At 41.2% G+C, this 144,179-nt stretch overlaps 7 protein-coding genes across 8 annotated transcripts in view; 2 read left to right on the top strand and 5 right to left on the bottom strand.

Moving 5' to 3' along the window:
* The window catches only part of ptch2 (patched 2), a 30,559-nt gene extending 29,112 nt beyond the window's left edge, over positions 1-1,447 (bottom strand). Inside the window, exon 1 of the mRNA XM_030774378.1 lies at positions 1,301-1,447. Within this exon, the coding sequence (XP_030630238.1) occupies positions 1,301-1,447 (147 nt within the window). The remainder of the gene's footprint in view (positions 1-1,300) is intronic.
* Positions 1,448-8,349: 6,902 nt separating this feature from the next.
* eif2b3 (eukaryotic translation initiation factor 2B, subunit 3 gamma) lies at positions 8,350-32,758 on the bottom strand. The gene is made up of 12 exons (XM_030775203.1): positions 32,473-32,758; positions 31,824-31,980; positions 28,870-29,024; positions 24,120-24,279; positions 23,846-23,957; positions 18,099-18,188; positions 16,028-16,161; positions 15,559-15,749; positions 15,244-15,306; positions 14,474-14,622; positions 11,343-11,446; positions 8,350-8,511 (listed from the first exon to the last, which is right to left on the bottom strand). The coding sequence occupies exons 2-12, from the start codon at positions 31,969-31,971 to the stop codon at positions 8,459-8,461; spliced, it is 1,359 nt and encodes a 452-aa protein (XP_030631063.1). The 5' UTR covers positions 31,972-31,980; positions 32,473-32,758; the 3' UTR covers positions 8,350-8,458.
* A 4,117-nt stretch (positions 32,759-36,875) lies between these two features.
* dynlt4 (dynein light chain Tctex-type 4) lies at positions 36,876-87,054 on the top strand. Its single transcript, XM_030774606.1, has 5 exons — positions 36,876-36,908; positions 37,892-38,027; positions 38,941-39,063; positions 40,108-40,364; positions 86,317-87,054. The coding sequence occupies exons 1-5, from the start codon at positions 36,876-36,878 to the stop codon at positions 87,052-87,054; spliced, it is 1,287 nt and encodes a 428-aa protein (XP_030630466.1).
* Positions 87,055-88,424: 1,370 nt separating this feature from the next.
* Positions 88,425-94,680, bottom strand: plk3 (polo-like kinase 3 (Drosophila)). Its single transcript, XM_030774463.1, has 15 exons — positions 94,471-94,680; positions 93,392-93,499; positions 93,164-93,280; positions 92,942-93,071; positions 92,708-92,795; positions 92,509-92,604; positions 92,149-92,347; positions 91,817-91,943; positions 91,597-91,706; positions 90,810-90,927; positions 90,309-90,392; positions 89,885-90,047; positions 89,523-89,652; positions 89,235-89,348; positions 88,425-88,825 (listed from the first exon to the last, which is right to left on the bottom strand). Exons 1-15 carry the CDS (start codon positions 94,678-94,680, stop codon positions 88,628-88,630), a joined length of 1,992 nt encoding a protein of 663 aa, XP_030630323.1. The 3' UTR covers positions 88,425-88,627.
* A 1,061-nt stretch (positions 94,681-95,741) lies between these two features.
* On the bottom strand, positions 95,742-101,573 carry cacybp (calcyclin binding protein). Of its 2 annotated transcripts, none has more exons than XM_030775364.1 (6): positions 101,553-101,573; positions 98,425-98,638; positions 98,183-98,279; positions 97,007-97,106; positions 96,821-96,915; positions 95,742-96,243 (listed from the first exon to the last, which is right to left on the bottom strand). In XM_030775364.1, exons 1-6 carry the CDS (start codon positions 101,571-101,573, stop codon positions 96,084-96,086), a joined length of 687 nt encoding a protein of 228 aa, XP_030631224.1. In that variant the 3' UTR covers positions 95,742-96,083. The 2 variants fall into 2 exon arrangements, with proteins under 2 accessions (XP_030631224.1, XP_030631223.1); XM_030775363.1 differs by lacking the exon at positions 101,553-101,573 and adding an exon at positions 99,225-99,375.
* Positions 101,574-102,535: 962 nt separating this feature from the next.
* Positions 102,536-104,458, bottom strand: mrps14 (mitochondrial ribosomal protein S14). The gene is made up of 3 exons (XM_030775566.1): positions 104,390-104,458; positions 103,945-104,109; positions 102,536-103,011 (listed from the first exon to the last, which is right to left on the bottom strand). Exons 1-3 carry the CDS (start codon positions 104,456-104,458, stop codon positions 102,829-102,831), a joined length of 417 nt encoding a protein of 138 aa, XP_030631426.1. The 3' UTR covers positions 102,536-102,828.
* A 16,196-nt stretch (positions 104,459-120,654) lies between these two features.
* On the top strand, positions 120,655-142,461 carry tnn (tenascin N). Its single transcript, XM_030775469.1, has 14 exons — positions 120,655-121,060; positions 121,240-121,614; positions 124,727-124,990; positions 125,837-126,019; positions 126,240-126,329; positions 131,332-131,595; positions 138,286-138,549; positions 138,983-139,113; positions 139,324-139,462; positions 139,709-139,860; positions 140,096-140,192; positions 140,516-140,680; positions 140,895-141,058; positions 142,333-142,461. The coding sequence occupies exons 1-14, from the start codon at positions 120,655-120,657 to the stop codon at positions 142,459-142,461; spliced, it is 2,823 nt and encodes a 940-aa protein (XP_030631329.1).
* Positions 142,462-144,179: the final 1,718 nt, after the last annotated feature.

The raw sequence follows: 144,179 nt of genomic DNA, 5'->3' as shown, positions 1-144,179 counted from the left end.
AATTGCCTGTCCCACTATCTAATACGAGAGACCTCAAAGATAGATTTTAAACTCTATAACTTCACCACACTAAATAATAAACTGTGACAGTCTCATGTAGTGTATACAAATGATATCCTGGTGAAGCACTGAGACTGTCCAAAGAAGCCTGCTATTGTTACAAAAGGTGAATGTCATATTTTCTGACAAATCATTCAAAAGAACTTCCACGATAACAGCAATTGTGCTGATGTCTGTTACAGTCCATTTTTGTTGTTCACCTTGTAGATGCTTGTAAGATGTCTCACTCCTTCCTTTTCAGTTTCATTCTTTTTTATATTTGTATTATATTGACTAAATGGAGCCTGCTAACTACGACTGAATACTAGCTATTCAGATGAAATGAGTTCTGCTAGCACAGTCAACAAATAAATCAATGTGAGGACATAAATTTAATACAGTGTTAGTAACGATTTCCGACACTGAAATCAAGGCAGAAGTAGAAATACTGCAGGTTGAATCTCTTATGAACTAGCTGATTACTAGAAAATTCCTCAAACAAACAAAAAAAGTAGCCTATTAGATTCCCATACTGATGGAAAACTCTTACTGTAGCTAAACGCCAGTCTCTAATCATTACTGGCTTGCAACTGAGATACGAATGATCCTGAAACTCCGGTGAGACTTGCTACAGTAACTGGAAATGTTTTGGTTTCACTCATCGGAGTTTTGACACATATCCAAATGTTCATGCGGTTCACTGATGCTTTGTCAGATAAAACTTAATCAGTGAATTCCTCTCTAAGACCCTCCGCATTGTCAAATAAAACGCTCGAACATTGTACACTTTCACAGGCACTTCAACACAGCACTAAGATACACGACGAGCGTATTTAATAGTGAAATCTAAAACACGCACAAATCTACTGTAGCTACAACGCTGAAATGAATGAAAACACTCCTCATTCATGGAACGAACTATCAGAGCTTGTGGTTTCACATGTTGTGTTGGTTGTAGTCAACTCACGCTCCGGTTAAGCATTTCTTTGAAATTTCTGAGGAAACATTAAGTTGACAAATGCTCCCAGTGCATCTTTACAATAAAGTTGTGCGAGTGTTTTCTTCTATAGCTCATTCTGTCTGTAGTCTTTCTTCTAAGGAAAGTTATCCCGTAGCCTAGCTATATGATTGAGTTATAGCCTGCATTTAAAAGAATGAATCGTAATGTGGATATTTCCAAGCGCCTATGTGTTGAAAGAAGAAGAAATTGTTGAGATAACACAGTATTAGGATACAAGTTCAGGTCGAAAAATTTTGTCACCTTTGAAATCTGTTTTAACGCAAAAGCGGCGTGGCAGTAACTGGGTCTTCGTAGAAGATCTGAGTTCACAGCCGGTGGGGAACGCGTATAACTAGGGGGTAAATCTCCAAAAACACCGGCCCCTGGGACACTGAGATCCGAGGCCATAGTCCAAACGAAAAAACGAAGTACAGAAAAAAAGTTAAAGAGAGACACTGCGAGTTCAGCAGAAGCGATAATAATCCAATACAGAGAATAAGCGCATCCACCGGGTAAAAGTTTGAAGAAATTTCACTAGTCTTTCCTTGAGCCAAAGTCTTGCAACTCCATTCCAACATTATGTGCGCGAATCCGTATAGGTCCTTCGGTCTTCATTCGTCCTGATAGCTTATAACACGTTTTAAACCAGAGGAAAGTCGTGAGCAGATTCCTTAGTCTGCCTCTGATCCTGTGGCAGAAACATTTGGAGAAGGTAGCCTCTTTGCAAATCCTGAAAAGGGTGGTTTGATGGAAAAGTGCTCTGGTTCTCATTGGCCGAGGAAGAGGCAAATTACTTTGCAAACATCTCCTATTATTAGCTGCTAAGCAACAGCTCACCAAAGTGGAGAGAGAGGGAGACCACCCAGGCAGCCCTTCAAATCACGGATGGGAGGGGGGAGTGCAAGGGGGCGTCAGTGAGAGGAACTCTTTCAATAAACCCAGCACAGCACATACTGCTGCCCTGCTCTGCACATTCCCAATTGCCTGAATCCGTAAGCAGCAATCACACATGCCATCTACTGATACAACACAATTTACTTGTAAGGCAAAACTTTTATAACTACTGCATAACGATAGCTCGAGACTACATAATTCCAGTATCGTTCAAAAAGTGAAGCAAGAGGAAATGTGAATGATAGTGTAAATCCCGTGAAGACTGGTAACTTGTTCCTTCACATTGCCTGATGAAATTCAGATATGGCGTAAGGCTATACCATTGATCTCATCAGCTTGTACAGACATGTTCAGCGCAAGAGACGCGAGTTTCCGGGACAGAGTCTTGTTAAGCATGGCCTTGGAACAGATAACGGTTTTTAATGTTTCCAACGCTTTGTAATTAACAACACTGGGAACGAGATGTTATTGTACGTATGATCCAAAGTGATGACAATATGAACAAAGCTCGTGTATTTCAAAGAAATTTGACCTACACCAGGCTACAGAAGTTAGAGTGTTCAGGAAGCGACTGCCTGAACTCTTTTGAGGTGAAGGTCTCCAGTACCTACCGGGCATTATCTCGTTGAGTGTTTCTGACCTGCAACACGCCCTCACTACAGGTAGGCAACAGGTCACCTCTCTTCCACAACTCGAGGCAAACACCTAAAAACTTTCTCTTGAAGGCTTAAAAGAGCGGACAAATAGACAGCATATCATACCAAAACTACAGGAGTAATCTTAATAGTCTGCAACAAGAAACATAGTAACAAGTTATGTTTTCGGAGGTAGCTACTCTATCCAGAACAGCGGATTCAGACAAAACGGTATAGCCCTAGTTTTAGGATTTTAGAAACAAAGAGTTTCATATTTGTAGCGAACACATGCGAAACGTATAAGGGTAAACATTCTAACGAAACTTTATTACAACTTTTATCCAGAGTTGTTATGTAATGGCTACCTGACAACCTGCAATGCAACTCATAAAGATTACCTCAGTTCTACTTGGTCTAGCCGATAGGTGCGCGCGTTTTACGTGGCACAGAAACCTGGAGAATGTGGCATAAGGGAACCTTACACGTGCCCATGTTAATATTGACTTATGGAGCATGCGTGTATGCAGTGGCAGGACTGAGTGAGTTTCTCAAATTTGTTTAATTCGATGAGGGTAAAAGCAGCTGGAAATGGGAGCTAATGTGGAATGTGAGGAATTGCTCCGTGCGGTAGGGGGCCCCTTTAAGCCTAACAAACTGAGGGAGGTCCGGCCCGAGGTCTAGAGGCCTTGGATAAATAAACCGGGGAGATGACCATGCGGTGTCCAGAAATCTGCCATCACACGGCCCCCCAAACATAAACTGCCACAGCTCGTCCCCCGTTCTGTACATAGGCAATCTTAAAGTAGCCTACAAAGTAATCCTAGCGCTCACTCATCACTGAACAACTGGACGGCCATGCAAATGAACATGTATGTGTTTATTTATCAGAGTTCCACTCTTGCATGTCTTCATAAAACGAATCGATTGACACGGTTAGCCTCACTCTGAAAGGATGGCTAATGAGTAGCAAATGATGGACAGAAACAATAATCAGTAGGAGGCTTTGATTAATTCAGTGGTGTAATTTCAGTTTAAATTGTGGGGGGAATATTAACAGTCGAAGCAGGTTATGAGTAAATGAACACTGTGCAATGGTGCCATGCGAAAGCCCGCTTCAACCTTAAAATCGGTTTGGTGACTCTTCATGTTGCGTACGCTACATAAATAAGTCATAATAGTAGAATAGGACACCCCTAGTGCATCGACCGTACATGTAACTAAGGGCATATTTCGTTGTCCCGGTCTACGTAACCTACCTTAAAATGAAAATGTTTTACGAGTCACAAAATGAAAATGTTGTTGTTGTTGTTGTTGTTGATGATGATGATGATGATGATGATGATAGCTGCAGGAGCAGCCTGATTTGTATTAGTATAGTTTATTTCTGCCTTAGTCCATGAACATCACAGATGTGACTAGGCCCAATTTGTCTAGTAAAAGCTATCATTACAACATCATTACAATGTTTAATGGTAGTAAGAGATGAACTGAGGGATTAAGTTTACACGCAACAGTCATATACATTCAGGAAGTAAAATCTGAGAGAGAATACAGATTTTGTTTATATAAATTGAATAATATATAAATTCAGTCTCAGTTAAAGCTAAACAGATAGTTATTGCGATGTAGATAATATTTATACTCTAACCCTTTTTCTACCATATACTAATAAGGTTGAGACAATAAGCCAGGGTATCTAAAGAACGTAAGAAAAATGTGTTCAAACAATCTCTGGCTAAAGATCTTGATTTTTAAACAGGCATAGGGTGACACTACCCTCTAGCTAACATTCAGGACTTGTTTTGCGAATGTTTACAAAGCTTAAAATATTCCTAGCCCCCAAAGTCTTTTGTGACACAATGATGTGTACATGTTGGTATTGTAAAGGTCTGTCAGTCCCAAAAGGAAAAGACCTGCCACCCACAACCACAGATAAGATTAATTATGATAATGTATTTCTTTTCTCCTTTGTCATCGTAATGAATGGCTCCCTTAAAAAACTCTTTTTTTCAGGCGGCTTTGTTTGTGGCCCTTAAACAGAGGTATTGTTGGAGGAAAACTAGCAGGTGGCAAGATGAAATCAGACCTCTTGTTTTCTTAGCTCTCTGCAAGGAACTTATATGTTTGTTTATCTGTTTGTTTATTTATTTATTTATTAGATATTCATTGGTTATATACGATCAGTGTTCAATTCTCAACAGAACGAGAGGCTAGCTTTGATGGTGAAAATGAAAATATGTATTTTCAATTCCTGTAGAAGGCTTTTATCAAGTCAGTAACATTGAAATATAATGGTGGGTTATATCTGGGGGTATGGTAAAGGGGTTCTTTTGTTTTAAACAAAAAAATAAAAAGAAAAGAAAAAACATAGAATAGAATAACCTAACGGACCACTACTATGGAGCCCCACGCTACTTAATCTTATTTTAAGACCATGTTAATCATGTTGAAAAGAATAGTCTGAATAATATTTGACTAAATTGAAAAGAAAAACTGGATTATAGACTTCACAAAAAAATAACTAATCATATCTTAATATCCACTGTGGTTATCAAACAAGAATCTGTCTTGGCCAGCCTTTCTTCGTGTCTAGACAATGCATTCATATTCTAGACTACAGTATTCCTATCCATCATTTACTGTTGGCCAATGACAACAGTCAAAGGGGAAAAAGAAGCAGAATCCTGGCAAATATGCCCATAAGTCATGTTATCTAATGGGTTGTAATTGTGTCTTCCTAAAAAGTGATAAATATGTGTCAGACTTAACTGGAATAAATAGACTACGATACCGCACACTTGTCGATATATTCAATAAGGCATTCTGTTAGTCAGTGACAGACATCCAAAAGAGAGAAAAAAAAAAAAATCTTGTATCGCGGACACTGTGGGATAATGAAAACAAATGATAGCCTCCGCTCGGCTTAAGCTTTATTGAATGACTGTTCTATTGGTACTGATGATCCAGCTGATAGTTCATTTCAGTGCTGCTAAACTGTGTCTCACATGTTTTAGAGGTTACTCGCCTACACAGCCCACACTGCCTCTATGCTGCCTTTGTTGAGTAGCAGTTAAAAAGTACTAATTGTTGTGTGTGTGTGTGTGTGTGTGTTGAAGGTGGGCGTGAGGAGTTGGAGGGAGGCATGGGGGATGCAGTGTCTTAAAAAGCCCAGTGAAGACGAGAGGAAATTCGTTTGTGCCTCAAGAACACAGAAGACAAATTGAGGAAGTGTTCTGTTAATGTGCAGGGGTCAGCAGCAAACATGCAGGTTTTTCTACCACTTGGGTGGCCTAGCAAATCTCTCACCCTCCACCATGTTCAGCCCTGCGGCGTAACACCCCCCCCCCCCCCCCCCCATCCCTGTTTCCAACCCACCCTCCCTACCAACCACACACTACCCATCACCAGTCTCCGCCACCACCCCCAAACACACACACACACACACACACACACACACACACTCCCTCACAGCACAGCCACTGACCACCTCTCGTTCTCTGATCTTTACAACTTTTCTTTTCGTCTCTCATATCAGTCAAATCACTCCTCATATTTGGGTCGGAAGGACACACTTATCCAACATTATGACTAGTGACGGATTTTTTTTTGGACCAATTCCAGTTGCATGTTTATATCTCTGTCTCAATGATTTATGATGCCCACAGTCTTTCATAAGTACCAGCGCACTTACACTGCTTACAGTATCTGCCAGTCACTTGCACTTAGCCTCTGGCCTGTTAATATTATCATCTTCACTTAGAGAAGAGTAGTCTACAGTACTGAACAATGTAGACACTCATGAATCAGGTTAAGCTGATTCAGATCAGCTGTCAGTCTGTGCTTGTATTTCAGGTTGATTCATTTAAGCACAGGAGGTATATTTTAATGAATGAACATAACATTTACTATAACTCCATTCTAAAATACACGTTTGATGGTATTTATGCAAAATGATAACCTTCAAGTGGTAACAGACTCTTTATAATGTCACTGAAGTGTTTTTCACGAGAATATCCTGTTCCTAAGCCTCCGTTCTCTCATACTAACAAACATGCCACGTTATCCCTCTTTGGAAACTAGCCGGAGACCGTGTGTGTGTGTGTGTGTGTGTGTGCGTGTGTATGGTCTGATATATGATCTGTTGGGTGACATCTGATCCCGTTCCCTGGAAAACACAAGCATCTGTCACACTTGGCTCATAAGGGTGGGGACAGACACAAAACACAGCACCATGAGTTCAGACCCAACTCAGACACGATGGATCCAGTTCAGCTACGTTCTGTCCAATTCGACAGACCCTTAACACATTAGCCCAGACACACCTACTGCACCGACTTGAAGCTGCGAAGATGAACTCGACACAGAAGGCGTGACATGTTATGACTGTATTATATGGTAAATCAAAAAGACAGTATGAAAAACGTATGAAGCAGATCAGACGATGGTAGATTCTCATAGGACAAAAGAAAACATTGCCAGTTTGGGTCAAGATCTTCATTTATGAATGTGTGATACTGGGATGAGCATGGCACAAAAAAGAGAAAAGGCCCGATTTTGCCAGGACAGTTTTCTAATATTACAGAGCAGTTGGAATGTTACTACACATTAATCAAAATGTAAATGAAATCCATATGAAATCAAGCCTCCATGAAATGCTTTTATAATGTGCCATAGCTGGATTAGAGTAATGAATTCAACACCAATAGGAAGGGCAAAACTGAACTGATTTTAAACCTCAAATTAAATAAAATCATAAGGAATTAAAGAAAGCTCACCACAAGCCAGAGGAGGGTTGTCATGGGTAATTCTTTCCACATGTCCAACAAAATAAAAAAACAAAGGCTACGAAATATGGGAGATGAGAACAGGACGACAAAGAATCGTTCCACCAGTGACACTAAACGAGTAGAAGTGACCACACAAACAATAAGAGGATGGCATGATAAATCATAATTCCCAGCTAGAGTATTTTTCTGCCTTTCTTTGTCACTGAGGAACTTCAGACCTGTAATTTAAGAGATGCGTTTGTGGTGGGACGTCATAAATCTTTGACAGCACTAAGAGAGAGAGAGAGAGAGAGAGAGAGAACATTTTCAGGAAGGACTTCTTTTAAGCGTTTTGTAAAAGTGGGTGTTATAGAGAGAGCGAGTGAGTGAGAAAGGAAGAAAGAGAGAAAGAAAGAAAGAGAAAGAGAGAAGCTGTTACTTGTTGGGAACTTGCTGGGTGGTCCGTCCTTCCATTTTTTTTTTTTTTTTGTGTACAAATAAACTTAACCCCATTGTGGTTGTCGGTTTCTTTCGGCATGAGGGCACGCAGTCCCACTCCCGGTGGTCATGAGAGGGGGTGGTTGGGGAGTCTTTGGACAAACACCACATCCAAACAGCAATTCTATAGAAGCAGCTATTGTGCTCCAGATAGATATGACAGAGCACTCCCACACACCATATAGAACCCTCAGTACAACACTGAACCATTGTTAATCTGTTATATATTGACTGAGATACCTGGAGATAATTGTGCAGCTCTGACTCTGAGTTGTATTTCTTACCGCATGTTCAGAAGGAGCAGTAGAACTGGATATTTTATTTCCACATTTTGATTTATTTAATCAAGAGCTTATTGATAAGTTGTATTTTGGTGTGTTAATGTAAAACTGTGGGGTTGAGCGGATTTTCAGAACTGAATACGAGAGACAATGAGAACAGTGCACTCAGAGGAGACAGCAAAAAGACTCAATACACTGAAGTCTGAGATAAATAAATTTCGCTTTTATTTGGACACATTATATAAAAAAAAAGATCACGTCTGGAGGGTGTCCAAATTGGAGCCAGTTCTCCCATCTGCTTTGGTCTCTCTCTGCTCAGTTCCATGATAAGTTTCCCCAAAGGTTCTAGATCTCCATGAGCTGATCGGTTCCAACGATGACTTCATTGGTTCTTTCAGCTGAAAGACAAAAGATAGAACATTCAGAATGAGCTGTCATATTTTTGGCATCTCAGAGAAAAATGACTGAAGTATTTAAGACTAAGACTCGTGGTCATGTTTCAAGAGTAGTTTTAATCACCAACATACTCCTATTAGCATCATCGTTGCTTTAGGATCCCTTTTCGCCTGATCACTCCATGTCAGCATTCCCAAAACCTCTCTTAACCATGCCAAACAATGTGGATAAACACACTCTCATTGAACCTCGACTGACATGAGTACAAACACTATCTTGGAAACTTATCAAGGCCAATCAATTTAAATGCTCTAACACACAAGTGCGATTGTAAATTGACTAAATGAATCTTTTGCGGGGATGTTTAAACAAAAGATGGAGAGATATTGACTTTGAAGTCCATACATACGACTACGAAGTTTACTACCAGAGCAGACCACTGTTTTCCTCTTCTTCCAATATTGACAAAGAAAATGGAGCTTCCCTGATAGCAAAGGCCACTATTTATAAATATCTGTCAGAGAAGTAGACACACACACACACAGAGAAAAGAAGCACGATATCCTCCTGGAGAAATGTAGCTAATCCAAACTAAACCTTGGACAGCGTGATAAATGTCCCATATAAAGATATATTTTAGTGTGAAGGAATCCGAACATGCAACTGTTTTTGCGTTCTGAGTTTGGGGGGGGGGGGAAGACAAATAGACCATGCTAAGCCAGAAGAGCGCTTACTTTTCCAAGATGGAGAACGAGAGGGAAAAAGAATTGGACGGAGAAGGATACGGAACATGGACAGTCTCAACAGTCTGAGGAATGGCGTGTGTCGTCGGCGTAGCAACACCTGCGCGAGCCACAAAAACACCTGACGCCACGGCCAACAGTCCACTATCCCTCTCAAACAGGGTGGTCTCTCTCTCCCTCTCGTACACACAAACACACACACACACACACACACACTCACTCATCTCCAGTGTCTGACCAGGGAATAAACCGTAATGCTTTTTCCAGCTCTTAGGTCGGATAGCGTGAACACTGCTCTTTACTCAGCAACTGTTTTCTGGTTTATGGGATGACAGTCTGTGCGCTGCAGCCTCCACACGGAGGCGGGCGGGCGGGCGAGCGAGCGAGCGAGCGGGCGGGCGGGCGAGCGAGCGAGCGAGCGAGCAGGTGGTGCAAAGTGAACGTGAACAGTAAAGGCTCGCCCAGGAGAGAGTGGTCAGAGAACGAGTGTGTGTGATCTGATGGACAGCAGTATATGAGACCACCTGAGTGGAGCTTAAGCAGAGAGAGAGAGAGAGAGAGCGAAGTAATATCCCAATTATTTTTCTCTGCTATGTAAAATAGGTCACTAGTGCAGGACGCCCAGCTGTGACAGTGTCCTGCCGCCTGCTGCGGTTAAGATCATAAACTTAATAACATTGCATCTCGAAACCACAGAGAGGGAAAAAAAAAAAAACAGGAAATGTCTAATGTGAGTTATTAATATGTATCATATGGTGTCGATAATATAATGTTTATAACAAAAAACATTACACAGTTTAGAGTGTTTGTGGGTTGGAACTGTGGTAAACATCAGATAAAAAAAAAAAAAAGTCAAAAACATTCATTTCCCAAACCATCAGAGGAGTTGAGGGACTTTTAAGTTTACTGCATGAGATCAAAGGTAAAATAGAGCTTTTCATTTCAGGATGGTAGAGACACACACACACACACACACACACACAAACAGACAGCAACTTGGCACTTTGATGAAATGATCTTTTTTTCCCTCTCAAATTAAGATTAGGTTGTTTTTTTTTTGGCTTCTGAAGTTCAAGAGAGTGGTTGTCATCCTCTGGGCTATTGGAAGGAATTTATTGCACTTATTATAAGAAATGCTTTTTAAATAATAGGTTACGTTAACCTCTGCTCCGGGAATTTTCTGGGAGCACTTTGAATCGTGGTTTCTTGCCATGCTTAAAGGCACTGAGGCCTGAGGACGACGTGTGTGTGTGTGTGTGTGTGTGTGTGTGTCCGTGTGCGTGTGCGTGTACGCGTGCGCGCGATCGAGCATGTGGGGAAGTACAGGGGTCTGGCTTGTAATTTGGGATTTCTGGGAGCAGTTCTATAAGCCGCAGTCTTGGGAGGTTATGCCCAGCTAATCGGGTCCAGTCACACTCTGTCCCTGATAAGCCCAGATGGAGTGATGATGGAGAGAGGGAAAGAGGGGAAGCGAGGGGTGGAAGGAGCGGGTGGGTGGAGGGAAATGTAGCTTTTTTTGCAAATGTATGGGGAGGGAGGGGGGGGGTGGGCGGTTGCTGGAGTAGTAACACCCTGTTGTTCAGTCAATTAGGCTGGGCAGCCCGTGGACATCTCTGGGCTCTCTTAAGCACTGTCATTGATGGAGAGGTTAGAGACCAGCCGCAGACCACCCAGAATACAACAGTCTCCAGTCACACACAAACACACACACGCACACACAAACCTCACAGTGTGATCTGAGATTGAGAGGATTAAGAATATTAAAAAAAAAAAAAAAAAAAAAGCTCAGTTGTACACTCAAGCTTAGGTTTTAATACGCTATTAAAACAGATTAAAAGACAAGGCTCACACACAAACATACACACAGATACACACATACATATACACACACACACACACACACACACACACACACACACACACACACACACACACACACAGACTCCAAGAGGCAGACATGTATGTGTATATGAACCAACCAATACAAACACGAAGATTGGACTAGATCTGCATTCCAGCAGACAACAAAGTGTAGTGTGTGTGTGCATGTGTGTTTGTGTAAACAGCGCTGTGGATCAGAATCAACTCACCCTCCGGCTCTATGCGTTGACCGTTTCCGACCAGGCAGTACTTGATGTCGGCACCGCGGCCGATAACGGCGTTGCTGCAGATGACGCTTCCCTGAATGTTACACCTGTGAAAAAAGGAAACTCTGTCAGAGCCACATCTACGGAAGTTTCCGGACTCTCTCACACACAAACTCGCACGCACGTATGAACACATACACAGAACAAGAAACAAGGTGGTTTTTTTTTTTGCCTTTTTTTTTTTTTCTACCTCCACCCTCCACACAGTGACTGAACTACAGAGCAAAGAAGAATCTCATTGTGACCTTTTTTTTTTTTTTTGGTACATTTTTGTTAAAAACACTTGCTGAGAGTCACGCCTGAACACCTCTGCTTGACGAGCACACCATCCCAAATCTCAGCGCTGACACACGGTCACAATGTGCCGTTTGTCAACGTGTGCAAGGAGACAGCTCAGCATTCTGGCTAAGGGCTTTGAACTTGCGCTACCGACACACACACACACACACACACACACACACACACACACACACACACACACACACGCGCGCGTGCTCGCCCACACGCACGCACGCACGCACGCCTGCTCGCACGCACGCACTGGTCTCCGAGCTGCTGTCTGTTTACAGCATATAAAGAATAATATTTTCCTGGGATCACTTTGGCACCATAAAACTTTATTTGAACAGTTTTGTGTTTACTTGACTTCCCCGAGCCAAACTTTTCTCTCTCTCTCTCTCGCTCTCTCCCTCTCTCTCTCCTGCTCTCTCTCCTCTGGTGCAGAAACATATTTACCATGGCTGTTTGGCTTTCATGTCTCTGCTAATTGCACAGCTGAGGGTCTTGTCCTTTCTTCACCCCCCCCCCCCCTCCCCCCCCCCCCCCCAGCCCTCCCCTCTCCTCTCTTCTCTGAGGAAATATAATACCTCTGAGTTTAGAGCAGCCCACTCTTATTTTCCTAAAGAAGGGCATTAGCATATATATTAAAAACAACACCAGCGTCTGATGTGCACTTGCGAACGGCCCTGTCGATGACAAAGAAAACATTGCCGTTAATTTTTTTTTTCTTTTTGCGCTAGTTTAAAAGTGTGAGGAGTGTGTGTGTGTGTGTGTGTGTGTGTGTGTGAGTGTGTGTAAGGCCCAAGAGGAAACACAGTTTTACAGTCTTGCTATTTGTACCTTCCATGTTATGAAGCAGATATCTGAGGCATAATCTCGGAATAGAAAGAAAAAAACCCCACAACATTAGGCTTGGTTGTTTTGGCTAAGGATTAAATTGTAAACCACAAAAGATAGTCTGTGTGTGTGTGGGGGTGGGGGGGGGGGGGGGGGGGGGGGGGGAGTTCTGAAACGTTGCTTTTAAGAATGAACTCAGATATTGATATGGTGACAATTAACGTAAAACCATCTATCTACCTTCCTAAAATGAGACAAATTACTTCAAGAGACTACAATCCATTGCTTTGCTGAAGGAACGTGCTGCTGCAACAGAATGATCACCAACCCAGAAGTGTGAGAAAGAGAGTGAGGGACAGAGGGAGATGTAGAAAGAAGCAGACAGACAGACAGACAGTCAGACAGGTGGGGAGACAGCTTTTCTGTTCTCTCTAGCTAGCCTGGAACCTGTGGTCGCTGACACAAGCAGGTTTACACTGGAGGCAAGGCAGTACCATTCTATTCAGGTACTTGGTTGAGGGAGAGAGAGAGAGAGAGCGAGACAGAGAGAGAGAGAGACAGAGAGAGACTGGTGGGTGGGGGGTTGGTGGTTCGTGATGGGAGATTACATGGATTGGAGATTTAAACAGAGAGACCACCAAAGAAGCTCCACTGAAATACCACTAATTACTGACACTGTGTGCTCCTCCTCAGCGTGACCCCCCCCCCCTCACCCCCACCCCCACCAAAACTCCTCTTAACCACCCCCCCCCCCCCCGTCCTCTGCCCCAAACCTCTATCGCTTTGTAAACAAGCACTCCTACATGCAAACAAAGGGCCCAAAAATGCAAGTGCTTTCTTTAACATGCCACGGATTTGCTAATCCCCTCTTACATTTTTTATGTTGTGAAAGAATTGCCGTTCTTTTCTCTTCTCTCTTTCTCCTTTCTTTCACCTCTCCTTTCATGCGTGTACGAACTCAGACATGAGGGTCTCTGTGCTGACTATGGGCTCGTTTTTTTTTTTAAGGAGAAGAAACTGTTAAAATCCAAATCTCTTTCCCAGGATTTAATATATCAAACTCTATTTATTTATTTATTTTTTTTCCTTAACTTCAGAACACTCATATACCCGACAATCTAAGTCGACCTCCATATCTTTAAGACTAGGCAAGAACTTCATTTAGTCAGCTTCAATCTCAATTTCAGCCAAATGTGGGAGGCGGAGGAGGAGGAGGGGGGGCAGAACTTGCGTTTGATTGTTTTTTTTTTAATCAGTAACGTTTAAAGCTTGAGAAGGGAAAAGAACAACCCCTCCAAAAAACAAAAAAAAACCCCAAAAACAACACAAAACAAAAAAAGAAACTTTAACTGAACAAAGCTGGACACATTGTTTCTTAGGCAGCGTTCGCTTTTTTTTTCGGATTATTCTAGTTACTGAGTAACCCAAAGTCATACTTTTTTTTTTCTTTTTCTAGAGAATCATCACTTTGGCATTCATCACTTTTCTGTTTATTGGATGCACTGGGATCCTGTTCAGGGTCAGCAAACACCCATAGACGTTTGACAACATAAGTTTCTGTTTTTTCTCAACACAATAAAACAAGCAGCAGAATGCCCCCAATGCCCCCCCCCCCCCCCCCCACCCCACCCCACCCAATCCACCCACCTCCATCCAAGCGCCCACAGGCACCCAGACCCCTCCAAAAAAAAACTGCAATGGGTTCAGTCTTCAGTCGAAGCACAAACCTTTCAACCCACGCATGAATCCAGTTAATTCAACATGAACACTGCTGTGACCTCCAGTTTGAAACCAAGGCATTCGTTTTTCCTCAAACCACTGCGCTAATTTCTCTTTAAATATTCGTCCAGAACATTTATCAATTTTCAGTTTACAGTATCAATATGAAAAATTCTACTGTGTGATAGAAATTTCTAGATTCCTCAGAGGAGCTAGAAGAACGTGGAGAATTCTCTTACCCCTCTTCGATTGTGACTCCGTTCATGATGATGGAGTTGGTTATTTTGACTTTCTCCTTCACTACTGTCGACGCTCCGATCGTGGAACGCTTGATGGACGTCTTGTCTGATATCCGACAGGAGGCTCCAATAATACTGTCACCTCCAACCTGTCAGACGACATAGCAGCGCGTTGCTATCCAGATACTATGGCACAGTTAGAATACAGAAGAAAAAGCTTCTAGAGTTTTCCGTGACTGATATGCGTTTAAGAATATAAATGGAGGTAGACCACTGACAGTAAACTGAGATTGTTATGTCATATAACTGATACCTTGCATTACAGAGAGAGAGAATAGTGAGGGTAAACTAATGGGTGAGACAGTTAACAGAACCTCCATGTGTATTTGTAAGTATGGACATGAACTGGATGGTTGTGTGGTGATGATGAGGACAGTATTCATGCATGGAGGCCAGGGCTCTGTTCTCCAGAGATGAGCAGAAGCATCTGAGTCTCTGAGGGCCTCTGCTGGTGACTGGACTCTGCCTTTCTCTGCAGCATGGTCCTCTACACCATCACCACCACCACCACACTCTTCGTCCAGCCTCAGGGTCAGCGTGCACACACACACACACACACACACACACACACACACACACACCAACATAACCACACACATCCCGACGGGACAGACATGTTATTCAGTCATCACACGCACACCCACACTCGTCTCCACCACCGCACACACGTCACAGCCCAGACATGGTTTCGGCTCTGCGTCCTCACTCACCAGGCTGCGCTCCGACACGTCGGCCGACGGATGGACAGGCGGTTCCTCAAACAGCTTTGGGGCCTGAGATAAATGGAAAATGAGATATAAGTATAACATGACACCACTAAATATAGAGGAACAAGAACCTTTCATTTCTACACAGATACACAACTGATCAAATTGTAGTGTATAGTAATGTACAGAAAAGTCTGAAACCCTACAGATGAAGGCCACACACTATGTTCTTCCCACTCAAAGTACACTCAAATTTAACTGTCAGTTCTGATATAATCCAACAGTAAATTTTCGGCGTTTGTGTTCTATAGCTCTCACCATACGATTGGCTTCAATGTATGCGGCGAGCGTGTTGACGCGGTAACACATGCCCTCCTCCATGATGTGCACGTAACAGCGCAGCTTGCCGCCATGATAGGCTTCGTTCATGTCGCCACGGTGATCATTCCAGCAGGATCTCTCTCGGGCCAGCTGCAGCAAGTCGTCATCTTTTGAAGAGCTGAGTATCTCTGCCAAATGTGTATGTATTCGTGTGAGGGAGTGAGTGACAGTGTGTGTGTGTGTGTGTGTGTTTGTGCAAGAAGAAAGAATGGAAAGAAACAGAAAGAAATCTGTCACAAAACATTCCTGAGGCAAGTTTGGGGGGGGGGGGGGGGGGGGGGGGGGGAAGAAAGAAAGAAAGAAAGAGAAAAAAACCCTGAAATATTTAGGCTCCTCAAATCTACCTGCCGGGTGAATGACCACAACGACCCGACGTCATATGGTTAAGATAATTTAGAAAATTTACCCAAGTTAGCGTTGGCGTCTTTTTTCTTCTGGTTTTGGTCATTATCTTCCGTATTCACCTGCGAGTTTGCTGATTTAGAGAACTGCTTACGGACCAAGTACGGCACTAACTCTCCTCTAATGGAAGTGATGGACCTGAAAAACAAAACAAAAGGACAACAACAGTGATGAAAAAAAAAAAAAAGCTAGTCAGCCTTATGCTTCCAAATGAAAAATCCCAAACGAGAAATCAACACATAAACCAAAACGTGATTCATATGCAGATTTGGCGTGTCACTTTGTATCTTAATGGTTATAATCCACCTGTGCTATTACATGCTTTTACCTTTCTTAAAAAGAGACCGCATTAAAGGAGAAGATAAGAAATGGGGGAGGGGGGGGGGGGGCGTTTTATTCTTGTGTATTTCCAAGTTCATGGTCTCCTTGCAGGGTAAAAAGGATCAGGTTAAATCAGGGGCTGAAAACACCATGTAAGCCTGCAAGCCCGTTAAGATTCTCACCCCCCTCATTCCCCCCCACCCCACCTCTCCACCCCCGAACTCTACGTCTCTCTCTCTCGCTCTCTCTCTTCGCCTTATTCTCCCTCACTCTCTCGCTTTATTTTCTTTTAAGCAAGATTAGAATTTCCATCTGAATGAAGAGAAAGAAACAACAGTTACTCTGTCTATTTTTCTCCCTCAGTGCACCATGGAACTGCAGCGGCTTCAAGAGCGAGAGAGAGAGAGAGAGAGAGGGAGAGGGAGGGAGAGATGAAAAAAAAGAAAACCTGAAAGAAAAGGAGAAAAGGCTAAAAAAAAAAAAAAAAAGTCAACCAACTTTGATTGGGGGGTGGGGGGGGGGGTGGGGGGTTGTGCGGGCGCAGTGGAGGAGATATGAGGGGTTCGAAATTTCAGAATCTCTCGGCCTACGGTTTGAGTCAGATTAGACAAAATGATATTTGTATCAGAAAGCCAACGAATTGAAATGTCAAAGAGGTGCGATGGTTTCCAAAAAAAAAAAAAAAATGAGTGAGACAGAAAGAAAGCGAGAGAGAGAGAGAGAGAGAGAGAGAGAGTGAGTTCTGTTCAACCCTGAGAAGGCTGTTAGGCTTCACAATACCAGCTATACCACCCCAACAAAGGCAGCTGAGGAGCAGGGGACAGCGGACGGATGGATGACTGTACAATTAGGGCACGGAAGGGCTAAAAGATTGTGAGACCGAAAAAACAGTTGGGTTGAATGACGAGAGGAAAGGGAATTTTAGGTGACTACAGCACGGGAAAACCAGGCCAGACAATGAAGGGTTTAGAAGAGCGAGTGAGTAAGACAGAACAGTCTGGAACGAGCTGGAAGTGGGAGAATAAAGAGACAGGAGCGTTTTTAAAGATGGGAGGAGAAAAAAAAAAACAAAAAAACCCCCAAAAAAACGTGTGCGGGCACTGCTGAGGTCTCGTGCGGCTCTGGTAGCAATCAAGAAGAAGCGTAAACGGAACCGTGGCCGCTTATCATTCGCAGTATTTTAATCACTTATTCTGTGGTTCGTTTTAGATAACAAGACTGTAAAGAGAGGATGACACAAACTAAACTAAAGAGTAATCCTGAGGTACTTTAAAGTCACACTTCAAACAGCATCCCATTGCCATTTTACGACTGTCTGTTCCGAGGAGCCTGCGGTTTGGTAGCGAACGCTTTTACCTGAATTGAAGGGAGCTACGGGGAAAAGGTTACCATTTAGTAGAAGAGGGATGTCTGAACTAGGCATTGAATGTATTTTAACTCTGACACAAATGCACACGAGTGGCTTAAAAGACCGTCGAGCTCTCGGGTGACACGGTGTGAAACAAATTAACACCTTCCGAGCTCAAAGTCACACACTACACACATACAAACACATCATATAACGTAATTGTGTGATTAAAACTGCGTTTCAATATGCCAAAGGCATTTCCTTTCTCTTTTTTTTTCTCTCCTCCTTTCCATTCCACGAGATCCTCATTTTTGCGCGCGTAGGTGCTTTGTTGCAAAATTTCAACAGATAAAAATCAAGAGATATGTGACAGCTATCATGAGCTTGGGAAATCCCCCAGACTTACTTGTTGTCGACTAAAAAATCAACCACAGATTTCTTTAGGCAGTACAGGTGGGCATCCAACAGGCCTGTTTTAATGTGCATCCGAGGATGTCTGTGAGAGATGGAGGGGGAGAGAGAGAGAGAGGAAGAGAGAGATGGAGGGGGAGAGAGAGAGAGAGAGAGAGAGAGAGAGAGAGAGAGAGAGAGAGATGGAGGGGGGGAGAGAGAGAGAGAGAGGGGGAGAGACGAGTGAGTGGCAGTTAACACATCAAAACAAAAACCGCTTCAGTCAACTTAGCGCACATATTTCAAAAATAACAATAAAAAAATTCCAGAAAAAAACAAAAAAACAAAAAAGAAAACAAGCCGTGTTCGTGTCGTAACAATGTAAATAAAGAACAGCGTCCAAAGGCGCACAACCAGAGAGAATAAAAAGCTTGACAACAAAACCCTAAAAGACTTTATGGCACTTTATTTAGATATGCTTTATTCTCCCTGTATTTAGACAGATGGGAGCGTAATTAAAACAGCTGGACCAGACTTTGCGTTACACGGTCTTTCATTTACTCAACTCCATCCCTCTGTCTAATTGGCCTCTTTAAGGAACTATACAGGGACATATGGAAAAGAAAAAAAAAAACAACCCAGGGAAGTGACATGAAAGAGAACGCGGCTGCATCTGTGTATTGTCCCCAACCACAGAGCAGCCACACGCGTTCCATCCACATCACACATGCTGCAGCGACTCCGTCCCGCCTGCAGCTGCTGTTGGTGCTGCTACCGACTGCTCAAATGCCAAGACCATTAAGACCCCCCTTCCCCCACCCCCCAGCCCTACCCCACCAAAATTCTTTTACAACCTGTCACTGACATGACACAACCTGTCACTGACATGACAATATTCTCCAAAAGAAAAAAAAAAAAAAAAAAAAACCCTCCTCAGAGCCCCGCAAAATGGCTGCCCAGAGGCAGTGCTAACTCATCCACAGACAGAGGCTGGGGGAGGGGGGGGGGGGGGGGGGTAGTGTCTGAGGTGTAGCAGGAGACAAACCAGACTGGCCATGGGAAGGGAAGTCTCACTGTCAGAGACAAACAAAGAGAGAGAGGGAGAGAGACACACGCAGTAAAGTTGGCGCAGACAGACAGGTACAACGCAGAATGCGAAAACTGTTATGCTAGTTTAAATGAGGCAAAAGAGGCAGAGATTACCAAATTATCACGCCTGGAAAGAAATCTGGCAAGTCATCTTCTACCCATTTATTAAAAAAAACCCAACAACACATATCCAAGTATGTAAAAGACTAAGAGCTGTCTGGTCATGCAGTGGCGTGGGACACCCGGGGGGTGGGGGGGGAGGGGGGGGCACAGGGTAGTCTGGTGTATATGTGAACATGGGGCCCTCTCTCTCTCTCCACTTACACTGACATTTATGAAGCGAGAGCATAAGAAAACCATCTCATCTCCAGAGTTTTTTTTTTTACTTAATATATATATATATATATATATATATATATATATATATATATACACGAGCACTCCCTTCTCTAGTGCGCTGCTGAGAAACACCACCTGAAAATGACTAAATGAGTGTTTACTCACAAAGGCCTAAAAAACAGACACCAGGACAAATAAATTGAGGTGCCAGGGAAGAGGTGTGTGTGTGTGTGTGTGTGTGTAGGAGTGTGAAAGAGAGAAAGAGCGTGCGTGTGTGTAAATAAGAGAGAGAGAGAGTGTGTGTGTGTGTGTGTGTGTGAGATGTAGGAGCACACAGAAGAGAAGGTAAATTCTGATGACATTGAGTTGTTCCATTAAGCAGCAGTGAGGGGCCTCAGTGAGAATTCCTGAAAAGCAGGGATGTGTACAGACACAGGGGAATAATGCTGTCCACATATGGCTCCAATGTGCTCTCCCACACACATACTCACATGCACGCACAGACACACACACACACACACACACACACACCCTCACAGACACACACACACAGACATGCTTGACTAAAGTCAACAGGTTACTGTATGTGCTGACTGGCTCTGATACAGGCTAAAAGCCAAGAAGAGAGTAGCGCATAAGAGAAAAAAAAACAACACACACACACACACACACACACACACAACACGCAGATTTATGGGAACACCCAACATCTGACACTGTGGTTTGGCACCTGTGGTCAGGAAAGCCAGTGAGTCAGTGCGTCAGTGAGTGAGTGAGTTAAAGAGAGATGAGGTGGACACTGGCTTGTTGGGAGAAGGCCAGGAGGGGTTTGGGGGGTTAAGGAGGGAAAGGGGGCAGCTGAATTCAGACCTATAGTAACAGGTGCTGCTTAAGGAACGGAGGCTACACACACACACACACACACACACGCACACACGCGCACACGCGCACATCCCGCTGTCAGCTTATCTCCTTCAGTGCATGAAATATCAGCTAGACTAATGGGAAAAAAAAAGAAAATCAAACGAAGGATACAACTGTGCAGGGAAAAAAAAAAAAAAAAGAATACTGCCTACGCTATAATCAGTTAGCTCATAAAACAATAACTGATCATGTCTTGTTTTCCTACTCTGTCTAATAATGTGATAAAAGAGTAATAACAGATGTGTAATGGATTAGCTTAATGAGTCATTTGTCCAAATTCATTACTTTTTCCCCCCCGGCAGCTCTCTCGTCGTGTCCGAGCTGACAGCTACGTCAAAAATTTAAGCACAGGCCCCCGGGCTTGGCTGTGTGACTCACCCTAATAGTTTTAATGACTTACAACTGAAAACCTCAGCAAACACCCAGTGACTAAACCCTCGCTTCTTCCTCCACTCCCCCCCACCCTTCCACCCCCCCCCACCCTTCTCTCCGCATCGCAGTAAAGTGAGATCACGATTAGCACGACGCGCGGCTCCCTCAGACGTCCCAGCGCGCCGTCTGTGTCCACACGGAGCTCCGGCAAATTTACTCAAGGCTATCACTGACTGGCTTTACTCCTCGATGAAGAGTCCCGTCTTTGTCCTCCAATCACTGGTCTGACCTACACGGCAAATATCTGGTGGTGGCGAGGGATACAGGACAAATTAAAAAAAAGAAAAATTCAGGGTTAGTAAAGGGGTGATTTTTTTTTTAAGTTTCAATGTGTCACATATGGCTTGCACCTTCCCTCGAAACATCCCTGTTCTTTTTTTTTCTTTTTTTTGGTAGAAAAAGTTAAGTTTGAGGCGCGAGCTTGATAAAACTCAATGAGACTCAACAGCTTACGCTGACATGCCTGTTCTCTTTTTCTTTTTTTTTTCCGCCATCTGTGAAACCTTTACTGCTCCTTCAAGTTTCTTTGTGTGTGTGTGTGACAAAGACACAAAGACAGACACGTACGTACACACACACACACACACACACACACACACACACGGTGAACCGGGGTTGTAGCTGGGAGTGAAGGGCAAACCTCTTCACCTGTCCCCAATTTGAAGTGGAAAAAGGAGCAAGGGTGTATGTGAGAGGAATCTGTAGGAGATTTTCAGAGTGTAAAATCAATTCAGGGGTCAATTAACATCACATGTGCTCTCAGCCTCTCTCAGCTTAGCACATGGAAATAAAGAGCAGGGAACGAGATCCCACACATTTACTGGCAAGACCAAGACCACCGAGCTCTGAGACAAGAGAAGATTCTGGACACAGGGCCTGAGAGAGACAGAGAGAGAGAAAGAGAGAGAGAGCGAGAGAGGAAGAGAGAGAGAGAGAGTAAAAGAGAGACAGAGACAGAGAGACCTTGTATTTTGCTTCTATAAAGAATCAAACAATCCTTTCAGTCTCTTCAGTTCCTATGCTGTGAGAGTTCAGCCCGTATTGTTAACAGAGACGGGGAGGAAAAGATCCAGGGAAGACATCATAAAATGTTCACACACAATAACTGCAAGTCGTTAAGGAAAGAAAACACACATTGACACAGACACGCACACATGCGCAAAAAAAAAAAAACAAAAACAAAAAAAAAAAACCCCATCCACAAAAACGCAAAAAACTCCAAAAACCAAAACGGCAGCAAGCAGGAGGAGAGAGGTTGGACACAAAGGTTATGCTGAGGATGACAGGAGACGGTGGCATGCGAGAGGGGCCCGGGTTCCGTCGGACGCCCCCCCCCGGCTGTTTAAATCCACAGTCAGAGCCGCACGGGCTGCGGAGACAGCTTAGACAAACAGTCCAGGAACAGAGGTACTCTTCAGAGGTCTGTAGACTACTCACTCCGTCTTCAAACTTCCTGTGCCTAGAAACAGGCCGGCACGCTCTCAAAAAAATAGAGCCTGTTTTGGGACCAGTGTCAAAAGTTTAAGAGTTAACAGGCAGGAAAGGATTTAAGAGGAACAGAGAAGAGCCAGTGCCACAGTGTGTGTATCGCTCAAAACCTAAGCCAAATTCATGGAGTTTCTTAAGGGGGGGGGGGGGGGGGGGTCTTTAAAGACCGACACGTTTGGCTAACAGGTCATTACATCTTGCACGGCTCAGAGGTGTTTCGTGTTTAACATTTATATGTAAGGTTGTCGGACAATGACGTATGCGTTGCATGAATGTCACAAAAGAATTTTTTCTGCCACCGAGTCTTTTGTTTGTTTGTTTGTTTGTTTGTTTTTTAGGATTCTATACCCTCAGGCAACATACTTCAATGCATGTACATCTGTCACTGCTAGTATTAGTTCTTTTGGTGAGACAAAGTGCTCCATGAGAGTGAGCGAGCGAGCGAGCGTGGGTGTGTGTGCGTGGGTGTTTGTGTGTGTGTGTGTGTGTGCGTGCGTGCGCACGCAGATGATCGTATGACCGCGTGCATGCGTGCATTCTCTTCGCTAAGGGCTCGTATGCTAACAGCTGCTCTAGCTGCTCTCTTATTGGACAGGATTTACAGTGGCTAAGGCTCCCTGAAGGATTTACGAGCTCCTGACATACCCGCTCACAAAGCCCTGTGCCAGCTCCCGGAGACCGGCTCCAAAAGCCCCGGGGGCCAGACACAACACGACCCTGGCCCCTAGGAGCCAAACTCAAATCTTGTTTGCTGACAGCTTGAGGAGTTTCCCCCCCCGGTAAAAGCATCAAACAAAAAAACATGAAAACGTAGCGACGCAAATTATGGTATGGCGAGACGGCAATGACAGTTAGGCCTCATGAATATTCACGAATTGGGGGTGGGGGGGGGGATAAAATGTGGAAAAAAAAAACATTTCAAAGAACATGAAATCAGAAAGTGTTTAGCTTATCTCAGAAACCCTAAAAGAAGCCAATAATGAGGTACAAGTATGGTGAAAACAGCGAGATAGAGAGAGATTTAAGGGAGCAGCGGTATAGGGACAGCAGCAGCAGATCTCACTGACGCGGCGTTAACTCTCTAGACTAGGGTAGCCCTGACTTTTTTTTATTAGCAATCCCACACAAAGCTTAAGGGTCAAAGAGATGCACAGCCACCATTGTTCTGTACAGGCAGCACTCTGCTCCCCCACCCCAACCCCTTTCTGAGGCCACAGGCGCCGCCAAAGCCGCGAGCCCCCGATAATGCTCCTCTGCAACCCTGGGAGGAAATCGAGTCTGAAAGGGAAAAACACGGTCGTGTAAAAGTCCTCCGGGCCTAATCGAACCGCTCAACGCTGCCGCGTGCGACCTATTAGCGCCGAGATCTACGGCAGCCAGAGTTTCCGTAACGCGGCGCAGGTGGATTCGCTCTCTCGTTCCAGAACAAATACAAAAAAAAAAAAAAAAAAAAAAAAGATGGAAAAACTATCAGATGTGATAATGACTCACTTTTGCATAATGGACTTCCTCATGACAAGGCCCTCTTCCAGGTCGGCCTCGTTGGCCATGAAGAGCAGTCTTTTTCCTGTACCGTCCACTCCAACAAAGTCCCTCTGCTCCCCTAATGTTAAAAAAACCCCCAAAAAAAACGAGATTCATAGACAGGCAAGTACGTTACACAGACAAAAATGTATGAACATACCCACAGATCTCTCTAAGGACGTTTATAAGGAACACTGGACTATTGGATTTCATTTTGGTTGATTTAATGATGACAGGGTACCTGCTTTCTTCTTGCCCTTCTGTCCGGGGACAGTCTCCGTGAATTCGTGGACTTTGCTCATGAGCATGGCCAGAGTGGCATTGTGGGCACGGAACAGATCCACCACCTCGTGGAGAGCCACGTCGGTGATCAGGTCGCAACTCACCACCAAGATGTCCGTCTGCAGGGAACGAAACAAACATCGCACGCACGTTTGTGATTCACAATCGGCAAATCGGGTTTCACGTCAAGCAGTAACATCGCATCCTACCCCGGGGTGAAACCACAGAACTGCAGAACAACAAAACAACGAAACAGCATTTAGCAGAGATTGATTACCAGGCACTTCCACTGAGACTTTCTGACTGAATTCACCAGGTTAAACTAAACTAAACTGTAAACTATTAAAAGCAAAATCAGAAGATCAGAGGAGGCTGCGCTGGGGCAGAGGGAAAGAGAAATTCCATAAATGAAAGTAGGAAAACAAGAATCTGAATTGGAGAAAACAAACACACATTTTTTAAAAAAAATGTCTGTTTACTCGGAGACTAATACAACGAAATACTTTTCACATTGTCACGACAGAAGCTCCGTCGAGAATACTAGTTCATGATGTGAAAAGAAGAGAAAAGTAACAAAGGCCTTTTGTCTTCTTCTTTTTTTTTTTTTTTTTTTTTTAGATTTACAGACACGGGTCCCGAGAAGAGCGGGATTTTTTTCCAGCGGACTTCTTGCTGAGGTGTCTGATTGAAGGCGTTTAGATTGATTAGAACTATTTAAGAGTTCCCTAAACACAGACCTGCAGGATGTCTGTTTCTCTCTCTCTCTCTCTCTCTCTCTCTGTCTTTCTCTGTAGCTGCAGGCTTCATTTCCCTCAGCTTTGTATGGTATACATTAAGACATTCACACAAGATGGTTCCCAGGCCCGAGCACCATCTTGCTGTGCACACACGCATGAAAACACGGGGCCTGCTCCGACGCTCCATAAAGACTCTTCAGCGCATGAAGAGTGTGTGTGAGAGAGAGAGAGAGTGAGAGAGAGCGTATTTTTCTTAACGACAGTCACAACAAAACCTGGGTTTATAACACGATAGCACAGCTGACGTGAGGGAGAGAGAGAGAGAGAGAGACACAAGGGGAGAGTGAGGAGGGGATGCTAACCACCTCTGTAAACACTGCACTCTCCTGACTGCTCGCCTCACGTAGAGTGTGTGTGCGTGTGTGTGTGCCGAGGCATGGAAGGGAACCCGGCGATAAATCCTTGCTCGCGTTTGCCATTGTTTCTGTTTGAGTTGTCTGGTTCCCATCTGGTCTGCCCATCTTGGGTCTGTGGATAAATAAACAGGCGGGAGTGCAGGAGCAGGGAATGGGCCCGTAAAAGCGTGCCTGGCGCTGGAGGAGCTGCATGCCTCATTGGGGGAGGCCCGAGGAGAGGCCCTGGCGTGACGCTTCGTCTCCTCTCTGCTCCACGCAGGGCATCCACATCCCACACGTAGACAACAGATAACAGGAGGAAAAGGGCCCCCATGTAGTCACACTGAACTGGGTCTGCTACCACAGACACACAGCAGTGACTCCTGCCGCGCTCTTCCCGTCAGGGGCTGAGATCACAGCGCTTATTAAGACATACGGAGAGCAGAAAAAAAAAAACTATAACAATGTATGGCTTACGGTGAAGTCACTGAAGACTTTCAATAAACTACACATTTCTCTGAACAGAAAAGCACACGCGTACGTATGCAAATTGTCTCTGAAGAATGAGTTATTTTTTTATTTGGGGAAAAAAAAGAAACTCAAAATTCAGTAGAAGCCAACAAAAACAAAATTTAAAAAAAAAGAAGAAGAAAGAAGAAGAAAAAGGGAAAAAAAAGACATGCATTTTCAGAACCATATTCTCAGTTTTGCCTGACATTGGTCAGTTCTTGTGTATTCTCCCAAGTTTAGCCCACATGTGGTGGTTCAAGTGAGAGAATCTTGTACTCATTTCCGCTGAAGTAACAGCATTGTTTCACACACACACACACGCACGCACGAGTTGCGAAACAGCGTCGAACGACATAACACGCTTGGAATGGAGTGTTATGCATTGGACGGTAACTTTAAGTTCACAGATACCTGACCATCCGTGACCACCGACAAACAATGACAGGGGCACAGGCTGACACGACTGCCCAGGAGAACAGGGCTTTCCCATGGTCCCTCGGCAACAGAGTGCGAAAGCGTGAATTCTGCCTGTGGGACAATGTGTGTGATTGTGAGACGGCGCCTAAACCAGGAACTGCACGCCTAAGGCTAAGAGAAAGCCTTTCAATATTCATATATTCCCCCCAGCATCTAACACTCAAACCCCGAACGGTTCCCATTTACGTACAGCTCAGAAATATGCAACTAATGCGGCCCCACACACTCGAGAGTAAATCGATCTGTCACTGTATCTGTGAACAGTTACCATAGCTCATGGCTTCAGTTCTATTTTTGAAAAGACCCAACAAGTGGCTGAATGCTTTAGCCCTGACGCCGGCGGTCCGGTGTCGTAGCCCCGGGCTGATGGGACGCAGGCAGGCTCTGTGTGGGCCTGGTTGGCCTGTCCTGGTCGCTGTGACACCGGAGCGGATGTCAGCTGCAGCCCCAGAGCCGGTCCTTTCAGCAGCAGGCTCTGCTCCACGCTGCGCTGGCGGCCAGGGTGAGGTCAGGCCACCCACAGACTGCTGTGGTTCTGCCTGACTGCCCCCCACCCGTTCGACTCCGCCAGGTGAGACCACCCAGGAGGAGAGCGACAAGGGAGGGGAGAAGGAGGAGAGCGAAGATGGGACGAGAAGAAAGACAGGAAGAGCGAGAAACCTGGGAGAAAAGAAAGGAAGAGGACATGCCGCTCCCGTTATCAGACAGGAAGGTCTGGGAGCTCCCGCTGCTCCGTTAACACATGCTATCGCTCTGTCATTGCGTGAGGGAGTGGACTTGCTTAACAACGACCACAGGGACACTTTAACTTTTCAATCAACCCCCCCCCCCCCCACCCCTCCAACAGATGATAGGCATCTGTCTGTCAGTTTCAAACCAAACACATCAGAAAGACACTCCTTACCCTGAATTCAACCTCTTTTCAAAACCTGAAGGCTTTCAAATAGGGATTCATAATGAACCTTGCGCTGTTTCACAGATAAATTTAAAAACACACACACAAAAACACAAAGAACATGTCAAGGAGGATACAGAAAGCGTACCGTACATACGACCTCAAAACTTCTTACTGAACCAAAAAACCCTATTACAGTAAAACCTAGTTAAACATTGCATAGCGCAAGATTAGCACACCTCAACACAAACCCTGACTCAGCCCAATAGTATGAAGCCATACATGGGCTAATGAAAGAAAGCTTTAAGAGCTGAGCACTTTGTCAGATGCCTCTATTATGTGTGTGTTATTTGCTAAAGCTAGGGGAGAGGCTAGGGGAGCAGACTGTGTGTGTTTGGGCTTACACAATAAACGGGGGATTTGAAACCCCTATTGCCAGGTTCCATCTCTCAACACGTAGCAGGCTGTTTCGTGCACTGGAAGGCTCTGCAACTCAATGCTGTTAATCTCTCATTTCTCTGCCGGGATTAGAAATAAATGCATCTGAACGGCTAGCGTGCTAGAGCAAGTCCTCTTCCAGAACATTCTCTTTCCAGTCGTATTTATCATGGTGGAGTTAATCCACTCTGATGTGTACTCACACATGCTTTTAACGTACACCTTTTCTCTCTCTCTCTCTCTGTCTCTCTCTCTCTCTCACTCATATTTTCAGGTTATCGATGGTATTTCTATGTGCAGCGGAGAACGTGAAGGAGAATGTGCTGCGTGCATATGTGAAATAAAAATAACGCATACGTACGCTACATCACAGTTGATGAATTGGTTGTTATGTTCATGCCATAAGGTTGTAATTTGCCCGTAATACGAGAGAAGCAAACACACGCACATGTGATATCCTGCCATTTCACCCAAAAATCTGAGACGCACTCAAAAGAAAAAGAAAAAGAAGAAAAAAAAAAGGATATCACGTCTGTCTTACAAAATGCTCCTCATATGTGTCCTGAATGCTGTGGGGTTTTTCTTTTTTGGGGGGGGGGGGGGGGGGGGGGGCAGGAGGGGAGTGCATGGGGGGTCTCCGTCTACCCTCTGTTTCCAGGACAGCGGTGGATTCTGACATCATGTGTTTAGAGAGTGTGCCGGAGGGTGACTACGGGTACCGAGTTTGCAGTAGGTGAAATGAAGCAATGTGTTGCATCAGGCTTGGAACAGGAAAAAAAAAAAATCGGTGGTTTACCGCTCACCCCGCAGCCGACCGTATCCCGACCCCCTGACTTCTGCGCCTAGCTGCACACGCACGCACGCACGCACGCACAGGGTTTCTACAGAAGCGTGCTTGTGCACGCATTCACACATCCAAACACACGCAAAACGATGCCGCACAATCAATAGCAGCTTGTCATCACTCTTTTTCAGCCCTCTCAGTATGTGTGGCATAAACATACCAACAGGGTTCGAGAACACCTTGTGCATGTGATCGTTCTGTGTCACACCTTCCCACACAGTTTACATTCAGGGTCACATCACTCCCACTGATTCAGGACACACAGACTGAATATATATATATATATGAGCGAGAGAGAGAGAGAGAGAGAGAGAGAGAGAGAGAGAGATGGAAATATGGAAATATCCTGGGGTGAACTTTAGCTTAACTCCTGAATTTTTGTGACACAGTACCTTGCGCTGAGCTCCACTCACCTTGAACTTCTGCTGGTAGTGTCTGAGGGCTTCAGCTGTACCCATATCAGCGTCCTCTGGGATGATCACCACGTCCAGCTTCATCTTCACATCCAGCTTGACTTTCAGGTCTGTCAGTGCCTTCTGCACCTCTTTAGTGGTGATCACAAAGACCTCTGTGAGGGACCAGAAACCCTTAATTAATTTAAAACCAATGAGGTTTATAAGGGAACACAACACGTTCAGTTTCGGTCTACTACTACTACTACAGCTGAACTGGTATTGAGTGCTTTGAATAAAACACGGTTTCTGTGAATCTAGGAACAATATGCAATTAAACTTGAAGCGACTGAACTGTAAGACCGCTCGACTTCACTCGACTATTCAGGTCAATTCAACTTACACAAATAGAAAACCATGCTAATCCTAGACCTTTGTCATGAATGGAGTAGGTTTTTGCGTGGGGAGATGTGATTCCATAAAGCACACATGAAAAGAGGACAAAGAAGAAGATTAAGATTTCTCAAAAACCGACCTGTTAAAAATATCACCAACAGAGCTGGTGAGCCATGCCGAAGAGTCGGCGTGCTCACACACTTCTGTGACACTGAGATGGTCTCATTTCATTTAAACTGACTTCTTAATAATATTCCCTTAAAAAAACTACACTTAAAACACTGTACTTTCTCTGGGAAAATATAGAAGGAAAATGACCTTTTAGGTCTTATTCTTTATTAGTCTGCATTACATGCAATGTAAGTGAGACAATAAATCGTTTCTAAGATGAAAATCAGGATAGAACTGAAATCTTTGTACTCACATACTTAACACAACGATAATTCTGATTGATGATGTGAAATAAACTAACAGGTTTTTTTTTTCCCCACAGGAATTTGCCAAACTTGGCTAAGCCGACAAACACGCAAGTCAGCTACTTCAGCAGTTTTCAAGAGCAACGTCACGCGAAAAATTTTTAGAAGGGGTTACTTTCAATCGAGTCTTTGTGGGGTTATTTATTAAAAAACCCTGCGAGAACTGCTGCTAGGGACCAAATTAAAAAAAAAAAAAAAAAGTTGTCCCAAAATGACACTTAAATCCATAAACATTTTCTTGCAAAGTTGCTTACTTACTGTAGCTTGCGCTTACGACTTGTAAAAGCTAATTGCAGAGCCTGGCTGACTGACTTACTGGCTGTAGACTGGGTAGACTGTGCCATGCATAAAGGTGCATGTTTTCACCACTGGGCAGGCAGGGGGCCAGAACCACAGCTCCAGACCAACAGGATTAGCCAATAATTTAGAGGTGTGAACAATAAACATTTCATTTCCATTAATGCATTAAACACAGGTACTCAGGTATGCCTTCTCAGTTGGCTCTCTGAAGAGCGCTAGGGTCAAAGAGAACCATTTACTTTTTTTTTTTTTTTTTTTTCCATATCGATTTACGATGGAAATTAAAAGTATACTTAATCCTGCATAATGCTGTGTTTTGTCCTTTCAGGAAATACAATAAACTGTGATGTGGAAATCTTAAGATTCTTTATGCGATTCTAAAGTGGTTTCGAGTGAGCGATACATGTGGTAGAGTGGTGTGGTCCATGGTCATTAACACATTCAATTCTGCACAGTGATCAAGTCTGTGTTTTCACCTTATATACCAACACACGGATCCCGCAATGGACTCTCTGCATGGCGATACAGGTCTCTGCTTATCAAAACATCTCAACTGAATTCACCTAGAGATGTGAACAGCTCGTATAAGGTGAACATATTTGTTTACGTCTTGAGTAAAGGGAAATCCTTTAAAACAAATTCTGACGTCCCCCCCCCCCCTCCCCGTTCAACCCTAAAAAAAAAAAAAAAAATCACTCTCTGAGACCATCATCCCCACCCTAGATTTAAAAGCTCGAATCTGCAAACCCTGGTATACCCTCTAAACCACTTTTCCAGATCTCTGGGAGGAGCATGCTGTCCTATTTCAAACTATGTGTCACAACACAGGACGCAAACCGGCCTTGCACACTTTATAGAGACATAAAGCACTTAGCCATGTAACTTTAAATATTCCTCCTGATTTATTAGAAGGAAACGGTTGAAACGATGGGAGTTAAAATAATGGCAGTCTGGGGTGTCCTTAAAGCTGTCTAATGGCATCTCAAGACCTTTGTTTCAGGATCTATGCCCACACAATATTCATATAACTTGCACTTTCAAATACAGGACTAAGTTGTGTTTAAATTCTATAACCTGTATGTATGTGTATATTCATGTATCTCTGTGTAATAAAAACAAATAAAAAAATAAAAAAGATGAACTTTTAGACTCACAGGACATGCATGATTAAGAAACATTTGTATACTCAATATAAATAAGTTCTAGATCGTACTTGCACTTGTTAACAAATACACAAAATCTCTCTTCAGAGGTGTTACATTGAAAAGGTGCCAAACTCAATTCTGTAGTGCTGTTAGTTTTCATATAAACTATGCACTGAAATCTCTCTTTAGTTAAAAGAGCAGACACACACTTGTAAATCTCCTTTTACATAATAACCTTGCTCAAAACCAGCAGGATTTCAGTACTCCAGGACAGGATTTGAAAACCCCTATTGTACAGAATTAGTGTATGCAGAGGGAAGCAAACCAATCAGAAACCATAGGCTGATTTGGGTGGAAATGCTCTCAGATTGGGAGTTGGCTACCGAAAGAACTTCATCTTATTTCAAAACTTAACTTTGTCTTATATAGGAATTTCAACAAATCTTTCTAATGCACGTCACAATGATTGAGCTAAAAACTGCCGAGACGACATTACGGTGACAAACAAACAAACAAATAAGCACAACGTCATAGATTAGATTAGATTCATGGTTTTGAACGGGTGGATTTGACAGACGGACGGGTACATATCAGGGTTTATGTTTCATTTGATGATTCCTCTTTCATAAAGACCTCGCTGAACATTTTGTCGTATTACCTTCAAAACCCACTCGCTCAAGAAGGTTCAGAGGATACCAGATGAGAGGTTTGTTTCCAACAGGTAGCAGAGGTTTTGGGGTGTTGTAGGTAAGATCCATCATACGGGATCCACCACCGGCGGCCATCAATACAGCCTGAAGCTCCATCTCAGGCACCTGCAAACAGGACGGAGCAAAACATGTTACAGCTGCCTGTTTCATTTAACGGCTAATCAGACGTACGACGAAGTCAAGGTTGAAATGACTGCACAGTGCGCTTTCCACTTCGTTAAAACCGAAACATTGGTAGAGAGAGGGAATAATTATCTATATGTATCGCAAAACCAGCTGTCAGGGTAAACGAATTTTAAAACACACAAGATCAAGTCACCGATAACCTGTAAGCCTATGAAAGCCCTATCAGTTAGCGTTACCTCCCTAGAATTCAACCAGGTAGCTGTGGCAATCAATCTGTTCGTAGTGTAACTAGGGTGATACTATGCTCTTAGTATAGTAAGTGATCAACCGACAACGTTGACTATTACACAGCACACATTGCATTAGAACTCCACAAAGTACTACCACGTTTTAAGTTACAAATAGTACAGAAATGTGAACGATTACAGCTGTTTCATGAGACCACAGAAACTGAATAACAGACGCACTCACCTGAAGTCGAGTAGCGGATTGATGACTAGCAAGTTACGGCATATAAATTATGACAACTGATGTTTGACTGTTAAAATAATACACGCATGTGAGTCAAACGGTAGCTAGCCAACAGGCTAGGTGAGCTTACGTTAACCTGTCAAACGACACCACAACTAATTTTAGGTACCACAGGCAGCTATTTTCAAGTAATCTGGACAATCGAAAATACAACTGTGTTAATTTTAAACCTTATTAGGATTTATTACGAATATTAACAGCGATACAGTAAAGGATGATGACATTCGAGCCGTTACTTTTATGCTTCCCGATGAGAAACTCTAGTTACTGACTTTGGTTCCTACTTGAAAAAGGGAATATGTGTCGTCCGGTTAGTACGCCGCAAAAATATGATATGTCGCACATAACTTCTTCTGGGGGGTTGGAGATACATCAGGGAACATAGTGAAATATACTAGCAACATCAAAGAAAATATTGCAAGATATATTGTGTTAAAAATTGTGAGTTGACGTCCCTGTACAAAACGCGCAATCTCACATTAACATTATTTTTTAGGATTATAATTATTATATAATATTATACAGGCTAATTAAGCAGTGCATACGGCGTAGAAATGTACAATAAGCCGGTGAATCATGTGTATAGTTTATATATCCACTTACAAAAAACGAGGATATCAAACAAATAAGCCTCCCGAGAGGCTCTGAATCTTTTGTGTTCTTTGAAAGTTCATTCTGGCACATTAAAATATCTATTTATTTAAGAGTTTGGCATTCCTAGAATTGGAAAAGAAAACAAGCTGTCAACATAAATGTCATTTTTAGAAATGACACGAGGATGTGATATTTAGTTGTGATTCCAAATATTTTCAGTTTTGTGAGAAGTGCAATTCAGCAAGGGAATAAACTATAAACTGGAAAATGGCAATCACGCTAATAATGTTTAAGCCTCTGCTTGTGCAGATAGTCCTCCACCCACTTCCCTTCAGTCAACAGACATGGCTTAAACCCCAATACACAGACCTCCGATGTAACAGCAAATTGAACTCTGGGAATGTGGCTTGGCTTTGTTTTCCCTGGACAGGAGATGAGCTTCATTGGTTGCTGCCTGCAGAGGAAACATTGGAATAACAGGGCAGGCTGTGATTTGAAATAAGAAAAGGGAAAAAAGTTGAGAGAGAGAGAGAGGGAGAGAGAGAGAGAGAGAGAGAGAGAGAGAGAGAGATCAAGAGATAAAAAAAGTTATGAAAGGTGAGATAAATATGACCAAAGTTTCAAATATCCTTTTTTTCCTCTTCCATTTACTTTTCTTTTCTTTCTTTTTTTTTTTTTTTTTAACTTGAGAAACTGTATTGTGAAAAGCGCTCTTTCCAAAAGCTCTCTGGTCACCTTGACACTCATTTCCTTTAAACAGAGGAACAGTATCTAAGACAGGAAACAGTAATGTAGACCACCCGGGTAATCTTGCACGGATGACATGGCCAGAGTTTACTATTTGGCAGGTGACTCCTCAACAAATTTCAGCAATTACATACACAGCATAAATGGACCACTGACTCCCTGCCAGTGGAATCACATTTAATGATCGTAAACAAACAGTGAGAAAAAACAAGCATTGGCGTCATTTGCATTTTTATGCCCAGCTAAACACACAAGTTTACTCTTCACTTGACCATATGAAGGCAATGATCTCAAATGAGCTAAATGGAGCAGACATCTGTCTCAGATCTCAAAGAGAATTAAAAAGACATATACGCCATGTGTTCTTCCAGACACTGTCCACTCAGGGGGCGTTAGTGGCTGGTACAGAAGTGATTCAAATGAAAACAAACATTTTTTTAAAAAACTAAAACTGTTGAAAAATATGACTACACTTAAAGGTACTGATTTCCTCAAAATAGGCTACATCACTAATGCAATAATGTTGTATTATGTTGTCTCTCATTTACGTGACCTTAATGCAAACTTCAATTCAAACTCAGCGCAGAGTAACTTAGCAGAAATATCTTACTTTACTATCTCTCGGCTACTCTAATCTTTTGACAGTACCAGGCTTTTAGCTAGTGTCTATTAGCCCTACCAGGTAGTATTGCACTGCCTGATAAAGTATTAAATGATAAATTATTTATGAAACTATCATCTTGAAAGAAAATCTGTATGGCGAAATATGCTGTCTGGAATAGTTTCTGAGTTTAACACTTTAAAACATTTCAGTCAGCGCACATTATGATTATGAACGTACTGACTGCTGGTATCATTTAAATTAAAAAAAAAAACTGCTCCTCTCAAAAATATTATATCTGTGCCTAGAAAATGGTCTCCACCCGTCTAAGACTCATCATAGTCAATTTTAAAAGCCTAAAGTTGAAGGCCAGTAGATTCATGTTCACTTCAGCGTCAACAATCTGGCAACCATCATAAGTACAAACGGCACAAACCAGCTTTTACGTTGTAATATTCTGCAATTCATCTTTATTTACAAGCTGTTCACTGCATGCAGATGGCATCATTTTAGTCATTAAAAAGTGGGCTGTGACTCAAAGCAGGGCAGCTGTAAAAGTCACTTTATGCCACTGACACTTCCCCGGTGATTATCTGCTCTTTTACAATTTTGACCCACAGACGCTCCGCACACAGACCGCGTGTGCGGGGGGAAAAAAGTCAGCCCCGTGCTCTTATTGATTGTGTTCATAATAGGATGGAGTGACCAGGGCAACTCACAGGAAATGTAGTACAGGTGTCGGGATATGAAGCAGAGCCCTGGAGGCTTGGGGGTCTGTTAACGTTCGTGCAGCGCATTACATTAAAGGTCCGAGGTGAAATGTTCGCGATCGGTCCGAAAGAGACCGTATGTATTTCTCTGAACCGTGCTCGGCAAAAAAAAAAAAAAAAAAAAAGATTTGATTTAAGATCTGATTTGAGATATAACTTAGTTAAATTAATTACACACAGCATAAACCCTAAACATGTTCCTAATTATAAGAGAATATATAGTAAATTGGGGTAATAATTCTTCTTCAGAACGAATTCTTATGTTATGCCGCATCATTCCAAGAGTCGTTGTGAAATAGAAACAGAAAGGAGATTTGAAATGAAATTGTTCCATCCTCTGTCCATGGGAAGTTTAATGCAAAACTCTGGAAATATAGGTGCACGACTACATAACCCACTGCAAATCCTCTGAGCTCTGGGATTTCCATGCTCAAAGACAAAAAGACTTGGCATTCAGCACACGGGACATAAAGAGGCCCTAGCACATCATAATGAGTGCAGAAAGAGAGATAGCTTGATAGAGAGAGAGAGAGAGAGAGAGAGAGAGAGAGAGAGCGACATAGAAAACCCTAGAATCTTAAGACAACTGCAGAGACTTGAAGCTCTGCCTCGTTTTCCTCTGATTTCCTATTCCTGGCTGAAGCAGCTCATGTAAATCATTCTCAATTCCCTTAAACAAGCCAGTTGGATTAGGTTGGTTTAGATCATAAACATTCGCAGGGCCAGACCACCCAGAGAGTGAGTCTCAGGCCGGACCGCTGCCTCCCTGTGAGCCACGGCAAGGCCGAAAGCACAACACGCTCAGTGTGGTTTGTGTTTGCGCCACTTCCAGGGCCCAGGAAGAGAGAGAGAGAGAGAGAGAGAGAGAGAGCACAAGGGCCCCAGCTGCCATGGAAACAAAAACAGCCTCTCCCCCCACTTGAACCAACCCTATCTCCCCCCCACTCCCCCCCCCCACCCCCCCCCCCCCATACCCCCTCCCTCCCCCCCCATTCACGGTCAGCCACCGATAGACTGTGACATAGATAAACACACTGAGCTCCACAGGCTCCAGCCTCCTTTGGCCCGCACGTCTCCAAAACGCTCTTTTTCACACTCTCCCGCTGCAGAAAAAAGACATGTGGCATTCACACAGTTTTACAGGATGAGTTCACAGCCGTAACGTAAGTCAAAACAGCTCGGGACTCTTGTCCAGACAAGCAAAGAAGCACAAAAACATTTTATACTGTTTGCTTGAGAGATTAAGGATTACTGTGTGGGAGAGGCGGTGACGTGCGATATGCAAGTTAGGAATGGGAGATTTTTTTTTTACCTCTCACTCTCTCTCTCTCTCTCTCTTAAAGTTTTGCAGGATGAAGGATCTAAGGGGTGATATGATAGTTAAAGGCAACGAAGGCACATGGTTTTCATTAATTGACAGTTGGAGCTAGTCTCTTAGTGAGTGCTAGTTGACAAGGAGTTTGAACTGCCCCGGTTCTCTTTCACAGAACCATTAGCAAACTGATAAAGAACCATAAATCATGACCACACAAATGGTCGGTCCATAGCAGGAGCTGAATAGTGGCACTGTGTAATGGAAATGGTATTTATGAATGTCATTTTATGAATGAAGAAGAGCAGAAAGAATGATAATGCTAAATGGGAAATACTATTCTCTGGTGAAGGTATTTATGACCTTAGTTTTTATGAATCAAACACACAATAACTGTCTTATACTACCAGAAAATCATCTCTCTCTCTCTCTCTCTCACACACACACACACACACGCACACACACACATGCACACATTCTCGAACACTTACTACACAATGTCAGTGTGTGTGTCTCTCATACAGCAAGTTTTATGGTCTTCCAGCTGCAAAAAAAGGAATGCAAAGCTGTTTTTAAGAGGAATGATCTAATCTCTCACAATTTCGCACTACAGAATGTCATTGTTGTCATCTTTTTTATACCAGCCCACACAAATCCACACATATGTCAAGCCCGTTTTGACAATGGCAGAGGAACAAATGTTTGACATGTTTACTTGTTCAGCATAGTCTCTGTATATAGAGCAACATTACGTGTATATACTTAGACATATAAACTTAAGTCTTGATTTTAGACTGAACTCACTCTGTGGTGCTCTCCAATGTTTTGACTCAACCGTGCTCTCTCTGATCAAAATAATTCACTTGCACTTTTGTAAACGGGCAGTTGGGTTCAGTTTTACTTGACTCTGACATCTGTAAACCAAAAAAGATGTTATGCAATCTGTGATTTTCGGTAACATTTCCAGACTCTCCCGCCTTTACATGTGTATTTACATTTATTTCAGTATTGATATAGCGTGTCCGTTCCTCAGAGCTGACACGCTTGAATTATGTCTAAAAAAAAAACCTCAAAAAAAACGAAAAGCAAAAAACAATGGGGTGCTGTGACTTCTTCGAATCAGTTCTTACAGTTTTAGGACTTCATTAGCTGTGGTATGACTGTTGGAAAAGAGCAAGCTCCCCTGAGCTTTGTAATTTGTGATAACTGCCCTACGACTCACCATTTACTCTCTGGCTTTAAACACAGGCTTTGCAGGGTGACACTTCATAAAATCCCAACCTTCCTTGTAAAGCCAGACAGGCAGACCTTTCTCTGCCCCGGCGTGGATCGCAGGCCCGGCGACAGGGTGGCAAGATCGCTGACACAGCCCAACTGCTTCTCACCAGGCCCGGGCTCCGTGCGGAGGACCGCTCCCCTCTGGATCCGGGGGACGGGGTGGGGATGGGGTGGGTGGCAGAAGCAGTGCCAGGTGAGTGCCTGTGTCGAATCTTTTGACTGTTTTACATGCTGTCGTCTGGGCCTGGCACGTCTGATATCTGCCCTGCTTAATGATTGCCATAACTTCCAGGGTGGCAGGGGTCCAGGCGGGGAACACACAGCCAGATTGGGATAATGAATGGAAGGGTATAGGAGAGAGAGAGAAAGAGAGGGAGGAGAGAGAGAGAGAGAGAGAGAGAGAGAGAGAGAAAATTTTGCAACAAGGATCCTTATTTCAGGAGAGCAAATCTTTCTAAACGGGGCCAGGAGAGTGAGGGTGGAAAATGGGAGTTATGTTGTGGTTTTTTAAATAGTGCATAAACTTGAAGGTTACAGTCATTCCAACTAAAATTCCCTACCTCAGGCACTCACTGTCTGAGGGATGAGAGACTGATTCTCGCTTTTGTTTATGTAGCAGGCAGACATGTAGACTAAGGGCCCTCCTGCCTACACTGTCCCCAAACACAATCACAGCAGGTAGAAAAGAAAATAATTATTATATATATACGTATACATGTATGTGTATGTGTAAACACACACACACACACACACACACACACAAATTTGCATATACTTGATATATATAATGTACATAGTACACACACATACACACACACACATGTATATGTGTATATATACATACATATATATATATATATGTGTGTGTGGGTGGGTGTGTGTGTGTGTGTATGTGTATGTGTGTAATGTATATATATTTTGAGACAGATAAAGAGATGTGTTGTATGCTGAGTTTTGAATGATTTTCAGAGAGAAGCCCAGGAAAGCAAGCCGCATACACGTAGACACACACAGGCACAGACACAGACACAGACACACACACACACACACACTCACACACACAACACCCTGACCAGTCCCTGTGATCTCCGTGTGTGTCTGCTCAGCTTGTGTCCGCCCCAAACCTCTGTCTGTGAGGTCCTCTAACCACGCTCCAGACAGCACTACACCGCTAACCTCTGTGCCCACACTGGGTCTCCCCGCGTGGGGAGGATTCCTCTGGGCACTGGGTGGGGGGATGGGCAGGAACCCTACTCTCCCACTGTCAGCTCAGCAATCTCCTGGCCTACAAAACACCGACTCCAACACCAACTCCTCCACAGATACAGACCGAACACTGAGTTCATGCCAGAGACCTATCATGGCTCAATCGTTTGGGTATACCAAACTGCTTGATGAGTGTTTTGTTTTTAACAATTTTTACAGCTTGTATATTACACGTTACATTTACAACCTACAGTTGTATACTCTGGAGCACCTTCTCCATTCGTTTTGAATGTCAGTGTTAAAATTTTCATATGGAGTTTTTTCGTCTGTGTGTGCTCGTGCATGTGTGCGTGTGTGTGTGTGCGTGCGTGCGTTTGTGTGTGTGTATGTGTGTTTTGTATGTCTAGTAGAGGTGACCTTTGAGAGAACTGTCCATCTCTGTACAGAAATCCCCATTGGTCCCGCGTGCCTCGTCCAACTGGCCCAGGTCTCTGCCATAGACCAGGAGAATTGAAGGCCTCTACCAGGTGTGGAAAAAAAAAAAAAAAAAAAAAAACAGGTTCATACCGATATAATTTATCCAGGGGATGACAATGAGGAGAACAGCTGGTCAGTCATAACTGACATAATGCTTACGAGGTGCTGTGATGAATTAGTTATAAAAAAATTTTTTCGTGGTGGTTGAATTCATTTGACATCCATTACCTGTACTGGAATGGAATCCCCTTCAAAAAATTCCACTGAGATCATTCTAAATCAGAACTACAGAACTCGGTCTCTTTCAACGGCGTTTTAACCTTGTATTAGATAAATGATTTATAATCTTCATTGATTAAAAAATGATTTAGAAGACTATTCAAAAGGGGAAAAAAAAAAATTTAGATTTTCTTACAGATGGTATGGTCACGTAAGGTTATCTACTCCTCCTTTCTTATCTAGGTTCCGTGATTGATGTTTGTCTGTGAGGAAAACTATAGACGTATGTGTCTTTACCGTAAACAGAGCAGAGATTGTATGAGTGTGTGTATCTCATTGTGGTGTGGTGGAGGTCTTCTTTTGTGGGTAAGACGCTGAGCGCAGTTCTGCGCTGAGGCTGTCAGACACAGACACCCAGCTGGCTGAGTGTGTGCTGTGCCGCGCTGAGTACATTACTCACTGTCCTCTAGGCCGATCTGGCACCAGCTCCTCCATTCCCACAGAATTCCTCACTTCCCTGCGGCGGCTGCCAGCCACGGAACGCCGGCGGAAGCTCTGTGGCTTCAGCTCAGCTCTGTGTGAGGTCCACCTTCACGGCGTGAGCAGTCTGCTGGCAGAACAAACATGGGTGGGACCTCGCCACACACACACACACACACACACACACACACACACACACACACACACACACACACACACACACACATACACACACACGCACACACACATACACACACACACACACGCACGCGCGCGTGCGCGTGCAGGTTAAGTCATTGCTAAGCTGTCTGCTTCATTTCAGTGTTGCTCTCCAAATCTGACAGCGATCTTCCCATGGCTAATTTCACCTTCAATAGTGGATGTCAGATTGACTTGAAGCCCTCTACATGCCAACTCTAATGTCTTCTGTTCGCTTAAATGAAAATTAATGGCATGATGCCTGTAAAAATATCTTTTTTTTTTTTTTTTTTTTTTTTTGAGATGGCAAGGATAAGTATTATTGCTCTACATGGTTAGTTTTGTTTTTCTTTAAATCATATAAGTGAGGTGTTACATGGCTTACTAAATGCAGGGATAGCAGCCAGACATGCCCAGAGGATGCAAACCATGGCCCTTCTGTCAAACTGACTTATCTATCACGCTACAAAACACGACAGACATAAACATCAGGCTTAAGACAGAACTGTAATTGGAGTCTGTTTGCTCTCGTGACAATCTTTTACAGTAAACACAAATAGAAATGTTTTAGCAGCTGCACATCTCACGGTTCATCGTGAGGATGAGAGGTCCTTTTTGGTTTGTAACGTCTCAAAACAATCATTCGCACACCATAGACAACCCACCCAAAGAAAAGGATAGATAATTTCATGTTTTTTTTAAAGCGGTTCTGGATCTTTGTGTTTATTGTGGGTCTCAGGTGGAGTGGCGTGTTCCTGGAACCCTGTTTGAAATAGAACCATTTAGGTTTCTGTTGAAATAAATGTTTATGGCATTCCAAACATTTTGTGTTAGACGGTATGTGTGGTCCTGTCGGCACCCGGTGAGGGGGCAACTTCTTGTAAAGGTGCGTATGCGAGCTTCACCTGTGTGTGGGTGAAGATGTTTATTTGAGAGAGAAAGTGAGTGTGTGTCTTTATGTGTGTGTGAGAGAGTTCGCTGTCTCCCATAACTTTCCGAGTAAAATTTTATAGGCATTCAAGCATTTTTCACAGTGTGGGACCGTCTGTTGAAAAGCTTACTGTACTATTGTGCATTTTCCAATTCCTAGCGATTGAAAAATCAATACCACGCGAAACAAAAACCTGCTTTCGCATTCTAGGCATTTCAAACGCACTTCTAGATTAATCTGCGCTCCTGTAGCAGGTAATAGTTCAATGCCATTTAAAAGTCTCTCAGTTAAGCGCATTCATTCTCCATTCAGCAGTTAGGCAAATTATTTTGCTCTCTAGAAAACTAAATATTTCCTCTGAGACTATAACTGCAAAACCATAAAATGTGTGGAAACTATTGTGTGTATTAAGAGACCTTTTTTTAAACTAAAATGAAACAAAATGGGGGGAAACAAAATTGGCATGTTCTAATGGTATATTTTTTTGTGTGTGTGAAAGCTGTGCTGTAGTGATTTTCTGTATGTTCGGCGCCCCTCTGTGGTTAGATTGTAAACTGCCAGAAACTGCGTTGATTTTTTTTTTTTTTTTTTTTAGCCATTAGCCTATGAGTGCATAAAGGCGCTGGCAGATAGTGGATCTCTCCGGGTTGTGCCCTGGGTTCATGCGTCTTCTCACCCAGGGACTGAGTGTCCAAGGGACCATGGGTGGTTTGGGGGGGGGGGTGGTTGGGGGGGCCCACACAGGGGCATGGGGATGAGAATTCCTGCTGGCCATGGCTGGTAGCAGCTTCCGCTTTCTCTGGGAAATCGGTTGAACTGGAGCCATCCTGTGAATCCCCAAGCGGAAATAAATCATCCTTAACTAGCCCCTTACTGAATGCAAGCCAGAAAAGCAGGCATGTGTTTCAACTCTGCTCTATGGTGTGTGTGTGTGTGTGTGAGAGAGAGAGAGAGAGTGTGTGTGTGTTTCTGTGTCTGTGTCTGTATCTGTGCGTGTGTGTATGTGTGAGAGAGTACATGTGTGAGTCAATGGGTTAGACTAAACTCTGTTCCTGTCCATATGGTTGAATTTGTGTGTGTGTGTGTGTGTGTGTGTGTGTGTGTGCGCGCTCGCGTGTGCGTGCGTGTCTGTGTCTGTGTGTGAGTCAGTGTGTGTGTGTGAGAGAGAGATACTGCATGTATGAGGCTGTGTGTACAGCTGGATCCATCTCCTCCACTCCTTGGAACAATATCAACCCCCCATACAGAAGTATTTCACAGAGGCAGGGTGACAGCAGGCCTTATGGAAAAGGCCATTCAGACCCTGCAGTCCCTGGTCCAGATGTGTACTGCCCTAGTCTGAAGCACAGGTACAGCCTCACACTGAGGAGATATATAACACATGCGTGACAGCGGTGAGGACACTTTTAGTAGTTTTCAAAGGGCTGGAGTCATTCACAAAGTTCCCACTGAGCCGTGGTTAAAAGAAGCTTATTCAAAGCTTGTGACAAGCCAACACACACAGGTAACTGCCAAAATAAAGAAAACACCCACGTGAAGTGTCCTAATAGGGCGTTGGGTTCTCCGTGAGCTGCCAGAGGAGCGTCAGCGCGCTTGGCATCGCTCCTACAAACGTCTGACTGTCTGTAGGAAGGACACAATACTCTTCATCTGTCGGACAGACATAACAGAGAGACCATCAGTGTTTTGTTCACGATGGTGGAATACTTTGGTCTTGCGACTGGGACGCGGCGTATGGCCGACGTGGTATTCATTGCTCGTTACACCATTCAGTGACACGTCATGATCTGCGGCTAAAGACACTGTCATCCTGGAAAGAGCCACTTTTACCACGAAGGTGATCGCACGACATGGCCTTGTATTTATTGGCATTTATTTTACCCACTAAGGGGTTGAGTGAACCTAAACCATGCCAGGAAAATTCGCAGTCCACGTCATGACAGAGCTGCCAGAATTCCTTCTTCGTGGGAAACGAACGCTCGAGACTGCGGCTTTTCTTTCGCTACTTGCTGCACTTGCTCTCGTCCACTTTAGAGGAGAGTGAACCATGACGCATTCGACTATTTTCCACTTTTGCTCTAATATGTGCCGCAGATCGTCGTAATAAGAGGGGTTCAAAAGTGACCGGATCGTAATGTGCTGCTGTGTTAAGTTCAACAGGAACTTGATGAAACTATGTTCTCATGACCCAGATTAATATTTAGAATCAAACTGACTAAAGAGCTCTCCCAATTCTTTCGCCACGCAGCTCCGGGCCAACGGAGCCAGACGTCCGAGTCCGCGGTGTGTGTGTGTGTGTGTGTGCTCTTCTGCTGGCTACTGATGCTTTCCCCTCAACCACAGCTCCTCTCAAAGCATCAGCAAATTGAACAGTCCATGTCGCTGAATCTCCTGCCAAACACGACCCCGAAAAAAAAAAATCACGCCTCTTTCAAAGCCAGGATGGTGTATTCATCTGGCCACGGCAGCCAAAAATAATGAAGCAAGAGAACACTTTTATGGAAGATCCTACTCATGATGGGATGGGATCTGCATCATTAACCTAAGAAACCATACCTATCTGAAAACAACTGCTTCTGATAGATTTTGTATCTCCGAGTTACTCGAACATGTCCTTTATTTTTGGCTGTTACCTGCACATACCAACATACAAATACTGTTTTGCTGACTGCATTGCTCAAATTGAACACGGGACAATAAGAAAGAAAGAAATCCAAACGAGAGAAAAGACGTCCCTCCTAATCCTCGAGTAAGAGAAACGTTCTTTTTCTCCCCCATCCCGTTGTAGATGTAGGTGGTCTGAAACAGTTTACCAGCTATCTTTATTATCCAGGTTTTTTTTTTTTCCACTCAGGTTACTGTATGAAACATTCTGTTCATGCCAACCTTTCATGGGTCTTCTGTCTGGACTGCGAACTATTAGTTATCTGAGTGGTTCCAATCATGCCATTATTTTTTTTTTATTTATTTTTTTTCTTTCCCTCTCTTCCAGTTGAATCGAAAAAGGCCCTGTCCTGCTCCCAGTGTGCTGGTCATTCAGACTCTGAATTGAATGGTTATGGAAATGAGATGGACAGGGCAGAACAGAGTCGGAGCGGAGGGTTTGGCTGGCACCAGGCACTGCCCGCAGCTTCACCCGCATGCTAACTAACTCCCTTCACATGCCCCACACAATGCATCAATGAGAGACCACCTCGCTGATGTGCCCCTCTCTCTCTGTGAAGTTCTGTGTGCCACCCTTGTCGCAGGCCCGGGGGGACGTCAGCACAAGCTGGGATGTAGATTAATACTGGCCACCAGTGGAAATTAGCCTACTTCAATGTAAAGCAAGGGTTTTTTTTTTTTCCCTTTGTGTGTGTGTGTGTGTGTGTTTATAGGTGTGTGTATAGAGAGAGCACATATAAATTGTGGTATGCGAGCTTCACCATGTTTTTATTAATCCGCAAATACAGACACTACGAATCCCCATTTCATATACGTTTTATGTCAAATAATAATGATAACTGAACATACATTGAAGCCTGTAAAATGAGTCATTTGTTTCAGATGACCGCATGTACAGATCAGAGAACGGGCGATAGTTCTCCAGAGAAATATTCTCAAGTGTTACATGCAATGTTATTGTCTATGGAAGGTTTTACTGATGTTTAATGTTTTCGGAGCAGTTTAAATATCATTTTTTGAGGGTAATAAAGTGGTTTCCTGGAAGTCCAGTAAAGTACACGTGTTTTCTTTTCAAGCTATAGAAATCATTTTATTTTTGCGGATGGAGATTGAATGTCTGGCATATGTAGAAATAATGCTTTCTATGTGGTCTGCTAAGGAAGGTATACATTCTCATTCTGGATGAATGTGGAGGTTTCCAGATCTGACAGTGACTACGTCGTATATCATACTTTATAGCCATATCCTGTCCTTGGTATATATATTTTTTATATATATTTATACATCTGTCATCCATGGTTCCTTTTCATCCTCCCGTTCATATTTTTGGCTTGCGGACCTAAATGATTTATATTTTGTTTTTGTTTTCCATTATTATCCTAAAGTCTGAGTAATCAGAGGAAAGAATTTTCAAAACTCCAAGATCAAGCTTCATTACGCTATCCTCTGGCAGACGGCGGCCCTTTCCTCTGATAGATAATGTACACGACTGGTTTCCAGCGGTCAGCAGTACTGAATCTCTGAGGGGTATTTCAGCCCATGAGAGACGGGGGCAGAACGAGACACTTTAAAAAAGATTAGTGTGTCATTCCTGAGCCAGGGTTAAGCACAGGCTGGACAATCCATCTCGGTCACGGGATGAACCGCCACCGCTACTGCTGATTAGGGCGATATAAGTCTTACCGACCGGAGACAGGAACGGTCGCGTTCACCGACTCCTCTCCGTGACCCTGGTCATACAGAGGCTCCCTCAAATCCGTCCAAGCACAGCCACGGATGATAAATGAATGCCATCTGGTGGGAGAGTCGAGTAGTGTCTGCCAGAGAGGGAAAAACACGACTTCATGCCAAGTGTATGTGCCACGGCATACTTAAGCCACACCCAGTATCATTCATTTTGAGGTAACAGTTAAAGAGACTTCAATATATTTGTTTTAATCAATCCATTTCAGAAATGGTCATTTGTTCAACACTCTCCCTTAATTTTTTTTTTCATATTGTCTATTGCATGCTTAGAAAATATTTATTTGAAAGGTTTTTTTCTGTGTGAATCAGTATGTCACAGTGTGTCCCTTTAAAGTGAGACCACTGGAAAGGTAAAAAAAAAAACCCCAGAAACATTTGCTTTCATCTTGGGTCAAGGGTGAGGATACTATTAAGTAATTGTAATCTGACACAAACAGTAATCCCACTGTTCAGGTTGGTGACAATGAGATTATATCTCCACTGCATAATCTAAATGACCACTCCTACCTCATGAACTCTCTGACACCCACATGCATGCTCACACACACACACACACATACACACACACACATACACACATACACACACACACACACACACACACCATGAAGACTACAATGGGCCAAAGGAGGTGCAGAGAGCAGACTTTGATAACAATGTTATTACAGTTTATTGAAACCTATTCCACACATCACTTCAGTCCACTGTAGAGCCACCTCAGTTTAATACCATTCTGAATACATTCCAATCTACCATATAACTCAATATGAAAAATCACAACATGAATTGTGGTAAATTCACCATTATTCCTCATATGCAAAAAAAAAAAAAAAAAAAAAGTCTTTTGTAATATCTGATGAAAGTGACAATGAAGTGTGATATGAGGGTCTCTCTTCACCCCAACCCCCCCCCCCCCCCCCCCTCCCCCCTCTCTTCTTCATCAGACCAAAATCATTCCTTATCAACTCTCATACGCTCTGAGTGAACCTTCCTGGTCCAGCATAACCCCCCCTCCCGTCTTCCCACCTCCCACCCAAACTCTAACAGCTCCTTACTCCCCCTCTTCCCCCACCTCACAGCCCACCCCCTTTCCTCTACCCCCATACTCTTTTCTCCTGGTTGCCTGGGCGATGCCTAACAAAGCCATCATTTTACCAATTTCCACAGAAACAGGTGCTGGCACAATGGCCGCTTCCTTTGGGGCTGAAAGGGAAGGTTAGAGAGGTTCATGGGAACCCAGGAGGACAATCTCGGGGCTGTCCAAGTGTCGTCCTTAGGACCCGAAATAAAAGAAGGCTAATTTGTTGTCGCTGTTTTCCCAGGAGGGGGGGAAGGGAGTGGGGGCAAGTTTTCCAAAAAAAAAAAGGCCCCCTGATATCAATCTCAGAGTGCCTAAGAGGTCTGGTTCTGATGAGGACAGTGTCTCGAATTTTGTGTTTGTGCATGTGAGCAAGTGTGTGTATGTTTATTTCTTCGCGTGTATGTGTGTGTGTGTGTGTGTGTGTGTGTGTGTGTGTGTGTGTGTGTGTGCATGTGTGTGTGCATGTGTGCGCGCGCGTGTACCGCCGCCGTGAGCGTGAAAACGCGGCACAATGAGAAGAAAACCAGTGAAACCTGTCACAGCATCGAGATGATTTAATTTAGCTTTCAACAAATGTGTGTGTGTGTGTCTGTGTGTCTGCGTGTGAGCGTGTGAGTGTGTTTGGCAGAGATATTTCACGCTGCTGGCATATCTAGTGTAAGCCTGTGATATCTGTCCTTTTCTTTAACCCCCTGCCTACTCTAACCCCTTCATGCGCCCCCCATTTTAAGACAAAATGGGGCGGAGTGTTGGCCACAGTACAAAGAAAAGCATGTGCATTGTGGGGAGGGGCTCTCCTCTCTAGCATAGTCTTCACTGATGTTTTGTGGGAACACAAACCATTTGTGGGTGCCAGCCAGGCTTTTAGAACTGTACAATACATTACTCTGTGTCTACGCGCCTTCAAAAAGCTCTTGTTTCTATTTACGACAGATACAGACCATCACATTTAAATGTGCTCCTCTATTAGAAATACAGACTATTCACACCAACTTGGATCAAGATCAAGGACTTGAATTTTATTGACTGACTTGCTAATAATTCCCCCAGCTGTCAATCAATGTTTTCTTTCACACAGAAATATGAGACTTTTTGGTTTATATCTACAGTTTTCAATCTTTCTTTCTTTCTTTCTTTCTTTCTTTCTTTCTTTTTTCAATTTCAATCTTTCAATTTTTTTTTTTTTTTTTTTACACAGACCACCATCAACATGTGATAAATGTGTGCAATGGGCAATGTCTGTTTTATGACAATAAATTTAAGAAAAGTAAAACAGTAAAAAAAAAAACAGTCTATGCTGTGAGATATTTTACAGTTAATTGCCAGTGGTACGACTCACATGCAGGTGTGGGGTTACTGTGTAAGAGTGGAGGTGAGGTCATAGGAACCAGACTGAGGTTTGCCTCCTGTGTGGTGCTGATGGTGGTGGGGGGTAGTTTTCGAGGGGGCTTATGAGGCCATGTTTATCCTACTTGGATGCTGCTGCTGTGTTTCTGTTTCCCCTCCCAAGATTTCCAAATGAAGGCTTCCCTATAATACTGAAAGCCGCAGCAGAGCAGAGTCACTCAAACATTCCACAAAGACTATAATAAGACATTCTTGGGGCAAGGAGGAAGAAAGGGAGAGAGAGAGAGAGAGAGAGAGAGAGAGAAAGAGAGAGAGAGAGAGAGACAGACAGAGAGAGAGGGGGAGAGAGAGAGAGAGAGAGAGAGAGGGAGAGACAGACAGACAGAGAGGGAGACGGAGAGAAAGAAAGAGAGAGAGAGGGAGAGAGAGAGAGAGAGAGAGAGATAGAGAGGGAGAGAGAGGGGTACTTGTAAACCGCTCTGTAAACATTCCATTGAGAGCAAGGAGAATGCAGCCATGCTATTCAGACAGGGAGGATCTGTGCCTGTCAGACCCACAGAAAAGAGAAATCATTTACACACACACACACACACACACACACACACACAAGCCAAATGTATGACTAAATATGAAAAGTAGACAAGAGCATAGAGATACCTGCAGTCAGCAAGTATTTCACAATGACATCATACAATGATGCAAACTGATAAGCGAATGACTGAATGTTGAAAAAGACACACCAAAGGTTTAGTATATCAGATCAGATAAAAATGACATCTGAATATTTTACAAATTACAGCATCATCATAGATAGATAGATAGATAGATAGATAGATAGATAGATAGATAGATAGATAGATAGATAGACATGTGCTGTTCTCACATTTGTCCACAAGATGGAAGTGTTGGGCATGGATAGTTTACACACACACACACACACACACACACACACACACACACACACAATAACAAAGTGTGAATGGTTGCAGCCAAGTCAATGTTTTAGAAAATGGATGTCAGATTTTGAATAAGGGCCATAGTGATGGCCAGAAATAAAATTCTTACAAACCTATACAGGTCTGCTGTTTAGAACTTGACATATAGGCAGACAATGTGTGCATTAACGCACTGAGATGTTGAAGCCATCACTTATTTTCTGAATGGATTATACTTTTAAACCATTCAGGATAATTTTGCTATGTGTATATTAATATGAATATGTGGAAAAGTCTCAGACTATCAGAATTTAATATGCTTCACTGAGTTGTACATTTTAAATGAGCTGTTACCAGGAAGACCGTTGGTGTCCACCAGGTGGCAGTCTTTGCAAAGTGACAGTACCAAGTATACAAGGGCAGGTCGTGCGCCATAGCTCATGCTCCATTCAACATGATAGTGTCGGTGAACTAAGGTCTTAGTTCATAATTAACCATTTTCAAATAAGCATGTAATGATGTGATATACAACATTGCATTAAAATGTCTATGGCCTTGTTGGTATGTCCATTAGACGGGTAATAATTAGGTTAATATTTTAAACTAAAATGTTTTAGCACCATAATGTGAATTTTAACTGAAGAGATAAGACAGGAAAATGAGTTTCGGAAATGTAGTGTTTAAATAACCTAGTGCCGAAAGTTATCATTGGTTGTAGACAACGAACCTTTCTCTGTATGTGATAAAAACAAAGAATTATTCGAACTCCGTTCTAACAGTTGCAATTCATCAGCTGCCCTTACGCCGACTGCATTCACCGTGCCATATTCGCTCTTCGGCTAGCATTCTTACCCACGTCTGGAGGAAGCCTATGAAACTCAAAAACAGATACATCAGGCCTGAACAAAGCTCCAACGGAGGAAAAGAGGCCCTAGAGAGACATTCCATCGGAAATCAGGAAATAAACTAATGCATTGTGTTTTCTACGCTCGCACATTTACCGTCTTCATTCACACGAGAGACGGAGATGTGGAATGAGCAGTTGGTGTCAGTTGGCCTCCAAAATTTCTTGTCTCACCAGTTTGTTTGCCAGCCGATCGATCTAAGCCATGTGTGTAAAAACAAGGCGTGATGGAGCATCTGGAGCTGTTCCATATTGTTTATTTCAGTTTGCATCGGCAGGATTCAGGTTTGCCCAGTCGGAAAACAAATTAACAAGTTAAGCGTTTATAGCTCAGCCTGTCTTTATAATAGGAAGGTATGTCAACAGGTTAAAGTTTTCCACAATTACTTTATTACAGTTTATGAGTCCCTTGGTGGGTTTAAAAAAAAAAAAAGATTTCACAGAACAAGCAGAACAAACAAACTACAAGCCTTTTCCACAAATGAAATCTTAAATTTCATGTCGAGTTTAGATCATTTAGTTAGTTAAAAGTGCATGCAAAACCAAAAAGTATAATCTACGTAAAGGAGTGTGTTTTAGGATCGCTATGTGAAACTGACCTTAAAAGACACGATACAAATATTATGAACAAGAATGTATTCAGTGCAGAGTTACAGAAAGAAGAATTAGTAGAATCTCCCTTTCCTGTACCACATTTTGTCATTATGAAAGAAGTTACAGTTTCTTAGTCTGATGTGCTGTCTGCTGACTGTGAGTAGTTCTGCAAAAATCAGACTTTAACCATGTGCTTTTGTCTGGTTTGCGTGTGTGTGTATGTGTGAGTGTGCATGTGTACGTGTGTGTGTGTGTGTGTGTGTGTGTGTGTGTGTGTGGGGGGGGGGGGGGGGGGGGGGGGGGTCACCACAGATTTCCCTTTGTGGTTGCTACGACAATGGTCAGCTGATGATAAATAATAAAAAAGGGAAATTCTTGGTTAGGGGAGAACACCATTCACCATTCTGCCCAGTGGATCTCCCCAATGTCATCGAGCTATTTCTGTCTCTGCTGGAATGCTGAAATGTCCAGTCCAGCTGGGCCTTCAATGCTGTCATGCAGTCAAAGGTCATATGAGGTTTGACCTCTTCTAAAGAAGTGAAAAGTCATGGGAGCTCATGGGAAATCGGGCGATGAAGGCCCACTTCTCATGGGCCCATGTCTCATCGTACGGATGGTAGGCTTTGTCTGATCTATAACCCTTACCAAACCATAGAGACTTTTGATTGATTTCTGTTCACATCTGTTCAATGTGTGGTGATGTTTTTTTTTTTATGTTTCTGAGTTTAAACACAGTTGTGGTTTCTGGTGGTACCGTTACATAGCCCTGTTTGATCACTGGACAGATGAATGCAGAATCAAAAAGCAGATGTATTTTAAACTTTTTTTTTTGTATTTTATCCCTTCTTTGGATCTCTGCAGTGTACTGTATATTGGAAACTAGGAAGGATCATGTACAGACTCTTGACATGAAAAATGGACTTCTTCAATCTTGTTTAAATGTGCTTATATGAATCCTCAGGTTATTGCTCCTGTTATTACAGAGCTTTATTCAGTGAGCTTTCACAGAAAGAAAATATTTAGTTTTAAGCCCAAATTGTCATGGCTACCTATAGACAGCGAAAAACAACCCCCCCCATCTGATAATGACATCAAACTTGACTGTCCACATTCCTGTCAGTTGAGAAGTGTGTGACATGCAGTCATCATAATCATTTTTTCCTACTTTAATAAAGTAAAGTCAGGCATATGAAACGCACCAGCGTGAAGGATACCATAGTTTCACAATAGTAACTTTCAAATACAAAACAAAATGGGATTGTCACGCTGGTGGTGTGGTGCAGAACCCATGCGCAAGACACGATGGTTGAAGGTGGCAAACGGAAGACTTTACTTAAAATGAAGACCAAAATACAAGTGCAAACTAATAACAAAACCAATAACAAAAAGGTGCAGCATGACAGTGTGCACAAAACACAAACAACGATAGACAAAAGACAAGGCAAACACTAGGACTTAAATAGAAGGAGAAACTAAACAGGGCAAAACAGGATTGGATAAAATTAACAAGGTAATAATTGGACAAACAGGTACAGGTGAGGGGCGGAGACAGACACAGAACAGGAGCACAAAGACATATCCAACTAAAAGTCCAAAACGAAGGTGCAGGTTGTGACAGGGATACAAAGAGGCATTATGTTTTCCCGTGAGGCTGGTGATTCCCTGTGGCTAAGGCAGAAGTGACCGTACTCTCCAAGGTTACTTAATAAACATTACACAGAACGTCAGAAGTTTCCCTGCGTGAAAGTTTGTACAAAAACATAGATGTATCAATAGAGGAAGGACTGTTCTATATCTCTGTGTTTGTGAAAGATCTAAAATAAATACAGACTTTGCATCTCAAAGAAGTCGAAACTGATGCCTGATTTAAATTCCATGTGAAACACTAAAATATTACATTCAATCTAAAAACTCCCTCCAAATCTGCACTATCAAAGAGATTAACATAAAGTGTATGAATAATGACAGTAAATAATGTAGTTTATATAATATATTTTAGATTATATAAACTACATTATTCACCGTCATTATTTAGTATGATTTACTGCTGCTATGAGGAAGTGGTGAGTAAAGAGGTTACATTTTGTGCTTTCCTCTGTTGTTGGAAATCTTTGATGACATGGAGAAAATAAGTACCTGACTTTTCACATGATCGTTTAGGCTGGACGATAAACTGAGAGTAATCATCTGACTGTTCCATAGGGTCACCACGCCAACCCTCCACAGAAAGAATGCTGTCATTGTTTATTAAGAACCAGAATAACTTCCTTCTTTCAGTTGTCTGAATGAAAGTATGTCTAATACAGATTGAGGAACCATGAATTTGAAAATATCATACAGCTTACCTAAGTCATAACAGAGGTACTTTCTAGTATCAGCTAACTGTGGTTTCAAAACAGTTTCAGAATTATCTAGACAGTACCAACTATACAGTAGGAACTATTCAAGAATTGAAATTGTAAATATTGTATCATCAAATCCTGTTGTTTGTTTATAACCTCAACTAACGATTAACTTTTACAGAATAACTTTGTGGTTTTACAAGCAACATTGTACACTTTTTGAAGCAAGCCTTAACTGCAGTCAATCGCAATAACTGCAGTAATATGTTTATAATCTGTAATTCCTATATCAGTCCATAGAGGGGCAGCATTGCTTTAGAAAGAAGTTTGCTTAAAAGCCTGACAAACAGACTGATGCAGTAAAAAAAAAAAAACTCCTCAAGATTCATGTCTGCTTCATTTAACAGCCTATCTGTTTACACTCTCTTCTGTGTCACACTGTTGTGCCAGTGACATGGAATCAAAACAATCATCTGCCAGCCAAGTCACATCAGGGATTAAGACCAGGAAACATGTATTCAAAAAATGACAGAGAACAGATCAAACAGCACAATGACGCAATCGCATTGAAAGGAATGTGTGTGTATGTGTGTGTGTGTGTGTGTGTGAGAGAGAGAGAGGGGGGGGGGGTGTATCTGTCTGTTTATGAATGGTGAAACAAAGCCATCAGAAGACGAACAGGACTTTCACTCACATGATTAATATGCCACATTTACCCCTTGTGTATGTGCGACATCATATGATGCCACTGTGTGACATGTCAAAACAATGAGAATATATCACTGTTCCTTCCATGGGTTCCTTCCTGAGAGTGGACTGTTGAAAGTACAGCTCCATAGCTGACAATGTGACTCATGTCCCTGCTGCAGGCAGAAGTGCCAGCTCCCAGTATTCTCTTTATGGCCTGCACTGTAATTGACTTCTATTTGTAGCAGTGGAGAGAAATGTTTGACATAATTGTATTTCCGCTTGTTGTTACTTGACTCAACTATATAAGAGGGTTTTAAGCCTTAGTCCTACAATTACCATGTACTAGAGGTTGAATGTGGAGAATGACATGGAACACAATGACAAAAAAAAAACCCCAAAACATTTAGGAGGAGTTAGTGAGGGAAGAATAAAGATGCAGGAAGAAAACAAGATCATGTTTCATATTTCATTCTACAAGGATGATGTATCTAACATAACAGAAGTCACACTTACATGGGTTCACCTTTTTTGGGCAAGAGATTCTGTGAATATGAAATATGTTCTCTGTGAAAACATTAAACATCAAAATAGCTTTGGTCAACGTTGACAGACTTGCAATACACAGGCACCTTAAACTGTAGTGTCTGGACCTATACGTAATACACGGTTGTTTACCATTTAAATTCAGTGCTCTTAGCTAGTGAGAGGCACTAAAAAACTGGCCTCTGTCTGTGGCTGCTCAGTTAGAGCAACACCTGTGTCCCTGACTGTTTTTATCATTTAGAGCGGAGCTTGTCAGCATCTGTCGCTAAGACCGTTCAGAGCATGAGTAATCACGCTTCATTTCGCCGCCACACTTCAACAAAACAACATCTGTGTTTCACTGACACCAGCGAATGTGACTTTGGTTCAGGCAAGAGCTTGAACGGCTGAGTTTACACCGGTGACTTAGCTAACACGTTTCACTGATAAAACATTGTTATGTCTTCAGCCAAATATTGGTGTTTTTCTGAAACACCCCAAATTACCGTGGTGTATGTCAACTGAACCCATCGAGCATTTGTATGTGTTTGAATGTGTAAATCCAGGGAAAGTAGGCTGCTTTAATTCTGAGTTTGTATTAACCTTTCTGGTGGCCTTAGGTTAATCAATGTGAAATAGACTGAGAATTGCAGCGACCTTGTTTTACCCCCTCTTATATTTCAGAGACTGATTACACTCTGATTATTTTGGACTCGTTATTAGCAAAACTGGAGCAAAGATGTAATTAAAGCCAAAGTCGTTTTACAAGAGCAACTTATCCAGAGGAAAAAAAGATCCTCATTTAACGGTATAGAAATCGCGGCTAGTCCGCTCGACCAGTCGTAAGGCGGAGAGGTCTCAAACAACGTATCCATCACCTTCTTTATAATGGAGATAGAAGAAACTCATCCTCTCCAAGTACGTTTTAATCCTCCATTTCTGACGTCACCGTCTACTTCCTTTTTTGTACTTGCTTCCTCTTGTTAATAATTAGCGGTTGGAGTTTTCTGGGGGATGGACTGGGAGCGCTGGATTCAAAGCTGAATCACTCATCAGCACTATAAATAAGGCCGTCTGAATGCGGAGATGAGCACAGGAAAGAGAGAGTAGCTTGAGACTGTAAAGAAGTGCCAAGGGAGCGAGCGACTGCTCCAGACAGTCCTGGAGTATATTATAATGCCTGACGTACGGATGACGTCTGTCACCTCTGGACGGTACGCACAACATAACCGAGGTTTACAGGCCTACTGTTGTGTCCGTTTGGATACGGCACGATGGCAAACCGACTGATGTTTGTTTTTCACGCTCATGAGTTTGGATTGTGTATAAAAATAACCCTTGATGGCAGAAAATGTAGCCACACCTTGAATGGGTAAAGCAGGTTGGACAAGCATTCTTACTACAAATGCATGATGAATGTGGTGAAGAGTGCACTTTATACAAAGTTCTTTTACTCCTGTCAGCCATGTGTACATATAACAAAGACTAAACTTCCAGCTTTTTTCCGTCTAAAATATATAAGGTAGCCAATATACATTTTCCATAAACATTTTTCCATATTTCCGTATACAGTTTTCTTTGGTGTTTTCCTCTGAGGGACACGATACAGCTGCCTAAACAAACAGAAATAAAAACCACAACATTTATTCATGCAAACAAATCCCCAAACAGTTTTTGCTCCTGAATTGCCTGTTTCACTCTGCAGCAATAGGTTTGGCAAGAGAGGTACAATGGTGCAGTATTTTGAAAATCCATAGACGTAGGTTATTGGATGAGTCATCTCCATATGACTTCATCTCACATAAAAATAAAATAAAGTTGATGTTTTGAAATGACTGAGGTTGTCTTTTAGCAAGCAGTCTTGTGCAGTCTTGCGTCAGAGTTTGAATAACAACCCCCATCACATTTACTAACAGTTTTTTTTTTTAATGAAGCTTGTTTTGCTGTGTTTTAATTTTTTCACTGGTATAACGGTTATTGATCCACGAAAGAGACACATTATTGAAGCAAAAGCTGCAGTCAGAATACAAAGTCAGAAAGTCGGTCAATGTCCCAGAGTTGAGGTATTCAAACAGCATGTTAATGGTCCTCTTACACAATAGTTGCAAACAGATCAATACTTCCATGAGCCTGGGATTATCAGATCTCTGAGCTGTCTGTAACATATTGGTTATGAAACGTCAGGCTATTTCTCCTGCTACATTTGGACATTTTGCTCATTTTTTCAGCCCTTTAGACAAAGGAAATTTGACAGCTGCCGTCTGCGACACAGCTCGATCTGTAATCCAGCCGCTTCGATCCTTAATCCAAATGACGTCTTGCGATGACGACCGATATTACATCACCCTATTCAGTGCTGTCTGTCATGTGATGCTCGGGAGCAGTAAGTTTGAAAATTCATCAGAGTCCAGTCCAGTTCTCGTACTGACTTATTGCCCTATCAGCGAGATCAGCTTCAAGCTGGCATCTCGTAGATTGATTGATTGATTGATTGATTTTTCATTTCCTGGAACTGACATTGCGACTCTTTTTCTCGTGATAAATAGATGTTGGAAACTGATTTTTTTTTTTTTTTTTTAGTTTTTATTTAACGTGGTCATGGTTCCTGTCGTACCTACTGAATTCTCAGTAATGAAACCTCTCTCTGCAGTATTTACAATCTCTGTTTTAAAGAGTTACACTCTATTGGCGTGTTGTTCGAAATCACTATGGTTTCACAATGCCATCACTGTTAGATCTTTAGGTACTTCCAGAGTGTTGATGTGGTGAGGCAGTCTTCTTCTGCAGAACTTGCTAGGTTTTTTTTCCCTTCTTCTTCTTACCTCTTTCTTTGATTTAAATGCTTTGAAGTCTCGATTCTAGAATAGTCAGCAAGGTTCATTCCTGTTATCTGACAATAGCCACACTGCTTTTCGTTATGTGAAGGATCAATGACAACATCTTTTCAAGGGCATTTTCAGTTGTGTGTGGTCTTTGATCTTTGCAGTTTGCAAAATAACAACTGTATACTTGCGCTTTGCAGACATGGTCAGTAGAGTGTATGCAAATGTGAGCATGTGAATGAATAATGTTCAGTAATCTCAGGAATTATTCAGATGGAAAAATGGATGACCAGAGTAATTCTTTCAACAGTTAATGCCCCCAGTTCAAACTGATTCAATACAGCTTCAATACCGCAGTTACAAAGGAAAAAAAAAAAAAAGATTCTGTTTCGCAGCATTTAAGATAAGATGCGCTCAACTGACCTATTCTTTGTCTCGATATTGGTGTTGATGGAAAAGATTGTGGTTGGAAAAAAAAATGCTTTTTCTATTTTAAGAGAACACTTCAAATGATGATGATGTTACCATGCAGGTTAAATGACCACAAAAGTCAACAGGAAGTATACTCTACTGCGAGAAACCGCCTTACAAAGAATTACTGAAGAGGGGGCGAAAAACAAACCATACACAAACAGCCCACCTAAAGTAAACAACCAATATGTCATGCCCACGCCATTACAAAACAGCAGTACACGTGTTACTTTTCAACACAAATTAATCACGCGTTAGTTCTGAGCCTTAGTATTTACTCCCTATCATTTCATAAACATCCCGATAATAACCCGATAAGGATCAGTGAAATTAAACTTCTTTTGTTTGCCAACTGTGTTATCTTGCAAGTCTTTTGTCATGTGTTACTGTGGCATTAAGGGGTAGCCCTAGACGACATGGGCGTTGTTTCTGAGACGTTGTGAACAGTCGCGGTGCTAATGTGTGAGACGTTTATGGAAACATATGTACTCTGTGCAACACAGTGTCCTGCAGCTGCCGCCAGCTGACTGTTAACTGCCATAACTGTCATCTCAATGGAAACAAAAACACACACAAAAAAAAAACCAGAAGAGAAGAGGCTCTATTAACTATAGGGGTGGACCTGAAAGACAGGGGGGGGGGGGGGGAGATGAGATAGGGAGATGAGTGTCTGCGACTGTTTACTGTTCTCTGTGAAACGCTCGCTCCTCTGACGCTGGCTGTGCCGCACTCCAGCTGCAGTAAGGCCAGATTGATCACCCTGATGGAGTCTTGGGCGTGTTCCAATTCCCCGCGTCTCGCTAACACAGTCTGTTTCATCAACACCCTGTTCCAGAGGGGGTGCTCCAGCGCTGCTGCTGTGTGCTACAGGTTCTGCACCCTCTTTCTGGCACATTCTGTCCTACAAAGCCAAGGAATGGCAAATATATTTAGTCAAACAGAGGATATCATCTCTGTTAGGTCAAGGAGTGTTTGCTTATCTAGGTCTCACAGTCTGACGGCCGGTTAGAGGAACGCATATGTGATACATGGCCTGTATTAAAAAGAAAAAGAAGGAAAAGAAATTTAGAGAAATTGATTAATCATTATTTAGTCATATACAGGTTGTTTATTAACAACAGCAGCAGAAACACCACCACCTCCACCACCAGCAAAAACAACAATGAGAACAACAACAACACTGCTACCACTATTGCTGCTACTACTACTACTAACACTACTACTACTACTAATGCTTACCAAGTTATTGTCTTGATTAAAGTTTTCATCTTTTTCTGTTTGAACTGATACACTGTTCACAAGATCTTGTTTATTATTATTGTTGTTGTTGTTGTTGTTGTAGCATCATGGCATATCTTTTCAGTGATCAAACAAAAGCCAGTGAATAGATTATACTTTCAGTATCCTGTGCATTCAAAGAATAGTTGGTATTTTTAGGGTCACTAGTCTGTGACACAACAGTTTTGTCACCTTATGCAACAGGCATTCAGCCAAACCGCGAAAAACATCATCTTTCAGACTCAACAGATTCTGGATTCTGGAGATTAGGTAAATCAGACAGATGTTTGCTCGTTACAAAGGCTCCTCAGGGCAATCTCTCTCTCTCTCTCTCTCTCTCTCTCTCTCTCTCCCTCTCCCTCAAGGCTCTGTTTCACCACATTCACCAACTGCCTCCGGCTTTTGCAGTCCTTCCCTGCACTGGCTTGTGTCTGGACTTGTCAGAGAGAGTGGCTCCCCTGGGGTAGCTGTGACTGGCTGAGTCGTAGCCATCTTGTCTATCAGGCTGTCTGATCTCTCGCACACAGAGTGACACTACTCGCACTCTCAGCTGCTCCACCAGACAAGAGCTCAGTCATGAATCAGCACTGTTTACCCTCAAAGAGTCTCCAGTATGCTACACAGGGGGCACCTGACATGTGAATGGTATGCCTGAGTGTGCTTTTGAACGTTACACTTTATCTTTTTAATTCAGTATTTACTTTTACAATTTGTCCATCACAAACGAAGGCTTTGTCCGTTCGTCGTGATGCGTTAGGAAAGACACGTTGAGGACCGTGCGTCCGCGGCCGTAATGACGTCGGGTAACGGACGTTCTGAGTGAGTTTACAGTACACACATAAGGACACCGTGGCAGGCGTCTGAAGAAAAGCCGAATTAAGACCGATAAAAGGAACGCCCTTTTGGTTGTCTTCACTCCAGTTAGTTCTGCATGAGGCCCCTCTTTCATTGTACCTCATTCTGCTCCACTGGTTCCGACAGGCATTGTGATGGATACACAGCAGGTCCCTCCAGATGCCCTGTCTCACTCCACATGCCAAGTTCTTCAGCTGTGCCCAGCACAGGTCAGTCAAGTCCACAAAGGACATTGAGGGATAGAGGAAAGTCCCCAAAGGACAGCTTGTGGCTTTTTTTTTTTTTTTTTTTAAAGACTTAAAGTTAATCGCAGTAGCTTCCAAGTGAAAAGTAACAAGCTGACATTGACAAAGAACAGAAGTGAAAGGTCAAATACTTGAATGAAAAGTGCAATAAAGTGTCTAAGAAGGAATAGTGCGAGGACCGGTTTGCCTGATTCCTGTTTTGTCTTCGTGTGTCTTCTGTTTTGGTATTCTGCCTTGAAGGGCAGTGATCAACAAGGACAATTACTTTGACTCAAGAGGAGATTGGAGACTGACAGCAGCTAAATTTCTTAGAGGATAACTACTGATTCACTGGATGTGTGTGTGTGTGTGTGTGTGTGTTAGAGTCAGAGAGAAAGGAAGAGAGAGACAGAGTAAGTAAGGGAGGTTGGGGGTATTTGTATTGCCTGTCTCTGATCCTTTGTGTTCCCTTCCCTGACCATCTGCACTCTTCTTGCTCTGAGTGAAAGAGCCCCATATAAATGTACGGGGTGGAAAGAGGGGTTTTGCTTTGAGGACACACTCAAAAGCATTCCTCAGAAAACCAACAGCGTAATCAATGCAATTACAAGCACCAAGGGCAAAAGCGTTTCCTGCTTATTCACAGGGTCACTGTTATTATAAGGGAATGCGTTGGTATCAGATTAAATTGTTGGTCGCGAAAAACCGTCTCGTTCTGTTCTGTCTTGTGGCAGAAAACTTTATCTACTGTACGATTAATGTGAACACATTAACAAAATCACACCAATCTTTTTCCTATGAACACAGCCGTCTCGCAAAGTGATAAAACCACTTTCACACCATTGCGAGCTCTGCTGATGTATTCTGCATGGTGGTTATTCCAGCAAACTCTCAGCCATACAGCGACCTCAGAGTTACAAGATTTGCTCTCCAAAAGACGGTCCCTCAGAGAACTGGGTCTTGGCTGCGTCTTGAGCTGGTGCACTCCGCTGCAGTGCTCGGAAGGGAGCAAGTCGTCAGTCCCGGGGTGGTAAACGCTCCGGTTAGCAGCAGCAGTGCACAAGTCCTGTGATCAACGTCCTGATTGTGGGCGTCCTAAATTCTCACAGTCTTGTTCTGGGACCAGTTCTCTCTCATTTTCCACTCCTCAGATGCACTAATACAGGCCTTTCTTTGTCATACTGTAGTCTTAATCCATCAGTTTCATGCTTAATCTTTACATAAGGTGTCTCAGATGGAAATGTATAAATCTCTTGTGCATCTCATTAGAAGATATTTATAGGACCTACAGTGCTGTGTAGAGGCACAGATACATACAATTCCCAGCCTGTTCAAATGGTTAGTTATGGCCTGAGTTAAAAGTAGTGAAATAGTGAAGTTACGTAATAATTTAAACTTGATTTACTGAGCATATACATATATACACACTTTAAATATGTGTGGGATTTTTTTGTTTGTTTGTCTGTTTACATCTGACTTACCACAGAAAAAGCCTAGTATGCCCACACACTTTGCATGCACTTTAGAGCCTACGAATATACAAATGCTACTTGAGTTTCCAGAGAAAGGTTAGTGCTATCTTAATTCTGCACCCATGTGACCTACAGTATAAGGTCGATCTTTGTTTTCTCTTTCTTTTCTTTTTTTGGCAGGCTGTTTTTGCTCTTAGTAACGCATACTTCTGCAGACATCACAGTTGTTCTTGTTGTTTTTATTTTTGATTTTTTTCCCCCTGTCTATCAAATTTATTACCACAACAACAACAACAACAACAACAACAGCAGCAGCAGCAGCAGTGAGAGCCTATTTTTGCTCAGGCACCCAAAAAGGTGACATCTGTGGCAGGAAGTAAGAAGTGAAAAACACATAACGCTATCAACGTCAAAGTCAGATGACGCGGAAATTTACCATCGTACACAAGAAAATCAAACCTTTTTTTTTTTTTTTTTTTTATGCGTGTTATTTCCTGTTTTTCTTTTATTTTAATGTGTCTTTTGGACGGTTAAGGGCTGTCATAGACCCCTCAAAGATTTGAGATATGTATCTGAGACTTCACAAAGCTTTTATGAGTTTGTTCCCAAAGATGGGGTTCAACAAAGTTCAGCACGTAGCAGGACTCAAGTTTAAACTGTCAGTAACATGCTATGTGCATCGTAAATCATTTTGAACAGAGTGGAATTAAACAGTCAAAGTAATTGGACAAGCCATGGTGGAAAAGTGTCACACGGAGATGCATGTGTTACTTTTCTAACTCATTAATGTGCAGTATTTCAGAACCTCCACTGCCAGCCTGGAGATGACTCACTCCCTCATCACATTCTCAATCTCACCTCAATCCAGGCATGGGCATGCAGAAATATCCAGATGAAGCAATAGCTGATGCCAATGTTACTTCTCAATATTAGTTCTCTGCATAGTGGAACCCTATTCACACGATTCACTAAAAAACATCATTCATATCTAAATGTTATGTGTCTTTCCTGTAGGGACAGCCCTTTGCTTTGAAGTGTTGAATTCAGCTCACCATCTACCTGTTGTAGTGACAGGTTAAAAGAGTCAAAGAACAAATGTGAGTTCTCATAACTGACTTTTCCTATCCCACTCTCACATCCTCTACGAGTCGATGACTGGCGGAGAAATGATCTTTATCTCTACAAGATAACCAAACATGGCATCCTATTGAAGCTTATTCAGTATTCGGCGAGCACGTGATGGATTTATTTAAAAAAATGACCGACCCCTTGAATGGGTTGTTAGAGAACAAAACATGGCAATTTGCACTTCTTTGTATATCGTGTTATGTAAAGTGGAACATCTGTTGCTTTAATGATACTTGAGCGATAGAACATTCAAGCTCTAATCACTAACCACACCTTTACAAAGTCCACATACAATCAACATCAAAGACACAGAGGATAATTGTTTAAACAGAACAAATGACAGCTTTATATCCTGGTCACCGACGGGGTAACAAAAACAGACACACCCTGCGAAGGGGGGGTAGTCATACGTGTGATAAGGTGTGTGTCAGTGTGTACAGTAGGTCTGAGCAAGACAGAGAAAGTGTGTAGCAATCATTAGTTCCTTGTTTCCATGGCAACCGTAACCACCATACCCACCCGCACGCAAGCAGACAATTCAAATCCTAGACTGGGGTTTCCTATCTTACGCTGCTTCCACCCTGAGCTGATCCAGGAGTTTATGTGACGCTCGAATAACGTCACATCGTCTCTCTCCCGGCGTTTCACAACCGCCCACAGGTAAAAAGAAAAAAAAAAAAAAAAAAAACACGCTTGATTCCCTCCTCACGACACAGCATGTTTCTTCACACCTCAAACTACCACCTACTCAAAAGCATTTCCTGTGCATAGATTCAACACAACAGGTAGGGTTAATGTTTCCTTCCGTTCTGAAGTTCTTACCATGCTGCACAAATGCACTCATGCATAGCAAAGCCCAAGCCTTGACTCACACACTCTTTTAAAGAAACAATCAAGACAGAGTTAAGAATTAGGATTTACAGTATATCAGTTGACAAGCAATTGAAAGCAAGGCTTTTGAAGTTATATGAACTTAAATGACTCTAAAATGTGTCACAACTGCGTACTCTGTGTGAACTACAGTTGCCTGGCCGCAATTTAGTCGTTCCTCAAAATCCATACCTACCGGGACCTAATCCCTCACTGGCTAAAAGTCTTATCGTTTTACTTCTTGGTGATATAAGTTCACAGAATGTACTTTTCTCATTCATAATAAGCAGCATCAGATCCATCGTTTCTTAGAACAAACCGAAGCGTATGCAACAGAGTGAGAATCAATGAGGCTTTTGTTTAAGAGGGTCTTTAACCCTCTTTATAGCCTTTTCAGATTTGTGCATAAATCTTTTTATGTAATTGTGCTGCTGAAATAGGTTGGTAGTCATTAATCCAGAGCTAGCCTGTCTCCGGGTTTCTTATCTACCATACTAGAAAATCTTTAAAGCTTGCTCAAAATTGGTTGAAGGAAAAAAATTTTGCGCTCCACATCCTATGGGTAGGAATTTCCCCTTTTCTCTTTGATATACTAGGGAATGGTGTTGAATTGAGTGCCAAAATAAACAAAATGAAAAAACTTAGGATCAAGATATGATAGATGGTTTTGAAAGGACAGAGTCTCTCTACTGCTGTAGTAAAACTTCATAGTAGAGTTCAGAGGAACCCTGTGAGTGTGCGTATGTGTGTGTGTTTGCGTGTGTGTGTGTGTGTGTGTGTGTGTGTGTGTGTTTAAGAGACGTGTGCCTTAAAGAAGGAGCTAATGTCTCTGTTTTTCAGGCTAATGAAGTTAGCCAGAGCTCCTCCTCCCTTGACCCCTTGAAGGTCAGTGACAGATGGGGCCAATTCTGGGCAATCCTCAGTGACAGCTGCCAAAAGCAGGGGGGTGAGAGGGTAAAGGTCATCCCCCCAGGGTTGCAGAAGACCTCCACCCCTTCCACTCCACACACACACGCGCGCGCGATCGTGCACACACACACACACACACACACACACACACACACACACGCACATGCACGCACACGCACACACACACACACACACACATTCATCCTGACTTCACAGCCTTTGGCTGATGACTGAAGTCCTGGCCAAACTTCATTAAAGTCTGTCCCAAACAGAAGTGAAGTCTAGGTTTGATTTGTTCTTTCTTGTAGGAGCTGGACTCGCCTTCGTCTGCTGCCTCCATAAATCATGTCAGGTTTTGGGACTGAGGGAGGGAGCTGGGGATTTTGACCGGCGTTATTCAGGATACAGCAACTTAGCCAAGATATTTTCCTCCTCTCCCCATACCGTTGGGACATGCCTGAACACTGCACAAGTCCATACGGAACACCATTGTTCCTCAGACAACAAAGGATATCGTTTTTCAGGAAAAATGAAGGAAGTATTTCATGATTCTTTCTCGCACCTACCTCAACATCCAAAGGTTTCTGACTCATATGAGTAGATGTTGTTGTTGCAATATGAAAATAAGCGAGGATGAGACATATTACCATGAACAACCACCAGTTTTTTTTTTTAATGCTGTATATTGTTATTGATAACTGTGGGAGAAGAATAAGGATCATAGAGGTTATCTAAGTGTTATTAATGAAACCTCTGTTATATTGAGTATTGGTTGTTTTGTTTGATTCTGTAACCACACACTCAGACGTAGTGGAGAACTCCTAAGCCTCTAATGCAACCATCAATACTTGACTAGACCCATGGGGAGCTTATTCAAAGACATCCCCAATAAATCAATATCCCAAGACATTAAAGAGCCTGTGTTCTTTTGTCGGCATGTCACTGGCGTAAAAATAATGGTGCTAAGCACCCAGACAACATTTGTGGGGCTTAACCTCTCCAAAAATAACATAGGTCAAACCACTTCCTTCCTGCTAAACCATCGTCTCCACTCCATATAGAAATGAATTCTAAAGCGCGGTATAACGGTCTTATTTAACGTGTTCCTCTTACTACTGTATGAACTCATTTGTGTCAGTGAGCTGGGGTGTTTCTAATCCCCTTTGTAATCCTCATCACGTACGCCGACCAGTTGTACATACAGTATTTCCTCCCGGGGTCAGCAATGCTGCATGCAGCACAATGAGCCGTCTTCTGGAGACTGAGAATACGGCGAGAGACACAGACGACACATTTGTCAGTAAGGGCTTCTTCTGTAGGCTCAGGTTAAGCCACGTCCAAAATGAAAAATGATTTTTAAGCGGGAAATGCTAATTATAAAAAAAGGACAACGAGTCCGTGATTAGGATCGACTGACATCTGCGGAAACGTTCAAAGACGGAGCCGAACGATCGCATATGCGCCCCGGCCTAAATCCGGCCCCTTGCATGAAGGATCGTGGTGGAACGCTGCAAAAGTACAAGCAATCGCCAGAGAGACAAAAAAAAAAGAAAGAAAGAAAAAAAAAGCATTAGAGCATTACAAAACCTATTTACATTAGAACATACATCTGTTTTCCAAGAATCTTGGTATGTTGCTTGGGTAAGACTTTGAAACCTGGACTTTACTCCCAGTGTAGTGATGCCCCTAAAGTTCATTAGATTAACTAAGGTATTCCATAATGGATTTAGAGAATGTAAGCCGTTAAGCAATGTAATGTAAGTAGCCTTCCATTGTGTCTGAAAATCCGGTGTTGGGAATGCTAGATTTGTGCCTGTTGGCATGGAAGCAATATTTTACCCTGGTATGACAAATATTTCTCCATCTTATCGTGCAGTCATATTTCAGACTGCTGAGAGCTAGCCCTGGACATCATTAAAACAAGCTGGACATCATTAAAACAAGCACCCAGACAACGTTTGTGGGGCTTAACCTCTCCAAAAATGACGTAGGTCAAACCACTTCCTTTCTGTTAAACCATTGTTTCCATTCCATATAGAAATGAATTCTAAACTGCGTTATAACTGTCTTATTTAACTGGACTAATTTTACGTAAGTAATATTGTATGTAAAAGGTTTTGAACTAATAATGGGGAGCATGTGTCGCTGGGAGGGAAATTAGGTTTTGTTTGGGTTTTGAGAATAGTCACAAGAAACGCTCCGCTGATGGATCAGGTAATTCCTGCAGTTGCACTTTCATAGATTTTTCTGAGTCTTCTGGAACTCTGCAACAACAGAGACACAGAGGTACAAAGATTTTGCTTAAGGAAACACACACACACACACACACACACTCTACATATACACACACACGCACACAAACACACACATGCACACACACACACATACATACGCACACACACGCACACACAAACACACACGCGCGCGCACGCACACACACACACACACACACACACACACACACACACACATTGCTTAAGAACATTCCTTAAAGATACAGAGGGGTACAAAGACACTGCTTAAGAACATTCCTTAAAGAGTCCCAGAGCCTGCATAGAGACAGGTGCATGGATGTACACACACACACACACACACACACACACACACACACACAAAGACACACACGCACACACACACACACGCACACGCACACGCACACGCACACGCACACGCACACACACGCGCACACAGAGGGGGAGAGAGACACACACACTCCAAATATACACAGAGAGATGTGAATAATTAGACTGAGTTGAGTGAATGAGTGAAAGACCAGTCACTGGGGCCCCCTGTGCTTTGCTATATTCTCTGACTGACAGATGAGCAGACGTGCCTTATGCCTCTCCATTGTATGAGGGACACTGGCAGGGCCCCCATTCCCCTGCTGGACATTTGAGTTGGGGGGGGGGGGTCGGCACCCAGGGTCGCGTGCCCTGCTATCGCTGCGGCAGATGGGCGTCAGAACCCTCTCGCTATCCTAGACCTCCAGACAGCGGGGGAAAGTGCATGTCTGCTCCACCTGCTAAGACCACACAAAGCCCAGCCTCCTACGTCACAAAAGCGGTGGCGTGCATCCAGAAACGCACGTTTTCGGGGGTTCCTTTTTCACACAACCCTGACTGCATAAACACCGCGCGGAGTCACATGTAAAACAGGTCTCGCTAAAGGTCAAACAAATTCTGACGACAGCGCAGCTGCCGTCGATGCCTGCCCTCTTAATCTGGCCTCTCTCAGTCTGCTCCTGGTTTGGTCAGAGCTACGAGGATAAAAAATGAATAAGTATAGAATTCGAATGTGTTGGCCCTTGTATTTCCTGTCGATGCCTGCCCTCTTAATCTGGCCTCTCTCAGTCTGTTCCTGGTTCGGTCAGAGCTACGAGGATAAAAAATGAATAAGTATAGAATTCGAATGTGTTGGCCCTTGTATTTCCTGGCCTAAACCGGTTTGCCGGCGGAGTGATATCTTTTGACAGCTTAAAATGATATGAAAAATGCACACGCAGTTCGGACGGTCCTTTGCAAGATTTCTCACAAGACGAAAACTGATTTTTTTTTATGTGCAAGAAAGGATGAAAGGTTGAATGACTCGGATCTTCCGTTAACGCTCTGAAATAGTTACTGGCTGTTGGCAAAGACATTGGTTACGCTGAACAGAAAATTGCTGTACGTTGTAGATATGTGTGTCTTTTGTGAATGGTGTTTAATTCATTCATTCGTTTTAAAACTAGGATTAACCTTGTTTGGGATCAGTATTCTCTGGTGAGCGAGAATTTTACGTAGAGAAGCGCTTAGCTGTGCTCTGCGTGGCACAAACATCTTACGGGGGGATGACATCACTCTGTTTTCTCATTTTGGGTTTATGTCATACTGAGCAGCAGACAGACAGACTGCCTTTTTTTGCAGTTTTTTTGTGTTCACCACTCATCCGTCCTCCATAAGTCGCCCTCAGCGGATATTACTGAGAGACACAGAGTCTTCACATCACGGGTGTATGTATGTCCTTTCTTCCCTCAACGGGTCCTCCCCTCTCTCTGACTGTTCACTCTCTCAAATTTCTCTCTTTTTCCATTCTCACCATACAGAATGTGTGTGCGTCTCTCCTTCTTGTGTTCATCCCCTCCACCCCCTCCCCCGCCTCTATGCCCCCCCCCCCCGCCCCTCTCTCTCTCTGTCTTTCTGTCTCTCCCTCTCTCTCTGACTACAGGCTAATAGCACTGAAGAGAGCATTTACGTTCATTCGGATGAGTTAATTATCGTTCTCTTGTTGCTCATCAGGCCCTGTTTAGGAATGTTTCAGCGGCCCTCTGCTCTTGCCTCTGAAATGGGATTCCGCCCAATCACAGTCTGTCTCGGGGCGTTCTCTGCAATCTTTAAAGAACTCCAAAAAGATTAGCGTTTTTGTTTTTTTTTATATACAGCTAATGTTGGGATATGAGAATACATCTTGCTCAATACACTCTCTTCAGATTTCCTTTGCTGATAAAGGAGAAGAACATTTCATATTTTTTTTTCTGCGTCGTCATTTCCACAGCTGCACGACCTCGGGCTTTTCTTTCAAAGCTAAATTCATTTGAGTGCAAACGTTGAAGCACATTGATTACCCTGGCTTTAGTACTGACAACATATCTGTTCCACCATTCTCCATTCAGTCTGAAATTTGATTTAATGGAAACCATTTTCACCGTTAACCCACTGTCCGACGAACGGATGAGAATAAGCAACCTTGAGATGAATTGAAAAAGGAAGTTTCATTTAGCCGCGGAAAAGAACGAAACGACAGAACACAAAGGATGCGAAATGTAACATCCAAGCAGAGCGCTACCGTAGCAAACAGGAAGATGGCGGACAGCTTCAGAACCAGCATCGATCTCCTGTCAGGAACATATTGATCCTGTTCTTACTTAAAGAGAGAAGTGCTTTCTTTACTGTGCTCTCCTGACTGTGGTTGTACTAATACCGCGCGGTTGATCTTATCCCTCCGATTGACTAATTTGCCATTTTCTGGTTTGAAAACCGATTGTGTGGTTACCACAACCAAAATCTGATATTAAGTATTTTGTGTGTTCTCGGATCATAATCAGGTCGCCAAAGATTCGATGACTCATAGAGGTCCATTCATTTCACAGTGTGGTGTCATTACTCCCAACCTGCACTGAATGCTAAAACCTTACCGTTCACACCGTTCGTACTTTGTCGTGGTAATGGTGTACTGGAAACACATGCAGAGCACGGTCCTTTTTAGCTAAACAAATCACACACTTTAATTTTCTTTAAGAAATGGTACACAATCCATAAAAAGAATCAAAGTAAAAGCGAATCAGCTTAAAAACCAGGTTTAACACAACTGGGTAAATACACAAGGTATTTGGTTCTGAATACTGTTCAATACAGACATCTCTAAGGGATCTGTATCTAGAGGTGCTAAGGTCTGAATGCCTGTGGAGTGTCGAGAGGAATAAAAGTGATGAGAAACAGAGTAAGAAGAAATGACAGACACTGGTATCTGTGTGTAAACATTCCGCAAGTGCCTACCCTATTGACGTTGGCTGAACACAGAATATCTCTTATGGGAAATATCTGGCATTCTTTCCTGCAGAATGCTTTCAGTCATTCCGTGTGACCTCGACACAAGTATTTAAACAAAGTCAGTGGAACACTGTCCACAGCCTTGCATGTCAGAGGGCTGATAACGCTGTTAACCAAAAGACAAGAAGTGATGAAATTATACGAATCTCCCCCCCCCCCCCTCCCCACAATGCTATTTTTCTTTAATATATTATGTCTTTAATGTATTAGTGGTATAATTTGACCTTTGTGTAAGATTTGAACACTTAGGTTCAGGGTCCATTTATGTTTGATGACATCAATTTGACGGCATCACCTTTGAGCATCACACTAAGTGCGTATCTGTTTCTGTAGGAACTGCAATCTGTAATCTGTAGGAATTGATGGAATTGCGTTGGTTTAATTAATAAATTGATTAAGCCAAGAGGGTTGAAGGTAATGCAGAATGACCAACTGAAATCACATAAACGTTTTATGTGATTCTCGCACGACTATAAAAACCCCAGTACAAAGGCCACTCTTGGTTTGTTCACCCATTTGCAAGTTGTTCCTGGTCTTCTGTTGTAAATATTTATTCGTTTAAAGCTGTCATCTTCGTTTCTGGGACACTCTATTGATTTCCCCAGATCACAGAACAGAGGGGGAAAAAAAAGACACAACCCACTCCGTGTATTTAAAAATGTATCTCATGAAATATAGATAGTGTGTGTGTGTGTGTGTGTAGGTGGGTGGGTGAGTAGGTGAAAAGGTGGGTGAGTGGGTGTGTGGATGTGTGTGTGTGTAGGTGAAAAGGTGGGTTGGTGGGTGTGTGGATGTGCCTTGGTAAAGATCCATGTCAATTTATCTGTCGCTTTTACCTGTCTCAGTGAGTAAAAGCAAGGCATTCACTAAAACACAACCCAATATGGTGAACTGCTCATGATTAATTCAGCGATCATTCTTCCCCCGGTATTATTTCAATACATTCACTTGGTTATATGGCTTTATCTTGCATATGACCATTTTGCATATGGCTTTACGTGCAGCTGTTCTTCCCAGATCTGCTTTGCTCGCTGAATGAAGCAGGCTTGAGAGAGCGCGTCACTTCTTCTTGTCCTATGCAAATGATCCAAACCGAAACTTACTTCTCACCCAGAAATTGTAAGCCTGTTACCGTAAGCTATAAAGCAAGATTATAACTGATAACTGAAGCTTACTACATGAAAATGTATCGACTGAGGCGTTTTTACTATCGCATGGAAAATATTTTCACCAAAGTATTCAGCCCCAGAATGATACACGACATAGAGTCATGCAGACAATATGAAATCATCAAGCTGTTTTCTATGAAATCAGCTGTGTTTCTCTATTGCGTTCGCAGCTCATGTGAATCATCTACAGTGATCCCTCCTGTCAAAGCAGCAGCAGCAGCTCTTCTCTGGAGATGGTCACTGGGTATAATGCCATGGCACTGACGGTAAGTCATAGCAGGATTGGTAGGAATGTGCCGTTCACGACCGTCGTCGGCGTGTGTGACGGTGAGCTGCGTATCTGTGTGTTGGAGTGCTGACGCTCCGTGGCTCACGAGCGTGCATCGGTTTCCGGCAAAGGACACAATGAGATCATTCTGAGATCACCATGACTGACACACAAGGCCGGGGAACCTGTCTGCTGTTGTCATGGCAACCAGGTCCGATTACCCCACCCCCCAAGGTTCTGAGTGTTCCTTAAGCAAATACTCGGCTAGGCATTTATTGGTCAGGGAGGAGAGGAGAGGAGAACGAGATGTGATCACCTGAGGTGACCGCAGTAGCCATGGTAATGCCGCCTCTCCACTACTCAACTAATGAGAAGATGTAAATCCAAAATAATACAGACTTTTAATGGAACAAAACTTCTAACGCTTCCTGGTGAATAATGAACACATGAACTTAAAGGCCTGTTGAAATTCCGTCGGCGATAAAATGCCAAAGGCTTTTGATGAAGACGCTGAGAACATAGCTGAAAAAGCTGGGTAAAAACCGGTTTCTCATATTTGACAGACTCTACACTCCTAACAAATGGTTCTTAAAAGGATGTGTGTATTAAAGATTTCTTTTCATTGTTTCTTAGGCTGCCTCATCTCTCATCCAATGTCTCCATTATGTAAGAGTAAGTGATCCCACTTGTCTGATCCCTGGTTTTTGTGTGACAACGCTGTTTAAATAAACATCCATTGAGTATTAGTGTTCTTAATGTTGTAGTGCAGCCCAGAACACTAAAACAGCTGCCAAATGCGTTTAGCATCGTTTGGCACCGAGGAAGAGACGGCCAGTATGAATGGATTGAAGGAAACCATGGTAACAAATACCAATATCTCACTAATGATGCATATTTATGTTCGTAGTACATTTGCGGAAGATGCATTTTGAAACACAGCATATGGAGTGGGATATCTAAAGTCAGACACGCATACACACACACACACACACACACACACACACACACACACACAGAAACATACATGTACATAGTCACGCAGACAGACACACACACACACACACACACACACACACACACACAGAAACATACATGCACATACTCACGCAGACAGACACACACACACACACACACACTTTTATTGGGCTCTATAGGAGGGCTTTAACGCTAGGTCTGGGACGGGTGTGTTATTTCACTTGAGAGGTGCTCCTAGAGGTGCCACATTTCATACTTCTGAACCATAAACTCAGTAGGGAGGACCCCTGGGAAAACACTCCCAGCCACCCATGGTGACAGCCCTCTCAGCTAGCTGCTTACATTCCCACCTCCGTGGCATGGGAAAGCACCCAGTTTAAAAGAGTGGGTGTACGACCCCGCCTGACTCGCCATTCCCAGGCCTACTCGCTCAGACGTTTTTGGTAAACTCTTGCTCCTATATTTATTTTGCGTGTCCTTTAGCAGTGTATTTAAACCCATGTACAGTTTATTTTTGTTATTGGAGAAAAAATATATATATTGCTCAGTTCATGTGAGTAAGATGTGAATGTTTGGGTTATTTTTGAGTCACTTTACTAAGGGACTTGAAACTTCTGTTAAATATTTTTTGCATTGAGAAACAACCATACTTTTAAAGCTGTCAGTAGGAAGCTATCCATCATTCACACCCATTCAGTGATTCCTGAGCAATGGAAGCAACCACTTAGAGGTGTGTACATCCTGCAAACACCTAGATTAAACCCAACAAAAACACACCCAGACACACAGACACACACACACACACACACAGACAGAGTGCGCTGCACAGGTCTCAGCTGACCCGCCAAGGTGACAGAATATAAATATGCATTGGCTGAGGATGACTCATCACATCCGGGATGCGATAATAGGTTTGGATGTTTCCCATGGCAACCACCCTGCTCTGCTACAGAGACTCTCTTATGAGTGTAGGAGGACAGCCACATCAAAAAAAAAAAAAAATCCATACTTGTATACTTTACATTGCCATATTGACGTCACACAGGAAATGTTTTCATTTTTCCTCAACCCTGAGAGAGAACATACTCAGTTCAAGACTGTATACCTCATAAACGGTGCCAGTGGGTCTTGAGCACAAATGCACAGCAGGATTGGTTTTCTTTAATATACATCTCATCCTCTGGCAATCATTCATCCTGATGCACAGTTAAAGCTGAAGTTAAAGCCCAGTTTTCAGCTACACTGCAGAAATTCAGCAGTATTACATTAACACTGAGAGTGTTGAAATAACTGTGAGAGTATGTGTGAGTTCACATGGACTCCTACATACACACTTGGTATTAACACAGGTGAATTTGCTGAGCCATTGGTAAGTGATCTACGGACAATAAACAGGCTCCATCCATCCTCTCCTCCAGAGGCTTTTCAGAGAGGGCAAGAATAAGGTACTCAGAGCAATGGAGTAGTAGCATTCCAGCAGATGAGACCCTGCCCTAACCAGGTCTCAGGTGTTGACCAGAGAGTGGGTGTCTGTAATAGCAACACTTCAATGGACAGCACTGAACACATGAGAGACAGAGAGAGAGAGAGAGAGAGAGAGAGAGAGAGAGAGAGAGAGAGAGAAAGAGAGGGAGGATGTGGTTGAGGAGCTAATGTGTGACTGGAAACTCAATGAGGGAGAGAGAACTCTCTTTCTGTTTCTCTCTCTTTCTCTCTCTCTCTCCCTCTCTCTTTCTCTCTCTCTCTCTCCCTCTCTCCCTCTCTCTCTCTCCATGGGAAGCACTTCCAAAACAGCTCTGACAATTCTCTGATTAATCACCAGGCTGTGCTAGGATCATGTTGTGAGATGAATACAGAGAACAGTACCCAAGATCTGAAGGTAAACAACATGCGAACACAGGGGGTAAAGCCTGTCTGGTTAATGAGGGCTTTGACCATAAATCTTTCAGCAAAGAGGAACACTTGCCTACTTCATTTTATAATACAAACATCATAATTAAAACAGACAGCTCTCCGTATACACCAAGACCTTTTGCACAATCCTGTAATTCCAGAAATGCTTTGGCCGTCTACAGTTCTGAATGGATGCGAGTCAATCAAAACAGATGAACAAAATCATGATTTACCATTATGAATTCTGTTCTGATAACATAAGCGTGAGGTTTGATAATCTGTCCTGAATGATTCATATTTTCGCATGCCTTGAAAATGAATACAATACTCTAAAATGTGACATCACCATTCCTATGCACTAAACTCTGATTCACTCACATTATCTAAGCCGCTTATCCTAATTAGGGTTACGGGGGGGGGTGCTGGAGCCTAGTGCTCATAGGGCGAAAGGCAGGCAAACACCCTGGACAGGTCGCCAGTCTGTTGCAGGGCAGACACACAGACAAACACACTCACACACATATTCATCCCTAGGGACAATTTAGTGTCTCTAATTTGCCTAACCTGTCTGTCTTTGGACTGTGGGAGGAAACCAGAGCTCCCGGGGGAGACACGGGGAGAACATGCAAACTCCACACAGAAAGGACCCTGGCCGCCCAGCCGGGAATCAAACCCAAGACCCTCTTGCTGTGAGGCAACAGTGCTACCCACTGCACCGCTGTGCCACCCTAGTTTCTGACTGAGCTCTCTAATTATTTCACCTATTCATACCCCAGTTTTATAATACCCTAATACTGCATTGATGTCATTAATACCCGTTGTGCTCTATAACAATAATCAATCCATATTGTCTATCTAAGTCCTAAATTATTGCTTCTACATCAGCAGCTGAATGGTACAAAGTTCCACCTCATGAGAAAACATTCCATTTAGCTGATTACTTCCCTTTAGAGGAGAGCCATGCCATTCCACAAAACCGTCTCCACGTGACGGCTGAAAGTTGACCAAAAACAAAGATCAGGCCATATGACCTTCATGGGTGAAACTGCTGAGCATTCAAAACAACTGAAAAGGGGAAATCATGGTCTAATAAAAATGTTTCGAAAAGATAATCTACATTCAAGTTCAGGACTTATAAAACATCCAGCGGAGAGTCTGCCAAGTATTTAAAAAGTCGTACCAGTCAAAACAAGAATGAGTCATAAAATACTCCAGAAAGTGATAAGACCAAGAGAATTCCAATCGTATCTCTCCTCCCATAAACAGTCTGTCATACGATACTTTATTCAGTGTTTTTACACTATACGGGCACATGAAAGGGTTTCTATTGATGGTCCATAAAAACTCCCTCAAGGTTCCTCCCTGGGATAGTCTGATATGCATTATTGTTATCTCTGCCAGGGAGGTACAGTTTGTTGGCTGGTTTCTTCGTTTGTCGGTTTGTCCGCAGGATTACGAAAAAACTACCGGGCAGATTTTCATGAAACTTGGTGGTAAGGGTGCAGCGTGGGCCAAGGAAGAACCCATTAAATTTTGTAGTCGATCCAAGTCATGGGGTGGATCCATATACTATTTTCCACTTTCGTTAACGTTGCGAGATAGGGCAAGAATGAACTGAATTTGTTGCGCATGCGCAAACCCGCTGTAATCACAGTGAATGGCGTGTCGAGAGTAAACATGCAACAAAACATAACAGCCACCTCAAACATCACTGTACAAAGAAATGCAGCGGGTATGGAAGAAATAAGCAATGTCTAAATTATCCTTCCAAGTCGATATGACCAAAATAAGCCTTTTTAAAAGCTATTGTGGGCTTGCATAACACGTGCAAAATCGCTAATCGTTACTTACAATAAATTAGCTTGCACATACATTCTGACTTTTTAGTTCTAATAGATGCAGAAATATATGCATATATATATATATATATATATATATATATATATATATATATATATATTGGTTGTGGCAGATTTGAATATCATAGAAGATTGGACTATTGGCCTTGATTACCATTCTTTTTTATTTCACTCGGTAGATCCAGGAAAACAATTTTCTCTTGCTCTTTAACCATGTGCCTAAATGACAGGATCAGCACAACATGTTGACATCAGAATGCACACCACACACAAACACACACACACACACACACACACACACACACACAATGAAAGGCTTTTTGTTATTCAAGTGGTTTTTTTATTGTGTGTGTGTGCGCGCGCGCGCACGTGTGTGTTTGTATGGATTTTGTGATTTCTCGTCTGTTTGGGATGCAGTGTATATTGATTTTTTATGTATTGTTGGTATTTACGCGAACAGAGGTTTTTTTGTGATTCCTCTTCTCTTTTAAACCGTCTGCTGGGTGAGGCCGGGGTACTGAGTGTTCCCTGTTGTTTTTCTTTCGTGTTCTAGATCCTCTCTACCCGTCTGTCCTGTCTCACTCTGTTTCTACACCGAAAGGTCACGCAGGCAGCGGTAGCCTATTGGAGGAGAGACCGTAGGCAGCTGTCAGCCGGCGCTCTAAGCTGACGGTACCGTTGTAGGTGGAAAAGAGACAGTTATACGGAGGCAGATTCAGGTCTCTTTGTACTTTGGTTTCATTTACGTCTTAACACAGAGGTGTCAGGTCTTCCTGCACATCTAATGACGGCTCCAATAGCTGTAAACAAATGAGATGTGAAGAGAATCCTCACCTGACTGGATTTTTTTTTTTTTTTTTACTCACAGGAACTACTTAGTTTATATTGGAGTCTGTCGGTCTAAACCACTGTGTAAAATCCAGAGAGACAGAAAGTGATGCCATCATATCAATAATATAATGAGGTAACGCGTGGGCTGGGCTCTTTTTTTTTCCTATACAGAACATTTCTCTTCATGACGCTGATTTTACCAATAAGACGTATCGTAATTCAAATATGTTTGTCAGGTCATTCGGTTCTGTGGACAAAATGGCCTATGTCTTACCATTGGAAACAAAACAAAACAAAACAAAACAAAACAAACAACAACAACAACAAAAAAAACTCTACAGTCATATCAGTGATAGATGGAGGTACAGTAGAGGTGTATCAGTTTATCTGGTAGTGTCATGGTCTCTTTCACTATGACTTATCTGAGGTCTCTGAGAGGTGGCTCTAAAACCTCCCCGGTTTGTATGACAAAGCATGTGCCCAATAGAATATGTAGGTTCTGTGACTCCCCAACCAGATGATCTTTATCAGCTGTTGTAAGTCATGCATACTAATTATACGCGCGCAGTGAAACCGCCTGGCCAGCGGCTAACGTTCCACATGGGGGAAGACAGACGCGGCGTGCGGAAAAACCAAGTCTGAAACGTCAGTGCGTGACATCCACACGCCGGGCTGTTGAAGATGTTCATTTGAATTTTAATGAACTTCCTATTTCAAATATTTCCCTGTCACATCACTGGCTAATATTTTGTACATTGATATGAGTATGTGTTGTTTTGGAATTTTAATGAATCTTGTACATTTAACATTTCTAAGGTTATTTGACGTCTAATTCAACGAGAGCCCCAGTGCCGTCAGATGATTACACTAAATAAAGGCCTCGTAACTGTGAAAATGACATAAAATTATGCGTCCTAAACTCGATATTTCACTATGTAAGAGCTCTTACACTGCTCTCTGTATGGCTTAACCGGCAACTGATAATCACACATATTTTACATTTTGTAAATGAAGTGCAGTGCTTTGTTCTGATAAAGTAGTTCCAAAAAATAAAACCTCACGAGGAAAAGCACAGAAATCGCTTTATAGGAAGTAGGACGAAAATGAGTGTTTGTTTACCAAGAAATAACTAGATATAGGTTGCAAGGATGACATGGAAACACCCACAATTTACTTACATTGCTATGTATTTTGGACAGCATGGAATAAATTCCCCAGCAAACGATGCGTTACGACTTTTGAGAATAAATGCCTCCCAGTTCAGAGATGTTTGGTTTATTGAGATGAAGAGTTGGGGGAATTTGGGTTGAAGAAACAGGCCTGGGGCTGTCCCACTCTGACTGAAAAGTTCTGGGCGGCCATTTTACATTCCTCTCCTGGATCCTCAAACGAGAACACATTTGCGTAGCCTGCGTCATCAGTAAAGAGAACAAAGAACAACCTTCTTTCTTCCACTCTTTCTTTCTTTCTTTCTTTCTTTCTTTCTTTCTTTCTGTCTGTCTGTCTTTCTTTCTTTCTTTCTTTCTTTCTTTCTTTCTTTCTCTCTCTCTCTCTCACGCACACACACACACACACACGCAGATGTACACATATACACAGGCACGCACACGCACACACACAAACACAAACACATAGAAAAGCCATAGTGATAGAAAGAGAGAGTTAGAAAGCACCACATGTCAGGGTTTTCCTCTGACTCAGGGAAAAGTGATTGTCCTCCGCCTACAGTGTCTGTCTCTCTCTGTTTCAGCTCATATGCTAAGAGCACGATGAACATTGTCTTGCCTCTCCAACAGTGTCACTGTTGCCGAGTGTCTCTACAATCAAAACCACGCATTGTCTGAAATGCCTCATCTAAAATACCCTTTAATTGAACTCCTAAAATTACAACGACACCCCCACAGCCCAGATAGAGAGAAAATTTTGAAATAATTTTTTACAAAGAGCTGATTGTACCTCTCAAGAGCTCCACGTCATAAACCTCACTTTTCATTGATAAGAAACACAGGGTGTTTTCAGATAAATCCGTGAAGTCATTTCGTACTTCCAAAGCTGCCGTCCTAAGTATGTTTCCCATAGAAAAAGAAAAAAAATGTAATCATAAACTAACTAGGTGGAGTGGAGACATTGTAAATCGATTATGACAGGAAAGGATTGTGTGGCAACATCTAACGAACAACAAGGGCTTGTTTACCTTGTCCTGCTTATCTGCTTTTTGTACGATAAGATCTTTCTAGCTGCCATATTGCTTGTGATGATTATGAGAGCCATTAAAATGCTTGGCAGGTCATCCACACACCGACTGTGTGGTGACGTTTTATTTTACCGTCCGCTAATCACCGGGTATTAACTAGGAAATGAGATGGTAATAAAAATACAGTTATTAGCAAAGTGCCAGAAAAAAAAAAAAGAGGAAAAAAAAACTGGATGGGAAGCATTAAAAAAGTTCCATGGTAAGTGAATAGAAACCCAGAAGGAAACTAGATGGCAACAAAATATAGTTATTCGGAAAGTACCCATTCAAAATGTATAGTAAGTACTGAGTTATTATCTAGGAAATACATGAAACTAGATGGTTAGGGTTAAGGTTAGGGTTGTTGCCATCTAGTTTCCCAGTAGGTTTCTATGTACCTACCAGGAAATTTGTTAGTACTTCCTATCCTAATAACTGTATTTTATTACAATCTCATTTCCTAGTTGATGCCTGATCATTAGCAGACCGTCAAATAAAGCGTTACCGACTGTATTTAGCCCTTGCCATTGTCTTTCCTCAAACTGTATGCTAGAGACGTCACTCTGACTTCAACACAAAGGACTCATCCACTTGTTTTTGGAAATACATGGTTTTGTTGTTGAAGGATGCATAATGGGAATGATGTCATTAAGTTTTGTCTGGGTGTGTGGTCATGTTTTCCTACTCAAAACTTTTGATGATATTTTTATTCACTTATGCCCACAGAACGTCATTGTATGTTTACAGAAAATAATGAAATGCAAGCATAAATTAAAAAGTCTCATTGCTTTTGTAATGATGTATCCTCAAATATTTTATCACCAAGATGAAATCATGTCCTGGTGATAAGACTATTATTCATAGTGTACATTTTTTGATAAAACATACATGAGTGAGGCAAATGTCAGAATGTAATTAAACTCTTATGATTAATCTGACAAAAAAAAATTTGATCAAAATACAATTCAGTGCGTTGTTGGATTACAGAATAAATGTTAAAAATAAAGAAACCCCCCCCCCCCCCAGAAAACCAGAAAAACAAACAAACAAACAAACAAAAAAAGTGTTGTTTTTAATAAGCTGAAGATGAAAACATGAAGTAATACTACAGGTTCAGAAAGACTGAAAACTCTGTGAAAAATGTTGGGGGAAGATAAATCTGGTGGTGTTTTTCACTTACAGTGAGAGTTGAGCTACAGCTGTGACCCTGTCTCTGTAGTGTGGGAATTCCCCCTATCTGCAGGTCTGGAATGTCTGTCTGGCAAGGATTAGTAGTTTGGTTTCTTGAGATTCTAAAAGGAGAAAACTGAGAGAGAGAGAGAGAGAGAGAGAGAGAGAGAGAGAGAGACCAAAGGGGGGAATCCATACATAAAAGATAGAAGAAGCCTTTTGTTGTCCTCATTCTCTTCGATATTGTATGCAGTGGAGAGTCAAAATATCATTGTCTAAGATCTAGTCACTTTTTTTTACATGCGTCACTGAGCTGCATTTACTGTCCAGATGGTGTATGAGCAGAATGAGCAGAGCCGGAGAGAAACAGACACAGAGAGAGGGAGAGAGAGAGAGAGAGAGAGAGAGAGAGAGTCATTAATAATGCATAGTTTGGAAAAAGACAAACCTCCCAGTGGCTCACAATGAGGTGATTATTTATGATCTGGAATATGTCACTGCGGCGTTTTGAGTGATCGGAGAACATGGCCCATGGAAACTGATAATCTGTTCCTATTTTCCATCGGAATAGAATAGGAAGACATTGAGGTGTATGAAACAAAAGAATAAGTATCTCACCGATGAAAGAGTCACTTCCTATTACATCCATCATTTCAAAATTTGGCTGAATCGAAGGCTGATTTATCGAGCAAACATTTAGATTCTCAGGTTCAAGATCATAATTTTGTTGCTTGTTGTTTTTCACTTGAAGTCATTCTCCATATATACATATACATATATATATATATACACACACACACACACACACATATATATATATACACATACACACACACATACACACATACATACATACATATATATATATATATAATTAAACAATCTATACACGTACTGCATATTAAACACACAAAAAGAGCAAAGTATGTTCTGTTTTGTGAGGGAGGACGCTTTTTGGCACAGAGAACTGACAGATCCAAAAAAACAGTGTGTCCACACCCTTGGACAGTGCGGTGACACATTGCCTGAAATATTGATTCTATTAGTTAATGTATTTTCTCAATGGTTGTTCTGCTGACACATCGGAAGCAGCAGAGATGGAAGGATATGGTGGAATCTGGAACCCTCTAAACTCTATGGGTGAACAGAAAACATGGGAAAGTCCTTCGCATGTAAGATTTGAGACACACATGTACATACAAAAGGTCAATCGAGGAGTTACTGTGCTATTTTCTTGCACCAGTTTCACAAGAATAGGGGCCATTCATGCCATGCTGCTAATGAAGCCTTGCATTAACACAGAAGCATTTCAAACAAACAAACACTGCCCCTATTATTTAGATATATATAGTCTACGTTTACGGGGTGAAAAAAAAAGTGTTTCCATTAAACGTTTCCCATGGTTCTCCTTGGGTCTGTTCACAATGGATGCTTATCTGGCCTTATTCTGGCCAGAGGAAGTCAGCACCAGTCCTTCCATAAACTACCACCCACACAATCCCTGCTTTTGTCTCAAAAGCCTGAACAACCCAACAGACAAGGCCTAATTTGGCTCAGGGAAGGCTGACATGTGCTCTCAGTGCAGCAGCTGCTAATTAAAACCAGAGCTACAAGGGCCTGCCAAACGCCAACAGTCACATTTCCCTAAAGTTGTATCATTTCCTGGAGTTTCCTGCTTTTGCTCAGGATAGCCGTGCCATTATCTAGAGTCGTGAGAAACAGGGCGAAGGAAGAGAGAGAGAGAGAAAAAAAAGACGAACTATCGATTTGACTTCTTTTCGCGCCGATACATCAAAACCTGTCAAAAAAACAACAACAAAAAAAAAAACAACCACTGTGTAATGTTGTTGTACGTGATTCATATTCGGTAAACAAAACAATGTTGACGCGTTAACCAGAAATTGTTTACGTGTGAGAGTGTATGTGCGTGATTTGTCATTTCTCTCGCACAAGAGAGAGAGAGGGGGAGAAAGGCAGAGCCATGACCCGGCCCACATCATAGCGTCGTGTTACTCAGCGGTGATGAGCACGAGTGCAGTATGAAGGGGCTGGGGGGTGGGGGTGGGGGGGAGGAGTGGAAATAGAGGGATGTGAAGGAGGAAGCACACATCCTGTAGCCCTCCTTTATGACGTCCTTACCAGACATGATTCACTCTGCCTCTCCGGGCCACGGAGCTGGAGTTACGGGTAAACGTATGACTTCAGAAGAGGAGTTTACACACTTGAGTCGCTCTAACAATGTCATCCCATGTTTACAGCATTTTAGAAAAACATTCAACTTATTTATATTACTTGTAAACGTACAATCTGCTTTTATGCGTTATTTAGCGTCATTTCAAAATTTAGACATGAACTTTTTATGACTTGAGAGAGCATTTTCAGGACATGGGCCAACTGCTGATTGGTTGAAAAACAAAACACGCGTTTCACGGTAAATTTGATTTTCACTAAACATAGGCAATATCATAGGTATGTAGGTATGCTGAAAAGCCATTTGTTACTATTGTAACAATTACAATCAGATCTTAAAGAGAGGGTTTTGAGTTTTGTACTATTTACAGGCATATGTTACATAAATATGTTACATCTTGAAGTTTCTCTAGTAGCATTATAAAGCAGAAATAGTTCTTGTAAAAACACAAAAAGAAAAAGAAAGAGAAAAAAAAGCATAAATGTGAGATTAGAAACGTGCACCCAAACAGAATTAAAAATAGTGCAGTAGAGAATAATCTGAAAATCTCTAAGATCTTGCTGAGAGGTCAGAGAAGGGATTTGAGCAGAAAAGTCCACTGCGATTATTCGTTTGTCTGTCTGAAGCTAATGGTAATATTCTTAATGAAAGATTATGATGGAAATGTGACTTTATTTATTTTCATCCGGACATTTTATTTTTTCTCAGGAGGAGATCATCCCAAACAATTTTTCAGCCCTGTAAACTCATCCGTCCTCGGAGAGAATAAGAGACATGGTGCTATCTCTAAAGTCCTTTTTTATTTTTATCTGAGTTTGGCTCAAAAGTAAATTTTCAAAAAAAAAAAGTAAAATGCACCATGAGTAATGAAGTAATTTAGACCAAACATAATTACCTTCTAACCTGTCTTGTGTCCTTCTTTGGATTACTGTCAATGTGTTTTGGTTCTTTCCAAATTATGACGCGATTCCTACACTCTAGATAAGATCTCTAGCTATGTTTATTAGTAGCAATATCACAATAAAACTAATTATTTATCATAGACATTACACGGTAAGACCGCCTGTTACTAAATATCTCCCATGGAAAAACCCATTTTTTTCAGTTGCTGTCTGAGTAGAAAGTCAGGCTTTCTTTCAGTTCAGTGACATCACACTTTCTGAGGTCCTCAGTGATTCAGTTCTGAAACATGCAAATATTTAGGCATGAGCAAAGCATCTGTAGAGTTTTCATCAGAAAGGCAACAGATTAGTGTCTTGTACAGATTTCACTGCATCATTTATCCATTTGAACTCACAGCTGACATCACTGTCAGGAAACGGTCGCAATAAATTTATATCTACACCACCAAACTTTGAATTTTAGGACATTAACGTTATACTAATGGAAAACCCAGCTGGTAAGGTATGTGGGAAAGATAGAAATGTCTTTCAGTTCTGTAAACATTGCTAATTTATGGCCTTTCCCTTTCGCGGGGCCTCCCATAACTGTCCACACTGTTTGTGTTTTCAGCTTGAGTGAGTTTTTCAACTCCTGCTGCTTTATTGATCCCGATCTGTATCCTCAAACGTGTCCAGACATGCCTAGGTTAAAGCATAATTCAACCTGGACGCTATTAACATTCATCTCTCGTGTATTATGAAATGTACAACAAAAACAGACACCCACTTAAATCACTTAATATCAGAAAATCAAAATTGGGAGAAAGGTATCTTGACAACAGTTTACTTTTTTCATGCTGTTTTTATGCTGTGATGTTTCTAAAGCTATGTGGATGCCAGTACCTGACACTGTGAGAATGAGCTCACATCATTAATTAGGAAAAGATAATTAGCAGCTGCTCAGCCAACCTGAGAGCCTCTCTCCCATCTCTGACACAAGAGCGTCAAATCTCTAGACACCAAATAAACCCCCGTCGGTCATTCTCTCCGCGGACAGACAGATAGCTTGTCCCTTTGAAGGTGGAAAAGAAAATGTTTAGGTGGTTGGGAAGAACAGAACAGTTATCAGATGGATTACGAATATTTCCAATTTAAAATGGTAACACCAGGATGAGCTTATTTCCGTGAGTTTGTTTGGCCGTGAGTCCCGGGTCACTCCCTCTCCTCTTCACTGCAGTGGAAACAGATGGCTCAGACTGATACCCCCCACCGCCGGCCAGAGACCAGGAGCTTTTTCACTTTCGAATGGATAAGCGCATAAGCAAGATGGCTGGGCTATAAATAGCTCAGCTTGGGCATTTCACTCACCTGATAAAAATGAGACCTTATAGAAATAAAAAACAAAAACAAAAACACCATAAACATCAACGTAAACAACTGTTTGTGTGTACTGAGGAACGGTACAAATCAGCCAGTTAAGGGTTACGCTTCAAATGAGCGTAGCGAATGGATGGGCAGCTGTATCTATTATCACGAGAGCTGTATTTGTATATATGCGGCCAAGGGAAAAGGTTTTGCCATGACAACGACAGAGGGCATGGTATAAACCTGGGCACAACACTCCTCTATGTGAATGATTGCCTAGCTCTGAGGCTGTTGTTTAGTTTGCTGACCCGTGCAGGCCCTCTGCCAATACTTTATAAGCAGACTTTTAGCAGAGGATTAAAAGCAAAAGACGCTTGACACTGTGGTACTCTCTGCTGATAACTTGCTAGCTGTTAGAGTCAACCGCGCTGCAGCAGAATATTTCCGGGGGATATCGCGTTTTTTTCAGCATTTCATGATACATTGTATAGAATTTTCTATCAGTTTTTACAGGTAAGCCAATTATAGAGCGTGTTTTCACTACTCTGATGATGCTGACATAATGACCAAAGCAGATTCTGCTGTGTAAAATATTTTAGATTTCTGAAGAACTTCTGTCAAAAGCGTCAAACCCAGGGATTCAAAGTAAGTAAGAAAGTGCTTCCAAAGACATTTAGCAGGTTATCTGTGTTTGTTTAACCCTCCCCCCCCCTGTTTTGGCTCTTTCTGGTTCAAAATTAAGGAGAAACAGGGTTTATATTAGCATGTTTTTTTCTTGCCACTGAATGAGCCAGAGTTGAAGATAAGGACTTGCTCAGTAGATGTGATTTTATCTGACCTGAAGGAGCGCGGTATATCATGTTTTTTTTTTTTTTTTCTAATCTTTTGCAATGACGTCATTTTCACTTTTCACTTTTCACTATGCCTTTTTTTTTTTTTGAATACTCTATCAAATAATTTCTTACTCATCCATTAGTCAACCTAACACTTTTACCGTAATGTTGTAGTATTCTCAGTAGAGCCACGCCATTATAAAAGTCAAAGCAAACACACATTTGTAAAATGGTAAACCAAGGTACACAGCTCTCTCTGCCGTGTGGGTGTGAAGGACAGTATTGACTGTGGGTGTATGAAGACCAGTGAACAGAGCTTATGCTGTGACTTTGTTTGCTCTCAGACTCTTGACAAGAACTGACTCTTCAGCCAGGTGGGAATTTCCCCTCAAAAAGACTAATGTGATTCAAAGTCTTTCATGCCAAACTAATATATTATTACTGGCACGAAGGTAGATTTTTACTCAAAGGAAAAAGTACCTATGCAGTGTGGTGAGAATCTGCAGAGTCAAAACAATTTGTATACAATTATTATCTAACTACAATCTCTAAGCAATGTAACTATATGTAAATTGATGAACACGACAAGGTACAGGTATGCCATAGCATTCCTTTCTTGTTGTGTGGAAAAAAACGTGTTACAAACGTAACTACTGATAGCTCGTAAGCTCCCTGGAGACAGTGAGCAATTATTTAGTTTGCTGGCAAATGAAACCATGTGAAATTGAACAGCAGAAAGCCAAACACTGGGATGCGAACGCTAATAGCCGCCACGCTGAACACCGCAGACGTCATCGCGCATTTGAAGAATGATTTCTTTTGTTTCAATGAGTCGTCATGATGCCTTGAACATGTTCTTGCCTCGCAGGCAGCTTAACCATGACCACCGAGCCCCTGCCCCTTTCCGAGGAGACGCTAGCTCAGTTTAACCGTTCCCTGGCTACAGAGACTGGAGGAGCGAGCTACACGAGGAGACGTTTGGGATCCATCTCCACACACCGAAGCTTTAAGGAGCAGTCAAAGGAGCAGTATCATCCCAGACACCCTCCTTTTCTTCTCAAGGGCATCACCGGTGCCCTCTCCGAATCCTCGCCGCTAAGCCCCACCGTCAGCAACCCGAACTCCCCCTTTCACAGGAAAGAGTCTGTCTTCCTGGGAAAGCGCTTCTCCTTTGGGGGCTGGCAGCATGCAGGCCCGGTCAGTTTCTCCGGGTTGCCTCTACTCCAGCCTGTAAAAGAGGTCCGTCTGGAGAACACGTATAGATTGGGACCAGATCCGGGCTGCTGCTTAAATGCTAGCAGAGCCCAGCAGATTCTCCAGGCCACGCTGGACAGTTATCTGAATGGGGCATGTTACAACCCTGCTACATGCAGCCAGCTCAGCCAGATCCTGGCAGATTTGGTGCGCAACAAGGTGAAAGACATCAGCCCACCCCGATATAAAGTGGTCTGTCAGGTGGTAATGGGCCAGAAGGCTAAACAAGGTATCAAAATAGCCAGTCGTACCTTACTTAACCCCGATACAGACAACTATGTTACGGCTGTCTTCCAAAACCACTCAATTTTCGCTGTGGCCATAGTCCATACGCTGTATTTTGAGTGATGGAGGGAATCTTTGAAAATAATGTTTTATACTGACTGTGGAAGAGAATGTGTAAGCATTGCTAGGCTCATGACTAGAGATTGTATGTGTGTCTGTGTATATAACTGACCTTGAGAAATGACAATAAAGACATTCACTTCATCATTCATGAAGACAGTATGTTTTGCTCAGAATTTATCATGACCCAGTTATTAAGACTAGTTTGTTTATTAATGACATTTTACGTTGACTAAGTATTTTGTCTCAAAATTTTTCAAGGCAATTCAATCAAGGTACCAGAGCCTGACATTCTACACGTAGTAAACGTCAGAGCACCCAAGAACTCTTCGATACAACAAAATGCTTTTCAATAAACTTTATTTCTCCCCCCCCCCAAATACATAAAAAGTGATCATACTGAACATCTCCCAGTGTCGACACCATACAATTACACATTAATAAATAAAAAAAAATACATAAATAAAAAATAAATAGACAGAACGTGTGTCACAAAAAATAAAGAGTCTTCTTCTGAAAGGGCAATGGCTTTCACACTGTTGGGATATTGTACACAACACTTACACTTTGGGTCACAGTTTTAAGGACATTACTTAAATGGTGGAGGATGCAGAGTAATCTCAACAGGAGGCACGATGAAATATCTTTTTTTTTTTTTTTTTTTTTGTAAGTCAATGTTGATGTTACAGGGATACAATACCTTTGAACAGCCATAAGCTTATATCAGGTAATGAGAATTTTGTAGTGCTTTCCTCTCCTTAGACACTAAAACCAAATCAAAAGTTGAAAAAAATGAACAAAATTCACCTCCATAGCCCATCCAAATTCCCTTTATCACGTTAGCTTGAAATTCAGAAGGGCCATTATTGCACAATACAGGCATCCCTCCAAAAGGCACTTTAATCTCCTCTCTCTCTCACTCTCTCCTCTAAACCACTCTGGCACGAATTACGGTCAGTTCAACCGTCCACCATCCAGTGGAGTCGTCTGCCTCGGCCGGTTTAAAACTTTATTTCCTTTTTAAAAAAAAATGAACAACCTTTTGGTATCTATAGCTCTCGATATCTGAGGTGTACCATTTAGTGAAGTAAAACGTCCGTATTAAAAAAAAAAAAAAAAAAAGAAAAGAGGCGAGTGATGAAACATAAAAAGCCAAGCCAGTGTGTGAATCACTGTGAGCAAGGCTGGTCATTTAGCAACCCCAGTGACTAGTCTGTCAGTCTCATGCCCTCTGTACATCAGTCCAGCTGAATGGAACAGGCTCAAAAATTGGTTGTGCGCATTGTGAGTCAAGCTGGTAGTGTGATACTGTAAGTGTACTCTTAATTAAAACAAAACAAAACAAAAAGGAATAACAAACAAACAAACAAAAAAAAAAACAGTGCACCATAGTTGAAAAAGGCCTGACATTAGCCAAGGATGGGAGAACTTCGTGGCCAGGTGGGAAGCTTCCCCTGACTTCCAATTTTTTTTTTTTTGTTTTGTTTTTTTTTTTTTTTTGCTCCCAGTGGAAGCAGAAAGCAGCTAACTGTGGCTTGTGGCAGAACCAGAGGTTCCGCATCTAAGGAGAGGTCCATTACGCGTCTGCGTGGTGCTGAAGAAGCTGGACCACGTAACGTAACCGGTGACGCAGTTCTGAAGAACAGCCTCGTTCGGAGAGAACACTCAGAGGGTACGTGGAGGACACTCGCTCTCTGCTGATGTAGGTGAGCAGGTAGGATGAGTCAGAGGACTTGCACAGAATCAGCTTTGTATGGTCTGTATAGAAATTCACCTGTGAAGAAGCAAAGAGAGATAAGAGAAGAAAAACACATGAGTAATAGAAATGGATCTCTTCTTTGAAACAGCAAGAAAAAAAAACCAACCAAGCAAACAAACAAACAACAAAAAAAACCCCTCCAGCTGTTACATATGGAAAACTTTTGAACCAGTCTGAACCAGACAAACTGGAAAAAAAAAAAAAAAAAAAAAAAAGTGCTACATCTGCTTCAGTATTTACCACCCAATCGCGCGATGAACAAAAATAGATGTAGAAAGCAGATTATTTGTAGAGAGCAGATTATTTAGTATTAGATGTAATTCAGTTTGGCAAGGAGCTATGAGTTTGAAATGGACTTGTTATTGGAGGGGATTCTTTTTTTAGCTTTGATAATGATCTGAAAGAGCCGCTGAGGAAGCTTTACCTGCAGAGTCCCGTTGTTGAAGAGCATAACTAAAGCGTGATCGGTCTTCACCCACTGCAGGAGCAGAGGAGAGGAGGTGGGTGGGGGCTGGTCTTCACAGTTAAGATCTCCGCCCTTTGACGAAAACAGAAACAAAGATGTTTTATTTCGATCTCCTTGATTTTACTCTCTTTGTTTCTTCGGGTTAAATCTTAGGCCCTGGCTATTTTTTTTTTAAGGGAAGAACAGGCAGACACTCTTTATGCATTAGCCAGAAAGATTAAGATGTTGTTGTTGTTTTTTTTTTACCTCCATCAGGTTTTGTTCCATGTAGTTGGCCATCAACTCAACAATCTGCTTTTGACTCTGCAGTTGCTCCGGCAAAGCCTCAGCTTGGAAGATGAAATGTTTATTGTTGGTCAAACAGTAATGAACAGTTCTGTTGGGAGACAACATTGGGAGGTGTTTAGAGTCACTTATTAACACGAAAGAGCGGTGTGAGAAAATGCTGAATGTGCTCAAGGAGACTTTGTCTAAGTAGTAACTGACTTCCTCCATGACTACCTTAAATGAATACACTGAATAACTTAAAAAAGAAAAGGACATAACCTCTTTCAACTTCAAAAAGCACACACACACACAGGAAAATGTTATTTTTCAAAAGAACTCACCTGCGCTGATCACACAAACTCAGATGTGTGCCCTCATTGAAAAGTACGCCGATGTTCTTATTGGAGAGTTGGTAGCCAAACCCGTACTTGTTTGAATAGTCCACCCATTTTGTCACCCAGATAAACGGTTTGGGTTTTGAGAGACATGGGGGATTTTTTGAGGCTGAAATGGAAATTAAAAGAAGAGAAAGATTTAATCACAGATCAATTAATCTTCCTTATCGTTTTTGGTATAAACACAGGACTAAAAGGATTGTTTGAGTAATTTTCATTACAATGTTATGACTGTGCATTTTCGTTGAGTTAAAATATGCGTTGTTTTGAATTTAGGTCAGACGGACGTGGGGTGATATCAAAGAAATCAAAACTTAGCTGTCTTTTGATTGCTTTTACGTGAAAACATGTGGTTAAGCTAGGAACAAACCTGCAGGCATGGTTGATAAGCAGTTGCTAAGAACCTTCATTGCAGACTCTGCAACAGAGGCGGGGGTCAAAACATCTTCACATGCTAAGGAGAGATAGGAAGCATTACTCAAAAATGTGGAAAGGAACACTTTGGAAAACTGACAGTCTTATGAGACATACCATACCACTGAAACTGTAAAAATGTCAATAAAACAAGCGAACCAAAGCTTTTACATTAAGATTTGGAGTAACACAAAAACTGTAAGATGATAAATAACAGGTCTAGGAGGGAGAGACAGGAAGAATATATACCCCCCCCCCCCCCCCCACCCCCACCAAAAAAAATGTTAAGTCACCTTGCTGCTCAATGAATGCACAAAAATAGGCCAGGCTTTTTTTTTGGATTAAACTTGTTTTTAATAATAGCACTTTGCTCAAAGCCTAAAGGCTGAGTCTAAAAATAAGCCGTCCAAAAGAACACGCACGCTGCCCAAACAAATGAACCTCTGTAGTAACTCACCATCAGTGCTGCTGGCTACAGTGCCCTTAAAAGAACGGGACGCAGACTTTCTGGACTCTTCCTCGGGCTGCGTGTCCAGAGGTCCGGAACTAGCCTGATGACCCGTGGGAGAGGTGACCTGAGCAGGGGGACAAGTAAAAAAAAAATTACATTATCTTCAGGAAACGAAGGACACGATGGTAGTTTTAACGGCTTCACACAAGAAATATCAGCACAAAAATTTAATGCTAAAAATATCAACACCCATCTCGAAAACTCAACTGTTACTATGTCAACACCCAGCACCAGCTGCTTGAGGCAGTTCCTGTTTCATGTTTTTTTTTCTCATATTAAAGTCTCATGCCCTTGGGGACACTAAAGCAGCAGAGATATAAGCAGAGTGCTTGTACAGTAAAATATGGTCCAGCTCTAAGCTTATTCTTTTTCTGAGGAATATGGCTCAAGCCATTACCTGTACACTCTTCATAGATCATGAGTCTTAAAATTGAGTTTGCTCAGTACATTGCTATTCTAAGACACTCCATATAATCACAGCTTTCTAACACTCCATTACTCATCTGAAGCACTCTCTGTTCTAGCATCCCAGCCAGGTCCATCAGTCTACTGTTTTAACCATAAAGTACCAAGCAGCAATCAATGCTGGATGTACTGTTTAGAGGTTCCTATTCATTGTCTATGCCCACATATAGTTTTGATGTATGGGCGCCTATGTGGAGCTACGTTACATGAGCCTCGCAGGAAAACTGACCGTGTTTCACACACATCCTGGGAAATCACTCATACACACCTCAGTCGCTCCAACGGTTTTATAGCTCATCTGTCGGCTGATGGAGCATTTTACAATGCCCGACACCAATTTGGAGATGTCATCTTTCTCCTCACTCGGGTTCTTCTCCACTGTAAGTCGACACGAAAAACACGTTTAGAGACGCAGGCGGAGAACAAGGAGGATGTTTAAAGGAGCATTCCTGAGCTGCTTTCGAAAATTTGTTTACGGCAGCGTTTACCTTTCGATTTCCTTCTGCCAAAGAGGCTCTTGGCCATCTTGGTGAAGAATTTCTTGGCAGGGCTGGGAGGATTAAGCTCTGGTACCATCATGCAGCTGCTGGGTGGAAGTCTGTCCGGTGTGAAACCCTGAACAAGTAAGAAAGGAGAAGGTTTTAATGATGGTTAGGCTAACAGAGAGAATTCCTGGTAGATAGATATTATTACAACCTGGACCTGTTCATTCCAGTATTATAAATTAACATTGCTGAATGTCATGGTTTCAAATAACTATGAGCGTCCCGGAAAATACCTAAGTGGTGGTTGGATTGAAGTGTTGTCACAGTAGACTCACCTTGGTGAAGAACTCGTGGGACAGGATCTGATCGAGGGTGAGTCGATCAGTGGGATTCTTCTGTAGAATTGCTGAAATCAACTTCTGGGCAGGAGGTGAGAGAGAAGGCGGAAGAGTGTATCTCACCTCCTTAATACATCTGTAAGTCTCTTTCAGATCAAGGGTTTCAAAGGGTGGGTTTCCACATAAGAGTGTGTACCTGATTTAAAAAAAAAAAAAAAAAAGAACAGAAAAAAAAGGGGGGGGTAACATGGAACATTAATACCTTCTGTCCTCAATGACATGCAAAAAGATTTACTGTGAAGAACATTTTTCAAGTGAGTGTGAATGCAGGAGGTAAAGTGTATCGGAAAAACTTACATCACACAGCCCAGTGACCAAACATCTGACTCAATCCCATGACCCTGTCTGTTTAGGACCTCTGGAGCCAGATAGTTTGGAGTTCCACAGATAGTTCTGGAAAAAAGAAAAAAAAAAAAAAAAAAAAGAGGATTCCTTTTAGCGGACAGTTCATACAGATAACTGAATTATAAAGAGCATTTAAGGCGTAAATACTCACTTTTTTCTCTGTTCAACAGTCTCAAGCTTTGCTGCCAGCCCAAAGTCTCCTAACCGCAACTCCATGTTCTCATTCACAAAGAAATTACCTGCATGAACAAGAACATAATGTTTACATTCCTTGTCCTCAGATCTTAAAAAACAGTCTGTGATGGACAAAAGTACATTTACACCAACAAGTTCATTCCTGACAGAAAAAAAAGTGTACAGTTTCAACACTCAGAGTATTCAATACCTAATTTGAGGTCTCTGTGAAGGATGCCTTTGTTGTGGAGGTATTTGAGCCCAGATATGATCTGTCTGAGGTAGTACCGTACTTCAGGATCTGTCAGTGTGTGTCTTGCTTTCCATATGTGTGCCAAGGACTGCAACAAGAGAATAATGAAAATGATTAGGTCTTACATTTATAGAGAACATCTGACATTATGAATTCATAAAATTGGAGAGAGCGGCTCACCTTCCTACTGCAAAGCTCCAAGAAAATATAGATGTTCTCTTGGTCTTCGAAATGATGAGAAAACTTCACCACATGTTTGTGTTGGAGAGTTTTATGAAGCTCTATTTCGTTTGTTATCTGTTGGAATCAAGACACACCACTGTTACAAAAGGGTAACTTGATGGAAGAATACAACGAACAATATGTTGAGGGGTGAACAAATAAAACAATTTCAGCATTTTTTTTTACCTTTTCTCTTTGATGAGGCTTTGACACTCTGCTTTGTGGAATAACCTTCACAGCATACATTTTGTTGGTGGCAAGATCTGTCATTTCATAGCATCGTGCAAAACCGCCCTTTAAATCAGAAAAAAAACATAACAGTCAGATGATTACACGGCTGTCTACAGAATTGCTTTCGAAAACCCATTTCATATCATTTCGATCGAGTGACGATGTTTCCCCTCCATTCATTTTTTCCCAGTCAGAAGCAGCGTGTTTCTCACATGCACAAAAAGAATGACGTATTTCATTTCAATACAGCCCTCTCCACAATCAGTTGAAAACGACACTGCAAAATAGGCTTCAGAGATTTCTTAAGGACTGAATAAAAAATAAATAAATACATTTTAAATTACATCAGCGACATTTTTTTGCACCCAAGAGCTTCAGGTTGAGAATATAAGCATCAAGTCGACAGAGAGATGGAATGCCGCACCGCTGCATTGATCTTTCCAGCAATGCCGCGTCACTGGTATTCGGGCATTGCCGTAGCAAAAAGGTAACAAAGATCTTTATTTTATACTAGGAGAAAAAGACACTTATATTACAGCTTTCTGTGAAAGCCTGACCAACTTCAAAATAAGCACTATTCGCCAGACGTTTTCTACTCTCTCTCCATAAACGTCGGTGTCCACAATGGATATAATCAGCGGGGAGGTTCGACAACACCGCGTCGCAGTCTGTTTGTTCTGGAGCCAAATCGATAACTTTCCGTCCAAAATACCAGTGGGACATTAAAGCACGAAACCGATTCAAGGAAATCACAGACAACGAAAGTCGCAAAGTTGGTCATATCCGCCACGAGGTCATTAAGGAAAGACTCATTGTAGTTAAACTGAAAACCTATAGTTAATAACAGAACAGAGCTTTTAGCGACACATCTAAATTAACGTATGTCAGATCTACGGACTCAAATCTGTCGCTAAACGTCTGTCATCAGTCTCCATATTATAAGTCAAAAATTCCGTCATCTGATTCAGCGTCTCAAGGTGGTAAATCCACCGGCGTATCGAGCAACAGAGTGAAATAGAAAGCAAGATAGCTACCTTTCCTAGAAGCTTTCCTTTGAAGTAAGACCGTCCAGTCTTTGGGTCAACCACCACCTGCGCGGGTTCTGGTTTAATTTGCTCTGATTTACTCCGACTTGGTTTGGGCGGTGGAGCCGTTTGCGCTCGGTCCGGAGATGGTTTGAATAAATCCGGATTCATCATGTGACATGAAAGTCGCTGTGTAGTGGAGAAACAAGCAGGATCCATGAACTCTGAAGATATATCCTTCGCTTTTAAATCCTCTTAATAATTTGGACCCGGCAGTTCCTACCCAACTGAGGTAGGTCTCCCTTAAACATGCCCAGGCAGGGGATTCCTGAGTATATAAACTGTCGGTGACGTCATGGAGCAGGCGGTCCGAGAGGTGGGTCGTTCTTTCACGCAATTTACGTGGTTCGTCTACAGTACTTCAATCAAGCCTTTAGCTACCAGCAAATGTTATGCTTTTGAAAAACCATGAATGAAAGCCGTGAACGGTCATCCCATCATTGCTGATGTATCCTATCAGATACCCGTCAATGGTCTGTCATGCGAATTAAAGAGAAACGAGTCGAAGAACTATTATATGGCCACAACGGGCTATTTTTACAGGTTAATCATCATCTTAATGCCACAATCAATCAGCGCCATAAATCATTCCAGTTCAAATTCTTATGTATTTTGATAGAATTTTAATTTCGTTAATGTTGGCTATCTGTTTAAAGGATAAATAAATAATGTAAAAGAAAAAAATTGAAAAACTTTTCTATCAAAAAGCATCCCCCCCCCCCCTCCAAGAGAATCTTCTCGAGGAAATGCAACAAAGAAGCCACAGACGCTGGAACAGCTGAGGCTTGTATGGTATGGGCTGAGATGCCACCTGGCGGTTGCTCTCTCCGGCTGCTTATGTATTCTACACAAGGACCCAGTCCCTAATCACTGTAGTTAGCTAACGTAAGCCGTATCATTTGTGTTACCTGTCTGCGATCTTGCTTGGGCAGTTCTGTTTAACCATGACACTGCTGAAAATACTGATTCAGAAGAGCGATATGACACTTATGAAAATTATGGTTTGAAACACAGATGTTATGTTTCACTAATATTGCTCAACTTGGCATAATATCTGTATCTTTTGCGTTATGTTTTTATATGTTATCAGTAATCTGTAATTGACCGAAATCTTGTTGATTTTTGGACAACATTCTAGTGATTGAGGCATTATTTAAGAATTCCTTAAAAATATACAGCTTTCATGATATTAAGAAAGACAATGAAGAAGAGTCAGATGGTTTCTTTTCTTTTTTATTCCTCCAGTTCAATTTACATGGACCTGAGAACAATAATTTGGACTAATGAGTGACTTTGTCAAATACACAGAATATTTATCAACCTCTAATGTAAATTACATATTTTCACAACTCTGAAGGAACAGAGAAAACAGCCCTAGACTTAACCTCCCAAAAACAGAGTGTTTTCAAGTGGGTTTACTGAGTGCAAATAAAACAATATAAACAATAAAAAAAATAATAAATCCACTAAAAAAAAAAAAAAAAAAAAATGGAATGATGAGCAGTTAATGACTGAATGGTCAATAGTTCACACGAACAGTGTGGCCTCAGAGGGACGAGGCCTCAGAAATCCATCTCATCTCCTCTGGCTTTCTTCTCCTGAGACTCCGCCCAGGCCTTGTTAATGGTACGCTTCATGTCATCATCTCCCTCGTCGTAGATTTTCTTCAGCATGTTCATCAGTCCCTCGCCGGGATCGGCTTTTTCATCATAGCCGGGCTTCCTGTAGAAGGGCAGGCCATGCGCTGTTATTACAATCCCCATAAAATAGCTCAGAAATCCATAAGCATCAAGGCCTAATAAAGGCACTTCAATTGAGCGTAGGTTTCGAAGATTTGCAACTGACAATGATATTCTCACCGCTGGTTCCTGGTTTAAAAATGGTATGTTGTAAGGATGACTTAAATATCTGTTTTCAGTGTTAACAGCAGAGAGCTACGAGACAACATTGTGAGTTATTATGGTGGCTCCTCCTTGAGGCCACTAAACAAACTGCAGCAGTATAGAGGCTAAACATCCTTTTCAACCTTCACATGACTTAATACATCCATCAAATCCTTTCACACTCCACTAGAGTTGAAGTATACAACCAGTATGAGAAGAGACAACTCTTTTTACACTCTCTTGTGATGCTTGAAAGTTTTTACTGTTTCAAAAACTGTATCATAACAACTTTTCACATCAGTGAATGTCAAAACATCAAATTCATCAAACATCAAGTTATTGGAATGCCATAAAAATGTACTAATCAAATAATTTATCATTAATATCACTAAACACTAGGTATGTGTTTTACTCACTCTTTTTCTTTGGTCTGTTTTTCCACCTGTGTTAAACAGTCCCACTTCTTAGCTGTCTTCTTCTTGCACATGATGAGAACCATATCTGTTTTGACCTGTAAATCAGAAGATTGAAAGAGCAGGGTTTAAGAGGAGAGCTCATTTCAAGAAAAAACTAATGACAAGAAAAAGTAAACGTGACCAAACCTTTTTACTGCTCTCCTCAACGCTGATAGGACACAAAAGGTTGTTGATTGTCATTTGATGATTCTTTCCATCCAAATCTTTGACAAGCAGATTGAAAGACCTGTAAACAAAATTTACTGAATTACTGGGCCATCCACGTTGAAGCGTCAGATTTGGTCTTGACCTCAGCTACTGTGACTTTGATTGACAGTATAAATGAAATCTATGTGATGGATGGCTAAGACTTATGGATCGTGTCTATGTTCAGAGTGGTATTAACAGAACATTATGGACTTTTCTAAATGAATAACTGCGAATAGGTTATTGCTGGATAATTCAAATGTAACTCACCTTTGAGATTTACACATCAAAATACCATAGATAAATTCTCTAGTATGGTAATTCTTAATTTTTTTTTTTTTAACAAATAAACTGACACCATAAACCCAATGAACAATACTTTTCAAATCAAGTGCAAAATGAAAACAAAAACAAAAAATATTTTGCTTGTTTTATCACAAGTTTCAACACAATTTTCTCATTAGACACAATAAAAATGTAGGGACTCTCTTGTGTTTCCTTTGAAACTTGCAATTAAAAATGCTAAACCTCAGTTATCAGTTGATAACACTCAGCCCTCACAAGTCAAACACAACACGATTTTTTGATCAGCAATCAGAAAAGAGGAGCAAATATTTACTTGTGTACTATTATAACTTCTGATTATTCACCAAGGTGTCCGCTTTTGACTACCGTCAAAGTGGCAGAAAACAACAACAACTGCCTCCCTATGTTAAGGGGATAAGGAGGAACAACGAGGCAACCTTGGCAACTTTAGTTGGCAGCTATGCAGGTGAGGCCTGGTTTGTGAAGATTTTAGTTATGCAGGAGGCTGGGTCAAGTCCAACTACAGCACAGCTGCTTCACTCTTGCCTCTACCATCCTCAGACATGACAAAAGGTAAGAGGCTCTCTGCTATAAATATGTTAGAGAATATACTATATGTATATGTGTGTGTGTATATATATATATATATAAATATATATTTGTGCATGTGTGTGTGTGTGTTAGTCTTTATGCCAATCAGCACCAGCGTGGGCTCTGGCTGGCATGTTAGAATTTATATATATATATATATATATATATATATATATATATATATGTATGAAGTGAATGCTGTGGTACCCAATCAAATACCTTTCTTTGAAGCTGACGTCAACATTTTCTTCAGGAATTTTATGAACTCCTTTTAGTGTAATGTAGATCTTAACAAATTTGTCTGACTGGTCCCATCCTGTGAAAGCATAAAAGAAAAATGACAAAATGGGTATCAGTCCCTGTGTATTCTTAAGTGCAAAGAGAGAAGAAAAAAGTTGTGCAACACCATCCCTCATCTGTGTATAAGTACTGCACTAAATGTCAGGTTACAAAAAGCTTACCATAGTTGTTGATTTTTACTGTATATCCCTTAAGAGCTGAATCTGTCTTAGGTCCGGAGTTCTTATTGGCCTGCTGCTCCTTCTGGTGTCGTATCTGCGTGAGCTCCTTTTCAATCTTTTTTTGCTCTTGCGTAAGCACGTCCCGCACGCGCGTTCTCTCACAGCTCTCCAGCAACCGCGCTACTTCTCGCAGATCATTCTCTAACCCGTTGATCTTGAGAGAAAAGGAATTCAAATTTAGATATTACTAGACAAGGTATTAGACAAACTAAGTAATCTAATGTGTCCTACCAATGATTTCTCAATGTGAAAATCAGTACGCGAGGCAAACAAAATCTAGCTTTTATGCAATGTAATCAATCAGCATGACTTCAACTCAGCATGCGCCGAAATCTGGAAACATCTCATATTCACTCATATTTTCGTCCAACCAAGAAAACACTAAACCAAGCAGTATAGCAGCACGCTAAACATAAAACAACCTTTGGAATACACTTGTAAGACACATGTATCTGGCGAAATCAACGTTAAACAAATGTTTGAACACCTAGAAGTATTGTTTTCGAAACAAAAGCCAGCCACAGTGTGACAGTTTTTATCATTTGTTTGGTTAACACTTTTGCTACTCTGCTGTTTCTTATCTTTATTACAAACACTTTAAGTGCAACACAGCCAAGAGTGTTTGCAGTGAAAAATAATATTACATACCATATCGGCTAACGTCGCTAATTATGAATCATAGTGACTTTCTAATGACAGTTTAATGGCAAGCCAGACAGGCAGAAGATTGTATTCTGTACCTGTTCGCTGAAGTCCATTGGTATGTCGGTTATTCAGAAAAATTATATTAAAGAACAGTCTCGTTCAGCTGTTGTGTCGTAAAGACGTTAATACACTTGCAATTTTGTAGAACAGTGAGTATGAGTTATCAGCTAAATACCACGATCTACGTTCTAGAAAGATTCAAGTGTGAGCTTCCGGCTTAAACAATGCCAAACTAAAAGTCAAATCAGTTAAAAAGTTCAAAGGTTTCCAGCTTGTCAGCCAATTCGATGTAAATTGCAATCGCACACAAATAAATAGATAGATTTAACGACTGTTGACGAAACACACAACATTTTTTCTTATGAACTCGAGGAATAACCAATGTCAAAACAACAAATGTAGAAATTCACACAACAAAACAGGTATTTCAATATCAAAATAAAAGCACGTATGTGGAATCAGCTATAACATCAGAGGTTCTATGTTACTAAAAGGACTAACGTTAAATTTGAGATGTTGGAGAGATATTAGATATCTTGTTAATATTAAATAATTGTGTTGCATTAATCATGAAAGATGTTTATGCACCTTTTATCTTAGTTTCTTTTATTTATTTATATCTGTATTTCTGTGCGTTTGTGTGTGCGTGTGTGTATGTATGTATGCATGTATGCATACATGTATGTACATATGTATGTATTTTGTCAGAAATCATGAAAACCACTTGTGAGAAGCTTTACTTGTGAGCAGACACACAGAAGTGTAATCACAGAGACTCTTGTGTGACTCTCCTTGTACAAGTTGCTCAAGAGCTGATATCTTTAATGCTTTCATTTTGCTCCTGCATGTTCACTCTCACTTTTGCTCTGTTGTTGATTATATTTAATGATTCACAATAAAGTTTCACTTTCACCATTTCTCCTCGTTTTTCTTTGAATTATTACAAAGCTGAATATACAACGCTAACAGTTATTATTATTGTGATCATTAATATTGCTATCTATAAAGGCCTTTTCAAGCAAGAATTTGCAAAGCGCTACAGACAGAATTAAAACAGGAAAAAAGAGGGGAGTTTCATAATAAAAGAAAAACACGTGGGTGGATAAAAACAAGAAGGCAGATTTACCTAGAGGTAAAATTAAATTACATCACAAGCAAACAAGGGCAGAAAGTGTGTTCTAAAGTGAGTTCTTAGGAGTAGTTAGATTTTGGCCTTGACTCTTCGAAAATGATTCTTTTTCCAGTAGGATCTGAGGACTGTTGTGGGTAGTGCAGAGTTGAAAGATCAGAAATATATGCAGGGGCTGGACCATTCTTTGCTTTCAAAAGTGATGAGTGGTCATTAAATTCTTAAATTTTGTTCTAAATGCTAATATGACATAAGCATCACACTAATAACCATCATCCAAAAAAGAAAAAAAAAGGGAAAAGTATTCTGTCTTTTCAAGTGTTTGCACTGAACAGAATTCCAGAGAGGCTCTTACATTCGATAGAAAGACATCGTGTAGAAACAGAGAACACCCGTGGTGTATTGACCGCAGTAAACTACACTCTTTAAAGCTGCATTCTAACATTCTACCATTACAGGTTACTCGTCACCTGTATGATGTTAGGATAATCATGTAAACTTTTTTTAAGGTTAATGAAGCACAGCATTTATGCATTTTATACCAGATACCTCTTTGTCCCACAGTGCATCAGTCACTGTGAAGCGTGAACATGACCAATAACTGGTCATACTAATGTACACGTAATTAGTATAACAATAATGGTGCCACCTAGTGGTTGCTCCGGAAACTACACTTTCCTCCCATCACCAGCACTCCTCGCGTTTGAATCAACCTACTGCATTCCACCACTGGCTGATGGACATGACGTAACATTTTCGCGATGCCTCCAGAGTCTCGTAGTTCTAGACGCCTCGTTGACAGGTTTGATTCTTCTCATACGTTCTGCTCTTCTTAGCCAGAAAACAGCTATTCTAAGAATAACAATTTGTTGATTGATTTCAGTTTGCATTTGTTTCAGTTAAATAGTTTGAACAGTGTGGTTCTCATTAATTATGACAAACTGTTTAAATGTTGGTCTGAGTGGATGCTATATAATGTTGTGTTCCTCTGTAAGCAGATCACAGGACTTTTGACAGTAACCGGTTTTGACAACAGAAACAGTTTAATCCTGTTTCCTAGATTTGTTATTATCAAACATTATCATTTTGTTGTAATATTTCAAATAACTGCTCTCCCTCTCTCTTTCTCACACAATCTAGCATGCCTAACTTCTTGGCTTCCTTTCATTCTTTGTCTGATTTTTTTTATTGATTGTATTTAAGTGGCCTTTAACACCGCAATATTGAAGGGAGCCTGAGAGTTCACCAGTGGCATGCTCTCATGTCACATCTTATGTCACATTTACTGAACAATGAATGAGCTCAACCAATCACAGGTCAGGGCTGTGAGTTATATTACCCATTTTCTTTTTTCAGTGATGCTATGGTCAGTAGTAACTTCAGAGGTTATAAATGGTAAATCTTTGTTTCATCACTGTCACAATACTGAACAGTACTGAATGCATAACCACACCAAAACCTAAGTACAATGTATCTGATTGGCTTCATTTCAGCATATTCTGAGATGTGGTACATGTCATTCAGTATCTTCATTATAATTTCATTACATTATTAGTGAAAACAACAGGAAGAAGAATTGTTTGCTCACAGGGCATATCTGTAGCGTTTCTTGGCGAGATCTTAATTTCCACCACTTTTCCTGAAATGACTTTTAAGTGCTTTATATTTATCTCATCTCTAATCAGTCCATCCAATTAATTCATCATTTTAACTGTGTCAGAGGTCACATACCTCTGCAGCAGTCTTGGGCTTAATAGCCTTGTCCATGTGCACTTCGGTAAGAGTGCTGCCCACCTCAAGACCTACAAATCCCACAACTCTTTCATTCCTGTCACTTCCCTCATTAACATCTTTGATGTATTGATCATATAACAGGATGAAGTAGGGGAAGCCTCCTTTTAGTTATGACTTTGACCGCTCCCCTTGTCTTCTACAGAGTTATGGTTCCACTGCTTTTGACACTAGAATCAGTAGATGAAGAAAAACAAGCACAATCATAATATGATGAGAAATGGTCATTTTACAATGTTTTTTTTTTTTTTCAGGAAAGCCAATGCACACAGGAGTCTTCAGTGGTTATTTTTAAGTTTATATCTATTATTTCTGCTCAAAATAAAATCATCCCTGTGTGGGTCATTCTTCCTATTCATATTCACCCTATTTTTATTATATAAAAACATACATACTATCAAGCATTGCAATTACAATTACATGTTGCCAAAGTATGTATAGCTTTATTAGTTTCATAGGAACATTTCAGGAAATCTCACATGACAACAACATTTTAAGTTTTGCCTTTCTGATGTGACCAGACAATAAGGTCTAAATTCAGAAAAGTATCACAACCATCCAGGGCTGAGACTCTGCACGCAGGGACAGAGAGACTGTAGCACTGACTAGATCATCTTTACAACACATTTATCACAGTCTGCTCTTCATTAATACCATGAAGCAAACACCACATCCACTGTCAGTGGAGAACATAATATCCACAGTACTGCGTACAGCCTTCACCACATGGCTCTCTGTATCCCTGACATCTGGTTATGATCAGCCAGATGCCTGAAGACGATTCGACTGAGACGCCACCTGCGCTTCACCCCGCGGGGTCGTGACGTCATCACGCACCTGTTCCGGATGCGGACCGGACAACTGTCCCGAGGTAAGGCGGCGATTTCTTTATCTGCTACCTCCTGTGGGAACACAAATATCAGAAGTTCAGTCATTTCGAACCTGGGTAACATGCGGATAAATACCTAAATTCTCTCTAAAACATGCATGAGCTAATTCATGTATTTGTCACAGGCATTAGGTATTATTAGGTATTATTACACGGCTTTGTTGAATACTTGATTCTGACTGATCAATTACGGCATTCTACGGTCTGTTACTTCTGTATAGCAGACCGCTGCTATGTATAACAGACCGTTGCTGTTTTTATTAGCGGAAGCAATAAAATCATTTTTAAATCTATAAAATCATTTTTGAATCAATATTTTGTGTCAAATTATTGACTTCTTTACTAAATAGCCGTGTAATAAACGGGATAATGTACCCCACTTCGTGTCGGGGTCCTGCATCACCCTGTCAGGGTTTATTTCGCTATAATGACCGGCTCACTGTACATTATCCTTTATATGTAGTACAGTCACTTGTTAGGGTATGTAAGGTAAATGTTTATCAGCTCAACGTTGGGTCTCTTAAAACTATATCTTCCTGGCACACTGGTTTTCTTGATTGATAGCTATTTACTAAGACAATGTGTTAAAAGGTCCTGAAGCACCATCAACAGAACAATATTCCAAGAAATTTTCGTATTTCTTTTCATCATACGAGCAGCAGCAAATCTCTTAAATAAACACATAGCCTGTGTAACAAGTGGAGTGGCTTCTCTGTTTTACCTAAACATTAAATTTTGTGTGTGTAGCATTTGTTACAGTAGAAAATGTCACAAAGCAGCTTTTTAGAACAATGGACCTGACAGCTGCAGAGAGAAACTCTGAAACAACAATGGAAAAAGAAATGTTGCCTTTGGCCATAACAGGAAGAACCGTGAGAGGAGCCACGACTCAAAAGTTGTCTAAATGATAAGTTATAGGGTTAACATGGGTATAAGCATACAGTACCTGTAATTCCTTAGGAAGAACAGTGTTCTTTCTTAGGGCATTGATACGCAGGCGTGTGTCTGCATACTCAAAGGCCATCTGCCTCCTTTTGACATCTCTGAGCATCCTCCAGTCAACGTAATAGCCTCTGACTTGCTCCACAACTCCTAGAGAACTTCTGTAAACCTAGAAAAGGTTATTGCTCTATTAGACAGGTACTCTTTTGCCCTGCATTTCAATAAAAGTAAAAACATTACCTCAAAGTATACAGTAAAGTATTTTGACAACACGTTAGCTTTTACGCAACTACAGATGGGACAATCAACGTTAGCTAGCTAATAGAAGTATATCCTTAATCATATACGGTTTACATATAAGCGAACTGATTTTAAGAAGGACCTAAACAGAGAAACGTGGCTTTACATGAAAAAATGGCGAGAAACTTCGTAATAAAATGACAATTTACCTGCTTGGGTAACCAAAAAGATGTCTGAAGGAACCCGAGTCCTTTGCTCAGGACCTTGCAAGCAGCCATGATATCCACAATTTGCTCGGCTCAGACAGGACGAGGACATTTCCGCTGCGTTGCAGAAACGTGCCTGCCACCTAGTGGCTGGGTGTGCAAAGGAAACTGATGCTAAACCATCATACTCTGCGTTGTACTGTACTGCGTGAAAAAGCGTAGGTATAATCGATCATATGTGGGAAAAAAAAATCCTCTATTCTGAAACCATCAGTATAACTAACAATAAATAAAAGTCACATATAATCCATACAGAATACAACCAGGTATCATCAGAAAAATCGTGGCACTGTTCAACTGAATATGGCCAAGACACTTTCTTGTTTGTCTAAGATTGGACCTCAAATATTATTTTCTTAAAACCAGCTGCTCCACTGAACACTACTCTCTGCATTTGTGATTGAACACTTTGACAGCTAGTCTAGTCAGAGTAACCTATTCAATAGTTTCGAATGCAAATGAAAACATATTAAATATTGTCAGTAAACACCATTAACTCAAGCATCAGTGCGTCGGCCAGTGCCTCACCGGGAGTTCCGAATGCTGTACTGATTGTCTATGGTAACATATCCTAATCCTGCTCCTGGACACCCCGAGTGCTGCACATTGGAGATGTTTCCCTGCTCTAAAACTCTGATTCAACTCATTAGCAACGATCGAGCAGAATCAGATTTGGCAGAACAGAGAGAAACATGAAATCAGCAGAGCTGCGAATCTCCAGGAGCAATACCATCAGTTCAAACTTGTAAATGAAGTTCAGCATAAGGACTTGTAACCAGTTGGTGGCAGTATACAGCAGCTGAAATGAACAGATTCTGTAAGACTGCTTAATGAAAAGTTGGCTTCTACCACATGACCATAACTTACAATTACACATTAATTTATTTTTTTTTTTTTTGAGACTTTACATGTGTGTTACCAGCTGCACATATCTTATAGTTAATATTTTATTCATCACTAAGGGATTTATTAATGGCAGTGGCAATGGTATACTGCGAGGTACATTTTGAAGTTCATTTCTGAAGGGTCCAGTGGGAGACATGTGTCAAGGGGAGAGGAGGGTATTAGCAGTTCCTTTATACAGTCACAGTCAAAGAATGTTTGAATATATATTCACTACATCTCTCATACTGGCAAAGTCATTTTACTTGTGTCATTAGCCATTATTAAAAGTATATTGTCACTCTTTTACCCAGTTTTCTATTTGATTTTTTTTTTTACTAATTCACAGATGTTGCTGGAGTAATTTGCAGTGGTACAACAGTGACATGGTCAATAGTTGATCCATCTTTACCCTTCCTGGCAATAAATATGCCAACAGATCCATGACAGTATATAGTACCGGTACATAAAGTTCAGGAAATAGCTCTTTAAAAGGTATGAAGTCACCTGTTTCAGACTTAAGCAACGCTGACTTAGTCATTTTCCCCACAGACAAGGACCACTTTGTAAGAGGGAGTGGACATAACACACACGATTACTTTTACTCTTCCACACATACAGACTCAGAGGTTGCATCGGTATAATCAGAGTGTATAATGGCTTGGGCACATGTGCTTATTTTCTTTAAAGGACATTTTCAGTCTCTTTTTGTCATTTTCTTATGTATTTAGTTGTGCAAGTTTGTATATTGTCCACATAACATATAAGAGAAAATTTCTTTAGCTATGAAGCATTTAAAGCACAGTCCTATTGTGTGTTTCATTTCGGTAGCCCTTGAGCGTTCATAAAACACAATGTGGATGAATTCCAATGAACTTTCCCAGGCAATCCGCACTGTGTAATGTTGCCTGAAGAAGCAGACTTTGGTAAATGCAAACACATGCCTAAATTCATGCCATGAGCTTAATGACCAGTCACAGCAAAAAGTTTTTCAAGATTTCCTCAGAACGTTCTAGATGAGCGTAGATTTCAAGTGGTCATTGTCGTCTGTTATTTTAAAACTTTGGTACGTCCTCTTCAATGACAATGAAAGAAAAATCATTTGTATCACATTAAAATGAATATCATACTCCCTCTCATTTCATATTTTCATTAAAAGAGCATGAAAAAAGTTGCAATGATTATAACTGAAATAATTAGAAATGAAATGAGATACACGTTCTCCCGTCTATGTATCTTGAATTGATTAATTCAGTGGACTGAACACATAACATTAACGTGCTAAGCAGCATAACGCCACATACTGAAATAAGAATTGCACAGTTTTTGCTCTCTCTTCTGAACCATTTTGAGGAATAACAAGTAAAAAAGTCTCCTGAAAAAAAAAAAAAGGACGTTTTTAAGGAAAACAAATCGTCTATGAGGTCTTCGTCTGCAACGATGCAGTTTCTTTGTTGTGTAAGAAATGGCAAAATCACTGATTTGTATTGGTGCAGCACATCTTATTTCCTGCAAGGGTTTATGTGCTTCACTGAGAAAGCATTTCAGAGGAACACTTTGAACATTCTTTGTTATCTTTTGTGTAAACATAATTTTGTTTTCTATTTAATGTTTGCAATAGTAGATGATTAGGTGAGATAGGTATGCATACTTTTTTCGCTCATTGAAATGTAAAACATGCATGTGACTAACAACAACCACAACAGAATATAAAACAAAACAACAAAAAAAAAGACAAACACAGCAACAAACAAACAAAAAACCCTGGCAAACTATTTGTTTTATCTGAGTAACTGCCACACATTACATTAACGGAATATTTTTTTTTTTGCCATCTGAACTCTGTTTTTGGTAACATGCAGTCAACATAAAAGAAAGAGCATTTGATAGTGATATTTGCCTTTTTTTTTTTTTTTTTAACTTTTTCTCTCTCCTTTAACCAAATTTTATATGACACATTTGAAAACATAAGGTTCTACTTAAGTATCTCTTTTTAGACAAGAGGCATTTGTCTACTCAGGGGGTAAGAGAGAACAGAATTTATGGTCGCCCAATAAGAGTTTCATGAGCTGCGCGTGTGGGTGGCTCGCTCTGACATCACTACCGCACTGCGTCCTGCACAGTCAGCAGGGAAACAGCCAGTTCATTTTAAATGTGGATCTTTATTGTGTCTTGCTTTTCAATGAATTCATTTCTTCAGGACCGTCACCGACCAAAAGACTAAAGAAAAAAAAAAAACTGTAGAATTTGATGAAAAACGTAGGACAATTGGCGCGCATAAGAAATGAGGCAGATTTGAAATTAGCTCAACGCTAAGTTCTCCTAAGTGTCAGAATTACCAGCTTGCTTTCATTGTCTGAAAAAATGTAAACACATCCAGTACTATAAAGAAGAAAAGAAAAACATGTTAGATGCTTAAAGGAAGACTGATGTTGTACTCAGAACACTTTGGTTAAATAGTGGGATAAGGTACTACAGATGGGAACCTCTATATATTTTACCAGTCAATTCCTGAAGCTCTTATTATAGAAGGTGGAGCACGACCTATGGAGTGGACCAAAAAGCCTTCCTCTGCACTGACTGACCATGTCTGATTAAATGAGCCTGATAGAGAGGTCAATCTTAAATATCCCACAGAAACTGAAGGGTAGAATTTTAGACATCACATTGACTCATTATCAAAGAAGCCTGTTACAGACAGACTCTTACAAGAGGTGTGTTTAATTTTTAATTCACATTTGTTTGTATTGGTGAAGCTTAAATGTTTAGTTCTGTTCATTTTTAGTTCCACGTGAATTGGTCAGTTTTTGGTAAAATCATGTTAAAATACCATTAGAAATACCATTAGAAATACCATCGATAAATGTTTCGTGAATTCCTTTATCGATACCGTTTTTAATATTTTATTATTGATACCTAATAAAACCTTCCTGTCTACCTCAGTGGTAATTATCTCTACAAGCAGACACAAAGTAATGTCCTTTTCACCCTCAAGTCAGGGCCATACCAACATTTGGAATGTGCAGCACTGCTCCCGAGAGACATTGTCTTTCAAACGCCTGGGGACTGCCAGCTACCGCACACTTCATAACAAAGAGCCTTTAATGCAGAGAGCTTCCCCTTTCCTCTCCTTTTCTGTGGGTCAGTGCAACATAAGGTACATAGTTTGTCTGTGTTTTGCATTTGGTAGCAGTGCCTTGACAGAAGCCCTAGGGCAGATAAGGACTCAAACCGTAGCGGGCTATCTTGTGACAAACACCTTCAGCCAATCATTTCCGGTGTATCCAGAGCGTTAATTCTGAATAATTCTGGCTAATTTTCATGTTGCGGTCGTAAAAATTAGCTGACGACGTTCATGACCTTTCATACAATTACTGTTAATGTTCTTTAAAGGAGTCTGTTATAAGAAACGTCCTAACAATCAAAGGCATAAGTTATAACATAGTTACGCTGATTCTGTTTTCCATTGGCCACTGTTAATCTCATCAAATCCTGGACCAGAACTTTTAAGGTAAATCAGATCTTTAATGCCAAACTAAACCATGACGGGACTCTTAGTTTCTAAATATTTTTGGAGCAGCATCTGCGAATTCACTCAAAGAGGGACCACCAAGGGTAACAGGAAGTGTGCTCTCTGGGCACCCTCAACTCTCTACCTAACCCAGGACAAGACCCACCTTACAGAACAATGGTACTGTGAGTCCCCACACTCTCCATATGCCTTTAGAGGACCAGTTTATCAAAAAGAGTTTGTAACTGAAACCTAATATAGATATATTCTCTTTTACGGAGCAGTAGTATTTCATTATTCATTATTTATCAGATCAACCTATGCCAATAATAAGTTTATCAGTTCTTTCTCAAACCTTCCTCCTATAATTTAAATTCATAAAGAAAAACTAAGAAGCTGATTTTTTTGATCTGCGCTGCATCAGAAAGCACAGGTCTCTATTAAATCGTGAAATCTGTGATGTTGATTGATTATGAATAGTTCATTATTAGATATTTTCCATTTGTTTTGAAACATTGTAACAAAGACAACTTATTCTCCTCAAGTACTAGATTTTGCAATAAATTTCCCCCATTATAATTCCAGTCCAGTACAGAATAGAATAAAAAATACACATTTCAGTGAAGCCTAGACATGGAAAGAGGTGCTTAGAAATTTTGGAAGGACACTATCTCCATCAGTGTAAGAGCTGAAAAAAGCATTAAAACCATCACCATCATTATTATCACCAGCCAATAAAACAGCAGTGACAGCTAAACCAAACAATAAAAGTTTGGTATAAATCAAACTCATTCAGAGGGCTGCCTGTGTTTTGGTGTTTTGGATTAAAGGTTGATGATTAACAAATTGAGGAACATCATGGTCTGATCATAAAATCAGATCTAATCCAAAATGTGTGTGTGTGTGTGTGTGTGTGTGTGTTTTTCATGAACAGATCCATTTGGACCACAGTGTTGTCTTTTTCAAAATGATTATTTCAAGCGGCTTCTCATACAGAGCACCTCTTTGTTTTTCATATTTATGCATTTCTCAAGACCATCCATCTGAAAAAAAAAAAGCATGTACGACCACAACTCCTTGAAAAAGTTTGGAACTCATGAACATCTGAGGCAACTGGAGAACAATGAGAACAGTTCTTCTGTGACTCCTCTTTTTGTTCAGAAAGTGGGAAGACCACTGGCTAAGCTTGCCTTGTCTTGTCACTCATCACTTCCAGATGAGGCTCCACACTTAACAGCCAACTGAGGTATGAAACCGACTGCTTTAATTAAAAACTGGATCGTAATATATATATATATATATGCACAAGCCCTTACGCTGATGGACAATGGCGTTGAATAAGAAGGAGAGAAAAATTGCGCAAGACGCCCAGGAGTAGACTACCTCAACCGAAGAGTGTTTCCCCGACCTCTGAAAAAATGTTTAAATCGTTCCCCTCATTCATAATACTGAAATAGCACTCCAGCCAACAACCGCACTACCCCCCACCCTCCCACCTCTACCCCCCACCTTTTTTCCAAACTGCCATGATGCATTACCTTCAACTATAATCCATGTGGATTTAGTCCTCTGCAGCATGGAAAAGGTTGAAGTGTTTTTGCATGGGACGTTCTCTTTAAAAGACAGCAAAAGAGGGAAATCTAATTTAAAGAACGGTACTTGACTGGTAAAGTAATTCCTTGCACAATTTAGGATACTGCAGGGAAATTCTGAGAATTGGTTTTACTATCTGTTTCGCTGTGTTTGGCCATACAAACTTTTACAATGCTCGTAAGAGAGAGTGTTCATATAACAATTATGTTGATAATGTCACTTGCTAAGGAGTTGATACTGAAAGTCCTGGACGGCTGATGTTAGAGTCCGTAATGTTCCGCAAGATTTGTCCAATCACAGGAGAGTTTTACTGGAAGCGTTTATGGCAGTATTTGGCCATCTCTGTCTGTCTCTATTTTCCTTGCAATTTGTCAAACCACTATTCTCCTCCCACGTCTTCAGCCCCTCTTCCTAAAATCTCAGCCTGTAGTGTTTAAAAAAAAAAAAAAAAAAGCATCTTAATTATGATAGCCATAGTTTGGAAAAGAGAGTGTTTTTAAAGATTTTGGTTTTAATGTGTTCATATTTTTTTAGCGTGTTCACATTTTGTTCCAGATTGAACTTTGCCACAACACATACAGCACTACCCGCGCCTCTAAGTTTACACTTTGATTAAAACAAAAAGGACGTAGAAAAAAAAAGAAGATATTTCATCAAAACAAGAGCTTGTCCTTGAATTACATTTGACTGTTACTGTTTTCATAACTTGTCAAGTCTTCGCCGTACTCCATTTGTCAAGATGAGTTCATTTTTTACCAAAATGAATTCATTATTGCTCAAACTGTCTGTCCTGTATTATTGTAATAGAGTTCCTTTCATTTGTCTCATGTCTATTTGAGAGACTTAAATGTTTAAACATTCACAAACATGCATGTTTAATATTTAAGTTGTCTGTCACTAACCACAGCCTGTTCTTTAATTATGCTGTCAATCACAACAAAATGTTGTGAAATGAATCACTAAAATGATGACAGTGATAACTCTATAAAGTGACAGTAGCCAGTGAACAGTCGCTATTGAGGTAATAAATCTACTCAAGCAAATCCCTAGGACTCACTAGAAGTTACACTATGACTGCATCATCGTTTTCATGATGAATAGCACCAGTTGGCTCTTAGCTGCAACACACTCCCTGGTGTTTCACATACAGCAGGCCCAGCTCACAATATATAGTCACCCAAAGACCGTCGATTCATCTTCTGTGAAGACAGAAATAAAAGACTTCGGAGAATCTGCAACAGAAACGGGATAATGCAAAAACACGTGTCTGATGAGAATGACGGGCCGTGGTGCGTCGGTACACGTCAGAGTGATTCGTCACACGCGGAGTACTGGGTATTGTTAAGGACATACAAGGTGTGGCTATTAAACATTGAGACTAATGCTGTAATTCAATTCTAATGATTGTTTAATAACAGTTTAATAACAGTGATAATGACTGTTTAATAACAGTCTCTTTGTCGACAGAGACCATTTCTGCGATCATTCTGACGTCGAGTCGTCAATCGTTTCGAACGATTTGTTCATTTCGAGTGCCAGTTCTTGACGTGCACGGACGTCCACAAAGTTCACGATCTTCGACATCCTCTCAACCTACACCAGATCTCTTGTGCGACTCGAACACATGTGCACGTGACACGCATTCTTCCCCATAAACTTCAGTGAGCGAAACGATTCAGTAGCCGTTTTGTTCAATTTCACCCAAAATTTCAAATTGATGCATTGCTCGATTTTTGAATTGACCATTTTTACGACACGTCAGAAAAAAACACGTCTACTTCGAGCGATGCGTACCAGCGAACTGAAGACGGGAGCGGATTGAAACTTTCAGGGGTTGTTTGTGTTTATTCAGGGGTCAGTGTATGCCATGTGGTTCGCGCATGCACGCTTTGGTTCAACTTACATAAGCCCTGTCTGGTTATTTAAGAGTCACTCTTTGTATATCAACTCAGAGAGGATTCAGGACTGTTAACCACCAAAAATGAACTTGATGATCTGAAAAGTACTTGACAAAACACCATGTTGTTCTCAGAAAAGAGACTTAGCATTTTTCCCTCAAAACCAAAAAAAAAAAAAAAAAGAAAAAAAGAAAAAAAACCCCAACATCCTTCAGGATATTATTTGCAAAAATTCTGCCAGTGTGTTGTGTTGAAATGCACATCAAAACCTCAGTTTTTGCCAGATGACTTTTCTCTAAAGAATTGCTTTTGTTCTGACTTTAATTCAGTCTTCCGGAGCACGATGTAGCATTTGCGACTGCCTCCTGTTAGAAGTTATATCACACGGGTACTTGTCAATAAGTCTATTTATATATATTTTTGATGCGCGTTTCAACACACATGTTACAACAGAGCACAGGTCAGGGTTGGAGGTCAGTTCAGCAGTTGGATTAAAAAAACAATGGCTACTCTGGATATCTGCTGAGGTCCATGAGCACTCGAAATATTTGTACCCTATCCTTTTTCAAAGTTCAAAGTGAAGTCAAGTTTAAAGATATGGAGGAGCTTCAGAAGGATGTAAAGAAAAATCCTGTAGAAAATGTGATTATATGTATGTGAATGGTCTGGTGGTTAGACAAAGGGCCATGATTATAATCATAGACCTTATGGCTTTCATTTCAAATACTTAGTGTCTCTTTGTTCCCTTGTGGCAAAGTTGACTTTCAAAGGCAACTTAATCAAATCCATTCACATTCTCTTCAGCAATTCTTTGGTAAGATGTCTGATTCTTCTTTTTTTCCCCCTAGCTTTAAATTTAGAAATACTCTTAGCACCTCACGATTTTTCACAGAATAGGTCCTTTACGAGCCATTCACAGGGCTTGTATTGACAAAACAAAACCTAACAAGCAAACAAACAAACAGCACTTGCTCTAGTAAAGCCATATTATACACACACACATACACACGCACATATATGTGTATGTAGGGAACAAATATTTTATATATACGTACATACATACTGCCATTACCAGTGAAGTGCAAACATCAACATCAGCATCCTCAACTTTTTTTAATTTTGTGTTAATTCTGAAAATGAAAAATTATTTTTTCATGAATTTTAGTTTTAATTGTGATGTAATGGCCAAGCTGGAACGTTGGAATGAGTACAGTGAGTACAGGGCTATTGAACTTCTCTCAATAAATCTGCTGTTATACCTTTATGTACTTTGAATCTCTACCAAAGTAAAGTCATGAAAAAAAGATGATTTTGAAAGATAGTATCACCCCATTTTGAGATATAAAATATATTCTCCTTCACACCCCCCCTCCCCTACCTCCCACACATTCATTATTGAAATATGTCTCTCTCCCTCAACTCTCTCCCTCACCCCCTCTCCCCCTCTGTCTCTCTCTCTCTTACTCTCTCTCCCTCAACTCTCTCTCTCTCTCTCTCTCTCTCTCTCACTTTCTCTGTCTCTCTCTCTCTCTCTCTCTCACTCTCTCTCTTTCTCTCTCTCTCTCTCTCTCTCTCTCTCTCTCTCCCTCTCTCTCTCTCTCCCTCTCTCTCTCTCTCTCTCTCTCTCTCACTGTCTCTCCCTCTCTCTCTCTCTCTCTGTTCGTACAGGGTCTCTTACCGGGTCTGTAGCTCATAAAAGGAGTGGGAGGAAGTCATAAGTCTAGTTTATGCCATGCTACATTTATTGTACATAAAACTGCTGTGCACATGCAAAAATAAACACGTTCATCAATGTGTATACATTTCTTTCCAACATACAACTTTTCAAATGTAACTTGAGGGGATTTCTCCGTCTGTATGTGCTTCATGCATGCGTGTGTTCACGTGTGTTTGTGTGTGTTTAAGAGAGGAGAGGAGAGAGAGAGAGAGAGAGAGAGAGAGAGAGAGAGTGAGAGATGGCAGAATATACCGAACTTTTTCCTTTTTTTCTCAGTCTACAAAACCAATGAAAAGCTGGCCTATTCTATACTGGAGTACAATATTGCTCTGTTCTTACACACTGGATATTCCAACCGCATGTAAAGGTCTCCAAATATTTAAGGGAAACAATCGTGTGCCAACTATTTTTATAGAGTATATGCACCCCCTTTTCAGCCATCAGCTAAATGAAACATTAAAATGTGTCAAATTTGCTCTAGAACGCAGAGGAAGTGTATCTTGTCTTTTAATTAGGTTCTCGTTTTACAATGGCTTCCTAACTGAGGCAGAGCAGTGTGAAGCTGCTGCTGCCCCTGTATGATTGAAACAGTATTTTGGAAAGATGATGTGCTTAAAAGTTCAGGAATTCTCCCCCTTCTCTTTTTAAAACCATCACCTGGCCGCTTCTCCAGTTTCAAACCAAGTATTTCACCAGTCAGTGTTGACCGTGTAACTCAACACCCAGGATATTTAGAGACAAACAGATGCTCGGGAAAATTATGACTGAACCCAATGCCACACGTCTCCAGTGATCACTTCTGCCGACGCATGTCCTTTCTTCAGGGCGGTGAGATTCAAAAATGACAAAAAGGCACAATTTCTGAATAGCTAAAATGTTTTTTAATTTAAGAATTAGTAGAAAACTTAAGAGAATCATCTCAAATGTTTCATTTCAACTTCCGAAGATTTATGTCTGATTGTTTATGTCTTGGATGTTGCTAAATGTGATAGAAGGGTCGAAGTGATGTGCCCTAATTGATTAAATGCTGGTTGAAAATAATTTTTTTGCTGTAATTTTAGTTTTTATTGCTGACTTTTGGGTCTGAGTATACGTGCGCATGATACTAATGCATTACACACACACAAAAAAAAACCATACTTTTTGATATAATATAACATACAATTTCAAAGATACAAATTACCAACGAAGGAAAAAAAAAGAATCTAGTCAAATCACACTTAAACAGCCTGATTTAAATGAAGTTTCCATTTGCGGTCACTCTTTTCATCAGTTGTGGCTAGCCGTGAAAAGATGTGATTGAAATGAGCGATAATATGGTTTCTTTTTCATAACGTATAGCTCAGCGGCGTACTGAAAACCTAACTCATTTGTGTTGACTTTGGCTCGATCTCCCTGTGTTTCCTCACATCTCTGGATCTCCTGGAAAAGAGATTCATTAGCTTTACTGCTACTGTTAACAAAAATGCCGATGAGAGAAAAAAAACGGGGGGGGGGGGGGGGGAGGAGGGGGGAGGCATGAAAATCTACCTGTGATGAAGAATGGGATGTGTGGATGACTTGCATGAAGGTCATGTTTGAACAAGTGATTGGTTCCAGACGTGAAAAGAGAGGAATGTCTCTCATTATCTCCTCTCTCCGTTTTTTTTTTTTTTTTTTCCCCTCCGTGATTGAGCCGAGCAGGGAGGCACGCCCAAGCTGTCCATTGGCTGAGGGCTGGAGAGAGGAGATTTAAACTGTCTGAAGGAGAGACTGCTGGAGGACTCATACAGGCACTGGGTTAGCAGGGCCCTGCGCACAGAGACTGAGCTGAGCTGCTCAACAGGTGCCAGAGAGAGAGAGAGAGAGAGAGAGACACTCAGCTACATTGTTTAATACAGAAGAGGGATATTAAACCTGCCTGATAAGACCTCACACTGGTAAGACAAGCTTGAAATCTCTCTCTCTCTCTCTCTCTCTCTCTCTCTCTCTCTCTCTCTCTCTGTCTCTTTTTTTTCTGGTAATTGTCTTCATAATAGGAGCAACCATAACCTCAGACAGTTAAATATTTATATGCTGTGTATGATAATTAGGACTGTCATTATCAGGAGATTGATTCAGATGCCATTTGGTGAAACAGCTTAATCCCCCCCCCCTTCTTTTTTTAAAAAAAAAAAAACTAAAAAAAACATGCAGGATAATTAGAAATGCAAATTTTTTTGTCATTAAGCACTTTATTTTCCCTTCAAATACCGTGAATAAATTTCACAGATGTTTCACACCGACAGACCTTAATTACCGTGTGGAATGTTCTGTAATGAATCTTATTAGCAGTGGTGAAGCAGTTAATGTTTGACATCTAATGCTTTACATTTTTAACCCATAAAATTAAAACCATGAATTTATTAACTTTAAAGCTTTAAATCGGAATGAAAGAGATTTAGATTAGAATCATGAGATTATCATGTAGTTAATGCCAAATGACGCCAAAATGTATCATCATCTGATAAGAATCTTTTTAGAATCTGAAATTTTGACGTTTGGCAAAATACCAGTCAGCTTTAGACGCTGTTTCTAAGCTGTGCTAGCATTGCCATCACGTTTTACACAATTTGTTCCAGATCAGGTACATCAAAACACATGTCGTAAATCCAGACTTCATTCTGCCCAGATATTTTCTGAATTCATCAGTCAATTTTCACAATAAATTATTTTAAAATCCGAGAAGAGCAGAGCAAGTGTGTTGACGATGTTGCATTTACTCATCATTGTGCTGTAGTTTTATATTCCATGTTAAACTTTTATCACCCGTATGATGAAAGACAGTGAACACGATGTTGTTTTATCACCCTCTTGTGACTACCTGGACGACATAACACATATGTTGTCCATTGTACCGTGCATTGGATTTCTAAAGATCTTAGCCAAGTCAGGTGCTATGCAGTCCAGGCTGTAAATTAAATCTCTATTATTTTTCTCCCCCCCAAACTATCCTAAATCATCAGCCTTTTGAAGGATACATGTGTTTAAATTTTTTCTTGGTCGTTCCCCCCCCCCCCCCCCCCCCCCCAAATATTCATTCGCCAGCCTCATTTCAGTGTTCTCAGACTTCTCCAGGTAATATCAGTCAGGATTGACTTGAACATTTTACTTGATTTAGGAGCACTGCAGTTGTCTGTTCCTTCTTCCCTAATAAACGGTTTCTTGTTTCTTAAAGCAAAACAGTAATAACTTAATAAATTACACCAGCTTAGACCTCACTAGCAGATTCATAGTCCATTTATAAGGTTTTTGTGAGAATGCTACTGTGCTGGCTTCAGGTTGAATCGGAAGCTGAGATGAAATGAACAACATATGTGTGCCATTGCCCACAGCTAGTTCTGAATGGCTGGGTTATTATATACTGTGTTAGCATTACATAAGACCAAACACTGTGACTCTATGTCTCCTATAACCTTATCAAGCCCGCTGTGGTTTTGGCTGCCCGAACCAGCAGACTCTGTGGAGGATATGAAGCTGTTTATCAGACTGGAACGTAATTGCTTTCAGCTCACGCCACTTGAAAAAGCTAAAAGAAAATTCAACAAAGCTGCATGTTTGTGGTCACTTTTTTTTTTATGGGGTCACGGGATTGTTGTACCACCTTTTCTCTCTATTATCAGTAAACACTTCATTCCTTTTCAAACAGTATGACTCAACCTGCTGTGAATGTATGCAGAAATAGAGCCTGTCTTTGTCTTGCTACTTAATGTGTCTCTGGAGGGGAAAAGGGCATTGCTTGAATGCCTCACACTCCTCTTCATTCTTCTCCTCTCATCCGTCATTCAGAGACTTATATTCATAACACTCTCAGACCAGAGACCTACAATGTTCACAGTCGGTTAGTGTCTCTCATTAGCCTATGCAGAAATGGCTCTATTCCCTGTTTTTTCTCTCTCTCTCTCTCTCTCTCTCTCTCACAAATCCATTAATAAAGAAAAAAGTACATAAAACCCACAATGCTGACACCATGGTAGGAAAAACTCGACTTTTTTCCCACGATCGACATTACTTTACTGTGGTATGAGGATGTATCAGAGGAGAATTTACTCATGTTTTACTGTGAGCAATGCTCCCAAATTCTCATGAAGGAATTGTTTCCTTCTTTCTAGCTAGTCTCAGCTCAGGGTCTCTGAATTCCCATGTCCACAGGGAAAGGAGGGAAACAGAGGAGAGACATCATTGTGTCTGAATGGGGTATTTGTCTCATCTAGTAAGGTTTGGCTCATTTCTTTGTCTCAGAATGTGCTTTACAGTGTGTGCACTGACTGATATCTTGTGTTTCCCAAAGGAACACCACAGAGCCACAGAATTTACAAGAGCTAACAATGTATTCTTCCACTGTACAAAGCACATGAGGCCTGTTCAATGTGGACAATAGACAAAATCATTGCATTGTTGTATCAAGTAAATGCAACAAGCATGAAAACGTCTGAGTTAACAATCATTCAGGCCAGACAATATGGAAGCTTGGCCCAAAAAACAAGCAACAGTTGCTATTATGAAACGGTTTATGTTATCCATTGCAATTTCTATGTCTGAGGGAGTGCTCTGGCTCGAGGCGAGCAGAAGACAACCGTCTGCGTTGGTCTCATGTTTGTGTGTGCAGACTGCAATGTTTCTGCAGTAGCAGCACAGACTGAAATGGATTGGCTGAACCCCGCGGTACCGTCTCCAAAAGAAATAAAAGACAGAGAACAGCAAGCATCAAATGAAAGCCTCTGACACAGAGCAATAAACGAGGCCCTTGAACGATCTCGGAGCTCTAGCATGTGTGTGTGTGTGTGTGTGTGTGTGTGTTTTCCGAGTCTGTGATGTGGGATAGGGAAGTCCACTCATGGACTTCTCCACTCTGAGTCCATATCCTTCACTATCCACTGTAATTATCATCAGAGGATCCATGAGGTCACAGCTCAGACAGCGCAGCCTGTGTAAAGACAGGGAAACCCCTTGGTCAAGCAGCTGCGTGGATTACTGACAAAGTGCTAATCTGCAAGTTGCAAAGTGAGTGAAAAATCATCCGAAAGTAATTATGATATTTTATTTCAATTTAGGGGAATACAGGAGAATTAAAACATTTTAATGGTTAAAAAATGTAGTCAGCTTTGTGTGTGTGTGTGTGTGTGTGTGTTTTTTTTAAATTTTTTTCTTTTTCATTCAAAAGTCAATAAGATTGAGTATTTGAGCTAGAAAATGTGTTTCCATTTTTTCACGTGTGTGCCATGCATGTCCCTATATGAAAGCAGCATTACAAAAACATCTCTCTCCACAAAATGGTTTGATCTTAGCGGGGTGACACCGATGGCACGAACTCCAGATTTTGTGTGCTTCTGTGCACATTTCCACGTTTGTCCAGAGGGAACATTGAGTCTGTTATTTCTGCATTTTTACCATTCCACATCTGCTTTTGTACTCTTTGATGCATGTTGCTCCATGTTTTCATTTCAGTTTAGTATTCCAACTGAGAATGTCCCCAGTATTAAAAACACAGTGTACAAATAGAAAGTGTATAAATGATTTTTCTACCTCAAAGAAAAACCAGGGATTGATGATTAAGTCTACTTAATGCTTTCAGTTTTGATCTTAAGCATGACCTGTAATAACCATGTCATAAAAGATTTGTTATTGTTGTTAATGTTCCCATGTTTGTAGTTCATATGTTAAACCAATGGAAGAATAAATAGGAGAATGAAAAGACCTCAGCTGAAAGAAACATTCAAAAAGTAGTGTTGTCACAACTGCTATTTGACTTAAAAGCGCAAAATAGTGACTTGAAATAAAGCCTCTGAGTTCACAAAGGCCTGTTTATTTCTGCTTTATTAAGTCATGTATTCCTAATGTCAGTAGCATGGCTCATAACTTCTGGAATGAATGTCCTATCAACAATAGCACTGAACCGACATTCAGCTGCACCAGATCAAAATCAGTTCTTTAATTTATCACAGGATGTATGCTACTACCAGTCAGTTTCCACTGCACTTATTGCCCTCCAGTTTTACTGGACCTGATCTATTTCAGTTTTCTCAGACCACACAAGTTCAAAGGCTGATTATAACACCACAGTAAAGGTCAATATTTTATTCGTTTTTGAGGTTTAAACCAAGTCAGCCCAAAGGGAATGATATTTTTAATTTCTGGGCATATATTTTGCTTTTCGCGAAACATCTTTCGACTAGCATATAATTCCGCAAGATAAAATTGTTTGAATGACATCACTGTTGCTCGAAATGACATCACTCCGTTGGAAAATGTTCCATGGTTCTCCGAAAACCCTTGTGGTTGTAGATGTGCAATTAAGGGTTTGGTTGGAATGTGCTAGCCGAGCAAAAGACCAGCTGAGTTCCTTCTGGAGGATAAGACACCCATTACGTTTTCTTGTAAAACAAACTTTGCTCCATCAAACCGAATGTGTTGCCTTGAACATCTATATCACGTGTGTAACATACGAGGCAGTCTCCTTCGCGGAAAAATCGACCACAGACCTGCAGACGAAATGAATACTCTTTGGCAGCTATGCATGCAAAGTCTGTCAATGAAAATCTTCGTGTTATAGTATACCAACCCATTTCCCTCCATCCTGTTACAGGCCATGATTCCGAGACTGAGTTGGCTGGCAAGAGGCCTTCTCCTTTTGGGGACTTTGTGTGGAGTCCCTCACCTCTCCATGGGGGAGAACTCTGACACCCCAGATAAAGGAGTCACATTCAGCCATGTCTATAAGATTGATCTGCCCAAGGGCTCTGACTGCAAACTAGGCTCTCAAGCATTACTATCCCAGGACCAAGCTGCATACAGTCAGGGTGACCTGCAGGAAGTGACCGTTGATGGTGAGAATGACATTGTCTTCAGACACAACATCAAGCTGCAGACACCAGCGTGTAGCTGCACCGATTCAGATGAATTTAAGTCTCTGCTTTACCGTGTCAACGGCCTGGAGGAAGAGGTCAGCTACCTGAAGAGTCAGTGTGCACAGGGCTGCTGTTCTCGAGGAGCAGGTATAAAAACACATTTAAAAAACTTAGACAAACACAAGGGAGGAACTAGCAGAATTGCTGTCCTCATCACTTACCAATGAAAAGCATATCAGTCACCACAGAGATATAAATCAACTGTTTCATAGTGTTCATACTGTCTCTGTCTTAGTTTGATCTGTATTGTATGGCATCTTTGTCAGGTGTGGACACCAGCTGCAGTGGACATGGTGCGTACCAGCATGACTCCTGTAGCTGTAAATGTGACCCGGGCTGGGAGGGGCCTGACTGCTCGGTCTCCACTTGTCCCGACGAGTGCAATGATAACGGGCGATGCGTGGATGGGCGATGCGTCTGTTACGCCGGCTACTCTGGCCATGACTGCAGTCAGCTGGCGTGCCCCAACAACTGTAACGACAAAGGCCAGTGCATCGACGGGAAGTGCGTGTGCTTCAGCCACTTTACCGGCGATGACTGCAGCGTCCAGCGATGCCCCAGCGACTGCGTCGGAAACGGACGCTGCGTTGACGGGCAGTGCGTCTGCGATGAAGGATTTTATGGAGATGACTGCTCCATGGGTAAGAATCGGTTTGTCGGAACGGGAAGAGTAAATGCGATATCTGATGCTTACTTGATGTCAATGAAACCTGTACCTGATATTATTGGTACATTGTTTTAATGATAATTTTATCATGATAAAAAATCGTGGAATGATAACTGTCAAAACTCCCAGTGATATAGCTGAGGTAAGACTACTTCATTAATGGCTGCTCTCCTTCCCTTTTCAGTGATGTTAAACAAAGTGTAACTCTTCACAATGGATTATTGTCATACATTCATGAGTTAGTTGAAAAGGTGGTGTCATCAAAGACCCACTGAAAAAAGATTTTTACGGCAGTAAATCCATCAAATGGAAATAACATAGTGGAGAACTAAAAACTGACAGAGAGAGAGAGAGAGAGAGAGAGAGAGGGGCGGGGGGAAGGCTAAATTAATTACTGGCAAGTTTTCCGTGTGGTACTTTTCACTAATTATTTCATTATCTCATCCCAGCCCCTGTTTGAGCCCTTCTCATGCCAAGAGTGTCCTGTAGAGTAGGAATGTATGGATGAATGATCCTCAAAAGTCAATATTAGCCATGGCAAGAGCCTCAGGGTGTGACATTTCATCTTTGTTAACTTTTTGGCAGAGGATTTGGAAATGAAGGACAGTTAAAAGAGGCCTCAAAAAACAATAAGAGATAAATGGAGAATGACAGCACAGCACCATTCTTTTCACCACAGTGTCTCTCCTAGCGATAATTAATTGGTCATCTCATTGTTTTATTGAAATAACGTTTTTGTACTGTGAACTATACTAAAGATTGTGATGTACAGCTCTTTATAAATACTTACATAATAATTATGATTTATCTATTTGATGCAAGTTTTGCCATTAGAGTGCTTCTTTTTAAGAATTTAGATGTTTTTTTTTATGCGCAGGGTGTATTCATTAAATTCTTAATGTACTTTTATGACCAGGCTTCAGGGGGTATATTCCAGGCTGAGAAATTCTGCTACTGTCATCAATATTCAGTCTATGGTATTCACATGTTTTGAGCCATACAACAGCATATGAGATGAAATTCAATTTGTGCTCCAGACACTTCTTAGTTCATTCAGCAGGACACCTGAAATCAATAGAAAAACGTCAACATTACTAAAGTTTTATGTTAAAAAGAAACGAAAACAGGCAGGACGGTCTGAATTTGATTGTGCACCGTTTGATAAAGTTTAGGAACACAGTTCAACGTAGCAAAGATGAACCGCCTCAAGGTTTCTTCTAGAGGATGATCAGATGTTTGAGTGGCATAAGCAGAACCTTTGAGGTTCTCCTTTTAACTGCTGACAAAACCAGCTGGCACCAGAGTTGAAAAAAAAAAATCCAAAATGTGATAAATGTAATATAGGAAGAGGAGAAGGGGAAATATATATATATATATATATATATATATATATATATATATACACACACACACACACACACACACACATACGTGTATATATATATATATATATATATGTGGTCCTTTGAAGACCCTCGCTCGTTAAGTGGTAAGAAGCCTCAAAAGAAAGAGCAGGTTCATGCAAACCACAAATGGCCTAAAGGATTTTCTGTGGATTTCTCCAAGACAGATCAATATCAAGCAGATGTAAAGGATTTCGAATGTTTAACATGCACGACTCCTTATTTGGCTCCTCATGCTGTTTTCACTGGGGCAGACACAGTGTAAACAAAGACCAAAGTAAGACACTGTAATTTTGGTCTTTTCTAGAAAAAAAAAAAAAAAAAGAAAAGAAAAAAAAACCCGAATCACTGACAGGAGCACAGAGAAAACGATGCCCGCTGCAGTCTCAAATGGGTGGCCTGGTCGAGTACACGACGTGGTTTTCAATCACGTTCAGCTACACGCCGTGTTCCCTTTCTCAGTGGTTCTCTTTGTTACGTAATGCATTTCGAACCATTTTGGTTGCCTCCTCTGACATTCGTGAACCTAACCCTATAATGATTAGGTTCGTTATCTTGATCGAAAACCCTGTTAATACATTTTCACATTTTTTATTTGACACCCATTCTGACTTTTTTTTTTTTTTTTTTTGGCTCTGAACCTCCCGCTGTAGATTTATGTTACCTTTTTATGAAATCCAAACATAATTTTGTTATGATAGTAAATTTCGTTCGTCGAAATGTTTCCCTTGTTATCAGTCGGCGAGGACGCATGTTTCTGGCACTTAGGTTTTTTTTGTTTTCCACCCTTTAGATGTTAATTTATTCATCCCAGTGGCCTTTCTGAGATATTATTTAAGGGTGAAATTGTGACTGGCAGTGCCTGGGGGGAACAGCGGGAACAGGCGTATTAACTGCCACTGGATGGAAGGTCTCCCGCTGACCTGAAGAAAAACATTCGACTTCCTGGCCCCTTGCTAGGAGGAACAATGTCCAAACCTGCTGTGCATTCTTTCCTGTGCAATGTGGTCTCCTCAGCACCCAATTTACTTCTCTCACTCTTGTGGATTCTCCGGGCTTTTTTTTTTTTTTTTTTTTTTCTAATGCAGTATTTCCCTTAACTCGACACCTCTGTACATTTTTTTCTCGTACGTCTGTGGGTAATCTAAGTGTGTGGAAACTTGGTTTCCCACAGTGCTGACTGGTTGTCTGTCTCCTTCCTGGTCTGTTGTTGCTCCCAGTAACCCCCCCCCCCCCCCCCCACCCACCCCGAACACCCCACTCTGTCTGATGTGCACTGCCTGATTTTCCACCTTACTGATGGAGAGATCCCATCTAAGAATGCTTGCCAAATCACAAATTTCATATTGTGTGGTTGTTTAAAATTAGATACATTACTTCTGGGAGTGAGGGAGATGAAAAAAGTATGAGAAGAGAAATAGAGAGATTCTTAAAGAGACTAGCAAAAAAACCCAAAAAACCCACATGTGTAACCCAAGGCATTCACCCATACCACATACTGAAAACAAATGTATGTGTTGGCAGATTCCCCTTTCTCATAACCTCTCAATGCTGAAGATGTACATAAGACATTTATTTACTATAAGCCTATATAAAATCAGAGCCACATGGAGACAATAGAATCGAACCAACAGTAAAAGTATGTGCTGACAGTTTGTGTCACTTTCTCTTTCTGTTCTGCAGTGATGGGCCCCAAAGGCTTAAGAATCGTCACGGTAACGGATGTGTCTCTCCTGGTGGAGTGGGAGTTTGTGAGAGGGGCTGAGTACTATGTCCTATCCTACTACCCAGAAGGGGATAACGGTGCCCTTCAACAAATCACGGTGCCCAACACGGAGAACTCTTATCTGATCACAGGGCTCCGACCAGGGATCACCTACATTGTCGAAATCTATGCTGTGATCAAGGGGGTGAACAGTGAAGCTGACAGTGTGGTAGCCACCACTGGTATGTAGGATATTTTGTTTTGTTTTTTTTTTTTTTTCTTTTGATTCATTCTTTTTTAACTGGTTTTGATTTTATTGCGTGGTTTTGATCATGAAAAAAAGGTCAAAGGCTTATAATAACCAATTGTGCCGCGGTTAAGCCAATAGAGGCAAATCTACGGAGAATGGGGTTTGTTAACCATTAACTGGAAGTTAATCACACTGTTTGTTCCCTATTAAATTCCATGGAAGCTTTCTATGGAAATGTCAGTTTGCGGTTATGGGGCAGGAAGATGGGCACAAAGCCTTACGGCTGTTCATGTGGTCAGCCATGGAATCTCTTAGGAAATGACATTCATGCTAAAGAGAAGGGAATGTGGAGATGATCAGCATATGATTCACTGGATGAAACCAGCTTGAGAAATCAGCTTGGGATGCTGTTGATTTCAGGGTCAGGAGAGAGATTTTTTTTTTCCATAGAAAATGGCCTGCTCTTCCCAAAGAGACATTCAGTTCTGTCAGCAGCTGGTTTGTGATTCCATACTGTCTTTCATCCGGTGTTTCTCAGCTTGTCGATCGGGCAACTGAAGATCAACGGGAGCCAGGGTACACATGTGAAAGAACATTCAGCTATACAACACGAAACAGACCATAACAGCAATGCAAAACAGCAGAGCATAGCAAATTCAGAAGAAGGAAAGTGTTTTATCAAAGCCAGCAAAAAAAAAAAGAAAAAAAAAAAGTAATCGATGAAGCTACTTGTATTGCCACACACATGCGCACACACACGCACCCACACACACACACACACATGCTCGCACGCACGTCTGTGTGCCATGCTGGGTAAGTGCTTTGGTTCTCTCTGCAGATGTCTCAGGCATAGAGGGTATTCGAGTGCTGGGTCAAACAGAAGACTCCATCCAGGTGGACTGGCAGAACCCTGCAGCTGAACTAGACCACTTCAGACTGACGCACACCGACCCAGACGGGCGTGAAGAAGAACAGAACGTGCTGATGAGCCAGGAGGCCCGGACCGTGCACACCATCGCCGGTGTGTTCTCTTTCATTTTTTATTCCCCCGCAAAGCACTTTTGCTATGGTGCCTCAGGGTGCCATATGACATTCACAGGATGTAAAAAGAGGCTGACACTCTTGTAAATCACCTCAATGCATATATGTCTTTATGTGTGCTTGAATGGGTACATATGTGCATACCTAGAGCAAGTGTGTGTGTTTTTTTTTTTTTTTATGTGTGTGCGTGTTTTTTGCAGGCCTTAGCCCTGGGACGGAATATCTGATAAGTGTACAGGCCATCAGAGGGAGTACAGCAGGCAAGACCTCTTCAGTGACAGGGGTAACAGGTCAGTGCCTGAGATACATGTTACATATCACGCGTTCTTCCAATGGCCAGTTATGGGAGGTTCACGACACATGCCTGTGCACCATACATACCCTGCATACCTTTTCTTCCCATCTGCTATACACTCACATACATCACTGTGAGAGTGACATAAAAGTGAAAACTCAGTCTTATATATTTAATGTAAAAGCAGTTTCGTCAAATTGGAAGGGATATTAATATTACATTAAGATTTACACACTTTAAAATGTCTTATAATTTTGAGTTTGGCCATAGTTTGAAGCATTAGCCTGCTGTTCTAAGACTGAGGTGTGTGCACTCTTTTTTTTTACACACTTCATGTCAAAATTCTCTTTGAACCGATTTGAACTTCAATGGTTATTCAAGCTTAGCAACAAAGTGTATATTATAGATATTTTTCTTGCCCTCATGAATCAGTTAAATTGCTTCCCTGACTGTGAAAACAGCTAACTCCTCTTTTATTTTACCCAAGGCTATTGAAATATGTGTAATTCCTACATGATCTTTGCCCTGAAAAAACAAATCAGTCCAAAACCAACAAATAATCTTTAGGAACCCCGGGGGCATGAATTTCTGTCAAATTATGAGTCTGTGTAGTGGTCAGAATGGCAGCTCTATAAAATGACCAAAAGGCCTCATTTTTTAAAGAGATCTGTATTACAGTGTTAAAATCCCCAAGTTACTTATTCAAGCAGACTGGAGCCATTCCAACTGTTCCAATTTTATGCAGAGGTAAATGTTTAAAAATTTAAAATCTTTAAATTAGTAATGCATGAAATAATGATGACTAAAAGAAAAAAAAAGGATATATATTGATACCTTTGAAGGCCCTAAAAGGAAAATCTCTCAAATGTATATTTACTGAAGATGAGCTTCAATCAACTGTAAAAACTGCAAATATTATGATAGCGTTGATTAGATTCAGAACAGCCCCACTCTCTTTCCTATGAAAACCGTTTTTATTATCCTTTTAAATATTTAAACAGTTACCAATATGTTCTGTGAGCAGTGCTGCTCACTAAGAAAGGGAATTCATTGAGATATATTGAGTTTTCTATTGAATGATCAGTGTCTATGAACCATGTGCTGGGACAGGTTCATAGAGACTAGTGCTGAATTTTAGCTTACTATTGGTGAACAGTGTTCTTTTTTTAAAACATGTTCATTCCTTCCATGAAAACACACTGATTCTGGGCATCCAATCTGTTTGCAGTAGAGCTCTGCAAAGACATTACAGAATTAGAGCTAATATAAGAAATGAGGTAATAAAAATGACCAGTAAGGGACTATAATCATGGGCTTAGAATTATGGGCCAGTGATTTTGGCCAAATAACGCTCCCATCCCTCAGGATGATGGGCAGTATATGAGTGAAGATCAGGGAATAGAACGCATATTATGTGTGAATGTAACCACGGCTACGCACACAAAAGGTCTAACATATCAAACCCGAGATAACCCATGGTCATGGTTCAACGAATAACACTTTAAAACATAAATGCAATGTTTGTTTGTCAGCCCTATTGCTGAAGGCATATTTTGTCTTTGTGGTGAAGGTGAGTGCTCAGAAAAGGAGCTTAACTATAAGCCGTTTTTAGATGTCGCTCAGAGTGATCTGCCGAGCTGTTACATGCCTCATAATTGTTCACTGACCATTTTAATGGATGCAGCTTCTTGCATTCCCATCTTTTAAGGGAGTTTTTACGTGTAACTGGGTAATCCTTGTCTCTCGACTCTCTCATAGCTCCTTTGTTTATGTAGCCCTGAGGTCTCCTTTAATGTTTCTCATTTTGGAATTAGCACTTAACGTGTTTTGTGGGGTGTTTTTTTTTTTTTTTTTTGTATCCTTGTCAGGTGTTCAACTCCTGACCCTATATTTCCCCCTAAGGAGTTAATCCTGCTATGGAAAAAGGAGTCCTTGTCTCCACGCCTAAGTTAGGATCTTTCACCTTAGGCATTGCATGGAATGGACCGGGAATGCCTCAGATCTGGATCAGATCCCCATATTACTGTTTCAAGATGTCTATCTGTGTGCTGTGTGTGTGTGTGTGCTTTGCTTTAAAAGATCACAAGGCTTTTTCCAATGGTGCTTTACCGTACAATTTCTTTGTTTTGTAACGGCCCTTTTCTATTTAAGAGATACAGAGGTGGGGTTTAGTTTCACACAGCCCACAAAGACACATCACAAACATGTGTAAGCTCACACGGAAGGCCGACACGAGAACGGCCGCACACTGAGAGAGAGAGAGAGAGAGAGAGAGAGAGAGAGATGAAAAATCATAAAATAGAATGGTTTTACTGAAGGCTCTTGACTTCACCCTGTTTGTGAGCGAGCGGGAATTTAATACCTTAACTCAAATTGAAATTCTGAGGCAGAACCACATCCTGTGAGGCTGACCCAAACAGCACCAGCCATCATGATGGAACCCCACATTAGCTAGCATTTCCCCTCCTTTCCTCGGCAGGGTTATGAAATACAATGCAGATCGTTCCCTCTCTTAGCAAATGGTCCGCTTACGGGGAAGGAAAGGAAATGGTTTTTCAATACCTCCTCCAGGACAAGGCATTTTGTTCAGCGTCAGTGCCGCCCAGTCGGTTGTCGTATCCACTGTATGGCATTGGACTATTTAGTGAAACCAAAACTCTCCAGTGTGACTCACTCTCGTAAATCCTTCACTCACAACTGATAAATGTCACAGTCTGCTGACGAGTCCCGCTTGCTGCTGTAACTGCCAAAATGCCAAAGAAGTATTTAATATTATAGGATATGAAAGCACTTTTTTTTCTCCACCTTTCCAAAATCCTAAAATCACTCAAGTCGTCATTCAGCAACTGCCAGTGGGAGAAATAGAGCCCCCATTAACATAAATTATTAAGGCTGTCATGCCGCACCACTGACTCATATTCAGTTGCGTTGCTGTAGTTATAATGGGTATGACCCAGGGCGGGTTAGATGTTTGAATTCAGCAGGCCAATTTGGGGCACGAGGCTCTAAGGCTCCTTATGTTTTCTAGGCATAGAATCAAGTCCAGCACTCAATGACAGTTATAGACAATTTCAACTTGTTCCGTTAAATAAACATCATGCCTACAGACCAGTCTAGTGATCAGGGTTAGTCTGAAATAGTCTTGTGAAATGCGATTTTGTTTATTTGAGTCATCTTCTCTTTGTCTAGACTTGTTGTGCGGGGTACTCTGACTCAGTATCTATCAATACTCTGGTCTAGAATATAATCTGATACAGATGAATGCTTTCTCAACTTTTTCTAACGTAAAGACGAAGGCTTATTCTTTGTTGCCACAACACACAAGTGTTCTAGTAAGTGATCAAGTGTTCTGAACAAACTCTGCCCTTTTCTTTGGCACTGAGAATGAAACTGTTCTTAAAACCTTATTAGGTGCTCATTACAATGTGGTTAACCATCACATACCACATACCACATAACACACAAACACACACACACACACACACACACATACAACTTTGGGTATAGTATTCAGGTGTGTTATGCTCTCCTGCTCACCAGTAAACAACCTCCATGCAGCACATCTGCAATGAGCAGGTCTTAAATGAGCACAAACCTCATGGGTGCAACCCCCACAAGGAGGCATGTGATGAATAGGCGGTTTTTCCATTTTTTTTTTTTTTTTGAAAAGCCACAACCTGAGCTTTGTCCTCTTTCCTTTCACTGAACCATACAGAGCTTTTTGGGCTGGCGCCATTGTTCCTCGCCCGTATCCCTTTGGAGACCCCTTGCAGAAATACAACACCTCTAATTTTGCGACAGGCTCAAGGATGAGTGGTTCAATACAGGAAAATAAACACAGTTGTGATATCACATCTGAGTCTTTTCAGTTTGATTTAAAAAAAAAAAAAAAGTTGGCTTTTGATAACGTGATACTTGGGAGGAGAAATTACAGCAACAGCACAATGTCTGCGTACAGTTTGACGAAGCACAAGTCCTTTGTGACTCACGACTAGCACATTTTGATGCGACAGAGGATTCATTTGATCGCTGTTTTATTTGATTTGAAGCTCTTGATTGATTTTAGCTTTCGTATTCTGGTCGATCTCTCGAGTTCTGGCGACTTTAAGAGATGGGCCAGAGGAGACAGCGTCTCAATAAGATGCGAATTCCAGCAATCTCGGAAAGGATCATTAATCAGTTTTCATGATGCGGAGAGCATGGTGACGGTAGCCTGACCTTGAGACGGTCACAGAGGAAAAGCCCAAATGATGATTGCTTTTGCATGTCTTCTCACTTCCTCGAACTGCCAGTGCCGCCGATGCTTGCTTAGCTTCACAGCAAATCCTAGGGAAACACTCACATAACGTACACGCACATATCCCGGATTACAACTGTAACTCTGCTTACATCCCCCCTATATTTCTCGGCTGAAGTCTCAGGATGCCAAACATCAGTTTCAGCGCACAAATCCTGAGTGCTCTGTTTCCCATTTTACCGTTTTCCCTGAAATCTCATCCTCACTGGTGTAGGTTTGCTATATATATTAACTCTGGACCTGAAATTGAAGTATTTGTGGGGTTGTTTTTTTTTCTCATCTGGTTTACAACTATTTGTTTTGAAGATTTCTCTTGGGTAGTCTTAAATCTAAGAATCTTAATAGTCAGCAAACCAGTCTTGAACACTGCTCTCATAAACCATGAAAATTTGATCTTTAAGATAATTTTTTGGCAATTGGAGGACATATAGAGGCAACAGAAAAGATGAATGGGTATTGATGAATAAATATACTAAAATAATTTGATTGTGTGTCTGGACTGGTCGCAGTAAATAACCTCTTGTTTTCAGTTTACTTGATTAATGATTTAATTTAATCTGTGAAGTAATAGCACATTGCATATTTTTCGGCTCTTAGAGAAACCACTGAGATGTGTACGGGTTGTATCCGTCTTGCTCAAAAAGAGCCATTCAGTAATAAACACTAATGTTGTGTGCTTCACAAACTGTCTTTCTAACAGACATAGATGGCCCCACTAACCTCTTGACCAGAGAGGTGACGGAGGACACGGCGACTGTGTCATGGGACAGGGTCAGTGCGGACATTGACGGCTACATGCTGAGTTACAGCTCTGCGCTGGGCTCCAGTGAGGAGATTGCCGTGGGAGCAGATACAACCTCTTACCAGCTGACTTCTCTGAGGCCTGGAGTGGTCTACACCATCTTCCTCTGGGCCTACAAGGGTTCCCGCAGCAGCAGGAAGAGCTCCACGGAGGCAGAGACGGGTAAACTATTCACCTCATGGCTAAGGGCATGCTGCTTCTCTTTTACTCTGTTTTTATTTCCTTCTCTCAAATGCTCCCACAAGGGAGGCAATTTTTATCCTTTCATCCTCCCAGTTTATGAATGAGTAGGAGTGGCAATCTCATCTCTAGACTTCAATGGTTTTTCGTGCGCAAAATAGCAATCCTTCCTTCTCTCAGCCTTTTTCTCATCTTGAAACTTAATGATTTTGGCTCTTTTAGATAGTTTCATGTCTCTCGCTGACAGAGGAATGTAAACAAAACTCAATGTTGCATTCATCCATGGCAGCCTCGAACACATCTATCATTGCCAAAGAGACCTCTGTTGTCACTCAAGTCACAGTGTGAATATTTGCATGATTAATCTGGATCCGTATTGGGGAAGATATTACTGGAAACAAGCTGTAGCTAAGTTCCATAAAACACAGCAAATGTAAAATCTCCTTTACATATGTACTCATTGTATATCTCTTATAGATATAATTTTAGGGGTTTTTTTTTTCAAACAAACAAGCTTGGTGTTTGCTGTAAGCATCTGGGATAAGCTGTAAAGATAAAGAGAATGGAAAACATGAGGCTTTCCCACACTAAACAACAAACCAGATGGCACAGTTTAGGAACCTGACTCAAAGGAGAACACTTCCTGCTCACCCAGTCAGGAATCACAAAATAAGCCAATAACAACAACAGCAACAAAAAAAAAAAGATCCAAACAATAAAACACCGCCACGATCACCATTAGCAACACCAACATCATCATCATCATCAACAACAACAAAACATTGACCTTTTGTACTTTAAAATTAGCAAGGTTAGGTTAGATTATAATTGGGCATTTGTTACCATAATAAGGCCCTATTTCAAAGGTGAGTTGTGGTTGTTGTTTCCATGGGCTGTTTCTATAATGAGTGAAACAGACACAGGGCATTTACCCGTTTCATAACTCAAACAGTGGGATTCCGCATGGATGCTAATGCAAGCACCTCACTTACAAGGCTACAATTGTTTTTCTTTCTCTTTTTTCCTTTGGGTTGCTTGACGAAACATGTGTGTGTGTCAGTGACCCCTCGCACAAGACGGTGGGAGCAAAGCTCCCGCGCTCCATTAAGACATTCACTTGAGGAGCGAATGATTTTTAGCTTTTTCCATGAAAATGTTCTGATAGCAGCAGAATAGCAGTCAACTATGACTCACAGGTTGTGCTCACTCTAGGGTCCTCTCTATTTTAAAAGCACACACAACAAAATCCAACAACTTACTGTCATACAAGTCATAGCATAGATCACACAAATCATATCTTGCTACTTGCACAGATATTTTGTTTTTCCCCTAAAGAGATCAACCTTTTCTATCTTTGGAAATGAGCATACTATTTTGTATATTAATGTATGGTACGCACTGGCGAGGAGTGGATGCTCCCACTAACCTCTTGACTAGAGTTACAGTGCTGAGTTACAACCTCCACAGAGGGCTCCAGTCAGGAGATCCCTGTGGGAGCACACAGCACCTCCTACAGGCTCACTTCTTTGAAGTGCCAGGAGTCGTGTATAGTTTATGTCTGGACAGTGAGGTGCCTCTGCTCCAGCAGAAAACAAGCTTTACAGGGGCAGAGACAGATCCCAAGCTCTTGTCTCGTAGCGATTCAAAACAAGTCGTAGTGAGACATTAGTGACTCGACATTAGAGTCTACAGTCTTACAGTGCACTTAAATGGGGGGAGGAAAAAAAACATGCTTTTAAGAGAAACTGACATGTCTTTTTAGAAATGTTTGAGAAGAAATACTTACTATGATTTCATTGTTGGAATTTATTGTTTTTTTTTTTTTTTTGTTGTTGGTATATTACTTGAACAAGCTAATGCAGTATGGTAGGACAGATATCAGTTCCCAGAGATCTATGTGCCGAAAACATGAGTTAGCCAGTGCACCAGACTAGTAAACAACAGAGCCTAATTACAAAGCTGTCTGGAAAACTGTCTGGCAGCGGACTCTCAAGATGTTTAGTTGAACTCTATGTGGATTTGATATTCCTGTTTTCGTGCTACATGTGTACTTCCATTGTCCTTCAAAAAGCTTGTAGTACATGAATACAAAAGATAAGTTCCAGATTTTAGATGCACTAAAATCATATATATATATATATATATATGTGGTGCTTGAAAGTTTGTGAACTCCTTAGAATTTTCTATATTTCTGCATAAATACGATCTAAAACATCATAACATCATCAGATTTTCAAACAAGTCCTAAAAGAAGATAAAGGGAAGCCAATTAAAAAAAATGAGACACAAATATTATACTTGGTCATTTATTTATTGAGGAAAATGATCCAATATCTCTCAAATTATCCAATGAGTGGCAAAAGTACATGAACCTTTAGGATTAGCAGTTCATTTGAAGGTGAAATTGGAGTCAGGTGTTTTCAGTCAATGGGATGACAATCAGGTGTGAGTGGGCACCCTGTTTTATTTAAAGAACATGGATCTATCAAAGTGTGATCTTCACAACACATGTTTGTGGAAGTGTATCATGGCACGAACAAAGGAGATTTCTGAGGACCTTAGAAAAAGAGTTGTTGATGGTCATCAGGCTGGAAAAGGTTACAAAACCGTCTCTAAAGACTTTGGACTCCACCAATCCACAGTCAGACAGATTGTGTACAAATGGAGGAAATTCAAGACCATTGTTACCCTCCCCAGGAGTGGTCGGCCAACAAATATCACTCCAAGAGAAAGGCGTGTAATAGTCCGCGAGGTCACAAAGGAACCAAGGGGACTTTCAAACAACTAAAGGCCTCTCTCACATTGGCTAATGTTAATGTTCATTAGTCTGCCATTAGGAGAACACTGACCAACCATGGTGTACATGGCAGGGTTGCAAGGAGAGAGGCACTGCTCTCTAAAAAGAACGTCCCTGCCCATCTGCAGCTTGCTATAGATCACATGGACAAGCCAGAGGGCTATTGGAAAAAAAGTTTTGTGGATGGATGAGACCAAAATAGAACTTCTTGGTTTAAATGAGACGTGTTATTTTTTGAGAAAGGAAAACAATGCATTCCAGCATAAGAACCGTATCCCATCTGTGAAACATGGTGGTGGTGGTAGTATCATGGTTTGGGCTTCTTTTGCTGCCTCTGGGCCAGAATGGCTTGCCATCACTGATGGAACAATGAATTCTGAATTATTAGCAAATTCTAAAGGAAAATGTCAGGACATCAGTCCGTGAACTGAATCTCAAGAGCACGTGGGTCATGCAACAAAACAATGACCCTAAGCACACAAGTAGTTCTACCAAAGAACGGCCAAAGAAGAACAAACTTAATGTTTTGGAATGGCCAAGTGAAAATTCTGACCTTAATCCCATAGAAATGTTATGGAAGGACCTGAAGTGAGCAGTTCATGTGAGGAAACCCACCAACATCCCAGAGTTGAAGCTGCTCTGTACGGAGGAATGGGCTAAAATTTCTTCAAGCCGATGTGCAGGACTTATCAACAGTTACCGGAAATGTTTAGTTACAGTTATTTCAGCACAAGGGGGTCACACCAGATACTGAAAGCAATGGCTCACATTTCCTCAATAAATAATTGACCAAGTATAATATTTTTGTCTCATTTGGTTAATTGGCTTCTCTTTACCTACTTTTAGGACTTGTGTGAAAAATCTGATGATGTTTTAGATCATATTTATACAGATATACAGAAAATTCTAAAAGGTTCACAAACTTTCAAGCACCACTGCACATATATATGCGTGTGTGTGTTTATATATATATAACCTGTGTATATATATATATCTCATAACTGAAATGTCTTCTGAGATGCCTTTTTGATAAGGTAAGTCTGGGAGAAGTGCTACAGAAGCAGAGATAGGAGCTGTTATATAACATTCAAAGCGTTACACTCAAAACAAGTTTCACTCCATTTGAGAAGGCATTTTTTTTTCCAGAATGTCAAAATTTCAAGGAAAGCTAAGCTATTCTTCTGCTGAAGTCTGAGTTATAAAATACATGGGAAACACTCAATGTTTGATATGGTAAAATACAGAATTTTTTTAAATGACTTTGTCTTAAGTCAGCCATTCTGAGCACTCTCTTGGACAAACCTTTGAAAAAAGCATGGGTCTAATGTAGTGATGTAGTGAATTAACCATTTGTGTAAATGGCTCTCTAGACATAGATGCTCCTACTAACCTCTTGACCAGAGAGGTGACAGAGGACACAGCGACGGTGTCATGGGACAGAGTCAGTGCGGACATAGACGGATACATGCTGAGTTACAGCTCCACAGAGGGATTCAGTGAGGAGATCCCTGTGGGAGCAAACAGCACCTCCTACAGGCTCACTTCTTTGAGACCGGGCGTCGTCTATACAGTCTATGTGTGGGCACAAAAAGACTCTCGCTCCAGCAGGAAGGTTTCTACAGAAGCAGTGACAGGTCTCTAACTCTTGTCTCATGAGGACAAAAAAACTTATTGTAGGAAACTTGCTAGTCACCTCACACTAGAGTCCTTTGACAGTTTACATGGCTGGATAATAAACTTGCTAGATGTTGCTTTCATATAGTCTCCCCTTAATAATATATGAGCAATCTGTAAAATGTAATTTGGTATCTAACTGGAAGCAGTTACATTAACTGAACCGATAATTTGTCCAATTTTTATTTTTAGAAAATAAGGTATGTTTTTATTAGCATAATCCGGGCTGAAAGCAGTGCACCAAGAAACAAGGAGCTTGGAAACATTCTCCATTTACTGATGTTTAATACTGTAATGTCAGTTGAGATCATGTGGGAAAGTAGTCATGACACCAGTTGAATCTGGATATTTTCAAAATGTTTACCACACATTTTAAGGCACATGTGGAGAGCAACAGAAACCAGCACTATCGCTGTTGTTTCCTGATGTTACCACAATTATAGATGACATATGAACAGCCTCACAAACAAAGCCTCTGATAAACTGTCAATGGGTGCATGCACTTAACATAGTGATGTAGTGAATTAACCATTTGTGTAAATGGCTCTCTAGACATAGATGCTCCTACTAACCTCTTGACCAGAGAGGTGACAGAGGACACAGCGACGGTGTCGTGGGACAGAGTCAGTGCGGACATAGACGGATACATGCTGAGTTACAGCTCCACAGAGGGCTCCAGTGAGGAGATCCCTGTGGGAGCAAACAGCACCTCCTACAGGCTCGCTTCTCTGAGACCGGGCGTCGTCTATACAGTCTATGTGTGGGCAGTAAAAGGTTCTCGCTCCAGCAGGAAGGTTTCTACAGAAGCAGAGACAGGTCTCTTAACTCTTGCCTCATGAAGACAAATGGTTTGAAAAACTTACTGTAGGAACTTGATTGTAACCTCACACTGGAGTCCTATGGCAGTTTATTTGGCTGGATAGAAATCCTCAAAACGTTTTGCTTTGTAGTGTCTTCTCTAAAGAATCCATGTCAAGTTTAAAAATGATGTTAATATACAGTTGTATTTAGAAAAACTGAGAGAAACAAAAACGATCAAAATAATCTAGTTATTAACAGGTATTTTGAGGTTGACATCAGCAGGGCTTTAACAACAGTCCACGAAAAGAAGGATCCTGCACAATATTCAATGCTGGGATGAGTTTGGAACATGGAGGAAAAAAATAATTATGACAAAAATTGAATTCAGTTATCTTCAACCCAATTATTGTATTTTTAAGGCCATCGCTGGAGAACAATGGAAACCTACATTGATACATGGAAGGTTTTTGGTTAATATTACCAGTGTATAGTATGGTGGACTTAATACAGATTTGAAAATGTGACAACTTGCAAAGTAATACCTCAGCTAGTCTGTTAAAGTGTGCATGTCTTTAACGTAGTGATGTAGTGAATTAACCATTTGTGTAAATGGCTCTCTAGACATAGATGCTCCTACTAACCTCTTGACCAGAGAGGTGACAGAGGACACAGCGACGGTGTCGTGGGACAGAGTCAGTGCGGACATAGACGGATACATGCTGAGTTACAGCTCCGCAGAGGGCTCCAGTGAGGAGATCCCTGTGGGAGCAAACAGCACCTCCTACAGGCTCGCTTCTCTGAGACCGGGCGTCGTCTATACAGTCTATGTGTGGGCAGTAAAAGGCTCTCGCTCCAGCAGGAAGGTTTCTACAGAAGCAGAGACAGGTCTCTTAACTCTTGCCTCATGAAGACAAATGGTTTGGAAAACTTACTGTAGGAACTTGATTGTAACCTCACACTGGAGTCCTATGACAGTTTATTTGGCTAGATAGAAATCCTCAAAATGTTTTGCTTTGCAATGTCTTCTCTAAAGAATGCATGTCAAGTGTTTGACACTGCTAGGATTTTAAAGACAGTCCACCAAAAGAAGGATCCAGCGAAATATTCAATTCTGGTATAAGTTTGGAACATGGAGAAAAAAAAATTATGACAGAAATTGAATTCAGTTTTCTTCAAAACGCTTATCGTGTTTTTAAGAACATAGCTGGAGAACAATGGAAACCTACATTGATGCATGCACAGTATTTTGGTTACTATAATCAGTTTGTAGTTTGGTGGACTTAATGCTGACTTGAAGAAGGGATAACCTACAAAATAATATCTCAGATAAACTGTCATTGGGCGCATGACTCTAATGTAGTGATGTAGTGAATTAACCATTTGTGTAAATGGCTCTCTAGACATAGATGCTCCTACTAACCTCTTGACCAGAGAGGTGACAGAGGACACAGCGACGGTGTCGTGGGACAGAGTCAGTGCGGACATAGACGGATACATGCTGAGTTACAGCTCCGCAGAGGGCTCCAGTGAGGAGATCCCTGTGGGAGCAGACAGCACCTCCTACAGACTCACTTCTTTGAGACCGGGCGTCGTCTATACAGTCTATGTGTGGGCAGTAAAAGGCTCTCGCTCCAGCAGGAAGGTTTCTACGGAAGCAGAGACAGGTTATTTGACTCAGGAGGCCCACAAATGGCCCGTTTAATTGTTAAGTGCCAAATAACGCCAGATGAAGTCGTAAACACTTCCCAAGAGAAGCTGCCCTCAACTTGTTTCCAAAACACTTTAAACACACCTTATGTAATGATTCCCGAATGTATATAAAATTAGCCATACAGATCAATACAAGAGACAACATTGCTTGGTGGCTTTTAAGGGAAGTCGAACTGTATTCTCTGCATCAGAGTCAGTAAGCATTACGACATGAGTATAGTAAGCGTGCTTGGAGCACTAAACGGAGACAAGCTTAAAAAATATTCTGACTGGTTTACTCTCTCAGACATCCTAGTCTGGATACTACTGTAATGCTCTTTGTTTTACATCCATGCAACATCTGACCTCTCTGAAATAATAACCAGATTCTGTTATCATGTCTCTCAGAAATTGATGCTCCCAAGAACCTTAGAGCCACTGATAACCAGCAGGACTCTGCAGTCATAACCTGGACAGCCCCACTGGCAAGCATTGATGGCTATATCCTCACTTACAGAGCAGAGGATGGAAGTGTCAAGGTATTGTATTTTCTAAATGGTAGGAAGCACTACGTAATAACACATGCAATGTATCTCCTCTCTGTCAAGGTCACACTAATATTACTAAACTGGTCAGGAATACAAGAGTAAAATATTTTAATATGCCTTATTTTTTTTTTACAATTTAAGTCCCTTTTTAGCCATTTATTCAAGAGAATGACTGCTTTCTAATGTATAAATGTGATCCAGACTGTTGAGAAGAAACTTCAGGCACGAGACAAAAAGTTTGCCCTCTCTGGACTGGTGATGGGGACAAAGTACATTGTCACTTTGATTGCCTACAAGGGGTCAAAGAGGAGCAGAGTTGTGGAAACCACCTTCAGTACAGGTTCTGTATCCCAAATAACAAACAGAAAGATTATGTTAATGAAATGAAACAAGCAGAGAGTATATGTTGCTTTATACACATAAATATATTTTTTATGGTTTATTTTTTCCAGTGATGTTTTTTCATTGTCTCTCTCAAAATTAAAAAAAAAAAAAGAGAGAGAAACAAACAAACAAAAAACTTCTTGTGTGAAACATTCGCAAAGAAAAACATTAAAGTAAATGAAAGCGTTATTATCTTTCACAGTGGGCTTGGCATACCCTTTCCCAATGGACTGCACACAGATTATGAAGAATGGTTACACAAACAGCGGAGTATACACCATCTACGTCAATAATGACCGCAACAAACCCATGCAAGTTTACTGTGACATGACAACCGATGGTGGTGGCTGGGTTGTAAGTTCATTTGTGATTATGTTGTAATTTTTCACTGATTATACTTAACGAATGAATGCTGTGTGATGTGATGAGAGATTTAATGTGACGGCATTAGAAACTGCCAATCAGTTCAAGCAGAAGCTGAATAAACTCTTATCTGGCATAGACATCATCACTCTCTTATAGTTTGTACTACCATTCTGAACAGAGTGGAATCACCTGTCTCACTTCTTGATAATTTCCCTTGTGGCAGGTTTTCCAGAGACGCAGGACAGGCAAGCTTGATTTCATGAAGCGTTGGAGACAGTACATGGAAGGATTTGGAAACATGACTGATGAATTCTGGCTTGGTGTGTATTGGGATAGGCATTGTTTACACCAAAACAAAATATATATTCAGATAGGCAGCAATTATGTTTCATTTGTCACAGATGATTTCAGTTCAGAAATGTCAGCTTCGGCATTGTTTATACCAAAACCAAAGTTTATGTTCAGATAGGCCTCAGTTTCATTTGTTACAGATAATTCAGCTTAGAAATTTCAGTTTAAAAACTGTTTTATACACAGCAGAGTTTGAATGTGGTACTTCATCAGAAAACACATTGGGTTCAACAGCATAATACATAATATAAACTTGAGTTGGTTGACGAGGCAGTTTGGTTGTTGTTGACAGGTTTGGAGAAGATATATGAGCTGACTAACACCCCCACACCGTATGAGCTGCGTGTTGACCTGGGCTTAGGTTCTGAGACTGCCTATGCTGTCTATGACAACTTCAAAATCGCACCCGCCAAGCAGAAGTTTAAACTTACCATTGGCAACTACAGAGGAAATGCAGGTAGGCTGCTGGACACTATCAGATGAGCCTGGACACTATGAAATACAGATAAGAATACCAAAATGGTTGTGTTTGTACATCAATAAATATTTAATAGTCATAATCATGTGACAAATAAAAAATATTCCGTCCAGTTCCATGTTGGATGTACCATATCCAGTGTGTATGTACATATAATATATATCAAACTGGAGAAAAATCCTCTTGTGTGCAGGGGATGCAATGACCTATCATCAGGGAAGACCCTTCTCCACGGTGGACTCTGACAATGACATTGCTTTGGGCAACTGTGCACTGACCCATCGTGGTGCATGGTGGTACAAGAACTGCCACCTGGCTAACCTGAACGGCAAATTTGGGGACAATAGACACAGTATGGTACGTTATAGGCAATTCTTACCCCTCTCAGTCTCAGTGATACACACACACACACACACACACACACACACACACACATACCACGAGTGAAGCCTACCTCTTTGACAAGGCCTATTAGTAGGCTAGATGCATCAGTTTATGTATGTAAAATACTATCTGTTTACACTTGATAGAAGGAGCTGCTAAATATTGCAGCTGCAGCAATTAGCAATTTAAATAGATGCCATAGGATGAGAGGTTTGTAAATGCACATCAAGCAAATGTGTTTTGCCCTCCAGCACTTCAGTGTGTCACAGCAATAAAAGGGTAGAACTGAAAATCACCAGTAGAGGGAGCCTTTAACTCAGAATCATTCACAATGTGTGGCAACTCATATCTTTGAAGAAGGATCCAATTATGGAGACGAATAGCTGTGCCCTGAATCTATCAGCTCTCATAAAACCTCAAATCAAGCCAAATCTTTAGCATAAATAGGGGGTTACATATAGATTCATCAACTTTGAAAGGTTAGTAAGGATCCTGATTGGTGTAGTGGGTTTTTGTGGAGGAATAGAGGAGATGCCCGCCATCATGTAAAAGAATAAGTCATTTTTAATGCGATTGTCCCCGACTATCGGACAAAGCTGGATCAAGGCCATGCATGGCAATGAATCAAACTCAAATGGATATGACACCTAAGGGAAAGAAATCGAAATTTAACCAGATTTAAGCTGCAATACTGGATTGGGAAAAAAAAAATGCTGCAACATCAAGGTCAAATTTTGCAGTATCAAGGTCATTTGTCCATTTAAGCATGCATAACTGTTTTAATTGTCTTGTTAGATAAGGTCTTGGGAGAATTATAGATTATAGACATTTTGTTAACATACAGCTTTTATGTTTTTGTTGTACTGTTTGTACAACTGTAGCATTATTCTCACTGATTTGAATAATGCTTGATTAGTGTGCAGTTTGACGTTAATTTTTTATCTAAAAAGGCCAGCATACTGACAAAACATTAACTTTTCTTTTCAATGATTGGATAAGTCATTAAGATATATTTCACACTAGTAGTACTACCTCTCTATAGCACGTAAAGACTTAGGTCACATTACAGTTCTCAGTCAAATCATCCTGATACATATTTTTACAGGAGTAATTTTTCATGTGTAATTTCATTCAATTTGGAATCATATTCTCAAAGGGGTTGGGATTTTAAAAGTTTAACAATTTCAGCAAGTGACAAACATGGCCTCACTAGACTTCTGATGAGCACTTTCTTATATCTTCACCAGGGTATAAACTGGGAGCCATGGAAAGGCCACCTTATGTCTCTGGACTTTGCAGAGATGAAGATCCGCCCAGTGGGACATGCCAGCAGGAAGAGGAGATCACTCACGATGAAGAGAAGGACAGCTGCTTAGTCACAGTTCTTAATAAGCATGACACAATCAAACCAAAAACACAAACAATATCACACAAGTACACATCTTTTTTTTTGTTGTTTTTGTTTTCGTTTTGTTTTCAAAACAGGAAAGATTAGGCACACATTTCATATTACTAGGTTCATTTTTCATGCTGTAGTTTCAGCTACTGTATAACTGCACATCTTACTTTAGGAAAAGAAAGGCTTTTTTTATTTTTCATTTTGAGCAGGATATATGTATTATATGTCTTTTATTTTATATATGGAGATGCCTAGTAAGCTAATATGACAAACTGTAAAGTGTAGTGTAGTATTTGACAAAGGAGCATTCCTGAAATCAAGGTTTGATATCCGGTTGTTGTTGTAGAACACAATAAGACTGTTTGTGAATGCCAGTACATAAATCAACTGTCAACAAACTTGCACAGAAGATACATGTTGTTTAACCCATGCTTTGTTTTGGGTTCATCGTGCATTTTACCAAATGCCAAATGATATTTAGCCTCACAGGTGTCTTTTTTTCTAATTAGTTTGTTTTCTTCCTCTTTTTTCTGTAATAAGTGTTCTCTTACCCCCCAAAAAAAAAAAACATTAAAAAAATGTTGTATGATAAGTGTTAAGCTTGAACTATTGTAAGTCTGAATACATACTGTAGCTGTACTGTAATTTTGTGGAAAAAAAAACAAATAAATAAAGGTCCTTTAAAATGAACATATTTTAAACCTGTGGGAGTTACTGTCTCATGTGACTAACATCTTTTTTTTCCCAGGTGGTCACTTGTGCAACACTTTTCACATAAAACATTTACTTAACCCACTGAATAAAATTAATGCTATTTAAGCCTAGCAGTTCTGCTTTTGAATAAATCCAACGTCCAAAGTAACGCATTACTGTAATGCCTCTCCTTTTGGCAATAACGAGTAATGTAAGTAATTACCTTTTCAAATTAAATAATGCAATTACAATTACTGATGCTTAAATTTTATTCGTTACTTTTGTCTTGTGAGAAAATATTAATGGACAACTGCAGACTATAGCAGACAAATGCAGCCTATTCCTCCAGTTTCCTGATTATGAGCTAATGTCACCCGACCTTACAGTGGCGCAATGAAGTGAATCAAATAATCAGCATTAGCCAACACAATGGCCGACAGTTTGGGCAATGTTAGCTTGCTGTCCTGGAAATATGGATATTATTTTTCCCTCCTTGAGATCAAAGACAAAAATATACTGGTGGGTTGTAGTCCGTGTAGGTGGGAGAACTTTATCCACATCAAAGAATAGTAATTCTGATCTTCTGTAGCACCAAGTAAAACAACATGCTTCCTCAAAGCTAATCGCGAAAGACCCCAGTGCTAGTGCTACTGACCATGAAGGCTGCAAAGGATAATTCTTTTTCGTTTTCTTCTTTTGTTTTTCAACTCAGTGGTAACGTTTAGGTTACGTGTGGCCCCTGTTATTGTAATGTATGATCAAATAGTCACCATACAATTGGGCTTGGTAAGGTTGAGTAATTTATTTTAGTAATAAATGGCGAACACTGTAGAAGTCCCAACACCAGTGTTGATGGGAGTTTTTAACTACCATCTTCTTGAAGCTACCTCCACTCAACCAAGAAACACAGACTCAGACTGTTACATCTTGTCCCACCCTGTGTCACAGCGACACTAATATAATATAGCTATGTGTGCATTAATAAGAGTAAAGTAATTCAAT

Source organism: Chanos chanos, chromosome 5 (genome assembly GCF_902362185.1).
Source record: "Chanos chanos chromosome 5, fChaCha1.1, whole genome shotgun sequence".
Lineage (NCBI taxonomy): Eukaryota > Metazoa > Chordata > Actinopteri > Gonorynchiformes > Chanidae > Chanos > Chanos chanos.
Note: the sequence above shows the minus strand (reverse complement) of the source record. Positions and strands in the feature narration are given on the sequence as shown.

Excerpts from the sequence above, each read along its gene's own strand:
- eif2b3 (XM_030775203.1), bottom strand. The coding sequence starts at position 31,971 with ATGGAGCTTCAGGCTGTATTGATGGCCGCCGGTGGTGGATCCCGTATG. Across the intron at positions 23,958-24,119 it reads GAAGGGCAAGAAGAAAGCAG|GGGAGCAGAGGGACTTTGTT; the intron begins GTACCCTGTCAT and ends TTTTAACATTAG. Across the intron at positions 8,512-11,342 it reads TCAACGCATAGAGCCGGAGG|CTGAAAGAACCAATGAAGTC; the intron begins GTGAGTTGATTC and ends TTTGTCTTTCAG.
- dynlt4 (XM_030774606.1), top strand. The coding sequence starts at position 36,876 with ATGCTAAATGGGAAATACTATTCTCTGGTGAAG. Across the intron at positions 36,909-37,891 it reads AATACTATTCTCTGGTGAAG|GCCCGGCGACAGGGTGGCAA; the intron begins GTATTTATGACC and ends CGTGGATCGCAG. Across the intron at positions 38,028-38,940 it reads GGTGGCAGAAGCAGTGCCAG|CTTGTGTCCGCCCCAAACCT; the intron begins GTGAGTGCCTGT and ends GTGTCTGCTCAG.
- plk3 (XM_030774463.1), bottom strand. The coding sequence starts at position 94,680 with ATGGATCCTGCTTGTTTCTCCACTACACAGCGACTTTCATGTCACATG. Across the intron at positions 92,796-92,941 it reads TCACAGAGACCTCAAATTAG|GTAATTTCTTTGTGAATGAG; the intron begins GTATTGAATACT and ends TTGTTCATGCAG. Across the intron at positions 89,349-89,522 it reads TGGAACAAAACCTGATGGAG|GGCGGAGATCTTAACTGTGA; the intron begins GTAAAAAAAAAA and ends TTTTCGTCAAAG.
- cacybp (XM_030775364.1), bottom strand. The coding sequence starts at position 101,573 with ATGCCACTGGTGAACTCTCAG. Across the intron at positions 98,639-101,552 it reads TGCCACTGGTGAACTCTCAG|ATCAACGGGTTAGAGAATGA; the intron begins GCTCCCTTCAAT and ends TTTTCTCTCAAG. Across the intron at positions 97,107-98,182 it reads GACGTCAGCTTCAAAGAAAG|GTCTTTCAATCTGCTTGTCA; the intron begins GTATTTGATTGG and ends TTTTGTTTACAG.
- mrps14 (XM_030775566.1), bottom strand. The coding sequence starts at position 104,458 with ATGGCTGCTTGCAAGGTCCTGAGCAAAGGACTCGGGTTCCTTCAGACA. Across the intron at positions 104,110-104,389 it reads CTTTTTGGTTACCCAAGCAG|GTTTACAGAAGTTCTCTAGG; the intron begins GTAAATTGTCAT and ends AACCTTTTCTAG. Across the intron at positions 103,012-103,944 it reads TTCTTCCTAAGGAATTACAG|GAGGTAGCAGATAAAGAAAT; the intron begins GTACTGTATGCT and ends GTGTTCCCACAG.
- tnn (XM_030775469.1), top strand. The coding sequence starts at position 120,655 with ATGATTCCGAGACTGAGTTGGCTGGCAAGAGGCCTTCTCCTTTTGGGG. Across the intron at positions 138,550-138,982 it reads TTCTACGGAAGCAGAGACAG|AAATTGATGCTCCCAAGAAC; the intron begins GTTATTTGACTC and ends CATGTCTCTCAG. Across the intron at positions 141,059-142,332 it reads GGGACAATAGACACAGTATG|GGTATAAACTGGGAGCCATG; the intron begins GTACGTTATAGG and ends TATCTTCACCAG.